Below are 144,179 nucleotides of genomic sequence, written 5' to 3' on the forward strand. Positions count from 1 at the left end.
TGGAAAATGATGAAAGGTTTCTGTTCCAGTAGTGTGCTGCAGCGTTGGCTCTTGCTATACCGTGCCCAGTTGGCTGTGTTTTGCCTTGCAATGCATAACACACTCATCCACTCGCAACTTTTATTTATCATCATCCCATTGAACCATGAACCATGGTAGAACGAGGAGCAGGAAATGTGCAGCACACTTCAACCGAGGCCAAGAAGCCTAGGAATGTACAAAGTGTTAGGAAGAAGAAAGTGCTGCTGCTAGGTAGTAGCCATGGGCGAGGTGTAGGCCCTCAGTTACAGGAAAGTTTAGGGGCAGCGTACCAGGCCACCAGTATCTTCAAACCAAATGCAGGGCTAAGTCATGTGATAGAGGACCTAGGGTCTTTATGTAAGGATTTTACAAAAGAGGACCATGTAGTGATAGTGGGTGGGGCGGGAAACAGTTTGGACAGGGATGGGGCATATGAAATAGGTGGTGACCTGGACAAGATAGCTTCCCTGACTCATGGCACCAATGTACACTTTGTTGAGCTGTTCCGGCGTCATGATCAGCCACGCCTTGATGGAGCTGTGAGGCGAATCAATGTGGGGCTGGGGATGGCTCTGAGGACGGCCAACTTTGCTCATGTTTCTCTGGTGCCCGTTGGGACTATCAACAGATGGGGTTTCACTAGGCATGGCCTACACCTAAACAGGACTGGGAAGGGAAGATTGGTACAGCTGATTCATGAAAGTATAGGGGGTGGATCTCGGGCCACACATGGTCAAATACCTGTTGTCATAGGTAGGAAAAGTAGGTCTTTTTTAGGATAAATCCAGACAACAGGTTCCCCTGCCTAAAGAGTATCTCTAGCAGTTCAAAAAATACTGAAACAATCACTCACAAGACAGATTATAACACTCCAAAAATCACACATACCAGATGTCACAAAGAAAAACAAACCATCGGAAAGAGTAACATGGGGCATTTCACAGACTTAACAATCCTCCATCAAAACATGCAATCAATAAAAAATAAAATACAAGCATTAGAAGTTGAGCTCCAATCTTTGAACTGCACAGTAGTTTGTATTACTGAGCACTGGTGTAGAGACACAGAAATCCAACATGTAGTATTATCATTGTATGAAAGGGCAAACTCTTACTGCAGAACTACTTCAAGGGGTGGAGGATCATGCATTTATATCAGAAAAGGAACACAGTTCAAATCTAGACATGACCTCAGTACAGTAAGTGAAGACAAACACATTGAAATATCAGCTATTGAATTATCAGGGCTCGATATCACCAAGAAATTAATTATTTTGTGTGTGTATAGATCTCCCAGTGGTAGTGTGGACACTTTTTTCAATAAATTAACAGAAGTTCTAGATAAAGTCTCAAGTACAAAGGTCAACATAATTCTGTGTGGGGACATAAACATCAACACTAATATCATAAATGAATCCAGCAGCACCTTCATAAATATCCTTCAAAGTTTTGGCATGTCCCTATTGGTCAATAGTGCAACAAGGGTTACTACAATGACTGCATCAGTAATTGACCATGTGGCCACAAATATAGACAGGGAAAAATGTGATGTAGCTGTAAAAGATCTCGGACTATCAGACCATCTCTGTCAAATAACAACAGTAAAATCAGGCATCGAATCATTCACTAAACTACAAGCCTATAAACGACATCTATCAGAAATCAAAATAAAATATTTTTCAAAAGAACTAGAAAAACAAAGCTGGGATGAAGTGTATAAGGAAACCAATGTGAATATGAAATTCTCCAAATTCTCCACATTGTTTAAATTGAACTTTGAAACAGCATTTCCAAAAGTATGCATGACTGTATCAACATCTCACAAAAACAGATGGATAACAGCAGGTATTAAGAAGTCCTCCCAAACACTTAAACACCTCAGTTCCATGAAAAAGATTCACAATGATCCAGAATTCTTAAATTTCTATCATAGATACAAAAAGATTTATAGGAAGGTGCTGATCGCTGCAAAAAAGTCATTTAATGACAAAATAATATATAATGCAGAGAATAAAAGCAAAGCAGTCTGGGATGTTATAAAAAAGGAAACGGGGAGAGGCAAACAAACGCAGAATAACATACTGCTAAGGGAGGGGGATAAGGTAATAAATGATCCACAACACTTAGCAAACTATGTAAACGAGCATTTTTCAAGTATTGCAGAGAAGTTACAGCAAAAATTCCCCAAAACAAATATAACACCTGCAAAAATTGTTGCACTAGATACAATGATGTTACTTCCAACCACAGAGAATGAAGTCAATAAAACTGTTCAAAAGCTAAAAAATAAAAAGTCAGAAGGCTTAGATGATGTACCAATGTGTGTACTGAAACGATGCATAGGGATTATACAAGGCCCTTTAACAAATATAATAAATGAATCCTTCACATCAGGGACATTTCCAGAGCAGCTAAAACAGGCAAGAGTTGTACCTTTGCTTAAGAAAGGTAATGCAGAAGACATAGAAAATTACCGGCCCATTTCCCTGCTGTCAGCATTCTCAAAAATAATAGAAGCAATTATGAAAGACAGATTAATGAATTATCTGAATAAATACAATCTTTTAAGCAAATCACAGTTTGGTTTTCGAAGTGGCAAAAATACGGAGTCAGCCATAGTAGAATTCACAAAAGTTGTACTTAATGCTCTTGATAAAGATGAGTGTGTCACAGGCATATTTTTGGATCTTTCTAAGGCTTTTGATACAGTTGACCACAAGATTCTATTAAATAAATTAGAAGCATTAGGAATAAGAGGGGTAGCTAATGACTGGTTTCGATCATACCTAACAGATAGGGTACAAAGAGTAGAGATAACACATACTTCAAATAGATCTAAACATTTAGTAAAATACTTATCAGAACCAAAACATATTAATATAGGGGTTCCACAAGGTAGCATATTAGGACCAATACTATTCCTGATATACATCAATGACTTTCCCAGTAGTGTTACTCATGGTGAGAAAATTCTCTTCGCTGATGACAGCAATATTATAGTCACTGAGAGAACAAGAGAACTCCTTTCCGAGAAAGCAAATGAAACTCTCAAGGAAGTTTACGATTGGTCAATAAGCAACAAATTGACATTAAACATAAAGAAAACTAATGCCATGAACTTCAGTTTGAAGAGGAAAAATGACAATGTTAAATTAAATGTAGATGGCACCTCTATAGACTGTGTAACAAATGCAAAATTTCTAGGAATGAATATTGACTCTCAGCTGAAGTGGTGCGAACACACAAAGGTACTTGCAAACAGAATGTCATCAGCATGTTATGCCCTTAGAATTCTATCATCTGTGTGTAACATGCAGTGTCTTTTAGTTACATATTATTCATATGTACACTCAATTCTTAGCTATGGCATTCTTTTTTGGGGAACAAATCCACAAAATATGAACACAATTTTCAAACTCCAGAAAAGAGCCATAAGAATAATAACCAGAAATAGTAGTCGAGCTCATTGTAAAGATCTGTTCAAAACACTGGGAATTTTAACTGCTCCATGTGAACACATTTACCAGTCAGTTGTACACATCAAAAGCAACATTGGCAATTACTGCACAAACAGCTCTGTCCATGACCATGCAACAAGAGATAGACTCAACTTACATTTACCAAGAAAAAATAAACATAAAACTCAAAACAGCATTTTCTACCAAGGAATAAAACTGTACAATAAATTACCAAAAGAGATTAAAGAAATTTCAAAAATACACTTATTTAAGAAGGCAGCTAAAAAGTACCTGTTATGCAATACATTTTATACATTGAAGGATTACTTAGATAAAGCAGAGTAGGGGTTTGATAAAAAAATGTTATACAAACAAATAATAATAATAATGATGATTATAAAACATCCAATATTCCACATAACACCTTCACTTTATTATTTTTCTTCTTTTTTCCTTTCTAGAGACACTCTCCCCTCAAGCTATGCATAGCACAATACTAACACCTCTTCCTCTTTCTGAGCTCAACATCTCACTCATTATGAAGGGATGCTGACTCAGTTTTTCAGGATAGCAAATGGGAACTTGCAGTACAGAAAATGGCCCAAGGATCACCTGTGTGTGTGTGTGTGTGTGTGTGTGTGTGTGTGTGTGTGTGTGTAGTGAGTGAAGTGTTATGAAACAATGTGTGTATAGTGTGTGCAGTGACTGATAGGGAAATATGAGTGAATAGTGTGGCATTACATTATTTAATGAGTTATTTGTAAATAAATTATTGTATACCAGGAGTAAAATCTAATGATTGTCTCTAACTAGAAGTCTGTAAATATATGTGTATATGAATTAGCTTATTGTAAATTGATCTAAGCTTGTAAATACTTTGACATGTCCTATATCCTTGTAAAAAGAGATCTACGGATGAATAAAACTACTACTACTACTACTACTACCTTGCCGTTGGTGGGGAGGCTTGCTTGCCTCAGTGATACAGATAGACGTACCATAGGGCAACCAAAACGGAGGAGTATCTGTTGAGAGGCCAGACAAACGTGTGGTTCCTAAAGAGGGGCAGCAGCCTTTTTAGTAGTTGCAGGGCAACATTATGGATGATTGACTGATCTGGCCTTGTAACACGAACCGAAACGGCCCTGCTGTGCTGGTACTGCGAATGGCTGAAAGCGAGGGGAAACTATGGTAGAAATTTTTCCCGAGGGCATGCACATTTACTGTATGGTTAAATGAGATGGCGTCCACTTCGGTAAAACATTTCGGGGGTAAAATAATCCCCCATTCGGATCTCTGGGCGAGCTCTACTCAGTAGGATGTCGTTATCAGGAGAAAGAAAACTGACGTTCTACGGAACGGAGCGTGGAATTTCATATCCCTTAATCGGGCAGGTAGGTTAGAAAATTTAAAAAGGGAAATGGATAAGTTAAAGTAAGATATAGTGGGAATTGGTGAAGTTCGGTGGCAGGAGGAACAAGACTTTTGGTCAGGTGACTACAGGGTTATAAACACAAAATCAATTAGGGGTAACCAGGAGTAGGTTAAATAATGAATAAAAAAATAGGAGTGTGGGTAAGCTACTACAAACAGCATAGTAAACGCATTATTGTGGCCAAGATAGACACGAAGCCCACGCCTACCACAGTAGTAGAACTTTATATGCCAACTAGCTCTGCAGATGACGAAGAAATGTTTGATGAAGTAAAAGAAATTATTCAGATAGTGAAAGAAAACGAAAATTTAATAGTCATTGGTGACTGCAATTCGGTAGTAGGAAAAGGGAAATAAGGAAACGTGGTAGGTGAATATGGATTGGGGGGGAAGAAATGAAAGAGGAAGCCATCTGGTAGAATTTTGCACAGATCATAACTTAGCTATGATTAACACTGGGTTCAAGAATCATGAAAGAAGGTTGTATATGTGGAAGAGACCTGGAGATACTGCAATATTTCACATTATATAATGGTAAGACAGAGATTTAGAAAACAGGTTTTAAATTGTAAGACATTTCCAGGGGCAAATGTGGACTCTGGACACAATCTCTTGGTTATGACCTGTAGATTAAAACTGAAGAAACTGCAAAAAGGTGGGAATTTAAGGAGATGGGACCTGGATAAACTGAAAGAACCAGTGGTTGTACAGAGCTTCAAGGAGACCATAAGGGAACAAATGACAGGAATGGGGGGAAGTAATACAGTAGAAGAAGAATGGGTAGCTTTGAGGAACGAAGTAGTGAAGGCAGCAGAGGATAAAGTAGGAAAAAAGATGAGGGCTGCTAGAAATCCTTGGGTAACAGAAGAGATATTGAACCTAACTGATGAAAGGAGAAAATATAAAAATGCAGTAAATGAAGCAGGCAAAAGGGTATACAAATGTCTCAAAAATGAGAACGACAGGACGTGCAAAATGGCTAAGCAGGGATGGGTAAAGGACAAATGTAAGGATGTAGAGGCTTGTCTCACCAGAGGTAATATAGATACTGCCTACAGGAAAATTAAAGAGAACCACTTGTATGAATATCAAGAGCTCAGATGGAAACTCAGTTCTAAGCAAAGAAGGGAAAGCTGAAAGTTGGAAGGAGTATATAGAGGGTCTATACAAGGGTGATGTACTTGAGGACAATATTGTGGAAATGGAAGAGGATGTAGATGAAGATGAAATGGGAGATATGATACTGCATGAAGAGTTTGATAGAGCAGTGAAAGACCTGAGTCGAAAACCTTCCATTAGAACTACTGACAGCCTTGGGAGAGCCAGTCCTGACAAACCTCTACCATCTGGTGAGCAAGTTGTATGAGACAGGCGAAATACCCTCAGACCTCAAGAAGAGTATAATAATTCCAATCCCAAAGAGAGCAAGCGTTGACAGATGAGAAAATTACCAAACTATAAGTTTAATAAGTCACAGCTGCAAATTCTTTACAGATGAATGGAAAAAATGGTAGAAGCCAACCTCGGGGAAGATCAGTTTGGATTCCGTAGAAATATTGGAACACATGAGGCAATACTGACCCTACGACTTACCTTATAAAGTAGATTAAGGAAAGGCAAACCTACGTTTCTAACATTTGTAGACTTAGAGAAATCTTTTGACAATGTTGACTGGAATACTCTCTTTCAAATTCTAAAGGTGGCAGGGGTAAAATACAGTGAGCGAAAGGCTATTTACAGTTTGTACAGAAACAAGATGGCAGTTATAAGAGTCAAGGGACATGAAAAGGAAGCAGTGGTTGGGAAGGGAATGAGACAGGGTTGTAGCCTCTCCCCGATGTTATTCAATCTGTATATTGTGCAAGCAGTAATAGAAACAAAAGAAAAGTTCGGAGTAGGTATTAAAATCCACGGAGAAGAAATAAAAAGTTTGAGGTTCACCAGTGACGTGGTAATTCTGTCAGAGACAGCAAAGGACCTGGAAGAGCAGTTGAACGGAATGAATAGTGTCTTGAAAGGAGGATATAAGGTGAACGTCAACAAAAGCAAAACAAGGATAATGGAATGTAGTCGAATTAAGTCAGGTGATACTGAGGGAATTATATTAGGAAATGAGACACTTAAAGTAGTAAATGAGTTTTGCTATTTGGGGAGCAAAATAACTGATGAGAAGTAGAGAGGATATAAAATGTAGACTGGCAATGGCAAGGAAAGCGTTTCTGAAGAAGAGAAATTTGTTCACATCGAGTATAGATTTATGTGTCAGGAAGTCGTTTCTGAAAGTATTTGTATGGAGTGTAGCCTGGTATGGAAGTGAAACATGGACAATAAGAGAATAGAAGGTTTCGAAATGTGGTGCTACAGAAGAATGCTGAAGATTAGATGGGTAGATCATATAACTAATGAGGAGGTATTGGATACGATTCGGGAGAAGGCGAGTTTGTGGCACAACTTGAGTAGAAGAAGGGATCGGTTGGTAGGACATGTTCTCAGACATCACCAATTTAGTATTGGAGGGCAGCAGGGAAGGTAAAAACGTAGAGGAAGACCAAGAGATGAATACAGTAAACAGATTCAGCAGGATGTAGGTTGCAGTAGGTACTAGGAGATGAAGCAGCTTGCACAGGATAGAGTAGCATGGAGAGCTGCATCAAACCAGTATCAGGACTTAAGACCACAAAATCCCAATGATCAAATTTGTGCTGTATTCATATTAATTTATCTCATTTTTAATACAATATACAACAAATAACTGTTTTTATGACACAAGAAATTATGTGCTTTACAGACCTATTCCTTGATGTTGTGATTTCATTTGTCACATCATATATTTTTGTACAGTTGAGCAGAGCTATTCACTTATGCTGTAATAGCATTTGTCAAGCATGTGGTTCTTTATAACAGTTTTAAATTTATCCTAATTTTCCAGCTCTTTGATATGTTTTGGTAGTGCATTAAAAAGTTTGATGCCTTGTTTACATACATGTTTCTCACTTTGGGTCCCTTATTACAGCCTGTAAGTGGAGATCTTTACATTGCCGTGTATGGTAATCTGTATTGGTTTTTCATTTTGTCATGATTTTGTTTGAACACCGACAGACATTTCAGAATGTATAATGATGGAATTGCAAAAATTTCCAATGCTTTAAAAAGGGGCCTACAACGTGTTTGATGTGGGCTCTGGGTCATTATCTGAATAGGGTGTTTTTGTAATTTGAAAATCTCATTTAAACAACAATTTGTTTTTCCTCAAGCATACTATCCCATAGGCCTCAATTGACTGTAAATAGCCAAAATATACTAATCTGGCACAGTCATTACTACAAACTCTTGAAATTATTCCAAGTACAAAACATGCTGAATTGGGTTTTAGTGCTAAGCTCACCACATGGTCCTTCCAGTTTATCTTCTCATCAATGTGCATACCCAGGAATTTTGCTCACTGAACTCTTTCAAGTTGTTTCCCTCCATAGTGAGATGTAGGTCGTCATGTTCACTTATTCTTCCATATTGCACATAATTAGTTTTTTTTTTCTGCATTCAGTGTTAGCTTGTTTGCACTGAGCCATTTTTGTGTATCTTGTAGGACATGGTCCACAATAGTGTGCAATGACTGCTTCATAAAACAAACAATTAAACTAGTATCTTCAGCAAAACAACTTGATTCTAGCTTTTCTCTCTGGCACATTAATATAATCAATGTAAATGGGGAACAGCAAGGGGCCTAATACACTTCTTTTGGTGCTGTAATTCCAACCACCGTCATCCTCTTTTCCAGATACTACTCAAGCCACTTTTTGTTCCGGTCCTCTGATACCTATAGCTTCAAGCTTTTCCAAAAGTATGCTGTGGTCAACAGTGTCAAAGGCTTTTGACAGCTCTAGATTTATCCTGACAACACTTTTTCCCTCTCCCAATTTACTAATTATTTCTTTTGGGTTTCTTCCAGTACAGCTGTTTCGGTACTACTCCCAGCTAGAAATCCATGCTGATTACTGTTTATCAGATTCCATAATTAAGATAATGTGTCACTCTATATTTGATTAGTATCGCCAAAACCTTAGAGAAAGTTGGGAGAAGTGAGACAGGTCTGCAGTTTTCTGTTTCAAGATTATCACTCTTTTTCAACAGGGGAACGAATTTAGAAATTTTCCATTTCTGTGAAAAAAACTTGCATATTTTTTGACAAAATACAGTTGATATGCTACACTGGTTTTTTTCTTTATTGTGTAGATACAGGGTCTGGTCCATAATATTAATGTGACCACTGCCAGCAATCAAAATCGACATGCAGTAACCACTAGCAGTGAAGGGTATACAAAGCATGTTGGGAGCCACAGAAAACAGTGCAGTTGTCACTATAAGGAGGAGACAAAATGTGCACTGTCATTGGCTTTTGGGGAAAGGGTGGAAGCATTTGGGAATGACTAAGTCTGTAAACTGTTTGCATGTCAGTGTGGTTAAAGTATACTAAGCTCAGCAAAATGGCGCTATTCAGAATTGGTGCCGAGGATACTGTGGTGTAGTCGTGGGCCACAGATGACAGGGGTGAATGTCAACTGCAGAGACGTGCATCTGTTAAACAACTGACCACCCAGATGAACTGAGAGGCATTTCAAATGACAGATGGCTATTGGAATGCACATTGTTAAATGTCTGAAAGCAAAACACACTGCAACAACTGTCAGAATGGGGCACGACAGGGGAGGGAGTCTGTGGCATTCCCTGGGTGGTGGTGATATTCTGGGAGGCACAAAGGATTAACAGATGTATCCGTCTGTCCTCGAGGGCCGTGTCCACCCGTACACACAGTTTGTTTTTATTCAGCATAGTGACATTTACCAGCAGTACAATGCAACACAGCTCGCAGGGTACATGTGTGGTTCAAACAGCAACAGGACGAGTTTATCACATGCCTCTAACCACCAAAGTCCTCGGATTTAAACCAACTGAGAATCTGTGGGAACCCCCCTGCCACGGTGTATTGTCCGTGGATCCTCACATGAGAAACGTAGAACACCTGGACTTGGCAATGAAATCGTAATGGCTCCACACCCCTGTTAATACAGAACCTCACAGCCACGTGGGGGAGCCCAGTTTGATAAGGGATTTTTGTGTCCTTGGAAAGTGGGCATTGTGTTGTTCTTGTCATGAACAAGCATGTCTCAAAAGCAGCATAAAATGAAAAGAATTGCAGTAGGCAACTGATCGAGCCTGGATGGGGTCTGCCAGTCATTAATGCCATATGATCATGAAGGTAACAAACTAAATAAATAATAATTACATTATTACTTTGCAGTGAGCCACAGGAGACCAAGGTCCATTGTACCAAAATACTCATAAAACACCTTTGAACCACCACCTGAATTTTATCAGTGGAGTTCATCTCACCCTTTATGTAGGAGAAAGTAAAAAACCTCCATAGACAATTTCAGAGGAGCCTCATATCTGATAGTACACTGATAAGATATCTTTTCGGTTGCTACTTTGCACTTCTGATCACTGTATGTTTCTAAGGAAAAGCCATAATGTTCAGACTTTGGTGACCAAGGTAGACAAAAGCTTTTAAATTTTGAAATAGTATCATTGTTTGTTTATAGCCCAACACATTTAGCATATTTGGTCACTGTTCCTCTTAGGTACGTTTCCCTTTCTAATGCTCTAGGTGGAATGAAGTGGTCATATGGACATTGATACCTGGGAGTCACTTGCTGGGTAAATTTGGCTGACAAGTTGCAGGTCTTTTCTGTTGACACCACGGTGGGTGACTTTCATGCTGGCGATGATGAATCAATAATAAGGACAACATATCACCCACTCCCTGAGCAGAGAGAAGGTGCGACATGACTGGAAATGAACTGCATGGCAGTCAGATATGCTGACCACTCAGTGAAGTGGGTCGATAGATGCTACTCCACGTTATTTGCCTCCCCTCATCACATATTTTATAATGTGCCTTTTACATGCTCTTTCCTCAATCCTCCTCATATGGGATTATTCTCTCCCAAATGCTTGTCTACAAGGAATGTTGTACCACACAATGTGGCCACATTAAGATCCTAACTCGTAGTTAGTCATCGAGATGAACATTGTAAGTTGCCATTGACAGTCAGTCTCAAACACAACAGGAATCACTGCAGACCCATGTCTACTAGTTTTCAACCAAATATTGTGATGGCAAATTGCATGCAGTGGGACCCTTGCAGAAGACTATTGAGGCATAAAAATGTATATGTTGTCAGTGGAGCAAACACCACATAATCTGGACAGCAGGTGACTTGAAATGTGTGGTGGTTTAGCCTCTTTCTGAGAACATATCAAGGGCTCTGACAGCACAATAAGGTTTTTAACCTGCAATGGGCAGAGGATAAACAGAGTGTCTCAAAAGTTACAGAACACTTATGTTGTGTAACAGCATGCAAACAAATTAGACCTAAGGTATTGTCACAAAGTTTTATTCAGTTTAATCAATTTCAACATGTGTGCACCAGTGGTAGTGGGCACAATTTCCAGTCTGTTATCAGGATCGATCCACATTCAGCACATTATATCTGCATCACCTGTGGCAAGGACAGTAATGATTTTGTTCATTTAATTTTTGATGTGGTTGACAGCTGCTTGTTAGACTCTGTCCTTGGTATATGCTCATAGAAACAAGCCCAAGTTTCCAATGCCTGTTGGCCTAGAACACCAGGGAATAGGACCACCCCTGCCATTTCAGCATACCTCGTAACACCTGTTCCGCAACATCTGCCACAGTGCACCATATTGCTGGAAAAAGACTGTGTCTCGGGAGTCAGCCAGTCATAGTAACAGCCTGAGCATATCAAGGTAAGAGGTATTTTTTTTCTGAGGATAAAATGGTCCCAGAATACCATGGACCTCTTCCATCACAGTATGTGGATTTTTTAACATATCATTATCTTCTCACAGGATATGTATATACTCTGAATTGCCAACAAAACTGGCTTTGGCATACGTATTCAAATACAGGGATTTGTAAACATACAGATTATGGCACTGCAGTCGGCAATGCCTATATAAGATAACATTTTTCTGGCACAGATGCTAGATTGCTTAGTGCTGCTACAATGGCAGCTTATCAAGATTTACGTGAATTTGAATGTGGTGTTATAGTTGGCATATGAGCAATGGGACAAAGCATCTCCAACGTAAGAATGAAGTGGTTATTTTCATGAGCATTCAGTGAATATCCGGAATCTAGTAAAACATAAGATCTCCGACATCGTTGCAGCCGAAGAAAGATCCTGCAAAAACAGGACCAACAACTGAAGAGAATCATTCAAAGTGACAGAAGTGCAACCCTTCTGCAAATTGCTGCATATTTCAATGTTGGGCCATGGACAAGTGTCAGAGTGTGAACCATCAACGATATGAACTTTCATAGCTGAAGGTCCACTTGTGTACCCTTGATGACTGAACGACACCAATTTTTATGCCTCACCTGGGTCCATCAACACCGATATTTGACTGTTGATGAGTGGAAATGTATTGCCTTGTCGGACAAGTCTCATTTCAAACTGTGTCGTGCAGTTGGACACGTACAGGCATGGAGACAACCTCTTGAATCTATGGACACTGCATGTCAGTAGGGGACAGTTGTAGCTGGTGGAGGCTCTGTAATGATGTAGGAGGCATGCAGTTGGAGTATATGGGTAGGTATGACCCTGAAAGGTGACACATACATAAGCATCCTGTCCATTGGGAATTCCGATGGACTCGGTCAATTCCAGCAGGACAATGATACAGTTGGCAGGTCCAGAATTGCTACAAAGTGGCTCCTGGAACACTCTTCTAAATTTAAACACTTCCACTGGCCACTAAACTCCCCAGATTTGAACATTGAGCTTATCTGGTATGATTTGCAATGTGCTGCTCAGAAAAGATACTCACATAGCCCTCTATGCAGCATTCACAGTGTCAATTCCTTCCATCACTACTTCAGACAATAGTCATGCCCAATCGATTACTAAACTTAGCCAGCACTGTACAACTGATGCGTGTTATGAAGATATAACATACTTTGCTCAGAGACAATAAAAGTGTGTGGGTAAATACTTTAATCAAAACTGAACATGAATGCCCAATAATAGAGTTAAGTTCCAATATTTGCAGCTCTTGCTATGTAGATGAAGTTTACTTTTAAAAACAAGAGTAGAAGGCTTAGATATATCATGCAAGATTATTTATAGTGATATCAATGTAGGTAAGATGTAAAGAGAGATAGGGGGGCAGGTTTTTTTTATTTAATTATTTTTGAAATAGAAAGTCTTCATAGTTGTGAAGGCAAGATTTGTCATTGAGCAAGTAGACTGGTGCTGTATCTGTGTTGAAAGATATTTCAGTTCCTTGAAGAAAGTCAGATTTCTTGCCTGGTTCTTTTCTACACTGTTTGCCACAATTCTTGCCCAGTAACTCATTCTGCAAAGTTGGATTTGTTCTGGATGTTAAGACAGAGTGCATCCCTGTGCTTCTACCAGTTTGGCAATAAACAAAGTTTGGACATACCTGACTTGTGATATTCTTGCTTAGTGCTTTCAGTATTGTGTTGCTTGTGAAGAAGCTTATTTTCATGTCATACAACTTGAAGAGGTTGGCATGAAATCTTCCTTGAGGAAGGTCAGATTATTACAAAGATGGTCTTCCTGTTTGTGGGTGGTTGTCCAGAAACTAGTTGGTTTAATTTATGTATTACAGCAGGAATGTATTCATAACTGGAGGCAGCTGATTTTACAATTTGTGTTTCTTTTTATCTTTAACTTGTATCCATTGGACCTTTACGCATGTGATTAAACATTCTTCTGAAGAACACATTTTTATATTGATATGGATGGTAACCCTGGTAATTGTTGGCTTCCTGGAAATTTCAGAATTTTATATAAAAAGCTTTGTTAATGTTTCATTCCTACAGTGACATGAAGTGAATTGAATTTTGTGGTGTAATTTATTAATTTCTTCAGCTAGATTTTCTATTTCCTTTGGTTGTTCTGTTGAAAATAATGAAATGAGAGTGTCGCAATTTCTCGTATTCTCAATGAATTAACTTATTCTAGGTCCCTACAGCTGTTGTGTGATAATCTAGTGTAAATTCCTGCAGATAAGAAAGGGATTTTGAACTCATGTCCATATAGTTTCCATAAGCTGCACTCATATGTGATACTTATAGAAATGATTCTGGTTGTTATTGAGTACAGTGGTTCTACCTGACAGCAGTTTCTAGTGATTTAAGTGTGTGTGTGTGTTTTTTTCAGGACCTCAAAACCCAGTGATGTAAGCACGGGCATTAGAATGCTTTTGAGTCTTGCAGCCAGACCACAAACAAGGTTTTGCCCCCTGCTGAACACCAAACCCACAGACAGTCTGGTTCAATTTTCACTTTCACAAAAAGAAAACCATTGTGGGTGCTATGATTGTCAGTTTCCATTAACATGACACAAGCAGAGTGGCAGGTATTATAAAAAAAGGGTGCCATATCTTGGCGAACTTCTTTGATATGTTAAGCACTGCCCTAAAAACAGCAGAATGCCAAAGTTATGAGGTGATGTGAGATATTATGCTTGATATCATTACAGCCCACTATAAACTAGAGATTGCTTCTGCCAAGTGATCAAAATGTGGTCCATAAAGAAACTTTGTTATTCCAGCTGGCAGTGGGTCATTGATGTTTAGTATGCTTGAGAGCTGTTCTTTGTTCACACAGTGTTACTCATGAAAAATGACATCTTAGGCATGTATTGACCTAACCAATGACAACTGGCTTTGGCAAAACTTATTACTAGTCAATACCTGTTATGTGTTCAGTTGATGAATTTACACATTTGTCTATCTGGCATAGCAGTTCACAATATTTTTCCCTTTCTTCTGTGGTGAAGAGGTGGTTTGTTCTCTCGCACCCCTAGTGAAGAGGACCAACTGTCATGGTCTTAAATAGTCCTTGATTGGCATACATAATCCTTCCTAGTGTCAGTAGATCTTTCAAAGGAACATAAACAGCTCACTTCATTTCTCTGTCTCTTCTCAGCCTTGAGAACCCAGTTCCGTGCACCACCAAGATTATATAGCCACTGGCCTAATTAGAGTGATTCTCACACATTCTAATTTCTCATTCCATTTCCTTTTAGTTTTTTCTTATAAAACTTGTCTATTAAGTAAAACGTATGCTCCCAACATAAAGGAACTTGCAGACCACACAGAAGACCTGAAAATTTAGTTTGATTTTGGAGCAGAACAACTGTTGTTGGCAGTAAAAAATTTTATAATTTCGGTGTGGAGCAACCTTACTTACCTTCTATTGTTGTGACAGAAATACTAATAAACATTTAACATGTATTTGGTCCAAAGAAGTTTATTTCTACAGTGTCTGCTAGGATTCCATTGTTTATCAGTGAACAATGTAAACCACAAAAAAGTAAATGAGAACAATAGGGTTTAGGAGCATACTTGTCACAACCATTGTAGTGGAAGTGCTTCTGCTGTGACTAACATTGTGTGAATGTTTCTAACTGGATGACAGTAAGACCATGGTCAGTACTGGAACCTGAAAGTACCTTACCTTGCTCCTGCCCTTCTGCAGTAATATAAAAATGAAACAGAGTGTCTTCCAGTGTAGAATTTTAACATTTTAAAGTAGTTCCTAGAATATGTTTCAGTATTCAGGTTGCAAAAGAAATTTTTGGAGCATCTGTCAACGTTTTCAATTGTATACCTGTGTGAAAATGTACGTACGTCTTGTTCAGCAGTATTCAGTTTGTAAATATTTCAAGAGAGATGCTCTTCTTAATTTATTAAATGCCACATCAGTAAAGTGGCAATCAATGGGATCAAATTGAGGCAGTTTTAATATTGGAACTGGTATGGCTTACAGATGCACCATTGGTTATTTATACTAAACACAAGCCTTAGAACAAAATGAATAGCACTGAATGTAAACAAAATTTGAAAGAGGTAAGTGCTGGCACAGATTGCATTGACTTGTTTATCGAGTTTTGTATTGTCATCAGAGCTAATAAAGTTATTGCCAATAACAGTGAACATGAAGGAGTTATAAGTCTGTCTTGTATCAATTGGCAAAAATTGAAAACTAATAGGTTAATGTGAGAACAAGGGGACATAAGTGACAACATAATCTGGATCTTGGTGAAACAAACTCAAATGAATACAGATATTATTTAGTTACATTTACTAGCTATTCTAGGTCCCCACAACAATGTACAACTGCCTTTGGCAATGAGATTTATCTTTATTGCAGCAAGAGAGAATGGATGCAAGGTATTTCAGTGTGTACTACAAGTATTTTGATGAATTTTCATTTTCAACAAGTAGTAAATTCTGGCTGTAGGCATACAATTTTAAATGTATTGGGCCTAATTATTGTTTCTATTGTAAATATGACTATCATTAGTGGTCATGTAAAAACAGTAGCACATATTATGTAGCTCTATTTGCTGAAGAGCTACTCAGGTCAGAATATTACAACCTATTTGTAGCCCACCTTATTGGTGAAATTACTGTAGCTGTGAAGTTGTCATTTGGAACAGAAGCGCACAATAAAGTATTTTGAGACCAGCAGAACTGCTTTTCACCAATGTATGTGGGTATTTATAACAATTTTTCGTCCAGTGAGTCTTCCACCTAACTTATGGTTCAACACTATGTAGCAGTGACAGACTGCAGGGAGATAACAGGTGACCATCGGCATGATTAAATGTTTCTTAACCTAACTGTTTCTGTAAGTTGATAAAATTAACCCTTAAGTAATAAAAATGGTCATGTATATAGTTGCACACTGAAGTCCCAAATTATATTTATAATGCAGTGTTTGTTAATGTTGTAATGTGCCTACGAAACATTTATGGCTGAAATTTACTGTAAAAGATAGATGAATTTAAAAAAAAAATGCTAATGGTCTTCTTAATTTTGTTGGTTCCATTGTTCCCATCACCTATGACGTATGTGAGAAATATTAGCAGTGAGGCTGTTTCGTTTTTTCGTATGGCATCGAGTAATTACTTCGTAGCAAATCCCAGAGGTTAAAAATGTTGTACTGCATGAAAGGCATGGTGATTCTACAGAGCTGCAGTTGCACTACCTTTGAGCTGTGTACATTTTTTAAAATACAAGCAGGTATCGGTTTTATGCTGTAAATGTCTTGGTAAGCTTTCCAGTGGAACAACCAGAAATCTGTGTGCAAATTAACACCATGCAAGCAGTGTAGGTAATGGTGACAGCTCTTTTAATACACCCTGTATATGAAAACAAACTACATACACACAATTTTCGAGTGTTTAGGAGAGGAAAAGAAGCTTTTTTTTATGTGACTGCCTCTAAATTTCTTTTTTTATAGGGGGAGACGAAGTTGGTATATGAAGCACTGGTTACCAGTTCAGCTGAATGCATTGTCACTATTTGAGCAAGCATATTCCAGTTGTGCCATAATGTAGACAGGCGATATTTTCTGAATTGCCCCTATACCAATAGTCACACCATATCTTGAGCATTACTAACATCTCTGACCCCACAAATTCTTTGTGAATGTAGATTTTTGTACACAATGTATGCAATTTTTTTAGGAGCACCTGCTGACCAGAGAGTAACAACCTCAGGATTAAAGCAAGTAGCTGTACAGGACACAAGGGTTGGAGCTTGACTAAGGTAACTCAGAAAGTACCTTTGTCCTTGATTCACATTACCTGTCATGACTAGAGAGAGATAAACAAAACAAAGATAGTTCAACTGTTAATTACCCCCCTTGCCACACACACACACACTGCTTAAACATAGTTTCCATCATAAGCAAAAATTTACATTAAAAGGTGACAGGCACTTCCATTGAAGTCCTAAGTATGAGGTGCATCCTGAAAGTAATTGCCAAATCATTCTACTGCCACTGCAGCACTTGTGTTGTAGGTTCACACATTTCTCTGGTTCATTGTCTTGACACTGCAGCTCAATTCTGTGGTATTTATATTTGTTAGTGATCAGTCAAAATCTTTAGGACAACCTCTGAGCCCAGTGACTGTGAAGTGTGCTCTGTTATGTTTAGTTCCAACACACAGAACATTAAGCCAGCTGAAATTCATCAACTTGTAGACATTTACGGTGAGAAAGTGGATGAGACAGTTGAAGAAACACTCATGACGAAGCATGTGTTGGACAGCCTTCTGTTGTCACTGATGGTATGGGTGAGAAAACACATGGTTCACAATAAGAATGTATTTCAAAAACTGTTTTGCATGACTCAGTCATAAATTGCTTAAATTTTTGTGAATTGCGTTTGAAAAATGCTTACAAAATTATGTACCTTGGCAGAGTTTTGACACTTCAGCACTGAATACAGTGATAAGGAAGATGAGTTCTTAAATAGAATCGTGACTGGTGATGAAACTTGGGGTCTTCATGACACTCCAAAATAAAATCAACAATCTATGGAGTGAAGGAACTGACAGTCCGACAATCCTCCACCACCCCCAAAAAAGAAATCATAATGAAGTTGCAAGTGCAAAAAGTCAGGTGAAATGGATTCTACGACCAACAAGACATTCTGCTTGTTGAGTTCCTTCTGAGAGCTGAAACCATGAAAGCGGTATGATACTGGAAAACACCGAGAGAACTCCATCACACTATTCAAAACAAAAGATGCAAAACTCTCAATCGAATCATTATGATGCTTCATTTCTGCTGGTGGCACTGAAAACCTTACTAAACAATTCAGTTGGGAACAGTGAGACCACCTGCCAATCAGTGCTGATCTCACATCTTCGGACTACCACTTTTACTTCATCATCAGTCAGGATGAAGGTGCTTGAACACCTATGATGATGTAAGCAAGTGTGATCAGTATTGGAGGTCTTAACTGGTATTATCTTTCTATGAAAAGGGCATAGAAAAGTTGGATTACTGCTATGACAAATGTCTGAACAGTGGTGGCTGTTACGGTCTGAAGAAATGTTTTCATGAGTCCTTTCCCACAATGGTACTTACATTCTTGGCATACCAATGTGGGTGTAAAAGTTGACAGAGAACACCCCACATCCTCTTCTTTACAGCAGTCACGTAATGGGGATACGCAAAGCCAATATGAACCACCTATTTTCTGTCAGCAGCCATGTGGTGGAATCTTCTGGATCATACACAGGGTTATTCAGCTGCCCCTGCCATAAAGTTTTATGGAACCTGCAACATCTTCAAGAACCACACCCATGATTTTAATCTTCTCTCCTCTCCTCCCTACATGCACACTGTTAGTCCTGCAAAAACAATGAAGAGAACCTTTTTGTATCAAAATTAACTACATTACATTTTGTACTTTGTTGGACACCACACTTTCTGTGACATTCAAGAAAAAAGGCATTTGAATGGCTGTCTTGTACTTTTTGAATTATTTAACAAAAACTATGGCTTCTAGCAAAAATGTATCCCCTCCCCTCCCAAAAAGAAATGACTACATTAAATTTCCCACAAAAAGATCCTGTTCATTTTTTTTATGTAGGACTAGTAATTTGCATGTAGTGGGTGAGAGAAATGAAAATCTTGCCGTAGGCATTGCAAGTTGCATAAAACCCATGGGTAGGTGTAGTTTAATCATCGTGTACAGGTTTTTCATGCCAAAAGAACTAATATAAGATTTCTCTGGCTTCATAAACAGCTCAAGAAACATTTTACACCACATTGATGTATAGTGTTTGCACTTTTCTTAATCAGAAAATCATTTCTCATTGCTTTCCTGACCACAGAAAATTCCTACACACAGCCAACTGTTTTTGTTGTTGTGGTCTTCAGTCCAAAGACTGGTTTGATGCAGCTCTCTATGCAAGCCTACATCTATTTGAACCTGCTTACTGTATTTCCCCTTCAACAGCTTTTCCTCCTCTCACTCAAATCCCACCAATACCAAATTGATGATTCCTCGATGCATCAGGGTATGTCTTATCAACCAGTTCCTTCTTTTACTCATGTTGTGCTGAAAATTTCTTTCAATACTATGTCCCTGGTAATTTGATTTGCAACTGCATAATTATTCCATTAGCCACCTCTAGGTGCAGTGCAGAGGGTGTCGAGTGCCAGTAGTAGTCATCTATCCACTTATTGACTACCTCTGTAACTTAGTATTCACTGCTGCTGCCTATCATGGCGAGGACGCAGGTTTAGATTCCCTGTACTGCCAGGGATTTTTCTGGGTGAGAGGATTGGGAAAGTGTACATTCACCCTTGTGATGCCAACTGAGGAACTCGAGGACAAGAAAACTGACACAGGCAGGATAGTGGTGTGCTGGACGTCATTGGTAAACGATGACACGGTGGTCGGCCAGTACCGATGGACAGAGTTTACCTTATGTTTTATCCACGTAATCATCAAAATTTCTTCCTAGAAACACATTTCAAAAGATACCATCCTTTTCTAGCTTCAACTGCTTGTTGTTCACATCTCGTTTCGGAGCAAGGCTACACTTCACGCAGATACCTCCAGAAAAGACTCCGTAACATTTACATCCACTCCTAACATATTCCTCTTTCTCAGATATACAGTCCAGCCTGCATTTTATATCCTCTCTGTGTCAGCCAAAATCAATTATTTTGTTACCCAAATAACAAAACACTTCTATTATCTTCAGTGTCTCATTTCCTAATCTGCGAGGTTTGTCCGAAAAATACATATAAAAGTTGCATAATAACTTTATTTTACAATTATTCAGGTATTACAATATGGTCTCCTTCAAAGTGCTCACCCTGAGACGTGATACACTTCTGCCAACGCCATTTCCACTGTTGATAACATTGCTGAAAGTCTTCAGTTGTGATGTTGTTTAGTTGCCATGTCATTTACACATCTCCCAATGCCACACCATTACGCATTTTTGGGAACATGAAGAACTGACACGGGACTAAATCCGGTGGTGATTGAGCTTCGGGCCAAAAACACAACGAGCGACATGTGTGCGGGCGCATTCTTGTGATGAAGGATCCAACTCTGGTCGAACTCTTGCCACAAGAGCTCCGAGATGTGTCAGAACTTCAACGTAAAAATTTCCGTTCTATCTCTGGCTGGGAGGGACAAATTCCTTGTGAACAATGCTCCAAGAATCAACACTGTCATCACATTGGACCTTGATTTTCGCGACTCTTTTGTTCTCGGTTCTCCTGCTAGTTTCCATACCTTGCTTCGAGCTCCACATCGAATTTCTAAAACCAGGACACGTCTCCAGTGATGACTCGGTTGAGAAAGTACCCTCGTTCCTCTGCTTCCAACCAATCCTTACAGCACTCAACCCTCTTTGCTTTCTGTTCTGGTGTCAAGAGTTTCGGTACAATTTCTCCATTTCAAGTTTTTGTGAACAATTGTTTTGAGGGTTGACAGCTCGTCAGCAATCATTCTGTCAATCCACGGTCTTTAAGAACACAAGCTGCTGCTGCACACTCCCACCTTCACGCAGAGTGCTCTGACTCGAACTGAGCATTGATTTGATTGATTACAGCAGTAGTCTCACCTGATGGTGACTGCAACCTGTAACATAAAGACATTATTCAACCTTTATACGTATTTTCCGGACAAACCTCGTATAATGGACAATGAAAAATTTCCCATTCTAGTTAGTTAGTTATATTAGTTGTTCCATGGATCATGAACACGATTCTTTTGTAATGATGTGGAACGTGTCAAAGTGTCACCTGCCATATTCTCCAGATCTGACTGTGTCAGACTTTTTCCTTTTCCCAAACCGAAAAAAAATACCTCAAAGGATGATGATGCAGTGACTGATGCTTTGTTGCAATTGAAATCAAAGATCTTTTATTTGAATGGTTTGCAGAAGTTATCTGAGCATGCCTCCAAGTGTATTAGTGTACACAGGTATTATATATACAAATAAATTGATATTATGAAATTTCTTTCACTCTTTATTTGTTAGGGTAGAAGCTTTTTGACCCCTCCTCGTACAGCTTTCAAATGCAAACTCGCTGATCATCCCTCGTTATTCATTCCGCATCTCCTGATTGAACTTGACTACATTCCATTATTCTTGTCTTACGTTCATCTTAGACCTGCTCTTTAACACACTATCCATTCCACTGTCTGCCTCCTTAGCTGTGCCATTCGACTAACTGCCAGCGATTTTTCCTTGGGAGGGAGGGAGGGGGGGGGGGGTGGTGACTGGTACAAAATGCAGTCAGTCTTGTGAGGAGCTGCTTGACCGAATAGTTGTGGTTCCACAGTAAAAAAATACCCAGGAGAGAGGTGTGCTGACCAGCTGCCCCTCCATGTTGCATCACACCACACCACTGGCAGGGGGCAATATGTCGGTTGGTGGAATTTTAGCATTTTTAAAACAACCAACGGGAATTCCAGGTAGGAATGTCAAAAATTTCTGATTTTTATTCCTTCCATTCCATTCAACTTATCTTCCAAGACCCTTCCTGCCTCTGATATCAAGAGCTTTATTTCTTCTCTCTTCCTGTGTCTTATAAGAGTCCCGTTACTCACTCCAAACAACAAGAAAATATTGAAACGATGTAACATTTGTTTGTCAGAACTGTCTGAAGTGTAATGTTGGGATATGACACTGTAGGATAGAGTTCCAATGACATTTGTTGCATAACCTAGAAAACAGTATCAACAATCATCGACAAGATTTGAAGTATTTTGTGCTCAGCTCACCATCCAAATATATTTAGAAGTACAATTCATGTGGGCTCTAGGTCATATAGTTTCAGTTAATATCTTGACTTGCTGATGAAACAACATTGTAGCTTTTGCTAAGCCCAATTCTCCAAATGTAATCAACAACTAACACCACATTTCTAAAGCTTTGGCAACTGGCTAAAAAGAGTCACTTATTTCAAAGTTGCACAAGTATAAAAGCAAATTACAGTTCATGAAATACACTGGGTTCACATTACTCAGTCCAACAGATAAAACTGCACTTGGTTCCATGTGACATCAAGTCCAAGGCTGGCCCAACACAACTACTCTCATTCAATAACCTCACTAAAACTATTGAGAAAGTTAACAACGATAGCACAACTCAACTCACGGGTGCAAAGCATCAAAGGTACATTTTTACAATATTAACTTCAGGAACTGTTCTAGTGGTTATGAAAAATTATAACAGTTTCAATTTGATACAGAAGTGCTATGAGGCATTTTCATAACCAAATAATTTGAAAATGTGAAACACATGATATTTATAATCTCAAACATCAAAGAAACAGAAAGAAATTTCAAACAAAATATCAATCCAAAAGGCTTCAATTTTTGAACAGCAGATTTGCAATTATTGAAAAAACATAGCTGAAAATTTAATGGAATCAGATACTTTGTTGGCCAGAATATTTATCATAATCTACTATTGAACAGAAATCTCTGTGAGACAGATTCATTAAAATCTTCAACTGTGTTGTCTGTAAACATGCTCTGAAGGATCATTTCAGGCTTATCTGCATTGTGAGTGTATAGCAGCATGGTAAGTTGCTTGTCAATTTGTCATACACCACAGTGACATCATTCAAACAAAGAACCGCTACTGTGAGACAAACCATCTTCCAGAGGTAGCCTGGAGTCAACAACCTGTTTAGAGCATAAGAGTTGTGGCTCATAGGCACCCACAAGAAAATGCAAAAGAGCTGTGCACTGCCCATTTAGAAGGCAGCTGTATTAGTACAGCCCAGTCACCAAGTTTTTTCTGAACTAAATCGGGATATTTTTTAAAAACCAAGACTAAACACACACAGGCAACAATTCAATGTTTTTTTTTTTTTTTTTTACCTTATTGAGATTTTTGCTCACTTTTCAATCTCCTTCATAGAATCTTCTCCTCTTCAATAAAAAAAAGCAACAAAACTGGAGACATGTAAATCACTAAACCATCTTCATTATTATTATTTCAGCTTCTAATGTTGCTGCTGGGAAAAGGTTCCTCTCAGCTCACCAAGTGTTCACCATCATCTGAAACAAAACGGAAAAGTTGTCATAGTTTTCATAACAATGAAAAAAAATTCCTTCCACTAATCAGATTTCAGCTTGAAAAGTTCTTCTCTTCATCCTTGAGAAAGTTCTTTAACTGCACATATTCTTCAAACATCAAATCCCCATCTACAAGAAATAACTTCTAGATATTCTGAAAATGAGATCTGTTTCACTGTCAGTGAAAATGGTTTGAAAGTCCTGTAGACACTTTCTTCAAAGTCAAATCATTTTTCAACATAGTTTAGACTGTGCTGCAAGTAAACTGCCATTTTGTTGTGGTTTGCCTACTTTGTTCCTTTGTTGTCCTCGGTGTCTACATACTGGCTGAAAACATAGGGGTTGGATGTGCAGTACTGTCTACTGTAAATGATGTAGCCGACAGATGCACAGTCTTCTACTTTCACTTTTCACATCCTCCCAATAATACACAGTTATGTATGGCCAGTGCACAACTTCCCATTTATAAGTCAACATCAGAATTAAAGTTACATAAAAATGACTGATTTTGCCCTATAATAAAAGATACTAACTAGGAAACTCAATATAAATTAGAAAATCAATTACACAGACAAAATTCAACCTGAGGGGGCTGCCTTTCTCTTTTATGAAAATGCAGATTACAATTCACATATGTTAATGGTAATTAGTTGAAAGTGAAGAAACAAATTTGAAGGAGGCATATGGCAAAACAAGGGGGAAGTAAAAATTATCCCAGCTTCCTTCGTCACAATTTCTCTTTCGAATGTTTTGATAAGATCATCATGACGACTAAGGCTGCCACAGGGGAAGGAAACTGCCCAACCCTATTCAATTTTTTCAGCAGAGAATTACAAAGCACTGTCACGATTGACCTCTGATGCACTACTCGAAAACAATGGCTATTGAGTCAAGTATGGCCACTTAGCGCTGTTAATAAAAGGAGGAGTTTAAGTCAGTAACTCATACAAGACTGCCCCTCATTAGAAATTGGTAATGAGCAATTTGAAGTGAAGACCACATCATTTTATATAATGTTGTCCATTTTTATGTAACCAGGAATTTTATCTATCCCAACAAAGTACAGTTGGGAGTTGGGTTTCCAACCAGATATCTGGGATATCAGGCAACTATGGTCAAGACAGAATCCAAGTCTCCACATTATCAATGTGGCCTCAGATAGCACTAGCTTCCCTCCCCCAAAGCATTCGTCTGTGGAGTTGGGTACGGGAAAACACAGAATGGGTACTCAGTTAGCAGAGTAGGATTCCATTCACTGATGCATCCAGGAGTAACCTAACATCTGATGATTGTCTAAGAAAGGTGTGAAAGCAGCAGGAAAGTATGAGACTTCAGAAAGAAAGTTACCCGTTACTATGGCAGACTGAGTAACTTTTACTGTATGCTGCAATACAATTCAAAGTGATGCAGATACTACAGTCACTAAAACCTGTAAACAACAACTGTAACATCGCACAAACTATTCAGTTTCTTGAAAATATAAATGTGCGCCTCAGTCATGGAACCATTTGAGGACTGCTGTGTGAATTTCCTCTTTGATGGAAAATCTCTTTCCTGTCAGATATCCACCGAGCTTGCTGGAAAGACTGAATGGTCTTCATCAAATTGTTGGCACTGTTTCACTACGACTGGATGCTACATTGCATTGCACCATACACTGCAAGAATTTCATGGCGAATTTGTGTGCAATTTATATGTTTGGCTAACAAGAAAATTACTGTTCCTTGTACCTCAACTTTGGAGTGCCATTTCACTCCCACAATGTGATGAACCTGTTGTCCGTACTGCAGCAGAATTGTCTCTGCAGGAAATCGGTAACATGCCCACTGTTCTGAAAGGGTGCCGTGCCTGTTGGGTAACTTAATTTCAGAAGTCCCTATACCTCAAGTATGTCTCTTGAATGAATCAATAACCATCCAAGACCATTTCTTCAGCAATTCCTTTGGATCAGTGCTCATTGTGTAGAAGCAGAAGAAGATACACACATGAATGTGAGTTACAAGGCAACGGTTCAAATCTGTGTTCTGTAACTAGTGCAACATTCTTTAATAATTCTCCTGATACTGTGTTACTATCACATTTTTACTGTTAAATGTTTGTTTGCTGATGGGGTGGTAGGGTCAACCAATAACTCTCTGGAAATTTATACAGTGAGATAATCACAAGCCTATTTGGGGCCCACCCAAACAGAACCCTGCTTGCCCCAGTACAGCATATTCCATAGCAGTTACTCAGTAATGATTGTTTCACTCCCCTCAACCCTTATTGACAAACGGTGCATTTTCAAAATTATTTTTCTCCTACAATGTTCACAGTTCAGCCAATAAGATGAAAATCCCATGCACTATGACGTACAGTGTTCCATTAGTGTGTCATTGGATGGTAGGCAAAAGCTTGTCCAGAGCTTAGAGTAGTAATCGACTGTTCGTGTTAACAAGTCCCCAGCTCATGAAATCCATGTTTGACAAATTTGCACCCAGTCAATGAGACTGATCTCATCAAGATGGTCAACATTTGTCATGACCCAAAAATCAAAAGTAGCATAAAGAATTATGAGGGCATAGCAAGCATTTACCATGCACCCTGCCCCCCCACCAAGTGTTTTCTGGAAGTTGAGGAAGGCAATTGTAACCTGAGAGCTTTTATCGTCTGCTTTTCAGGGGTTCCCATTGCACAGCATTAGTTCATGCTGACTATGTACTGAACTTTGTTGCTGTCTTAATCCTCAACAAAATTTTATATGAGGAGCTTACATGCAAAAGCAAGCATGTCAGGAATTTAAAATAAATGAGACACAGAATGGAACAAAACAAACAGGATAGGCAGAACCTAGATAATCATACAATTTAAGTGAAATCAAACATTTGCCGAGATACAAGCCTAGGAAAATACATGTGTGTCCACATACACATTTTGTGTGAAGGATAACTAATCCATTACATCCAGTCGAGTGATTTCCATTCCAGTCACACTGTTTCTCTAATGCAGAGCAACTGTTTGTGCTTCTGTGTTCCCTCATAATATGTTGCATAGCACTAATAATTACTATTATTAAAAGGACACAGTTACTTATGCACTGACTCCACTTTTGATAGAATAGGAAAACTTCTAAGAAAAAGGCCAACAATTGTAACAAAAGAGGAATACAATGAGATCTACAATCAGTGACTCAGCTAAGAAACCTTGCTCGCCAATGTACATCTTGTAGGTCCTTAGATAGGGATTTCACATTAAATGTGTGAAATAAAATGCACTTCCATACACAAGTACAAAGCTATGGGAAACACTCATACTCATGTTGAGACAAATTCCCAACTAGATGTAAAAGAGCAGATGAACCACTACAAAACCCTTTCCTTGGACAAAAGCAAAAGTACTTTTCAGCCATCCAGTCTAAGATAATAGGAAAAAAAGATGTTGATGGTTTACAGTAAACTATTTTTTAAGAAGCCTGCCGAAATCACTAGTACCTAAGTTGGAACACAACCATCACCGATGATATTTCCATGTTGCCTGTGACTGTTAAGAAAATTATTCTGGTTTGCATGTAACACTTACGTCAAAGAATACTTCTAAAGGTAGTTAATGCCACAGTTACGTCATTTTATTCTGGCATGGTGATCTGAAACATTTCAAATCATTGTGAAGTACAGTTTTTTCTATGGTATCACATACTACACTATAAAAATATGTGAAATGATATGGTATAACAAGCATTATACAGTAAGAGGTAAGTTATTTTGAAAGAAAGAAGAAGATTTTTGGTTTTGAAAATCGCTCATGGTTCATGTAATGAATATTTTCATTCTTGATTTGATTTACAGATATGAACTGCCTTTTGGCCTAAAAGTAAAAGGCATTCACACTGCAGTATGCTATTTTCCTTCTTATGTATGCCCAAAATAAGTTTCATGTTGACTGTGATAAATTGCATTTAGTAGATATGTTCATTTTTGGATGTCACCTTCTCATCATTTGCTTGGGCCTTTGCCCCGCTTCAACACGGGGTTGACCCTGTTACTATAGAGTTGGCAATGTTAGTGTCACAGAGAGTTGTTGCCAGATGCCCTTTGTGTCACCATCATGTACCCTAGCTCTCTGCGTCTAGTGTAAGCCATGAAATAGTGCGAATGTTTTTCAGATGTCTGTAAGTTGTGTAACTGAGGTGGTACATGGGGACCAGCCCCGTATTTACCATGTGGGATATGGAAAACTGCCTAAAAACCACATTCAGGCATGCCGTCCCTCGTTGTTAACCTGCTGGGCTGATTCAGTCCGGGGCCGGCGCACCTACCCAAGTCCAGGAAGCAGCACATCAGTGCTCGTGGGTAACCTGTTGTTTCCTTCTCAGAAATTCATCTATGGAATAGCACTTGTCAACTTTCATTATCAGCCAGCACCTTGTTAATTAAAGGGAGGTGGTCAAATATTTTTATGGCTGCATGATATGCTTCTTTCTGTGCTACAACAAGATTAAGTCCCACTGTTTTCCTCCTAGTATTGTATTTATGAATGCTAGTATTATTTTCAAATTGTGCTGATCCTTCAAAACAAACTTTGTAAGAGTGTATGTGTTGCGAGGCTACCTAATTTCTTTATCTATGTGAAGTTTGAGGATAGGCACTGTGTATTTGTGAGTGTGTGTAGTGGGAGGGAGCAGAGGCCCCCTTTCTAAATATGACATCAATGAAAGAAGGAAGTCAAATTTTCTAGTGCTGTCATTGACACTTATGGCAATCACATTTATAGCAAATGTTGCTGCACTCAGTTTTATAATTCTTGTTCTCATCACTATGTACCCCCAAGTAATTTTAACAATCAGCCTTCACATATTTCTTTTCTGTAATGCTTCATTATTAGTGATGATTTGTCTTTCCTTGTACAAAACTGAGTAAGATGCCTTTTCTTTGTAAATGGGGTGCTAGACCATTTATTGAGAACTAATGAATGACAGTTTCGAATATTTCATTTATTGCTCCGTGCTTTTGAGGTGGATTAAGAGATCTATTTTGCCTTTACTGATAAAGTTGCAGACAATTACCCTTCAGCAAATTCATGTTGAGACCTAGAGAAGACAATTCTGGTCTACAAAGAGTGTCACAATTAAGAAATGTTAACTGTGTTCTTTAATGCTTCAACAGATTGTTACCCATAATATAGGCGTGCATTTGCCTTGCAACCATTCCAGAAAATGGGAATGGTGTGTCCTTTTTAGTCACAATGCCTTGTTGCTCCAGTGACATACAATAAACTGCCACAAGAGGAGGGGCTCTCAGACTAGATACATTAATTATTTATTCCACAGACCCACAAAAGAGGGTATCCTCCTGGGTGTGGAACATGTCCATCAGTATTGGAATAGTACCTCAGAATCAAACTAAACAGGAGGTCCTGCCTGAGACCCAGGTATAGCTGCTTTCATTAAATGAAACTATATTGTTCCATTTCATTCAAAACTGAGGTGCTATTCCATGAGAGTTTGACAACCTCTGTGGTGCTCTTTGTGTTTTGGGGGAATAAGTGGACTGAGGAGGGAGGCATGCTGGGGCAAACAGTGCAGGGGTGGTGTAGTGGTTAGTGCATCTGCCCAGTGAGCAGAGGATCTGGGTTCAAATTTTCATTCATCTCTTCAGTCTACATGTATACTGCATAGTTGGTTGAGACTTGTAAAGGTCCATGGAACCATAAAGTATCTTTTCGTTTTGATGATCATTCATATCAATGTTATTTTCAGTTTCAAGTGACAACTGAAAGAACAAACTAATAGTCTTATCTCCCTTAATAATACCCTTTTCGGCGACGGAGAGAATACAGGCAAATGATTTAATAGTGATGCATCAGTCATCTAATCCAAGTTAGTTAGTAGGATACATGTTCTATGGATCATAATGATGAGGAATGTGTCATTTTACATTCATTTGCAAATTAATTTATGCATATGGTTACATTATGAACATTTCTAATGTTGAGAATATCATGATTTTGCCATGTATCAAAAAATATGAGGCGTACATAAAGTCCAGGAACACTTTCAATTATTTATTGCACAAGAATCAAACAGTGTGCAGCTATCATACATGTGTCATTTCAAAGAGACACTGAAAGTTTTTTTTTAATGTATACCACCACAGTGTAGTTTCGTAACTTGCGGATAGTCACAAACGTGGTGTGTTGAGGTGTGGAGTGAGCTTTCTGTGTGTTGGCGTCCAACAAAAAACTAGTGTGGTAAGGAGCCACCAACAAGGAAGGCCATTTACCACTGGCACAACAAATTTGTTACGATGGGTTGCTTGTGCCCGGGAAAGAGAAGCAGACGTCCCATCTACATCTACATGACTACTCTGCAATTCACATTTAAGTGCTTGGCAGCGGGTTCATCGAACCACAATCATACTATCTCTCTACTATTCCACTCCCGAACAGCGAGCGGGAAAAACGAACACCTAAACCTTTCTGTTCGAGCTCTGATTTCTCTTATTTTGTTTTGATGATCATTCCTACCTATGTAGGTTGGGCTCAACAAAATATTTTCGCATTCGGAAGAGAAAGTTGGTGACTGAAATTTCGTAAAAAGGTCTCGCCGCGCCGAAAAACGTCTATGCTGTAATGACTTCCATCCCAACTCGTGTATCATATCTGCCACACTCTCTCCCCTACGACGCGATAATGCAAAACGAGCTGCCCTTTTTTGCACCCTCTTGATGTCCTCCGTCAATCCCACCTGGCAAGGATCCTACACCGCGCAGCAATATTCTAACAGAGGAGTGTAGTGTCAGCTGCCTCTTTAGTCGACTTGTTGCATCTTCTAAGTGTCCTGCCAATGAAACGCAAACTTTGGCTCGCCTTCCCGACAATATTATCTATGTGGTCCTTCCAACTGAAGTTGTTCATAATTTTAACACCCAGGTACTTAGTTGAATTGTAGTATTTATCGAGTAATCGAATTCCAACGGATTTATTTTGGAACTCATGTGGATCGTCTCACACTTTTCGTTATTTAGCGTCAACTGCCACCTGACACACCATACAGCAATCTTTTCTAAATCGCTTTGCAACTGATACTGGTCTTCGGATGACCTTACTAGATGGTAAATTACAGCATCATCTGCGAACAGTCTAAGAGAACTGCTCAGATTGTCACCCAGGTCATTTATATAGATCAGGAACAGCAGAGGTCCCAGGACGCTTCCCTGGGGAACACCTAATATCACTTCAGTTTTACTCGATGATTTGCCGTCTATTACTATGAACTGCGACCTTCCTGACAGGAAATCACGAATCCAGTCGCACAACTGAGACGACACCCCATAGCTCCGCAGCTTGATTAGAAGTCGCTTATGAGGAACGGTGTCAAAAGCTTTCCGGAATCAACTTGAGATCCCCTGTCTGTAGCGGCCATTACTTCGTGCGAATACAGAGCTAGCTGTGTTGCACAAGAGCGATGTTTTCTGAAGCCATGCTGATTACGTGTCAATAGATCGTTCCCTTCGAGGTGATTCATAATGTTTGAACACAGTATATGCTCCAAAACCCTACTGCAACCGACGTCAATGATATAGGTCTGTAGTTAAATGGATTACTCCTACTACCCTTCTTGAACACTGGTGCGACCTGCGCAATTTTCCAATCTGTAGGTACAGATCTATCGGTGAGCGAGCGGTTTTATATGAGTGCTAAGTAGGGAGCTATAGTATCAGTGTAATCTGAAAGGAACCTAATCGGTATACAATCTGGACCTGAAGACTTGCCCGTATCAAGCGATTTGAGTTGCTTCGCAACCCCTAAGGTATCTACTTCTAAGAAACTCATTCCAGCAGATGTTCGTGTTTCAAATCTGGAATATTCCATTTGTCTTCCCTGGCGAAGGAATTTCGGAAAACTGCGTTCAATAACTCCGCTTTAGCGGCACAGTCGTCGATAACAGTACCATCGGCACTGCGTCTTGCCGCTTGTGTACTTTACATACGACCAGAATTTCTTTGGATTTTCTACCAAAGTGAATGAGGAGTGCATACGAGAGACATCTATAAGGAGTCCGAGAAAATCTGTGCGTCATGCATCGCATGATCTCAAAATAGCTCCAATGACATAGTGGAAAGTCCTGCTACAGAAGGTGTCAATGAAATCATTCAAACTGGAGCTAGTGCAGGAGCTCAATGATGATGACAAAGACAAGCATTTTGAGTTTTGTTCAGAGTTGCAAAAACTGAATGAGGATGGTAATGGCTTTGATTACATAATATTTACCAGGGAAGCCATTTTTCACACTAATGGGAAAGTGAACAGGCATAATTGTCATATCTGGGGGTACAAAGCATCCACACGAATGCATTGAATTTGAGCATGAGGCCCCAGAAGTAAATGTTTTTTGTGCCTTGTCATACCAAAAGCAGTACAGGCAATTTTTCTTCACTGAGAGCACTGTTACTGGATATTCCTACTTGGATGTGTTGCAGCAATGGCTGATACCTCAAATGCAACTGGACCCTTCATTCATCTTTCAGCAGGATGGAGCTCCAACCCATTTTCATCGTGAAGTTTGTGGGAGTGTGAACACAGAGCTGCTGCATCGATGGATCGGCCTTGCTACAGAAGAGGACAGGTGTTTCACTAAATGGTTCCCCAATCACCACATCTCACTCCGTGTGACTTTTTTTCTGTGGGGACACATTACAGATCTGGTGTGTGTACTGCCTCTACCACATGATGTAGCAGTGCCCTGTTTGTTTGGAAGATTTTTACAGGTTCGCTTCAAATTGCAATATGTATGATATCTGTGCAATAATTACTTGAAAGTGTTCCTGGACTTTATGTACACCCTATATAAAGGTATGATAGGAGTGGCAGGCTCGTTAACATGGTGCTGAAACGTACAATGGTAGGTAACGAAAAGCTCTGTTTGATGTGTTGCAGACACTACTGGCTATAACAACTCCCACATTTAGGTATTTAAATATTATTCTAATGTTCTCGTAAGATAAGGCATAGTATTCACTATACTATTGTTAAAAACAGCATTGTTTATTAAACATGTTATCTTCTATATGAACCGTAAAAATTATTTAGATTTGTTTCAGCTATTGCCACATGATTTACAGTCACTTCAACTTAAAAAAATATACGAAAAAGGAGACAAACATTTTTTTCAAGGCACTTTCTTGATCCTAAATTACCACAGCATTACATTTAAATGTTTAGCAGCCAATACCATTTTTCACAGCACCTGACATTTCTTGTAACTGTACCCAAGATGTAGTCTGGAATGTCTGAAACACCATTATCATTAGTTACCTTTATAATTCAGTCAATATATGTATTATATTTTCTTTAGCAACAGTCCTTCTCACACAGGCAAGCAAAGCCACAAACATTTCATCCTGGTTACTGTAAATGCACTCCAAGAACTAGCACCTCTACTTTGTGCAGTACTCTGTTTCACCCATAGCAGTTCAATATACCAGACTGTACACAAAATGTTCACCACATCTTGTACTTTTTCTGTAAAATGTTTGTGTTTCTGACCCTGCACAATTTGTCAGATACTCCCGGCAGTACACACTGTTTAGTATTAATCAAATCCCAGGGTAGCTTGCTTGGAATCATTTCAGTTAAGACACTAATCCCATGTTCCCTGTGATCTTAACTGTCTTGGGGTGATTTCCTTGCTTCAATGTAGCAAGCTGTACAATGATAACTGTAACTGAATGCAGAAAATTAAGAATTGGAAATATAACAATAATAGACACAGTGTAATCCAATGAGCAATTCTACGTTCACTTACTCATTTATATTTCAGCTTTCTATTCAATTGGAGGCTTTTTCCCCCATCATTTGTAATGAATAACCATGTCTCTGAGCTGGCAATTATAATACCAACACTTCTAGGGATACGAGTTGTGACATTTCACACCTTCCAAAAGCACATGAAAATATTCTGAATTCAAATTTTGAAGATGGAACATTTTGGTGCTACATAGGCACTGTAATACACAGATGGAACACGATTCAACAGCAGAAACATATTACAAAATTAGATACTGTTATAAAGAGAAGATCCCTGATTTTGTTGTAGCAACTCAATATCATTACTGTGTTTAGTCACTTCTCTGCCAATTCAGTTACAGTTACCTTGACAGAGAGAACACTTAAAATAGCAGAATGTCTGTGCTAGTAGTAAGTGGCATGCATTCTAATCTCTTACAAAGGTTGAATTGCAATCACACAATTCAATTTCTGAGGTTTAGAAGCAGTTTATGTTGGGATCACTATAAAACCACTTACATGCTACTTTGGCCCTCGAGATGTGCCAATGACTCGGATGGCTTGCTGTCAGATGCATTTTGATCTTTTTGGGTGTACAAGGGCTGTGGTCCAGATGATCACACACATTGTCTGCGAATTTTAGATGCTAAAGTGAAGAAAAGTTTTCAGTCGCAGCTATTGATTTGCGTTAAAACAGGGATTTAACTTTGAGTATTGCACCATAAACCTGTTTTGATAGTAAAACATGCAAAAACTAAGCTCATTCTTCACCCAGAGAGGTGCTGGTGAGTCTCCACAACACTGGTGGCCTTTACCTAAGAGGGTTCCATTTAAATAGGTCTCATTTCTTTTGCTGCCTTTGTACACTGTGTGTACCTAGAAGTGAGTTTCTATACTTGTTCAAGTTCATGCTGTATTGCATCCTAATAAGATGGAAGGAGGAGGTCGGAATTGAAAAAAGTGCTGTAATTGTAGCTCTGCATCACAAAGGCTATAGGAACAAAATTTGGCCTAACCAAGCTTACAGTAGTGTATACATTGCTCTGGTGCCAGCTCAAGTGTTTGACAATCTGGAAGACCCTGAGTAACACCGTAAAGCAAAGATTAGTTCCTATGTGTACAGAGTAAATGTGAGGACTCCTCCTGCACCTAAAATTAATAATAAAGTAAACAATATGTGAGAAGCTCCCACCTTTGTCTCAACAGAGCAATGCCATTTGTGTGACCATGACTTAAATGGATGGATAGAGAGAAGTTGAACTGATTGCAATGGGCACAGCAATGTAAAAACTGGAGAGCGCAGCAATGGTCCAAGGATTAATCGAGTTTTAAATTTGTAAGCCTTCACTGAATGTTTACTCATTGACATTGTGGAGAACATATGAAGTCAGTACTGATCAACAATTCAGTTCAATCTGCCAAGAGGCATACTAGTTGTGGGTTGATCTGCAGCAAGACAATGATCTCAGACAGACTTCTAAATTGTGCCAATAGTAAGTCAATAGAGGAAAGAAATTTGGGAAACTGAAGAGTATGGTCTGGTGAAGTCAGCCACCTCACTTAAATCCCATCGAATACTTACGGGATGAACTTGAGGGAGGGAGATTAAACACTAATGTCCCACTGAAAACAAGGTTATTAGAGACGGAGCACAAGCTTGGATTAGGGAAGTCGACTCTGCCCTTTCACAAGAACCATCACGGCATTTGCCTGAAGCGATTTAGTGATATAACAGAAAACCTAAATCAAGATGGCTGGACATGGGTTTGAACCGTTGTCCTCCTGAATGTGAGTCCAGTGTGCTAACCACTGCTCCACCTCACCCACTGGGATGAACACGGCAGGGCGATCAGAGAACTGAGGTCATCTAATGTTGAAAATCTGTGGATTACAGATGCATGGGACTGTAATCTCTGCAAAAATATTATCTCCATAATGCCAACAGTCTGCGCAGCTGTTCTTAGCACGAAGGGTACTTAATGACAGAGAGAGAGAAAATATTTGTATTGTTAGCCTATTTAGTTTGAAGAGTGTAGTTGTCTATTAAAATAAAGTGCACAGCTTTTTTCATAGGTGATCGAATAATTTTGACCTGCAGTATATACTTAGTAACAACAATAAACAGAAAATAAGCAAATATTGAGATCCTTGTCAAGGAAGGTGATTTATTTACTAAACTAGAAAGGTTACAATGAAATGCATACCATTTACTCTGCTGAAAGAAGAAACTGCAACACCCTCAAGGAAATGGTCATTTTTGTCACACGATGTGACATCGCTGTAATTTAGGTCAAATGAAACATGTGTCACAGTGAAGGGTGTCCTGTCACATCACTACAATGCAGGTGTATATTCTGACACATAAAGGTGCCAAATGCCATCCTGTGATACATTGCCCCATAGCATCTTGGGCTGTTTGTTGGCACAATCTTTCATTAACTCACGATATATAGCGAAGTTTTGCTAAAGTTAAAAAGTGATTTTTACTGCTGAGTGTATATTTTTTGTTTTTTTCAAAGTACGACAACAATTACTGCAAAATGGCCGATACACAGCTCAGTCGAGACAACATGGCGTGTAGAGACATTGTCAATAATAGATCAACTCTATGCATTGTTTGAATAACATTACATACAAGCTAAACATTGTAGAGACGAGTTTAAAAAAAAATCTTATTACTTTTTGCTATTGATACGGTCATGTCTCATAGAATGGATAACATAAACAGTTTGCCTACTGCAAGTTCCGTATCCTATGAAGCAGTATAGAATTAAATTACACTTGCTCAAACAAGTGAAACAGTAAATGAAATACAGAACCTAAATAATGTAGCCGTAGGAACCGACAGTAACATAGAGTTGCAAGATATGGAAAGTGAGTCACAAGCAGTAAATTCTCACAATTTACCGGGGGCAGATAATGTTCAAACAGTAAATTTCTCACAATTTATCAGTGCAGTCATGCAACAATTTCAGCAGATGAATACAAGTTTACAGAACAATGAGAAACTGTTTACGGAAAAATTTCAGGAAATAAAGAAAAAACTTGACAGTAATGATGCTAAATTAACCAAAATTGGTACTGACTTGAACAAAAGGATAACTCAAATGGCCACCTAGTTTTCAAAACTAACAGTTTTAGCAAAACATAATGAAATCAATGTCAAACCTTTAAGTAGCACATGATGACAAAAGTAGGAAAGTGCGTTACTCCTCATGATGACATCACGAGGCGTGTCACACAAGTAGAGGCAGATTTAGAAACCATGGCCAAGACAATCGAATTAGAGACAGACAGATGTTTTGCTAAAATGAATGAAAATAAACAAACTAATTAATTTCACACCACTTTGGCGAATTGTGCTTGGACAACACAACACCCAGTCCCTGAGTGGAGAAAATCTCTTATCCAGCTGGGGATCAAATGCGGGCCCTTAAGATCGACAGTATGTCACACTCACCACTCAGCTAACGTGGGTGGACAATGATTTAATAGAAACAAGCAGACTGCAAACTGACTTATTCAACAACCTTGGACACTGGAGCCAATAATCAGTCTGTATTTATATGTCCAAAAGTAATAAATAAAGTATTGTATGTAAAAAAGTTAAATTGCATCATAGTGTTCTCAGTAACTATTCCTTCTCTTTGCTCCCCTTTTATTTTGCAGCCCGTCTATCCCCCCCCCCCCACACACACACACACTCACATCTCCACCATCTTCCCCCTCCCCATATATGCCTATCATGTACAATGCAGTTAGCTTTCAGCTCATATTGACTCCAAATGACTTTTTTTTTCCAGTAAATTGTGTCTTGCTGATTACCGCATCTTCCATTGTTAAGCTCTCAGGTTTTCAAATCTCATCCAGCGCAGGCACCAAGGATCAGTCTTTCCTTCTCATCCTGTCTGGTAAGTCTCCTCTGACCTATGGTTTTGGGCAACTTTTCCGTAACTCTCTCCCTTTCTTAAGTCTTGCCAGTCTTCTTTCTTTCCCTTCAAATCTTCTGCTAGAAGGAAGAGCCATTGGCTCTGAAAGCTTCCACATTTCTATATCCTTTACATATAGTTTCTGCTGCCACCAGTGTGGTGAGTAGATCATCTTATTTATCCAATTATACTGCAGCCATCTTCATGATAGTGCTGGCAACAAGGCTGTGGATGAGGTCGTGTTTGGTATGAGAGTCAGCTACCATCTGACATCGGTTTACGAGTACTCAACAAAAAGCTTGTGAGAATTCAATTCCATACAGCTGGAACCAAAAGAAAATTGGTAGTTCATACCAGCACAAGACCATAAATGAAAAAGTTGTTATTAATAATCTGTGTCCCTGATACTCTGTCTACAAGTATGTTAAGTAAGTTTCAATATACCATTTCACACTTAGTCTGCTATTAACACTATTTTACTCAACTCCAGTTGCTTGTGACAAATGGACTGATGCATCAAACAGGCTACAGTATATTTTATTACATGATACATTATTATCTTTTTCGCAGTTTTGGGAAAATGGTGCACACTGACACTTAAGTAAAATGCTAATCCGTGTGCATGCATAGAACTTTATTGCAGGTTTCCTAATACAAACTACTCTATCAATAATGTATTGGACTGAGTGTAATGGAGCAGCTTGTCTTTTATTGTTAGCCAAAATTAGCAGCAATGGCTTTGTGTACATGGTAGCTCCAAATTGTGACAAGCTTTGAGAGCACTTGCCTGCTAAAGGCAAAGGATCTGAGTTTGAGTCTCAGTTTTAATCTGCCAGGAAGTTTCACATCAGCACACACTCCACTGCGGAGTGAAAATTTCATTCTGTAAACATCCCCCACGCTGTGACAAGCCATGTCTTTGCTATATCCTTTCTTCCAGGAGTGCTAGTTCTGCTGCATTGCAGGACAGCTTCTGTGAAGTTTGGATGGTAGGAGATGAGGTACTGGAGGAAGTAAAGCTGTGAGGATGGGTCGTGAGTCATGCTTAGGTGGCTCAGTTGGTAGAGCACTTTCCCACAGAAGGCAAAGGTACTGAGATAGAGTCTCAGTACAGCACACAGTTTTAAATCTGTGTACACTTTGCTGCAGAGAGAAAATTTCATTCTGGAAGCTTTGAGAGGTTGTGTGTTTGGGTGGGAAGGAGTGTTTTATGACTGTGAAACATGTATTGTGATTAGTTGGTTTATGAGCACAGAATAGAACTACTGAAACTAATAAGTTATTGGAGGTAATTTGTCACACTTTTTGTGGATTTTAGAAGCAGAGTGTTCACGACTTTGCAATACAAATATTCCGAATGAATCTCTGAGATTGTATTTACAAGATGACTTGAAGTTCCCTTGATACCATTCAGTAGCAGCAGACCACTTCTGTGGCTGTGTGTTGGTTAGCCAAATATTTGACAAGTCTCCTTACACATCAGTGTAGCAACTGTGAGGAGAGAAACCTCAAATTGCCAAATTTTTCTATATGTGCTTAATTTTACTGGCTGTGCTGTGGATCTTCCAAGCTCTGACTGGGAAAAATGCTCCTCAGAGAGCACAACTCCCCTTCCCTGGGCTATGTTTTACTCGGGCAACCATTGCTTCCATTTCTGCTATACCCCTTGGAAAAAGTCATGCCTCACTATTCGTATCTCTCTCCCGTGTCAGTGAGGCAGCTTCCTTTTAGCTCTCTGTCACTCTGAAAAACATCAAGATGAACCACTGTCCAAAGGTCTTAAATCCCTAAACAAAATTTTTGTAAGAGTTATGTGTTTGGTGGCATTTAAAAGGCCTAGCTGGGAGTTCACCTGTAAGACAGCAATCTCTGGCACACATCCCAAAGCCAGATTTTCTGCATTTGGCAGTCAATTGCATCTTTCACAAACATTACTCCTCACTCCAACACGTAAAATATTTGTGTGAGTGAACAATGCAGAATGTCTTGACTCTTGTCCATCCGCACGGTGGTGCCATTAGGGATCACAAAGACACTTACTGGGCCAGGCTGCTACAGTGAAAGTTTCCCCTCACCGCCGCTTTCCAGACGAGCTCAGCCAGATCCCCTTATTCCCAGCTAATGTACAAATCTGTTTTAAATTACTCTCTAAACTGACTATCACTCAGACATTTAATATCAATACCGTGCTTCATTCGTAATTAATTGCACAGCTCAAGGTGGACCTCTACTATGAACTCACAAGAACTTGTGTATGTTGTATGACAGTGTTGAAAACTTGTCCTGTAACAATTATAATAGCTTCATAGTTAGGTCTACATCATTTTATGGCCACAGAAAGAAAGTTCCTGTTTCAATTGACATTTTAGCTTGGAATGTGAAATATTTTAAAATGTTGTGTAAATGCCCCATTCCATAACACGAGTCAGTTTAGGTGGTTGTTGGTCACAGTTTGGAAGAGTCCATTCAGGATAGCAGACAGCTGGTCATACGTCGTACCATGCACGAATAGAGTGTAAGGAGATTTGCTAGCTGATTCTCAAGGGAATGAAATATATGGTGGGAACCTGGTATCAGGATGACATACAAATGTACTAGCAAATGGTTTAAGTTAAGTGATTAATAGCATACTGTTATTGGAAGCAAACACAAAATTTTGACCACGATATTCTTACTCCTCACATCAAGCTATGATGAAGTGGGCAAAGTTCTGTTGAAAGATGTAGCCAATTTTCACAAAGCCTGTAAATGTTGGTAAGTGAAGTATTCATTTGTTAGCGAGCAATTTAGTCAAATACATTAGGACTGTAATAAAAAACCATGGTTGTGGGATTAGACATGTCTGTTATCTAGCTTGGCAGCAAAATTCTGAGCCCTGTAAGAAACCACGTGTGATTTTAACCGACGCACATCTCGATGAAACATTGTGAGTGAAGCTCTCTGTACTGTGCTGTGTGGGCAATGTTCAATAAGGGTGCACGCAGCCCTTGTAAGGCCAACTGAGGAGCTACTCAACTGAGAAGTAGCATTGCCATTGCCAAAAACTGACAACGGCCGGGACAGAGGTGTGGTGACCCCATTCCCCTCCAGTGAATTTGGTTAGCTGAGGATGACACAGTTGTCAGTCAGTACCATCACTGTTGAGACGTCCGATGCCTCTTCGCATAGATTTTTTTTTTTTTTTTTTTAGGTTCAAGTCATGGCTGAAATGTACTGATTGTTATTTACATTTTTTTTTTTTTTATGGAAGAGTACAATACATGATTATTAAGCTGTTGTTATAAAAGTGTGCTTGTAGCCCATCATATGTACAAAGACTCTCTAAAAGACTGACAGTATGCACAGGTTCCTAATATATCTAAACTTCAGCCAATGCTCAGTATTAGTGTATTATTCAGCTTTTCCGTAAATTCACAATGGGGCACTGACTGGCTTGTAAATAAAGTTCAAAATTTCATAACGACAAAAATAAATATAAATCAACCCAGAGCACAATCTTTTTTAAATCTCGTCTTCACAAGAAACAAATAAAGCTGAGTTACACACTGGTCCAGATGTGGCTTAAATTCCATGAGTTTACACCTCTTAAATACAAGAAGTCTCACATTTTTGTAACTTTAAAGTGGAAATTCAGGCAGTGTGTAGCACAGTCGTCATTTCTCTTGAACGACTAACTACACTGCTAGGTTAGGCATGTGGAGGCTGGCTGTCCAGCCACACCCACTCGTCTGTGTATCACTCCTCTGACGGCATCTGAGCGAGCTCACCGGAGGAGGGGTTCACAAGTGTTGGACACATTAGGGAAATATTGTTCAGAGCCAGAAAAATAGCCAATATGCACTCAGTAGGTCTGTCAGGGAGCCTCATCCGAGATGGGGCATCTTTGCCTGTGGCTATTGAGCTTGCAGGGTGCAGTCATCTCCGAGGAGTGGCATCAGTTCTGACAGTGCCTTTTGCGAGGGTTCCGAAGTCATCCTCAGTTCATTCAGATGACTGGTGGAGGCTGCTGGCCTCTCATATGGAGTGCAAGAACAGCTCACGATTTGCAGCACAGTTTCCAGAGTTGACTGGGGTCCTAAGGTCTGGAGCCGAGTAGACAATCTCGGCCAGAGGCTTTGTTGAGTCTGACAGTCTTGGCTGGACCTCCATTATTGGGTGGATAATTGTAGGACTCTCCTAGACAGGTCAGGGTACACTACACAAAGGAAGCACACACTCAGTTAGGTAAGTACTTGCGGGGTGCACATGGTGGTTTTTAGGCTACATGGTAGTCAGAGATACTCTGATGAACACAAAGCAGATAACAAAATCAGACAGCATTCAGAGTGAAGACACTTTGACAAATTTTATCAGTTAACTGTTGTAGTTTTTGCAACAAAATTCCCAAACTTATTTATTTATGGCTTATTTACCCTGACTAGATTAGATGCTTCAGGCGCCAACTTACACATGACCAGGAACAATATTACACAGAAAACAAAATAATAATAAGACTAACATTAATAATGTATTATAATAATACGATAAGACACAACAATCTCAATGCTAATAATTTGGATTATTAATGAAAAGTACACCCCCCCCCCCCCACCCCAAGAAACATGGACCTTGCCATTGGTGTGGAGGCTTGCGTGCCTCAGCGATACAGATAGCCGTACTGTAGGAGCAACCACAACGGAGGGGTATCTGTTGAGAGGCCCGACAAACGTGTGGTTCCTGAAGAGGGGCAGCAGCCTTTTCAGTAGTTGCAGTAGCAACAGTCTGGATGATTGACTGATCTGGCCTTGAAACACTAATCAAAATGGCCCTGCTGTGCTAGTACTGCGAACGGTTGAAAGCAAGGGGAAACTACAGCCATAATTTTTCCTGAGGGCATGCAGCTTTACTGTATGGTTAAATGATGGTGTCTTCTTGGGTAAAATAGTCCCCCATTATAATCTCCAGGAGGGGCCTACTCGAGGATGTCGTTATCAGGAGAAAGAAAACTGTCATTCTACGGATCGCAGCGTGTAATGTCAGATCCCTTAATCGGGCAGGTATGTAAGAAAATTTAAAAAGAGAAATGGATAGGTTAAAGTTAGATATAGTGAGAAGTAGTAAAGTTCGGTGGCAAGAGGAACAAGACTTTTGGTGAGTTGAATACAGGGTTATCAACACAAAATCAAATAGGGGTAATGCAGGAGTAGGTTTAATAATGAATAGGAAAATAGGAATGCGGGTAAGCTACTACAAACAGCATAGTGAACGCTACTACAGTAGTACAAGTTTATATGCCAACTAGCTCTGCACATGATGAAGAAATTGATAAAATGTATGATGAGGTAAAAGAAATTATTCAGCTAGTGAAGGGAGACGAAAATTTAATAGTCATGGGTGAATGGAAATTCGGTAGGGAGGAAAGGAAACATTGTAAGACATTTCCAGGGGCAGATGTGGACTCTGTCCACAATCTATTGGTTAGGACCTGTAGATTAAAACTGAAGAAACTGCAAAAAGGTGGCAATTTAAGGAGATGGGACCTGGATAAACTGAAAGAACCAGAGCTTGTACAGAGTTTCAGGGAGAACATAAGGGAACAATTGACACCAATGGGGGAAGGAAATACAGTAGACGAAGAATGGGTAGCATTGAGGGATGAAACAGTAAAGGCAGCAGAAGATCAAATATGTAAAAAGAAGAGGTCTAGTAGAAACCGTTGGGTAACAGAAGAAATATTGAATTTAATTGATGAAAGGAAAAAATATAAAAATGCAGGCAAAAAGGAATACAAACGTCTCAAAAATGTGATTGACAGGAAGTGCAAGATGGCTAGAGGACAAATGTAAGGCTGTAGGGGCTGATCTCACTAGGGGTAAGATAGATACTGCCTACAGGATAATTTGAGAGACCTTTGAAGAAAAGAGAACCACTTGTATGAACATCAAGAGCTCAGATGGAAACCCATTTCTAAGCAAAGAAGGGAAAGCAGAAAGGTGGAAGGAGTATACAGAGGGTCTATACAAGGCCAATATTATGGAAATGGAAGAGAATGTAGATGAAAATGAAGTGGGAGATATGATACTGTGTGAAGAGTTTGACAGAGCACTGAAAGACCTGAGTCGAACCAAGGCCCCAGGAGTAGACAACATTACATTAGACCTACTGACGGCCTTGGGAGAGCCAGACCTGACAAAACTCTACCATCTGGTGAGAAAGGTGTATGAGACAGGCGGAATACCCTCAGACCTCAAGAAGAGTATAATAATTCCAATCCCAAAGAGAGCAAGCGTTGACAGATGAGAAAATTACCAAACTATCAGTTTAATAAGTCACTGCTGCAAAATACTAATGTGAATTCTTTACAGACAAATGGAAAAACTAGTTGAAGCCGACCTTGGGGAAGGTCAGTTTGGATTCCGTAGAAATATTGGAACACGTGAGGCAATACTGACAGTCTGTGGAGATTTCAATTTGAATTTTCAGTTGTCCACTATCTGTAACTCATATGCAAATAATTTATTAAATTCATTTGGTCTTTATATTACAACCACTGAAATAACAAGGCTTCATTATAAAGGTACTGGTACATGTATTGATAATATAATTGTTACAAATGAGTTAGTGCATCTGAAGTCAGACGTAATTAAGACCTGGGTATCTGGCCACTGACTCAGTGCACATGGCAGGAAAGAGTGTATGTGTGGTAAATTATGATAATCTAAATATGTTTAAGTCTAATATTGATAAAATTTATTGGTTGCAAGTTTATCGAGAACATGCAATAGGTAGAAAGGTGGAAGAACTCATATCTACTCTTTCTGTATATGCTAAGATGTCGTTTCCCATTAAGGTACCAAATAGTAAAAAGGCACTAAGAGTAAATAAGGTCAAGGGTGAAAAGGTGTTGGAGATCAAGAGGGAGTGTGATCAATATTATGCCTTTATAGAAATACAGGTTCTCAAGTATTTAAAGACATGCTCACAGTGAAAAAGGAAAGATTAAGACAGGCCTTAAAGGAAGCTAGGTGTATGAAAAAATTATGATATAATACTAACATCAGAAAATAATATCATTAACAGTCAATAAACAGGAAAATGACTTCACAGGCTGAAGGCAGCAATCTGAATGCTGCACAGTTAAATACATCCTTCACTGAGAAGGTGATTGGCACTTACAATATAGTCACTGACCATAAATACTGCCTGAGAAACACCACAAAACCTGAAAGTACATTTAGCTTTAAATTGGTCAAGGCACAGGATGTTACCTATATACTGAGGAAAATGAAGAACAGTTTTAGTAATGACGTTTGTGGCTAAAGTTCAGCCATGTTAAATGTGATTCAGTTCAGCTGCCAGAATTGATAACACATGTAGTAAATACATGTATTTTGGAGGCTCAGTTCCCCAGGGCAGTAAAGTCACTCGAAAACACAAAAAAGGCAGCCTGCAAACATGTGATAATTTTAGGCCTGTTTCAAATGTGCCAGTCTTGTCTAAAGTGATAGAAGCTATATTAAATAGTAAAATACTTTGAAGGAAACTATATCTTCAGTGATAGACAATTTGGCTTCAGATCAGGGTTAGGAACTGTTAAATCTGCCTTATCACTTTTAACACAGTGTGTGAAGCAACTAGAAAGCAAGCTCATGGTTCAGAATAAACTCTGTGATTTATAAAAAGCTTTTGACACTGTGTCTCATGAAATCTTATTGAACAAAGTGCAATTCTATGGCTTTACACGAAGTGCTCGGGAATTGATAAAATCTTATCTAAGTAATAGAGTGCAGAAGGTGGTTTTTAATGGTACAGAATCAGATTACTTACTTGTGGGCATGTTCTGTACTTGGCCCAATTCTATTTATTATTTATATATATGACTTATCATGTAACATAGTTGGGCCATCAGCTGGGAGTTACTTATTTGCAGATGATCTTGCAGTCTGTATAACTGCAGAAACAGCACAGAAGGTCAAATATTAAGCAGACCAGTGCACTGTCAAAGTTGAAAACTGGTGTAAAGCTAATTCTCTTTGTGTCAAAAAAAAATCAAGACCTGTATGTATCGTGGAATAATAACACTGAACTTGAGCAGAGCTCAAATGCTGTTGATTTCCTAGGAATCTCAATTGATTCAAAAAGGTGGGAAGCAGCATTAGCAAAGGAATATTTTCTCCAAGGAAGCTGTGTCTTTGTCTAAATGTGCCAGTACTTAAAGCAAAAGAAACCACAGTCACATTTACTGTGGGGACATAAAAGCAAGGCAGCTAATGTCTTCAAACTACAAAATAAGGCAATAAGACTGATATGTAGCTTGGCACCCAGAGCTCACTGTAGACCAAGCTTTAAAAAATTACAGATTATGACCCTGCTGTCAATATTTATACCAAGGAAAACTATCCGAAGTATCAACAGTATGACATGCGGCATAATTATAACACAAGAAACAAGCAAGACCTAGTTTCTTTCTGATGTAACTATCAGAAAACAGAAAAGTGCTCTTTATACAAGCCCATAAAATTTTTTTTATGCCATGCCCCAACATATCAGAGATCTTCCAATAAAAAAAAAAAAAAAAAAAAAAGTAAAAGAATTTCTTCTTGAACTCAACATTTATGGAACGGATGAATTTTCAAGGGAAGCAAAGAATATGGTATGACTACACTTTGTGATCAGTTTTTACATGCTTCTATATATGAGTAAGTCTGTAATTGGCTAAATTTACTATGCAATATCAATTTGTACCAGAAGTTTCTCTGTTTTGTAATGCTTCTGAGGTCTCTACAACAATAAAAATCAATCAATTGTAGACTTCCTTGAGAGTTTCATTTGCTTTCTCTTAGAGGAGTTCTCTTGTTTTCTCACTGACTATAATATTGCTGTCATCAGTGAAAAGAATTTTTTCACGATGAGTAACACTACTGGGAAAGTCATTGATGTACATCAGGAATACTATTGGTCCTAATTTGATACCTTGCGGAAACCCCATATTAATGTATTTTTCGCCGGCCGTGGTGGCCGAGCAGTTCAGTCCAGAACCGCACGACTGCTACGGTCGCAGGTTGAAATCCTGCCTCGGGCATGGATGTGTGTAATATGCTTACATTTGTTCGGGTAAGTGTTTTACTAAATGTTAAGCTCTATTTGAAGTATGTGTTATCACTATTCTTTGTACCTTGTCTGCTAGGTATGATCAAAACCAGTCCTTAGGAACCACTCTTATTCCTAATGCTTCTAATTTATTTAATTGAATCTGTGGTTGACTGCATCAAAGGGCTTAGAAAGATCATAAAGGAACCCTCTGACAGACTCTTCTTTATTAAGAGCATCAAGTACAACTTTTGTGCGTTCTACGACAGCTGACTCCGTATTTTTGCCACATCAGAAACAAAACTGTGATTCACTTAAAAGATTGTATTTATTCAGGTAATTCATTAATCTGTTTTTCATAATTGCTTCTATTATTTTTGAGAATGGTGACAGCTGGTAATTTTCTGCATTACCTTTCTTAAACAAAGGCACAACGCTTGCCTGTTTTAACTGCTGTGGAAATGTCCCTGGTGTACAGGATTCATTTATTATGTGTGTTAAGGGACCTTGTATAACCTCTGTGCATTGTTTTAGTACACACATTGGTACTTCATATAGGCCTGCTGACTTTTTAGTTTTTCAACAGTTTTACTGGCTTCATTATCTGTGATTTGAAGTAACATCATTGTATTTAGTGCAACATTTTTTACAGGGGTTATATTTGTTTTGGGGAATTCTTGTCGTAACTTCCCTGCCATACTTGAAAAATGCTCATTTACATAGTTTGATAAGTGTTGTGGCTTATTTATAACCTTATCAGTATGTTGTTCTGTCTGTCTTTCTTTCTTTGCCTCTCCCTGTTCCCGTTTTTATAACATCCCAGACTGCTTTGCTTTTATTCCCTGCATTATATAATACTGTGTCATTAAACGACTTTTTAGCAGCTATCAGCACCTTCCTATGGATCATTGTGACTCTTTTTCCATGGAAGTGAGGTATTTAATTGTTTGGGAGGACTTCTTAGTACCTGCTGTTATCCATCTACTTTTGTGTGACGTTGATACAGACATGCATACTTTTGGAAATGCCTTTTCAAAGTTCAATTTAAATAATGTGGATTCTTATTCACATTGGTTTCCCTATACACTTCATCCCAGCGTTTTTTTTTTTTTTTTTTTTTTTTTTTTTTTTTTTTGCTAGTTCCTTTGAAAAATCCTTTATTTTCATTTCCAATGGATGTCATTTGTAGGCTTGTAGTTTATGGGATGATTTCATGTCTCATATTACTGTTGTTGTTTGACAGAGATGGTCTGATAATCTGAGATCTTTTACAGCTACATCACATTTTTCCCTGTCCATATTTGTGGCAACATGGTCAATTACTGATGAAGTCATTGTAGCAACCCTTGTTGCACTATTGACCAATAGGGAGAGGCCAAAACTTTGAAGTATATTTATGAAGGTGCTGCTGGATTCATTTATGATATTCATATTGATTTTAATGTCCCCATACAGAATTGTGCTTGAGACTTTATATAGAAATTTTGTTAATTTATTGAAAAACAGTGTCCACACTATCTCTGGGAGATCCATACAAACACAAAATTATTAATATCTTGGTGATATCAAGCCCTGTTAATTCAAACTGCTGGAGACACTCTTTAGGCAGGGGAACCTGTTGTCTGGATTTATCCTAAAAAAGACCTACTTCTCATACTGATGACAACAGGTATTTGACCATGTGTGGCCCGAGATCCACCCCCTATACTTTCATGAATCAGCTGTACCAATCTTCCTTTGCCAGTCCTGTTTAGGTATAGGCCACACCCAGTGAAACCCCATCTGTCGATAGTCCCGACGGGCACGTGAGCAAAGTTGGCTTCCCTCAGAGCAATCCCTAACCCCAAATTGATTCGCCTCACATCTCCATCAAGGTGTGGCCAATCGTGACACCGGAACAGCTCAACAAAGTGTACGTTGGTGCCACAAGTCAGGGAAGCTATATTGCCCAGGTCACCACCTATGTCATGTGCCCTATCCCTGTGCAAACTGTTTCCTGCCCCACCCACTATCACTACATGGTCTTCTTTTGTAAAGACCTTAAGTCCTCTATCACATGACTTAGCCCTGCATTTGGCTGGAACATACTGGTGGCCTGGTATGTTGCCCCTAAACATTCCTGTAACTCGGGGCCTACAACTCACCCATGCCTAATACCTAGCAGCAGCACTTTCTTCTTCCTAACATTTTGTATATTTCTAAGCTTCTTGGCCTCAGTTGAAGTGTGCTGCACATTTCTTGCTCCGTGTTCTACCAGAGGCTCTGGCAGTGGTAGACACACAGTTTTATCTTCAACCCCAAAAACATCAGATCATGTTCTCTTTCTTCCTACCCTCCTACAAGCTGCCAGTTCACAACCTCCCTATCTCTCTTGATCCTTATCAGTTCCTTCCTTGCTTCCTTCAACTGTGCCCCAAGGGCACAGATTTTCCTTTCCTGTACCCCAACCAAAATGTTCCTACTGCATACTCTGCAGTTCCAGGAGAGAGCCTCTTCTGTTCTCCCAAGATTCTCCCCCCACCTCTCCCTCTCCCAGTGAAAATATTTCCTACAAGGTTAGCAACAAATCCCTCTACTCACAATGCTATAACAGGTTCCACATTTCCCACTCATGATCAGTTTCAAATGAATTATTAAGTTTTAAATTTGTCCAGAACACGAGATTGGCTATATGTATGCAAAAATGACATGGAAGTCTTACATGCCATTGTTGTTGTTTTTGTACTGATTTAGAGATACAATGACAGGAGAGTGAATTAGTAATTACTTTGCTTTTAGAGAATTTACTGTAGTGTTTGGTCAGGTTTTAAATTTATGCCTAGATCACCTCTAACTAGTGAACAATATGAAATGTGTTAGTTAAATACAATTTGAAAAACTTTTAATTATACTTTTATTGTAACAATAGGCACTGATGAAACTAGTACCTGCCTTTCTTAAACGAATTTTCCGCTATCAAAAAAATTTGAATAGAATTTCTTGTGTTTTGGAACGCAAAATTTCGCATTATGTCACAATTATCGTGACTTCAGATTACACAAAGTTTTTTTTCAAGAATAATCTCTATGGGGACGCAAATATTCAGTTTTGTGACAAGAATGGACACTACAGCAAATATACAAAACAAAGGAAATTTAAATTTGACACTATTTCCTCTCAAATAAGTTCTTTTAGTGGACGAAGAAAACACCTGTGATCTCACTCGCTGGACATCTTGTCTTCCTGTCTGTTTACTTAAAAGGCCTGTCACTGGGCGTGAAGGGTAAGCTTTTGGTTTAAAAAAGGTAGCTGGAGATTCCACACAGCACACCAGGTATGAGATTAATTATGTAATATGCACTATACTGAAATGCCTTGTGAGACGTCTATAAATTCAAATATGCTCAATGTTACTTTCCTGTTTCAATACACAATGCCTGCATTCTGATTTAGTGTTTACTTATTTGCTTACAGGACCTGTCATTGGGTGTGAGGGATAAGCTTTTGGCATACCATGGCAGCAAGAGCATCCAAACAGCACACCATATATGCAACTGATTGTGTGTAAGCACAATACTGAAATGCCTTGTGAGTCATCCCTATATTCATATGCCCAATGTTGCTTTCCTCTTCCGATACACAATGCCTTACAGGACTGTCAGTAAATGAGTGTGTTGGAGGCCAGCTCTGTCCATCACTGTGGCTGTCGGATAGAGAGACCAACAGCTATGCAGGGGCTCCAGGTGCAATTCCTGGCCAATTTGAGAATTTATCCTCTCAGAGGTTGGGTGTTGTGTTGTGCTTATCACCATTTTACCATTTCTTTAGATGCAAAAATAAGCAGTATCAACTGATGTAGACTTGCAGTATGCAGCCGATTTCTCCTGCATAAGAAATCCCGGCCAGAAATGCCATACTGTCATTTCATTTCACGCTAGGTATGAAACTGATTCTCTGATATGCACATTATTGAATTGTGAGTCATCTCTTAATTTGTATATGCTCAGTCGGTTTAATATTAATTTGCAGGGCTCTAGAGTAAGCAGTGTGTAGTTGTGTGCACTATGGTGAGTTGTCGTGTCACCTAGCATGGCAATACAACATGCGACTGCAACAGTGCCAACAGCACTGGGTAGTGTTGTCTACTTCACTGCATGAGAAATAGAGCTGTCACGATGGCCAGTCTGGCCTCAGTACTACATGTTTGCATGTTGGCCAGTGGATACTTGGAGCAAGTCCAGTAATACTCACATATGAAGATTCGTTTATCTTTAACATCACAGAATCATGTTTCTATATCTGCTCCATCCCCATTCCCCAGTGGAAGGGGGTCACAATTATTTTGTGCACATGAGGCTGCTAGTAATTGGATCCTTTCTACTTTTCAAAATTGCATTAACTTTCCCGTGCTCATCCATCCCTGTCCTCAATCCTTTCCCTTGCTTACATTGGCCTGGCTATCTTTTTTTTGTTGATACCCCTTACAGTATTATTCCTCTTGCTTTACAATTCCCTTTTTGGAAATTTTGGTCCCTCTTTGGGCATTGAACTACTCTAAATTTTGTCTCCATTGTGTGAGCAAGCTGTGGAACAACACCATACATGAAGTCTTTGGCATGTGGGCTTACCACCTCTTCCATTTTTTACCGGAAGCCATTGTCCTTTTTGTGCTGTACAGTTACACAGTAGTCATTTCGTGTGCTTGGGGTGTTATGTACTCTTTTGATGGAGTCCTCTGAAAACAGGGATGACAGTTCTGATACACGAGCTGCTACCTCCCTGTGTATGCCTAGGAGTAGTGGCTTGTCATTCTGAAGCATTGGAACTCCCAGCAACAGCCCCTATGACATTGGCCCTTGGTGTGGCTGAGTAGTGCACAAGGGGAGAGCCCCTGATTGGTTTTGGTGCTATTAGGGTCTACACTTTGTATCAAACGTATCAGACTTAAAAAACTGGCCGTCTTTGGCTGACCTTTAGTCAGGATCGACTTTTCATGATACCCCTTTTCAACTTACAACTATCCCCTCATGGGAGGAGGGTCAGACTCGCTTGCTTGGGGTCAAATCCTTTCCCCATTACCTGGTCTGCATCAAGACTGACAAGGACACCTTCCCACCATGAACCCATTATTTTGGTAGAAACTATCAAAGACAAGTTTGGCAAACCATTACTCCTCACTAGCCTTTGAATATGCTTCAGGGTGTCTTTTTCATAGAGACCTCATCTTCCAAACTGGTGAAGCGTGGGCCAGTCTGGAGTGGCAAGGCATTCATTTTGTTCATCATATTCAGAAAGGCACTAAGGACAACCACACTGATAATGACCACTTTATTCTGGTCTTTGAAGGGGATACCCCCAAGACAAGGTCAAGGTTATGGCTCATCACTGTGCACTGTGATGTATGTCCTGCCACTGCTAAAATGTTTTTGGTGTTTATGATTTGTACACATGTATTAATCCTGTATGCAATGAATGAGGATGCCCAGGTGTGCCTTTGTTCTACTGACCACGTGTATTAATTGTCACAAATGTCGCTGGATTGTAAGAAGGAAAGAATATATTGGGGTATACGATCAGCTTTGCCTTGTGTCTACAAAAATCTACTATTGACTCTGTTACATCCTTTCCCCCACCTTATCCCAGTGATGCCTCACTATTCTCTCCCTCTCCCCTGAACTTACATCTTCCTCCCCTCCAACTGTTGCTCCTTTCATCCACCAGAGAAGTGCCTCTTCTCTGGTGTCTGCTGCCATTAGGGCCTCCTCTCAGTCCAAGAGTCTGCTGGTACACATTGGCCATGGAACCGTCAGCTCTAGCATCCCCAAGGTTGCCTGGTCTCTCTTTATAGAACTAGCAGAAGCCTCTCTCCCCCGTTACCTCTCTGGCATCTAGCGTGTGTCCTCCTCTACTTATGAAAGATAAGAAGGAACATAAGTCCTGGGATGAGGACACTCCATTGCTGAGGAGGATGGCATTCCATAGGGTTCAGTGTTAAGTATCCTTTTCCTCATCACTATTAAAGGACTTGTGACCTCCGTGAAACTGTTGGTCACCCCTGCTCTGCATGTGGATGACTTCTGTGTCTGAGTTATTTAACACTTGGTGGCTTTTGTGAAGTGACAGTTCCAGGGTGCCATGTGGTATGCTTCTGCATGGACCTTCTCACACAGTTTTCAGTTTTCCCCTCTTAAATTGTGGGTGGTGCATTTCTGTCACCATATTGTGTACGATACCTACTGGAGCTCTATCTCGAGACCCAATTTCTGATTGTGGTCCACCACTTCCATTTCTTGGGTCGTCTTATGACATTTACTTGTGTGTGTGTGGGGGGGGGGGGGGGGGGGGAGGGGGCATGGTAGCCAAATTTAGGGCTCAGTTGCTCCTTCCATACTGATCCTCTTGGAGCAGGTCCACCATTGTGGTATCTGTCTGATCGTCAGTACCTTTTGCACTAGCCGTATTGTTTCCTGGTTGAAGCTGGGGTTGTCCCCCACTCACTGCCCTTTTGGTTCAACAGTCTAAGCTTCTTGTTTCCTATGCCATCACCATCTTCTCTTTCCCCACACATTCCTTATATTTTATACTTTAGCAGCAGGAAATTGCTCACTCTTCAGGTGAGTTTAACAGTTGGGCTCCAGCTTGCAGTCCTTTGCCATGATTTTTATCTTCCCTCTTTGTCCTGTTACCCATTCTCTCCAAAAACCTCCTCCCCCTTGGTTAGTTCCTTGATCCCAGATTCAGAGGGGTCTGTGTTTCATTGTTTGTTCTGCCAGCTTTTATGGGAGTTTCAGGCTGCTGTTGTGTTTTAATGGAATGGCTCTAGGCTCTAAATCTGCTAATTACAAGGAATGTGCCTTCTGCTGGCAAGTAACACCATCTCTTACCTGCCCCAGGTAGCATGTGTACTGCATAGCTAATGGCCATTTACCAGGTTCTTTAGTATGTTTAACAGTCCTCTCCCACCCACGTTATGTGCAGACTTGATAACTGCCATTGAGGCTATCAGACAGTGGTTTTCCCTCCCTCTTCTTGGTCTATGACATCTAAGACCACCTTACCAATCTTGACCATGCTGGTTGTTCAGTTGACTTTCTTTGGGTTCCCACTCATGTGGGTATCCCAGGTAATGAACTGCTGATCCTGTGGCTGGAGGGTGTGCCCCTTTTGTGTGACCTCTCTGGTGCTGGGTTTGCAGCCTCATGTCCAATTCCTTTTAGCTCAGCCTTGAGCTGACTCTTGGAGGCCAACCCCCTGCCTAATAAACTTATTGCGATAAGGGGACTCTTGCCACATGGCCCACTGGGGATCTACCATCCTCTGCGAACTTCGTATTGGTCATACAAGGTTGAATCTAAGCCTCTTACTCCATAATGATCTGTAACCCCCACATTTTATGAGACTCCCCTACCATTTGGCCTTTTGCACTAAACACACTCTTCCATTCTCCATTATCACAGATGGTAGCATACAACCTTACATAGTTACATCTGTCCTTGGTTTTCATCATAAAAGTGGTTTGTTCCATGGATTTAAGTACCTGAATTGTCTTCCACAATTGGAGGCCGTCAGGTTTTCCTCTCCATTTTGTGCTGTTTCATCACCCCCCCCCCCCCCCCCCCTCCGCCGCCACGGTGTTTTCCCCATTGTGTCGCAGTCATGGTATGAAGTGCGAACTGGGGTGGGTTAGCAGTGATTCCAGCACCATGTCACACATAGCACCATTGGGGTGTCTTATGATCTCCCCCTTCCTCCCTCCAGTTCATTACTCTTCCTGCCACCCCAGTGTTCCATCTTCATTTGCCTGTTTTGCTTTGCCATCAAATAGATTGTGCTGTTGGTTTGCTGCTCCCACAGTCTCTGCCACTTTGGATCTTGGGACAAATGATGTCACTGTTTCGTTCCTCTCCTCATTCAGACAATCAATCAACATCTGCAGCCAGCAGGCAAGCAGTGAGACTTGGTATCTGCTCTCTTAGCATCTGTGTCAGGGTGTTACTAGCATTAATGACAAGTTTGAAATTATTACTTGTTTCCAAATAAAAACAGCCACTTTTGTGCCCTGGTAAATTAGAACTACAAAATTATATGCTTAAATTTAGGAAATAATGGCCCGCTAAAAACAGAAAATTCTGGAATATGAGTTATTTGGTTACAGATAACTTTTCAAAAAGGGGGATTTTTTTTTAAAGTAAAATTATACTGCAAATTGGAACCTGAAAGGCTTTCAGTTGGGTTATATTGCTAATTCATAATTACTCATTCCTAATTCCAACTGCATGTGTTTGTACTGATACTGAAATTATTATTTATTTTTTGGTAAATGAGTTACATTATCAGGAAAATTGATTGTGAACAATCAGATGTTAGTGTATTCTTTGCTAGAATATGAAAATATTTAATCTGTTTAACAGTTGCACTAGTGTTACCAATCTAGCTAGATCAAAAATAAATATATATTACAAGTTGACGATTGCAACTCACTGTGTTGTCACGTTGGGACAGTTGTCAAATGTGTGGCCATCACCAGCAGTGTGCTGAGCCTCAGTCACAGTCATCACTGCCCAGCACGGCTTGGGAGGGGGCTGACCCAGTGATGCCAGCATTCTAGGCTGCTGGCACAAGCTGCAGCAGTTTCTGGTGGTCCCACGTGTCAGCAGAACTGCCGCACCAGAGGCCAGTGAAGAAGGAAGGAATATCGACATCTGACATTCTGTCAACAGTGAGGCCATCAGAGACAGAGCATAAGCTCTGACTGTTTCAAGGATGGGGGAGAAAATTGCCCTTGGCCTTTCAAAGGAACCATCCCAGGATTTGCCTTGATTGATCTAGGGAAATAATGGAAAACCTAAAACTGGATGGCAGGACACGGAATAAAGCCATCATGTTCCTGAATGTGAGATCAACACACTAGCTAATGTGGTGTAAACCTTCATCCAGAAGTGTTCACAGTTTCTTCTGTATCAGGAACTGCCATGAGTATGGAGCTTGAGGAATTTGTTTTCTTTGCTCAAAACAGTCTCCTCTGTACTGCTAGTTTTCTCTTGTGACTCCTTTGTGGGCTATTGAAAGAGACGCCACTACTGGCATGAACAGCACCTACACTAGCCTTCAGTGAAGTTACCATTTTGTTGGCCAGCTAAACTTCAGTAACTGAAATACCAGAAACAATTTCTGCCAGTACCTCTGTGTCACAGGAACAAACTGGCTTCAGAATTTTCCTCTCCAACATTCATAAGTAGTACATCTGGTAATTCAGAAATTTCAAACGGTTTTTCTTCTATACTCTCTACTTCATAAACATTATGTATATGCTTGCACGTATTTAACTTAATGCTGTAATCAATACATGCATAGTAATATCTATGAATTCTTACTTTACAGTCAGTGCACACTAATTTGGAGTTACAGTGGATAATATTTTCTTCCACAAGGTAAACTTAAAGTGATTTTGTGGCTGGTACTTTCCAACCTCTGCCTACCTTTCTAGTTGAGTCCTTATTCATCAAAATACTGGATTCGTGCTTATGGTGGATGTTTTCATTTTACTTGTTAGTTTTTCTTTCACAATGACAATGAGCCCGTCAAACAGATTTGCTGTTACAAGCAACCTGAATGCAAGTACACCTTTATCCAAATGTTTCACCTGCTTTGCATTACCATGTAGAGTAAGTGGTGGTAATATGCACCCCCCCCCCCCCTTAATAATATTTAGCTGAACTCTAGTGATGTATTAACATACCATTATTGGTTAATACTTAGATGCAACCTACTGAGTATTGGCAACAGTTTCAAATAGATTAAAAGTATGGTATTATTGCATTTTTAAGCTGTCTACACTAGTTTACAAGGTGTATGTGACTGTAATGTGGACCCCAGGGTCCATATTATAAGCAGACCGTAAAATGTTTTTATTTCTGTTTTCAGATGCCTAGGACTAATCTGGCACCTAAATGAACCCGTAAAAGGCAGGTGTGGGATAAAAACAAAATGCGAGAGGCAGTGTATGCTGTTGTAGTAAAAATCATGGGAGTTAAAAAAGCAAACATTGCGCTGTCCCAAAAACAACTCTGTGCCAGTATGTGTATGAGGCTAATACCTGACAGACGTTGAAACTAAAAAGTTTGGAAGAAAACCAGCTGCCCTAGAAAGAGAACTAGTGGTTTACATACACTATATGGAGGCCAAATTCTATGCTTTTACTAGTATGGATGTTAGAAAAATGGCCTACCAACTTGCAGTTGGGAATGGAATTGCAACAAACTTCAGAAATGAAATTGCTGGAAGGCCTTGTCTTGACCATTTTCTTTGATGTCATCAAGATAAGCTTTCAATTAGAAAGCCAACTGGAACATCATATGCTCGAGCAAAACGCTTTTCGCATGAGAGAGTTAACTCATTCTACGACTTGCTATAAGCTGAATTCTGGAAACATAAATATCCAGAAGATCGTGTATGGAACGTTGAGAAAACAGGCCTTAGTGTAGTTCAGACTGATACTGCAAGCAGAGGTAAACGCCAAATTTGTTCTCTGACTGCTGCTGAGTGTAGGTCTCTAGTAATGGTCATCTGTTTGCTGAGTGCAGGAGGTTCTTATGTTGCCCTGATGTTCGTATTCCCGAGAATGGATGAGGGGAAAGACCATTGTTTCAACTGATTTGCTGTACAAAAAAGAGTTAGAAGTCATTATTAAAGAAAAAAAGAGGAAAAGAACTTTGCCAAAGACCCCCTAGTGAGATAAGCTTCTACATCCTTCATTTGTCCTCTAGCCATGCCTGCTTAGCCATTTTGCGCTTCCTGTCGATCTCATTTTTGAGACGTCTGTGTACCTTGTTGGCTGCTTCATTTATTGCATTTTTATATTTTCTCCTTTTATCAACTAAATTCAATATCTCTTCTGTTATCCAAGGATTTCTAATAGCCCTCGTCTTTTTACCTATATGATCCTCTGCTGCCTTCACTACTTCATCCTTCTACTGTATTTCCTTCCCTTGCCAACGAAACACGCTATATCATAGGATCCAACAGGTTTGCTTTCATGGAGCATCCACTGCCAAATATTCTCGCTGTAGTGAGTCTTAAGTGCATTCATAAATGTACGATCTAGCAGTTGCAGGACTAGAACAATTAGCCACAATAACTTCGTCATTCTTGGGCGGCAGTTCATAGTTACAATTCGCTGAAACCTGCCAGCTTGATCACCCAATCTGTTGGAGTAGTCTTTTTTACCTGGTGTGCTAGGTGAAGGCAACTCCAATCGTTCAGCTCCAGATACAATAACCTCTTTATCTGACGGCCTCTCAAGTCCGATGTCAGTTTTGTCTTCCGGGAGGAAATCTGCGTCGGTGAATACGGACTGGTCCGTGGGCCATATTCCAGTAGCTTTGAAACCTTTAATAGCAAATAGCATTGTTGCACTTTTGATGAAAAAAGCGTTGAAATTTGAAAGACCACCGTGGCCTGCACATCCCTCGGTCCATACGCGGAGTCAGTGGAGGGTAGAGGCGACAGGTATATATACACCACACCGCCCGCCGGCATAGGACGTCAGTAAACAGGAGTAATCTGATGATGATGGCACGCTACGCCGTGACTGGAACACGATAGTGGGAAAAGGAAGAGAAGGAAACGTAGTAGGTGAATATGGATTGGGGTTAAGAAATGAAAGAGGAAGCTGCCTGGTAGAATTTTGCACACAGCACAACTTAATCGTAGCTAACACTTGGTTTCAGAATCATGAAAGGAAGTTGTATACATGGAAGAACCCTGGAGATACTAAAAGGTATCAGATAGATTATATAATGGTAAGGCAGAGATTAAGGAACCAGGTTTTAAATTGTAAGACACTTCCAGGGGCAAATGTGGACTCTGACCACAATCTATTGGTTATGACCTGTAGATTAAAACTGAAGAAACTGCAAAAAGGTGGGAATTTAAGGAGATGGGACCTGGATAAACTGAAAGAACCAGTGGTTGTACAGAGCTTCAAGGAGACCATAAGGGAACAAATGACAGGAATGGGGGAAAGAAATACAGTAGAAGAAGAATGGGTAGCTTTCAGAGATGAAATAGTGAAGGCAGCAGAGGATCAAGTAGGTAAAAAGACGAGGGCTAGTAGAAATCCTTGGGTAACAGAAGACATACTGAATCTAACTGAAGAAAGGAGAAAATATGAAAATACAGTAAGTGAAGCAGGCAAAAAGGAATACAAACGTCTCAAAAATGAAATCGACAGGAAGTGCAAAATGGCTAAGCAGGGATGGATAGAGGACAAATGTAAGGATGTAGAGTCTGGTCTCACCAGGGGTAAGATAGATACTGCCTACAGCTGCATGCCCGAGAGACATTCATATTATATTAATATCCAGAAAAACTTGAATTTCAACACAGTCTAACATGTGTTGGACTGTGACGATACGGTAACAACTTTGATACAGCTTCCAGTTTGCGGAACTGGCGGCTGTTTAGGGGAGGCCTTTTGGGCCGGACTTGTTTTGGGTGAAATCCTGGCGCTAAGGGCACGTGTTGGTTATGCCATCGGCACCCGGACTGTTCATTCGAACGTAGACCTTTGAGAATGCCGAGTTTATATCGTCATAGCATGGAAAACGCAAGCTGGGGAGTCTTTCCAAACGTGCAGCGCAATATCAAGCAAGACAGATATTCTGAAAGTGTGTTCGAACATTGACCAAAGAGATGGAAGAACGCCTTGTACGCCATATGCACGCCATCTTTCTTCAGTACAGACTCGCCATACACCATACTGGCTTTCAGTTGGTGTTGGTTTCAATGTATAGTCTGTCTGTAAACTCAAGAGCGAGCAGCGCTTTTGGTGGGGGAAGCGGCCTTTTCCGGGAGAACCCTGCCACTGGCCTACAGGGGCACCCAAAATCAGTTGCCTATTACCTGTCTAGCGGCGTAGATCGGCGTGCAGTGGTGTACAATACGTCGTTTCTGTTCGTGAGATCCTTGTTGCCAGCATCAGTCACTGACATACTTCGGTATCTGGAAGTGCTGGATAACAGCGTTGCATTTCAAGAAAATTGCAGAAGACGAAGAGGAGCTATTTGCGGAGTACATTTCCCCACCATGTTCTAGTTCTGGGTGGAGATTTTAATTTGCCAGATACACCAGGTGACCAAGAAGTCAGTATAAATTTGAAAACTGAATAAATCACGGAATAATGTAGATAGGGAGGTACAATTTGACACACATGCTTGGAATGACATGGGATTTGATTAGAACAAAAAAAAAAAAAAAAAAAAAATACAAAAGCTCAAAAAATGTCCGACAGGTGGCGCTTCATCAGATCAGAATAGCATGACAAAGCAAAAATTATGTTCTTTACAGGAAATGCTCAATATGTCCACCATCATTCCTCAACAGTAATTGTAATCGAGGAATAATGTTGTGAAAAGCACTGTAAAGCATGTCCGGAGTATGTGGTGAGGCATTGGCGTTGGATGTTGTCTTTCAGCATCCCTAGAGATGTCGCTCGATCACGATACACTTGCGACTTCAGGTAACCCCAAAGCCAATAATAGCACGGACTGAGGTCTGGGGACCTAGGAGGCCAAGCGTGACGAAAGTGGCGGCTGAGCACACGATCATCACCAAACGGCACTCATAAGAGATCTGTCAGACATTTTGTGAATTTGTTTTTTCTAATAAATCCCCATGTCATTCCAAGCATGTGTCTCAATTTTTACCTCTCTATCTACATTATTCCATGGTTTATCACATTTTCCAATTTATACTTACTTTTTGATCACCCGTTAGACTGGGAGACTCAAACGTTTATAACGGGTGGCAGGGACAAAGAATCCAGTGAAATTTTCTTAAAGTCCTTTATCTGAAAAACTACCTTGAGCAGTTAAACAGAGAACCGACTCGTGGCGATAACATATTGGACCTTCTGGCGACAAACAGACCCGAAACAGTTAACGCAGAACACGGAATCAGCGATCATAAAGCGGTTACTGCATCACTGATTTCAGCCGTAAGTAGAAATATTAAAGAAGGTAGGAAGATTTTTCTGTTTAGCAAAAGTGACAAAAAGCAGATTACAGAGTACCTGACGGCTCAACACAAAAGTTTTGTCTCAAGTACAGATAGTGTTGAGGATCAGTGGACAAAGTTCAAAACCATCGTACAATATGCGTTAGATGAGTATGTGCCAAGCAAGATGGTAAGAAATGGAAAAGAGCCACCGTGGTACAACAACCGAGTTTGAAAACTGCTGCGGAAGCAAAGGGAACTTCTCAGCAAACATGAACATAGCCAAAGCCTTGCAGACAAACAAAAATTACGCGAAGCGAAATGTAATGTGAGGAGGGCTATGCGAGAGGCTTTCAATGAATTCGAAAGTAAAGTTCTATGTACTGACTTGGCAGAAAATCCTAAGAAATTTTGGACTTATGTCAAAGCAGTAGGTGGAGCAAAACGAAATGTTCAGACACTCTGTGACCAAAATGGTACTGAAACAGACTGAAGGCCGAACTACTAAATGGCTAATTCACAGAGGAAGACTGCACCGTAGTTCCTTCTCTACACTGTCGCACATATGACAAAATAGTAGATGTCGCAAGAGACGGCAGAGGGATAGAGAAACAATTAAAATCGCTCAAAAGAGGAAAGGCCGCTGGACCTTATGGGATACCAGTTCGATTTTACACAGAGTACGCGAAGGAACTTGCCCCCCTTCTTGCAGCGGTGTAGCGTTCCGAACGATTGGAAAAGGGCACAGGTCATCCACGTTTTCAAGAAGGGACTTCAAACAAATGTGCAGAACTATAGACCTATATCTCTAACGTCAATCAGTTGTAGAATTTTGGAACACGTATTATGTTCGAGTATAATGACTTTTCTGGAGACTAGAAATCTACTCTGTAGGAATCAGCACGGGTTTCGGAAAAGACGGTCGTGTGATACCCAGCTCTCGCTATTCGTCCATGAGACTCAGAAGGGCATAGACACGGGTTCACAGGTAGATGCCGTGTTTCTTGACTTCCGCAAGGCTTTCGATACAGTTCCCCACAATCGTTTAATGAACAAAGTAAGAGCATACGGACTATCAGACCAACTGTGTGATTGGATTGAAGAGTTCCTACATGACAGAACGCAGAATGTCATTCTCAATGGAGAGAAGTCTTCCGAAGTAAGAGTGATTTCAGGTGTGCCGCAGGGGAGTGTCATAGGACTGTTGCTATTCACAATATACATAAATGACCTTGTGGATATCATCGGAAGATCACTGAGGCTTTTTGCGGATGACGCTGTAGTATATCGAGAGGTTGTAACAATGGAAAATTGTACCGAAATGCAGGAGGATCTGCAACGAATTGACGCATGGTGCAGGGAATGGCAATTGAATCTCAATGTGGACAAGTGTAATGTGCTGCGAATACATAGAAAGATAGATCCCTTATCATTTAGCTACAATATAGCAGGTCAGCAACTGGGAGAACGCATTAGGAGTGATTTAAAATGGAATGATCATATGAAGTTGATCGTAGGAAAAGCAGATGCTAGACTGAGATTCACTGGAAGAATCGTAAGGAAATGCAATCCGAAAACAAAGGAAGTAGGTTGCAGTACGTTTGTTCGCCCACTGCTTGAACAGTGCTCAGCAGTGTTGGATCCGTACCAGATAGGGTTGATAGAGAAGATCCAACGGAGAGCCGCGCGCTTCGTTACAGGACGATTTAGTAATCGCGAAAGCGTTACAGAGATGACAGATAAACTCGAAGACTCTGCAGGAGAGACGCTCCGTAGCTCTATATGGGCTTCTGTTGAAGTTTCTAGAACATACCTTCACCGAGGAGTCAAGCAGTATATTGCTCCCTCCTACGTATGTCTCGCGAAGAGACATGAGGATAAAATCAGAGAGATTAGAGGCCACACAGAGGCATACCGACAATCCTTCTTTCCACGAACAATACGAGACTGGAATAGAAGGGACAACTGATAGAGATACTCAAGGTACCCTCCGCCACACACCGTCAGGTAGCTTGCAGAGAATGGATGTACATGAAGATGTAGATGTAGATGTAACGAGCGTTCGATCGTCTGTTATGTTACAGCGTGTGTTAAGGAGGTGACACGAAAAGAACTGTTACCCGTTCCAAGCAAAGGGCTCCAATTTATGCAAACGTCTGTCACGCCTAAGGAAGGAACGCAAAAATAAACCGCGTGGTTTACAGGGATCGCCACGAAGGAAAACTAGTAATTTTGAGAGGAAACCCGTCGTCGTAGACAATTTCATAAAATCGATCCTTCCACAAACGATGGAGGACTTTTACATCAATCTAAAAATAGTGCCGACATTACGGAAACTACAAATTGCCGTGAAACAAAAAAATCCAATTTTACTCGTAACAGGCTAGCCAAAAGGAATATTTAACTTTTTTTAAAATTCCATACTCTTTATTCTTAAAACAAAATGTAAGAAAGATTCTCTAATCTGTTTTTACACAAAACAAATAATCGTTGATGCTACCAAAACACATGTATCCTTTTTGACAGCTGACAATAGAGCAAATAGCCAATGCGTATAACATTGTCCACATACTTTTCACGTACGTTTACGAAGGCAGTGACAAAAAATGTAGTGCAAATCGGACTAGTACAACACAAGAAATTGTAAATTTCTTGTTACTTTTTAAACACTCATTGTGTTGCAAGACCTGTTAAGTTTCAACGCAATCCTTCAAAGAAAACTTCTATCCTTTACTAGAAACACAAAGTGACAATAATTCTTAAATTCTACAGATTCATTGCGCTTTATGGGGTAGAAGTAGAGGAACGTACATTCACATGAACAGGCATTCGGTTCCATGTTTGTAGTAAAATCCCGACTTACGTTCATATGTTAATATTATTTACTCTATAGCGTTATGTTTCGGAAGAAGCTATCGTCTTTTGTATTCTTTACGGTACTAAAACACTCGTCTAAAAATTAACGCTGCCGGGCCGTGTATGCAGACGGCGTCGCCGCCGACTTAAAGCGCGCGCCGCGGCAGGGCGGTACTGCGTCGTGAGACAGCCTATGGAGGCGCCCCGTGACGTGGCTGGGTAGCCAGAGTGGGGACAGACTGTAAACGGGTACAGTGAGGATCCATAAGAAACGCATTGTCGTTGATACAATCTGTAATATTTCAGTATCAGTTAATAACGTATCTACATTAAAACTTTCAGTAGGTCAGATTCAATGTATGGCCATTCGACAGTCACAGTCGGTAGAGCGAAATGATGAGGTAGCTGGTAATGTGATTTTTGTTTGCGCCTCAGTGGATCCGAATATTTTTATTACTAGTCTTCGCTTTTTCTGTTAGGATCTGATACTTTCTTTTCAGTGCAATAAAAGTATATTCTCTAATATTCGATGTTACATATGTACGTTCCATCTGAGGATGGAGTTTGTTCGAATGGTTTAATCTACAAGACAGATTGCACTACATGCAATAAGATACAACAAGAAAGTGTAAAATAAGTTTTTTTTATTTCACATGTTGTGAAGATTCTGCTGCTGAATAGGAACAAATATAAAGTAAGACTTTGAATCGCGCCATTTGTTACGGAGCTTCTCTTTCTGCCTTATAACATGTCCGTGGACACTACACGCAGAACAACGTGACTCTCACGTGGACAAGAGAGGAAAGGCGCGTTTTAATAGCGCTAGCTTAAGAATTTTACGCCCATGCATTTTGTAAAGAGGGTGATAGAGAGAAACGTGTGACGAGGGCCTCCCGACTGCTCGCCTGGTGCAGGTCTTTCGACTTGACGCCACTGCGGTGACATGCGCGTAGTTGGAGATGAAATGATGACGATTAGGACAACACGACACCCAGTCCCTGAGCAGAGAAAATCTCCAACCAAGCCAGGAATCGAACCCGTCTGTCACGCTGACCACTCAGCTACCGGGGCGGACAACCGGGTGATGTGTGACCCAGATGCTGCCGCTGCGGTCGCGTGTACCACGTTGACAGGCACATGCTGTATGCACAAGTCAGAGCGTTCGGCAGTACTTTCAACTTGGCACGCTCAAGACTGACGTTCACAACACCGTCCGTGTAGTGACGGCATTACACTTTCCTAAAACAGTGCACGGAGATCGGCGCAAATACTGTTGAGTGGTACTTAAGATAGGGAAATAAATTAGTGAAATCAAGGTGAAGTAGAAATTTAAAATTAATGAGAAACTTCGTTTAGCTTAGAAGAGTTACACTCTGGCAAACAACGGGCAGAGCAGAAGAGGCAATGACCGCGAAGTCAGCACATTCAGGAGAAGCTATCGTCCTCCCCCACGTAAGCAGAAGCTGTCGATTCAGCCGTCAGGGCATCGCCCGTCCGGCTCACGTGTTTCTCAATTGTCACACGTGATCAAAGGCCCTCGCCTACATTCCGAGAGCCAATGACCGACGTTAAGAAGATTCTTCGCGAAGCTTTTCGACGTGACAGAAGAGGCAACGACAGTGATGTTGTTCACCTCCAGTGAAGTGAATAAGTACGCGAGACGCAGTGGGCCCGACAGGAGTAGCTTTCAGTTCAGTTCCGGTACAGTCGGTGCTCAAGACCGTCATGCAGGAATATACTACATCGTACACAGAAGCACCGAGTCCGCCGCTGTAATGGAATAGCAAGCAGCAGCCTCGGCGCCAGAAGACAGAAGGTATTTGAGGCCAGATTTTTATGTACCCGAGTGACTCGTGAGGACGGGAAGGAGACAGCGCACATCAGCAGTCACATCCGAGTCGTCACCGTCCGATTCACGACTTCTTCCTCAATAATTAAACGGACCACCTCGCGATGCGCGTCTCCAGTCAACTGGGCGAAACGCCGACACGAGATACACACCGCCGTGCGTAATCAGACGCCGCCGCTCACGCAAGCAGAAGGCTTCGCAAACGACACAGTTGCCAGTATCCCAGCCAGAAACCCTTGTACAAAACTTTCAATAAAAGTTATCTGATGTAAAACTGCTGTTTCATTCTACCTCATACCTGAGCCAAGGATGAACCCACCCTGCAAAGATGTTGTTAAGAGAGAAAAAGTAATTTATTTAGTGTTTTTCACCCTGACATAATGCTTTAGAATCAAATGCCCTTTGCAATAGAGCTCATCCTGACAGATGACCACCGCAAACAGAGAAAACCCAGTTACAGTACGGAGTAGAGAGGAGCGGAGAGTATTCGTTGTGAAGGGGTGCCGTCGAGAATAGATACGATGTGTCAGGGGACGAAAAGCAGTTCGCTATAAAATTAACGAAGAATGCCAACAAGTTAGGAATTACTACAATAATAGTGATTGCGATATTTCTCTCGGCAGTTTAAACCGAGTAGGTGAGCGAGTAAGGTAACCAGGAAAATAACAATAGCTACAGTTGTATGCTATAGCATACAATGTAAAGAATTTCAGGCAAATAGTTTCAGATCAAGTAATGCTACAGTTAACGGTAACAGTCGAAGACACTAGCAGGAAGATAATTACGGAGTTACAGTTACAAGAACAATAGGTAAAGGCACAGAAACAGAGATAGTTGGAGAGTAGATGCAATTTCAAGATAGCATTCAGAGAAGGAGAGATGTTGCAAAAGATTAGTATTAAATTAAGGTGAGAGGTGCTAGGTTTTCGCTTTGGCTCGCATAGTTTCTCTTAATGCTGTTCAGTTCTGACACGTTTCTAAATGCATTCTTTTCAGGGGGGGGGGGGCGGCGGTCTTAATTATGCTGCCGCCCAGAGTACATACATTCTGAAGGCCGAAATGGGGTGTGGCGCTGTTTTAAATCCTTTGTACACTCCTGGAAATGGAAAAAAAACACATTGACACCGGTGTGTCAGACCCACCATACTTGCTCCGGACACAGCGAGAGGGCTGCACAAGCAATGATGACACGCACGGCACAGTGGACACACCAGGAAACGCGGTGTTGGCCATCGAATGGCGCTAGCTGCGCAGCATTTGTGCACCGCCGCCTTCAGTGTCAGTCAGTTTACCGTGGGATACGGAGCTCCATCGCAGTCTTTAACACTGGTAGCATGCCGCGATAGCGTGGACGTGAACCGTATGTGCAGTTGACGGACTTTGAGCGAGGGCGTGTAGTGGGCATGTGGGAGGCTGGGTGGACGTACCGCCAAATTGCTCAACACGTGGGGCGTGAGTTCTCCACAGTACATCGATGTTGTCGCCAGTGGTCGGCGGAAGGAGCACGTGCCCGTCGACCTGGGACCGGACCGCAGCGACGCACGGATGCACTCCAAGACCGTAGGATCCTACGTAGTGCCGTAGGGGACCGCACCGCCACTTCCCAGCAAATTAGGGACACTGTTGCTCCTGGGGTATCGGCGAGGACCATTCGCAACCGTCTCCATGAAGCTGGACTACGGTCCCGCACACCGTTAGGCCGTCTTCCGCTCACGCCCCAACATCGTGCAGCCCGCCTCCAGTGGTGTCGCGACAGGCGTGAATGGAGGGACGAATGGAGACGTGTCGTCTTCAGCGATGAGAGTCGCTTCTGCCTTGGTGCCAATGATGGTCGTATGCGTGTTTGGCGCCGTGCAGGTGAGCGCCATAATCAGGTCTGCATACGACCGAGGCACACAGGGCCAACACCCAGCATCATGGTGTGGGGAGCGATCTCCTACACTCGCCGTACACCTCTGGTGATCGTCGAGGGGACACTGACTAGTGCATGGTACATCCAAACCGTCATCGAACCCATCGTTCTACCATTCCTAGACCGGCAAGGGAACTTGCTGTTCCAACAGGACAATGCACGTCCGCATGTATCCCGTGCCACCCAACGTGCTCTAGAAGGTGTAAATCAAGTACCCTGGCCAGCAAGATCTCTGGATCTGTCCCCCATTGAGCATGTTTGGGACTGGATGAAGCGTCGTCTCACGCAGTCTGCACGTCCAGCTGGTCCAACTGAGGCGCCAGGTGGAAATGGCATGGCAAGCCGTTCCACAGGACTACATCCAGCATCTCTACGATCGTCTCCATGGGAGAATAGCAGCCTGCATTGCTGCGAAAGGTGGATATACACTGTACTAGTGCCGACATTGTGCATGCTCTGGTGCCTGTGGTTCTGTCAGTGTGATCATGTGATGTATCTGAGCCCAGGAATGTGTCAATAAAGTTTCCCCTTCCTGGGACAATGAATTCACGGTGTTCTTATTTCAATTTATAGGAGTGTAAGATCTTGTCTTATAGTAAGCCCTGCCCTTGCTAACTATTTTTTCTCGTGGCTGAAGATCTGCGTCCTTTTTCGGTGTGAGACAAATTTGACAATTATTGGATGAGATTTCGAAGCACCTTATAATCCACGTACCACCCAGTGTTTACCTTACCTATGTCAATGCCTAATATTTCTCGTGCAACCTGTATAAGGAGGTCATCTGTGTCTTCCGGCTCATCTTCGCCGCCGGCTATTTTGCCTTTTCATGTAGACTGAAGCGAGGAGAAAGGAAACGGAAGGAACTATTAAGGTAAGCTGCACTGAGACCTTGCGCGGAATCAGCGGCAATGAGAAAAAATGTATGCAACCCTGGAACTCGAACCCGGGGTCCGCTGCTACCTGATTCATTGCTCGTAGAGGCGAATCAGTTATATGAAAGCGTGCTGTCCGTTTATTCAAACATGTCACAAAGAACAGACATCGCATATTCCTAATATTTCGCCTTTACTGCCCTCTCTGAAATTCGTCACACACAAATTATTCTCGGGACCGAGAGCTGTCTGAAACTCCAAGTATAAAGCTCTGAAATGTTTAGCGATTCGTGGAACGTGTAACGAAAAGACATGTTAAACGCCACTGATGGGGAAGCGTTTACCGAGGGTGACAAAAATGTTGTTTCTACTCAAGTCGGATTTCAGTGTGGCTGTGAAGTTATCTGGTAACGCACAACAGGTTTAGGTGAAAAGAAGGTAATTGTTGGATGTTATTAACGGCCTCCCGATTCCGTCGAGACAGAGTTATTCAAAGAAAGTCTACGCCCAGTAGTGCGGAAGTACCCAAATCGTGCAGTATTAGTTCCGAGCATAGACAAGGACACCGATGGATTCATTACAAGGTTTCCACATAAGTAGCCTTGCAGAGTACTGTTGAACATGTTTTTTCGAAAACTGTCTTGAGCACCTAGTTCGAGAGAGCACATACAATGGAAATACACACATAAAAAAAAAATTGCGTGACCCCGGTTACCAGAACTCGGGAAGATAAACTTTGGCTGTGGATATCGTATCAGATACACAGTCCCTTTGACTTTTTAAAGATGTCACTAAGCCCGACCACAGATGTGAGCAACCGTGTATGAGCAGCGCCTATTAGACAGACGGGGTCCGACAGCCGATCCGTTCCAGTCATTCCACCACGAAGGAGGTACACGGCTCGTGTTGTCTGTAGTTCAACCGTGCCTACACCGTCAATACAGCGGTCCGCATTGTTCGTTTGTGCCAGGAAGGGCTCTCAACAAGTGAAGTGTCAAGGCGAGTCGGAGTAAACGAAAGCGATGTCGATGACATGTCTCGCTCAGGATGCCCGGGGGCGACTACGGCAATCGATGACCGCTGCCTGCGGATTATGGCTCGGAGGTACCCCGACAGCAAAGCCAACATGTTGAATAATGCCTTTCGTGCAGCCACAGGACGTCGTGTTAAGACTCAAACAGTGCACAGTAACCTGCACGATGCACGTCTTCACTCCCGACGTCCGTGGCGAGATCCATCTTCGCAACTACGACACAGTGCAGCGCGGTACCGATGGGCCCAACAACATGCCGGATGGACCTCTCAGCATTGGCATCACGTTCTCTGCACCGATGAGTCTCATATATACCTTCAACCAGACAATCGTCGGAGACGTGCTTGGAGGCAACCTGGTCAGGCTGAAAGCTTTAAATACACTGTCGAGCGAGTGCAGCAACATAGAGGTTCCCTGCTGTTTTGGGGTGCCATTATGTGGGACCGACGTACTCTCTCGTGGTCATGGAAGGCGCCGCAACGGCTGTACAATACGTGAATGCCATCCTCCGACCGCTTTTTTAATTTCGTTTTTAGTGCAACGAGATCGGCAGTATACAGTATATTGCCGAGGCATTCGTCTTCATGGACGACAATTCGCGGCCCCATCGTGCACATCTTGTGGCTGACTTCCTTCAGGATAACGACATCGCCCGACTAGTGTGGCCAGCATATTCTCGAGACATGTGCCGGCCGGAGTGGCAAAGCGGTTCTAGGCGCTACAGTCTGGAGCAGGGCGACAGCTACGGTCTCAGGTTCGAATGCTGCCATGGGCATGGATGTGTGTGATGTCCTTAGGCTAGTTAGGTTTAATTAGTTCTAAGTTCTAGGCGACTCATGACCTCGTAAGTCAATTTTCATAGTGCTCAGAGCCATTTGAACCATTTTTCTCCAGACATGTACCCTATCGAACATACCTGGGACAGAATGAAGAGGGCTGTTTATGGCCGACGTGACCCTCCAACCACACTGAGTGATCTACGCCGAATCAGCGTTAGGAATGGGACAATCTGCCTTGATGAACTTGTGGATAGTATTCCACGACGAATACAGGCGTGCATTAATTCAAGAGGACGTGATAGTGGGTATTACAGGTTCCGGTGTGTACACCAATCTGGGCAACCGACTCTGAAGGTCTCGCTATACGGTGGTACAACATGCCATGTGCCATTTTTATGAGCAATAAAAAGGGCGGAAACGATGTTTATATCGATCTCTGTACAAAAAATTGGAATAGTTTCCAGAACCAACCGAAGTGATGCTAAACTTTTTTTGATGTAAGTATTTTAGAGCATGTAGCTACAAAGATGCCTGGACTCACCGAGGGTGTCACTACAGAGACAGGCGTTAGTGATAATGACGTCGCCGTAGCGACGATGGTTACTTAAGTTATTAAATCAATCAAGAAAGCTAGGAGAGTAGTTGAGCAGAAAAGCGGTTGTTAGAATCTCAAACAGTGAATGGACATTATTTAGGTCCAGTATGATGGGTGTAGAGTAATTATAAGCCAAGTTTAAACATATTCTAAATCGTGCTGTGGAAAACTATGTGCCTAGTAAGCGAATGAAGGATGGAGAAGATACATTGCGGAAAATGATGATGAAGCAGAGACTGTTGCACTCTCAGTTCAACAGAGAGCACGCTAACAACAATTCAAGGTTAGTAGAGATTCGTGCTTCTGTGGAAAGATCGATGCTCGAGCATAAAGCTGCCACCGTCATACCTCAACAAATTATCTTGAAGAGATTGCGAGACTATTCTGGTCCTGCGTAAAACCGCTGAGTGGGGAGCGAAGCTTCAGCCTGGTGTGCTAGTAGAAAACAACAAAAGGAATGCTCAAGTTTTAAATTTCATGTTTAAGGAATATTTCACGCAGCAGAATCGTAGATACACGCAGTCGTTAAACTCTCGTGTCGACAGTACGGTAATGGACATTCCTAGCCTAGAGAAGCAGCTGGAACATTTGGTAGCAAATAAGTCGCCAGGTCCTTTCCGAATACCGATTCGGTTTCACAAACAGTACTCTACGGCATTGGCCCCTTACTTAGATTACATTTATCGTGAATCTCTCGCATAACGCAAAGTCCCAAATGACTGGATAAAAGTGACTCCTATGTACACTACTGGCCATTAAGATTGCTAAACTACGAAGATGACCTGCTACATGCGCGAAATATAACCGACAGGAAGAAGATGCTGTGATAAGCAAATAATTAGCTTTCCAGAGCATTCACACAACACTGGCGCCGCTGGCGACACCTACAACGTGCTGGCACGAGGAAAGTTTTCAACCGATTTCTCATACACAAACAGCAGTTGACCGGCGTTGTCTGGTGAAACGTTGTTGTCATGCCTCGTGTAAGGAGGAGAAATGCGTGCCATCACGTTTCCGACTTTGATAAATGTCGGATTCTAGCCTATCGCGATTGCGATTTATCGGAGCGCGACATTGCTGCTCGCATTGGTCGAGATCCAATGACTGTTAGCAGAATATGGAATGCCGTGCAGGATGCCAACGACCTCGTATCACTAGCAGTCTAGGTGACAGGCATCTTATCCGCATGGCTGTAACGGACCGTGCAGCCACGTCTCGATCCCTGAGTCAACAGGTGGGGACGTTTCCAAAACAACAACCATCTGCACGAACAGTTTGACGACGTTTGCAGCAGCATGGACTATGAGCTCTGTTACTCTTGACGCTGCATCACAGACAAGAGCGCCTGCGATGGTGTACTCAACGACGAACCTGGGTGCACGAATGGCAAAACGCTATTTTTTTCGGATGAATGCAGGTTCTGTTTACAACATCACGAAAGTGTGTATTCGTCATCGCCATACTGCTGTATCACCCCGCGTGACGGTATGGGGAGCCATTGGTTACACGTCTCGGTCACCTCTTGTCCGCATTGGCGGCACTTTGAACAGTGGACGTTACATTGCAGATGTGCTACGACCCGTGGCTCTACCCTTCATTTCAGCAGGATAATGCAAGACCACATGTTACTGGCCTTTCTGGATACAGAAAATTTTCGACTGATGCCCTGGCCAGCACATTCTCCAGATCTCTCACCAACTGAAAAGGCCTGGTCAATGGTAGCCGAGCAACGGGCTCGTCACAATACTCCAGTCACTACTTTTGATGAGCTGTGGTATCGTGTTGAAGCTGCATGGGCAGCTGTACCTGTACACGCCATCCAAGCTCTGTTTGACTCAATGCCCAGGCGTATCAAGGCCGTTATTACGGCCAGGGGTGGTTGTTCTGGGTACTGATTTCTCTGGATCTATGGACCCAAATTGCGTGAAAATGTAATGACATGTCAGTTCTAGTATAATATATTTGTCCAATGAATACCCGTTTATCATCTGTAGCAATTTTAATGGCCAGTAGTGTATAAGAACAGTAATAGGACGGACCTGCAAAATTACAGTCCAATATCGTTAACATCCATTTGCTGCAGAATTCTTGAACATACAGCGACGGAAAAAATCGCAACACCACAAGCAGTTGTGAGAGATAAACGAAAGTTGGTAGGCGTGTTTCTACAATTGAAAAATAGTGTCGATTTAAATTTCGCGCCAGTCGCATAAGAATGATGTTAGTAGCGGCACTGTGAGGGTGCAGATCAGGTCTGCTGTAAATACACGCCGTGGCGGTTGTGAGCGTTAGTTACCTTCTAGATTGGACGTGGTGGTTTGATCTTAGCCAAGAATGCCTTTGAGGAGACAGAGACGCCATTACGATCATCTTAATGAGTTTGAACGAGGTCGTGTAATAGGGCCACGAGAAGCTGGATGTTCCTCCAGCGATTTCGCAGGAGACTTGGCAGAAATGTAGCACTGTATATTGGCAGCGGTGACCGCGAGAATGTACGGTCGCAAAAAGCTCGAGCTCCGACCGGTCACGTGGCGCTACCAAGAGGGAAGGCAGTCGTGTCTGGCGTACGTCTCTGGCACATCACATTTCTTCTGCAGTAGCAATTCGAACAGCAGTCGACGACATAACGAAATAAAAATCGATTACTTCAGGGACAGCCCGGAGCCAAGGCGCCCAGTAGCATGCATTTCACTGACCCCCAAACCACCGGCATTTGCGACACAAAACTGACATCGCACACCATTACAACACAATGCGTGCCCGTTTCAATGCTTGCATTCAACATTCTGATCGTTACATCTGTTATTAACTTACCAGCATGTCACTTTTGCAACGGCTTATTTCGCGCTTACGTTGCCCTGTGATGCTGCAATGTTAATTACTTAAATATCCTACATAGACAGACGTATTCCCGAAATTTCATTACTCTACATTACTTTTTGTTCGTTTGTTGCTATGATTTTTTTTTATCGCCAGTTCATTTGTCCAGTCGCGGAAGCCGTCAGGCTCTGATGCCACCCTGCAACACACCTCTGCCAGGCAGGCTGCATAGAGCATAACCCCTGTAAATCAGTAACTGCACAGTCCAGCGAGCTAAGAAAGTTGCAGCTCGGTCCGCAGAGGTCCTTCGTGTACACGAGACACTAGAACAAGTGGTGCACGCATCCGCGACAGGGTCACTGCTGCTATGGACCTTCTGCTGCATCCACCGTGTCACGTGCGGCCACTCGAATGTGAGTGTGAGTGTGAGTGTGCCTCCCGGGCAGTCCCGTCGTAGCCGACAATTGGTGCCCACCGCTACGAACCCAGTATCGCCTCCGACTGCACGCCGCCTTCGCTTCCTGTCCACAGTGTTAACTATACAGACGGCGCTTCTATGAAATCGGCAAAAAATCTCATACACCATTTAAAGAGTATTATGTCTTTGAAGAAAACTACACTGTCAAAAATTCCCTTTAACTAACAGCTAAAATTAAAAACTTTTCCATTCCTGATGATGGTAATTTCATATCCCTTAACGTAGTTAATTTACTTGCTAACATTCACATTTTTGAGACTATTAAAATTACTGATGAAAATCTTCTCCAACACAAAAACCTAATGTACAAGAAATTAAATCCTACAACTATTTCCAGTTTAACGCTGAAATATATTTTACGACCGTAAGCCTATGCCGTGCCCATTTGTATAACAAGTACGCTTGCCAACAATATTGTTAAACATCACAAAAGGCAGTACTTTAAGAAATTGGTGTCACCTGAGCAATTTTTCAGTCTTTAGGTACGGATCTTTCTGTGAGTGGTTGTATATAATTACTAAACATGGAGCTATTGTATCAGCACACTCAGAGGAACTTGACTGGTATACAATCTGGAACGGAAACCTTGCCTTTAATAAGTGATTTAAGGTGCTTTGCTACACCGAGGATATATGCTTCTCATTTTGGCACTTTCTGTTGACTGGGCTTCGGGAATGCTTACTTCGTATTCTTTGCTGAAGGAGTTTCGGAAAACCACGTTTCTTAACTCTACTTTAGTGACACTGTCATCAGTGACTCCACCGTTACTTTCGCGCAGTGAAGGTACTGATTGCGTCTTGACACTGGTGTACTCTATGCATGAACAGAATCTCTGGGTTTTTCGCCAGATTTCGAAACAGAGTTTTGTTGCGGAAATTATCAAGAGCATCTCGCACTGTAGTAACCGCTATATTTAGAACTTCTGCAAAACATTGCCAGTCTTGCGGATTTTGGATTCTTTTAGATTTGGCATGCTTTTTCGTTACTTCTGCAACAGCGATTTCACCCGTTTTGTCCATGGGGGATCAGTACCATCACTTATTAATTGATGTGGTATATATATCTCTCAATTGCAATCGATACTATTTCTCTGAAATCATTCCACATCTTTTCTACGCTTACATGATCAGATCGGAAGGAGTGGAGGCTGTTTCCTTAAAAATCGTTAAGAGCATTGTCAGCTTTTTTTAAACAGATGTACTTTAAGTTTCTTTTTGATGGTTGTAGGTGTTACAGTATTCAGTGTACAGGCAACTGACTTGTGGTCGCTAATCCCTGTATTCGTCATGATACTACCTATTCATCCAGGAATATTTGCTGCTAAGAGGTCAAGTACGCCTTCGCAATCATTTATGCTTCGAGTGGGCTCACGAACTAATTGTTCAAAATAATGTTTTTAGAAAGCATTCAGTACAATTTCGGCTGACGTTTTATGCGTACCGCCGCCTTTAAAGGTATAAATTTTCCAGCATATCGAGGATAGATCGAAATCAACACCGACTATAATTGTGGGAGTGGGGTACCGATTTGAAATGAGACTCACGTTTTCTTTGAACTGTTCAGCAACTATATCCTCTCAGTCGGGGTCGGTAAAACGATCCAGTTTAGTCCGAATGACAAGTATAGCCTCTACCCATACTGTTTCGCAGGAACTATCTACTTCAGTTTCACTACAAGGTAAACTACTTCTGACAGCAATAAATACTCCAGCACCAACTATGTTTAATCTATCCCTTCTGAACGTTGTTAGGTCGTTTGAAAAAATTTCGGCTTAACATATTTCCGGCTTTAGCCAGGTTTCCGTACCTATAACTGTTTGAGCTTTAGTGCTTTCTATTAGGGCCTGGAGCTCTGGTTCTTTCCCAACACAGCTACGATAATTTACAACACCAATCGTTTCTACAACCACCTTACTGTGTGTTACCTGCCCCCTTTTAGACAGACGCCATTTCTATGTTTTCCTGAGACCCTCTAACCTAAAAATGCACCCCAGCCGCCCCCACTACCCGTGTAGTGGACTCCTGACCTATTAAGCGGAATCCAGAAACCCACTACCCTATGGCACAAGTCAAGGACTCTGAGGCCTACACAGTAAGATAACCACCCGAGCCTATGGTTCATACCTTTCATTTGGCTCTGCACCGAAGGACCACAGTCAGTTCTGTCGATGATGGTGCAGATTGTGAGCTCCGCCTTAAACTCGCTTAACCATATCCGCTAAACAAAACCAGAGAGAATCTCCTCCAATCCAAAGCGACACACGCCATTGGCACCGACTGGGGCCACCACCTGCTGTTGGCTGCGCCCTGTACTCTTCATGGCATCCGGAACACTCTTTACAAATCAGGAATGACTCCCCCACCTTGTGCACACTGCCGTCCTTCCCCTCCTTGGCAGCCATGTTATTAAGGGGGCCCAATTACTCGCCTATTATTGGAGTTCCGAACTACCAGCAAACTCACCTTCTGTGAACGCCCAGAATTTGCGTTCCAAGAAGCTTCCTCTGGAGGCCCTACGATCGGCCCCTCGCAAAGTCGTTCGCTGCCTGTCAGGCTTTGGAATGATCTCTCAGTCGACCACAGGTGAGGGATCAACCTCAGCGCTGTAGACCAACATAAATTTAGGCTAATGGCACCAGTGCTGCTCAGAAATCTGCAGTCTGAGAAGACAATTCACAAATGCAAGGGGAAAAGACACAACAATGCTGTAAGTGAATATCAGAGACTTATCTATTATAAAGAACGTTCCTAGATGTAGAAAGCGACCGAAATTGGTAATTCTACTTACGATGTTTTAAAAGAATTAACTGATATGGTAAAATAAACCAAGTCTGCTTTTCTTCATGGTTACGTGACGTTACGTATATATCTCTTTTGTATTTTTATTCATCCATGCCTTTCGTTTAAGCACTCACTCAAGCTAAACAGGTCTCTGCTGCCAAGTCATTATCACTTGTCATCGATGAAGGGTGAAAAACAAAGGAAAGGGTATTCACTTTCTTTTTCCTGATGGCGGATTTAAGGAGTGGGAATGCATAGCAAAAGCGCATTCTTACGCAACTTTGGTAAAAATAAACGTACGTTTATACCGTAACAGCGTTGCGTACGTGGATTACGACTCTAGAATCATATTGATATACTAAGAAGGACAACCAAATCAGCATCCGCTGAAAAGTGGATAGTAGCACGAGGAGATTTATTTTTACTTTCCAGACATTAATGCAGACTCTAGAAAATTCGAAGCCCAAGGGCCAGTTACAATCGAGTCTGCACAATTCGAAGGATGTAAGAAAAAGTTAGAACAATTAATTCTATTTAACTCTCCTTTATTCCAGATGGAATCAGGAAAAATCTAAATAAAATTTCGACTTTTTTTCTATTGTATTCCCAGTTTTCTTACATGTTATGTCCTTTTGTATTTGAAACGGAAGGCACGCACAAATCTTCAAAAATACATAAATTCAGCTTCATTCATTTTTCAATACTGAACAAACTGTTACGAATGGATGCATTTTGTGAACTAAATTTCTTATAAACCACCTTATGTCTTTGGATTTAGCGTGTCACTTCTTATTTGTATCTGTGACTTCGGTTCCCAGACTAACCGTTAATGATTTAGCGTTCCGTTAAGCTATAACCTCCGACAAATACCCTTGCTACCCTGCACTGAGTAAGCCAATTCCATAAGCTTTCAGCAAGAGGCGGGAACTCGCCTCGCCGGTCTGCTTGCTCCCGCCTTTTAACAATTATCAGCAACATTATCTTTCTGCTCGATGATCGTTTGCAGCATGGATAGTGGAATCCCGAAACAATTCGTCACCTACTACTTCTCGAAGCATTCCACAGCGTCGAAACTCGTTTCTGCTTTACGAAAGTCGAAAACTTCCTGGAAGGTATTCTGACGTGAAAACGTCTAGTTTCTCCTTGGTCGGAGTTTCTTATATGACAAAATGGCGTCAGATTTGAATCACTATTAATTACGAGACCGACAGTGCGCAAACAAAGGTTAAGTCCACGTGGTTGTCGCTTATTGCCTGTGTTGGCATATGCGGGTCATTGTTAGGAATCATCTTTGTGTAAAGTTGTAAACTGGTGTAGCTGTAAGCTAGGATTCTCATTCGTGAGTCATTGCGATGAACAGCTTAGGGAGCGCCGCTAGGAGTAACAGAAAATAAAAATATTCGCCGGAATATAAACGAAAATCTATATTGAGTTTAAACCTACGACACAAAGGGAGAGTTCGTCTCAGGACTTGTAAATATGCTCTAAATTACAGAAAACGCGAGAAAAGCCTAAAAAGGGCAGCGCTGAGAGAAGGCGACAGCTCCCTCAGAGTCGGAAAAAAAGGAAGAAATTGCGCAACGCGATAACGTACTCAAAGGCTATATCGTACCCCAGCCACTGAAAAGTCCAAAATTGTGAGTGTGACCACTGTAATAAAGATATTGATAACTTAATTTCATATTAATATGAAACACATGTTACGATTTTATCCCGACGTTTTCACGAAAAATCTACGGCGCAGACCTGAACTGCACACACAGAAATTTATTTGCAACGGATTAATAATATGCTGTGGTATTTCGTGCACTGTTAAAACAACTGATGAAACAGACAGAATTATCTGGTGTAAGCTACGCGTTGACTTTTAATTATAGAATGTCTGCGGGTCGTTTTGATATGACAGTCGCCTCGATTAGTGAAGAAGTTGCTTCGGTTTTCTCGAGGCATTTGGGAACAGGTTGAAACAAACGATTAACAACCGTCGACTGCATACAGTCGCAAAGGCTGATTTCAAATGTCTTTGGTAACTGTAAAGCTACTTCACCTGGGTAGGGGGGACAGCTACTAGTCGGAGGTAAACACTTCCCCCTCACAGCGTTCTAATGTTGCCGGCTACACTATGCCACTCAGCGTCCGATGTAAACACAGCCGACAACAGGAAGTGTGACAGGACTACCAGACAACAGGAAGTGCTCTAAGACCACTAGCTGGACTATGGAGCAGGAAACGGCCGGGGTCCCCGGTGGTCTAGTGGTAAGGGGGTCTGGAACGTTCCAGCGCCTCGGCTGGGGCTATGCGCCCCAGCCGGGCCGGGGTTCAATCCCCGGCCGGCGCTGGAATTTTCAGACTTCCGAACACTAGCCTCCACCTCTGCCCTGGCATGTGGCGCATGCCGGGCACCCCCGTGGGGTCCGTGCTTCGGATCCCACGTGGAGATCACTCCCACAATATAAAATATACCTCATTATGCTGCTGCAATCACTTATTTTAAATTTTAATACGCACACTTTCTTCACCAGACCGCATCTGCATATATTTTCCAGGTACTTTCTACATATTATATCTCACTGTCAAAAGAAACAGCATAGTATCATGAACATTTGTAGGATTACAACAATGAAATAATATCCTTACTAAAAAAAACTAATACGTTTTATTTTCGTTTTTGTTCTAAATGCTGCTAAGATAACTACAAGAAATTGGAAGCTGTTTTGGTATTTAATAATCAGTAATTAGAAAAATAAATTTGGCTATAATACTGATACATATATTAGATATTTACTTAGTACATTCTCAGTGCAGGAACAGGATAAATTCTTTCAATGTCAAAAGAAATGCAAATTATTATTATATCAATTTTTTTTAATTATTCAAGAGTCAAAATGAGATTATGATATGACACAGGTCACTAATGAGGTACTCTCTTTCTTTGTATGAAAGAGGATAATTATCCTGGTTTTATGTGAGCTGAATGTTAAATTAAACAGATAACATTTAACATTTAAAAAACGAATTTCTTGACGATTTTTCTGACAGGTCTACATGTTTCATATTATATTTCTGACGGTAGTTAGCTGACATCCTCTCAGGCTCAGCTTTATATGAAAGTATCTTGCAGGTCAGAAAATAAATTTTATTACTACCTCTACAGATTCAGTTGGTCTATTGTTGTTGTACTATTGTTGCATTGCGAGAGAGAGACTGCTACTATAGCTGTTTTCTTTTTCTATTAAATTCCGTGCCATATCTCCATTCTAACTGCTAAAAGGCGTGGATAAAACTTTTAGCAATACTATTTCCTTTTCACCACATCGCTGCTAGGTGTCGCTACTGGTCCCTCACACAGTCAGTTGTCTGTAGCGCAGGGCTTGGCTACCAGTGGGCTCTAGCGGACCTGGCGACGACTCACTCTGCCGGGATTTGCTGCTTCATTCCTGAACGAGTACGCCGGCTGAAATACCCGCTAAATCCTCACACTAAACGAGAAGCGTAATAGCACCAATACCAAATAAGGCAACTCGTGGTCAGTGCGAATATTTTCAAACCACCACTATGATAACTCCTAGCTGAAAATACTGATACAAACTATTTGCAGAGGAATGGAGCACCTTACAGAAGCTGATTTAGAGGAAAATCAATTTGGAGGGAACAGCACCTATATTTATAACATCTTTCGATACAGAAAAAACTTTTGACGATGTTGACCAGAATATACAGTTTGAATTTAAGATGCAACCAGGAATAAAATATAGCGAGCGAAGCATTACTTAGAACTCCACCAGAAACGAGACAGCAGCTGTACGAGTTGAAGGACATGAAAGAAAGGAAATACGTGACAAGTGAGTGAGACAGGATTCTAGTCCATTCCCTGATGTTATTCATTCTTTATACAGGGTGTTTCACAAATCATGCTTAACACTACTCAGGGCTGTTCAGGGGACGTAACTGATGAAGTTTTACATAGGAATCTACTTCTGAAAACGTCATCCAGCGACGCTACAGAGCGTCAAAGTTATAGATACCGGTGCCTACAAAAATAGAGGGATCCCACGAAGATGTTACAACCTTTCTAAGATGATGCAGATGGAAAAATGCATAAATTTGAGATTATGTCCTTGTACCGGAAAATTATAACAGAGAACCTTTCTGTTACCTCAGTATGTACCGTTATCGTTGTTGCTAAGATGTAGGACAGGAAACTTTCAGGTGTGGTGGTACGGAACGAGAGAAGAAAACAATGTGCAGTACACATAGGCTGTTAAATGCATACATCAGGAACCATGAGCACTTGTTCATCTTCGCTAGCGTTCTTTGTAGGAACTATATCGCTTCTGTCCGATATTTTGAGAATGATACAATTATTTTTTCCTAAAACCTAGCAGCTGAATAGTGCTTGAAACGATATAAATGGTACTTATGATTTATGGTATGGAGACAGAAACGGTAGTTCACTTTAATGATAACAATATACAGCAAAATTCAGTAATGTTTCTGCAAAATGCCATAACACCCAAATCCTGAAATATAATCGGATATTTCGAATGTGGTACGACACCAGCTGTACGGTTTACTGGACAGATACAGAGTTTTCCGAAATTCTAGCACTTTTAGAGAGAACTAAGCGACCACATTTTTAATTTGAACCCCCGTACGGAAACGTATACTTTCCGTGCTACAGCCGTTTGAATACATGTTTGCTAGGTGGGTATGCAACAGGGTAGCCATCGTGGGATGGCGGAAGGGGTGGGGGAAGATGCTTACTTCGGATGTCATTCACCGTCAGCCCTGCCACTCTGACAAGGTTCGTGCGTCACTCAAGTGTCTCTCAGTATTAGAGAAATATTGCGGAGTGCACTTTTGCCGAATACACCGATATGATCCTACTGTATGGCGAAGTTCGTCGCCTTTATCAAGCTCGTTCTCAGCAGCGTCCAACTTCACGGCATACGCTTTTCGCCACAACTGCGCAACGACTTTGAGATAATGGTGCGTTCACCGTCAGCAGGGGTGACTGCAGTGCTACAAAGAGACGCAGCGCACCTAAGTTTCAAAAGGCCGTATTGTAAAGAAGAGTGTTTCTGAAAACTTATCAAGTTTCCTTTCAGTGAGTGGAATTGTGGAACTATCGATGTACTGGGTCACAGCTAATGACTTACTTGTACAAGTGGTCGCGTTACTAACATGTTTTCCGACGGCTGTAGCGAGGAAACGGTGAGTTACAGGAGATGGGTTCCAATTCAGAATACGAGTATTGTGTACTCATTCCCCATCTACACTTATCAAGTTTCCTTTCAGTGAGTGGAATTGTGGAACTATCGATGTACTGGGTCACAGCTAATGACTTACTTGTACAAGTGGTCGCGTTACTAACATGTTTTCCGACGGCTGTAGCGAGGAAACGGTGCGTTACAGGAGATGGGTTCCAATTCAGAATACGAGTATTGTGTACTCATTCCCCATCTACACTAGGAGTTTGTAACGGAAATTTCGGAACATCGTGCATGTTTCCGGTATATTGTACAGTTGTTGTTCCACCATAATAGAAATTTCGAATACATTTCATAATTTCTGAGAGCTCACAAGGCGCGACTACCGTGTCCGCAGTATAAAACCCAGGGGGCCTCTTGCGTACGGGGGCTCTGACGCCCACGAGAACAACTGTAGGTAGAGAGCGCAACACAGCTTCTTTGATGGACATTTCACTCTAATGCTGCCAGATGTCTCTATTTTTAGAGGTATCTTGAACAGCCTCGCACCAGCTTTAAGCTCAAAGCCGAATGTCCCAAATTCTGGCCACTGCTAACATTCTGAAATACACTATCCGATCAAAAGTATCCAGACATCTGGTAGTGGACTTCAATATGCGGTATGACCACCTTTTGCCATTACGAGGGGTTAACCTCTGCTGGGAACGCTTTCAGTGTAGACGATATTTTATGCATCACACATGTTGAGAGTTTCATCTGTGTGTACGTACGTGACAGTACACTGGCCAACAAGATCTCCACCTCTCTCCCCAATTTTGGAGCTATATGGGATTCTCCTTGCAACCAGGTCGAGATTTTGACGATGTAACAAATCAATTGAACTGAATATGGTACGACATCCGTCAGGAGGACATCCACCAACTTTATCAATGAAAATCAAGTCGAATAGCTGCTTCCTTAAGGGCCAGAGGTGGACCAACGCGTTATGACTTTCTCCTGAATGAGTCACCCAATTTAACAGCAATTGTTATCATTTGTTTGCCTTTACACGTACATCACATCTAACAATTTCCTTCACTCTGGGATAATTTATTGGTGGTACTGTTTAGAGTGTAAATATGCAGGGTGTATCAAAAAGGATCAACCGATTTTTTTAAAAAAAGTAACTATTATGTTATTCGACATATGTACGTGAATAGCGTACTGCTGGAAAGAGCAAACCCTACGGCTTTACATGGTTACCGCTTGGCAGCAGCACTGTCCGACCATTTCAGTCCTAGTAAAAATGGTGTCGCGGCGACAGGAAGCGTTTTGTGTTCTGCACTTTGCGCAGTGTGGGCAGTAATAAGTGTTCGACGTGACTTTCGTACAAGGTACGATGATGATCCTCCTACAGCACAGAGCATTAGATGATGGCATCAACGATTAAGAGAAAGAGAAGGTTTGCGGAAAGGCGAATCGCCGGGCCGTCCCCGAATGCCTGACACAGACGTCAAACGCATCCGCCACAGTTTCACGAGGGGTTCGCAGAAATCCGTTCGCCGTGCAGCTCGAGAGCTCAGCACGTCCCCGATGTCCGTCTGGCGTCTCTGCGTCGACGTTTATGCATCAAACAATATTAAATTCAGCTAATGCGAGCTGTTCGTGAGGGCGATAACATCGTGTGAAGTTCCATAATTTCACTCTTGTCAAGGTGGAGGATGGCCGTTTTCTCCCACAGTCAGTGTTTAGTGACGAGGCAACACTCCATTTACACAGAGAAGTGAACTGTCATAATGTGACAATATGAGGTACGGGACAACCACATGAAGGTGTACAACATAAAATAGACTCTCCTAAATTTAATGTATTTTGTACAGTTTAGAGGGAAAATGTGTATGATTCATATTTCTTTGCCGGAAACACTGTTACAGTAAGCATATATCTCGATATGCCTGAAAACTTTCTCTTCCCACATGAACGACTTCATTTTCCAATGCGATGGGGCACCGCGACAGTGGCATCTGGAAGTGTGGGAATTTCTAAATCAAACGATTGCTGAACGATGGATCGTTCACACTGGACTAAATCACTCACCCCTAGACTACTAGACTCCAAGGTCACCGCACCCGACTATATGTGATTATATATGTATGGTTTTGTAAGAGACTCTTTATGTACCTACATTACCAACAGCAATAAATGAACTGAGACATCGCATAACAGCACCTGTGGAAACTGTAACTCCAGACATGCTTGCTGCAGTGTTGGTACAATTTGAACACCGCATTGACATGTTCCGTGCATCTCAACGATGCATATTGAACACCAATGAAAAGGATGAAAATAACTTTTTTAGTTTTCGTACATCAAAGGACAAAATTCATTGTATTCATTGTATATGTTTCTTAGTTCCAGAAATATAGACGGCCCAGGTCGGATGATTGTTTTTGATACACCACGTATAGATAATGCACTTCAAAACCTCACAATAATTAGGCCACTACCAAGATGGGAGACAACAAGTAGTCACACATGCGTCTTTGCATGTGTTGGATAAAAAGTGGTAGCACAATGCCATAACATGACGGATGTGAGTCATTCGGTACGCACACTTTCTGTTGCTGACAGATGGTGGGCTGAAGTAGTAAAGTCATCAGCACAAGTCGTGTTTGAGTCAGTTACAGTGTGTACTCTCTCTGAGTTGGAGAGGCTAGCTCGAGTGCCTAAATAGTATGTTTGGGAAACACGAAAAAGGTGCTTGGGTGCAGACTGGAAGGGCACGTGGTCGGAGCGCGCAACAATCTTTCCTTCCAGCGCTGCATTCTACCAACTTACACGACGCCAAACGACGAGCCCTGTGCAGGAGCACCGCATACGTGGCAGCGGGACATACTGGGACATCCACCGTATTCATCCGGTAGAGTCCCCCCAATTATGGCCTGATCACCCAAATGAACGAAGTATTTCGTGGCACGTCTTACAGCAAATGATAAGGCACCATATGGCGGTCCTAGCGAGACATCATCACAGATGGATGCACTGACAGTGTATGACATCTTTCATGTGGGTGTGGAAAGTGATCGAGACGCGAGACGGAAATGTGATCAAGTGTATTTTAGTCAAAGAAGACTGACATGAATTATAGCCAAACTGCCACTACTTTTCATTCACCTCCATGTATATTACCATACCCGTTTATTTTTACTCATAAAAATTTGTCAGTAATCTTGTATGAAATGTTTTCACAATTTTGGTTTGTTTTCTAGATGTATAGCAATTCGGTAAGAAAAATGGAAGAGTTTGATTTTTACTTACAATACTGCTCTGGCTGCACATTTTTCTGGGATCGGAACTGATGCCCTTAGCGTGAATGTACTTTGGCTTACACCACAGCACATTTACGTGACGCAAAATACGACGAAATACTCTGCCAATACAGTTCGATTACCGTCTCGTAACTGTTGGACCTGGTGGTCTACCGGCACAGCGCGTGCCTGCAAATCGAGAATCTCGGGATCGAATCCCAGATGAACAAATAAATTTTTCTGTCTGCTTTTAATACAGCCTTCACCTCTCAATGATATGAGGAGTCGGTAGAAACAACATGTGGTGCGGATTCCACGTTAAACTGCCGATTCCCTTTCCCCGGTTGGACAACTGGAGTACGTTGATGATAAGCATGTCTTCAAAGTGCCGTCCAATTGAAAGACTTAAACGAGGGCACTGAAATACGCGAAATTTATTAGTATTATTACACTGTCCAGTCGCAGTAATCTGACCACGTGTTAAAATACCGAATAAACACCTTCTGCAGCACGAGACGCACAGGAATAGAGTCAATGATGTAACGACAGTCATAAGAAGCCATTCCGACACCAGTACTTGTCATGCTGCGATAGAATTCTATCGATTGAGGATCCGTGGCACAAACTACTCGATCGAGGTGACCTTTCAGATTCTCGATTGGGTTTAAAGGCGGAAAATTTGGTGGTGAGGGCAGTACGGTAAATTCATCCTAGAGCTTTCAGAACCACGCACATACACTGCGAGCTATGTTACACGTGCATCTAGGGGTGGATATGGTCCCCAAGGATAGGTGCGTACTAGGGTTGATCCATTGTGCCTTTCAGAACAACGAGATCACCCAGGGAGTGCCACTAAAACATTGCCCACATCATAACACTCCCTCAGGGTTGCAGGGCGTTTGCTTTCAATCTGTCCGATGGAGCACAAAATGTGATGAATATGGAGAGGCCACCTGTAGCACTCAGTGGACTTTCAGTTGTGGTACCGGCGTGCAAATGCAAGCTTTCAACGCCAATGAAGATCAGTCTGCGTGGGTGCAGGGACCAGGTGCCCACTGCGGAAGCCCATAAGTTGTTGAGGAAACATTGGTGGCAGCCCTCGGTTCGCCTGGGCTGTCAGCTGCACAAAAGTTGCACGTCTTCTCGCCAGCACACACATCTGCAGCTATCGTTCACCTGTGTCGCCTACTGCCCGTAGTCCAACACACTTGCCTTGGAGCCGGATTAGAATACCGAGATTTTGCCACTCACGGTTTACTTTACATACAGTGGCATGTGAAAAGATTACAGATTTTGCCGTTTCGGAAATGCTTCCACCCTTGGGAAGAAAGCCAACGATTATGCCCTGTTGGACGTCACATAAATCGCCCCTTTTATGCATTATGACAACGACTTCACTGTTTCCAGCCTCCTCCCCCCACCCCCATTCATCACCTACTAATGCTATCTCCTGGAGTCTATGGGTTATTACACGTTGACCTCGAAAATAGGAGTTGGTCATATTAATATGACTGGATCTATTATTATTATTATTATTATTGAAACTTCCTGGCAGATTGAAAATGGGTGCCGCACCGAGACTCGAACTCGGGACCCTTGCCTTTCGCTGGCAAGTGCTCTACCAACTGAGCCACTCCAGCACGACTCACGCCCTGTCCTCACAGCTTTACCAGTGCCTCGTCTCCTACCTTCCAAACTTTACAGAAGCTCTCCTGCGAACCTATTATTGTTATTATTTCGTTGTTGTTCAGTTGCCTACAGTAATTTACTTGCTACAGTAAAATTTTCTTTGCCTTTGCTGGAGTTGTCTTTCAAGTTTGCAGGGTCCGGCGCTACTGGACTGCGATATTACTGTTATTTCAAAATGTGCCGTTTGTTACTTTTAAAACTAACAAGGAGAGCCCCCAGCGGTAGGATCGACTTTTTGAATCCAAATAAGCCGTAGTGCAACTTAAGATCCCTGCATCCAGGTGGCCCTCGGATTGAAAGTAACTGACGGAAAAGATTTCAAAATTTTGCCTGGTGCTACATAGCGTGAAGGAAGTCGTATTCCACAGTCTGGTTACGTGTCATAATGGTTACGATAGAAGCTTAACCATGCCTCGTCAGGTGCAGTAAATTTTTTTAAAATCTTTATCGAAATGACTTTGATGTTTATTTGTACTCTATTTATTGGTTTAAATGTAATTTCTTTCGTTCTATTCTTTTGTCACATCGTTTTAGTCACCGTATGAACTTTTCCATTAGTTTAATTTTTCTTTATGTCATTCTTCTTCCAATCGGAATTTTTGTGAATGTGTAATTTATTATACCTATCTGTTGACTATTGAATTACTTCAAAACTCCGATAAATTAATTAAAAAACAAAAGACGAAATAATCTATTTATATTGACTGTGCATTAATGTGAAAAACGTTTTTCTTTGGGAGACGTGCCTTTTTTGCATGGTAATCGACATACAAATATTTAAAACATAACATAAAATCTTTGTGCACTATGGAAATTATAGTGTAGATGAGGACATAAATGAGAGAATGTTTTCTAAGTAAAATAAAATTCAAGCAAAGTGAGAAATCGATGTAATGTACACAATAACGTAGACGAAAATACAGGGTAATAAAAACAGGAGACATTAAATCGGAATTGATACATGAAGATAATTAAAAGTTCACAAACAAATATTTCCAGTGGAGAAGGGATGATAAGAAGAAAAACTAGACCAAATGAAGAAGTTCATATCACTATTGAATCACGTGACCCAGGAGTGGAACTAAAAAAATATATATATATTTACATCAGTTGAAGGAATATGATTATCAATGTCACTTCGATAAAGACCTAAAATAGATTTATTTCTCTGGTGAGATTCGAACCCACAACCTCATGCATGTGAAGCTAGTATCCTTTCAATTATCCTCATAACCAACTTATGTCATTCGGCTTTCTTCATACTATCGAGTCTCACACAAAATTCCGAATTTCTTTTCTCGTCACTTCCTCGCTAACGTCGACTCACCAGGATGAATGGCTGCAGTGTGCGATACTTGGGTGCTTAACCTACATAACCGTATAGATGGTTCAAAAAGTCGATCCTACCGCTGGAGATATCTCCTTGTAAGGCATGACGAAAGAGGGCCGCCGTTTCATTATATACCCTGATATGGTGGTGGATACACACTTAGTAGTGTAGCAATACTAACACAATCGGTCTGAAACCTGCACGATCTAAGCAACAAGGAACGACTTCATACTTAGTCCAAAGGAAAATCTCCAGAATTACTAGAAAACTTATGGCCAATGCATCGAGTCCCCTGCAGTCATTTAGTCCGCGGCGACTGCTGAGAACCTTCAGAGCAGTCATTAGGATTCGCACTCGACTACTTCGATGTTACATGTTCGGTGTCCTACTCTATGGAGCTGAGTCATGGACTGTATTAAGCATTTGAAATGCGATCGTATCGAAAAATATTAAGGATACCATCGACAGAGGGGTAAAATACAGGGAGCGAAAGGATATTTACAATTTGTACAGAAACCAGATGGCAATTATTAGAGTCGAGGGGCATGAAAGGGAAGCAGTGGTTGGAAAAGGAGTGAGACAGGGTTGTAGCCTCTCCCGATGTTATTCAATCTGTATATTGAGCAAACAGTGGAGGAAACAAAAGAAAAATTTGGAGTAGGTATTAAAATTCATGGAGAAGAAGTAAAAACTTTGAGGTTCACCGATGAAGTAGTAATTCTGTCAGAGACGGCAAAGGACTTGGAAGAGCAGTTGAACGGAATGGACAGTGTCTTGAAAAGAGGATATAAGATGAACATCAAATAAAGCAAAACGAGGATAATGGAATGTAGTCAAATTAAATCGGGTGATGCTGAGGGGATTAGATTAGGAAATGAGACACTTAAAGTAGTAAAGGAGTTTTGCTATTTAGGAAGTAAAATAACTGATGATGGTCGAAGTAGAGAGGATATAAAATGTAGACTGACAATGGCAAGGAAAGCGTTTCTGAAGAAGAGAAATTTGTTAATATCGAATATAGATTTATGTATCAGGAAGTCGTTTCTCCGAGTATTTGTTTGGAGTGTAGCCATGTATGAAAGTGAAACATGGACGATAACTAGTTTGGACAAGAAGAGAATAGACGCTTTCGAAATGTGATGCTACAGAAGAATGCTGAAGATTAGATGGGTAGATCACGTAACTAATGAGGAGGTATTGAATAGGATTGGAGAGAAGAGAAGTTTGTGACACAACTTGACTAGAAGAAGGGATCGGTTGGTAGGACATGTTTGGAGGCATCAAGGGATCACAAATTTAGCATTGGAGGGCAGCGTGCAGGGTAAAAATCGTAGAGGGAGACCAAGAGATGAATACACTAAGCAGATTCAGAAGGATGTAGGTTGCAGTAGGTACTGGGAGATGAAGCAGCTTTCACAGGATAGAGTAGCATGGAGAGCTGCATCACACCAGTCTCAGGACTGAAGACAACAACAACACCATCGAAAGATATAGTCAAAAATATGGCGGTACGAAAATTCAGAAATTCTCAACAGCATCCACATAGCAAAACTCGATTGTTTTGGTAGCGCAATTCCGCAACAATAAATAAAACTTGTTGAAATTAATAATTCAATGAAACATTAATGGCCGGCCATTGTGGACGAGCTGTTCTAGGCACTTCAGTCTCGAACCGCGCGACCGCTACGGGCGTGTGTGTGTGTGTGTGTGTGTGTGTGTGTGTGTGTGTGATGTCCTTAGGTTAGTTAGAACTACTCAAACCTAAGTTCTAAGGGACTGACGACCTCAGATGTTAAGTCCCATTTCTTTGAAAGATTAATGGCATACGTGACACACGACGCACAGGATTATCCAGGATAAATAACTCAGACCAGCAGTTTGGGTTCAGCACTGAATCAATGGTCTGAAAAACCATGGACGGACAACAGATCATGCTATCGATCGACAGTGTTACTGGAAGACGAGGCACTTTAGAGAGGAAGAATGACAAGGCAGAGAATGTTTAAAAATTAGATAAATGCTCACCATTAAATCTAATAGTCCACTCATATAATCGCGCTAGCTGCCATTAAAATTAATCTGCAATTGGCATACAGTTAAAATTTTTTGAACCTAGTGCTGTTAAAAGCATTCATGTTAACACTTATTTTGATCCATGTACGTATTTTTTGAGACATCCATTGTACGAGGACGTACAGAAAAGTAATGTTGACATGTTTTGAGTGAAAAGTCACAAAGATTTTTAAATAAAACAAACTTCATGAACATTCTGCATCGGTATTCTTCACGTCAATAAATTTAGTTTTCAACACACTCACCCTCGGAACCAGCACAATTTCCCCAACTAGATACTATTTTGTTGACACCGTCACAGTATATTGTTTGACTATGTTAACAGAGCCACAACCTTACCTCTGCTTGCACCGCTTGAAATAATTGAAGTGCTCGAAGGTTTTCTTAGTTTTGCACATAGACGAAAATCGAGACTGTGTGTAGGATGATCGACGGCAGTGAACCAAGGACGTCGGCTTGCTGCAGATGCGGCAGCGATCGTGTGTAGTTTGGCACTGCCGTGCTCAAGGAGAGAGTGCTCCACATGCGGACGAAGTCTTCGAATTCGTGCTTTTAGTGTTGTGAGCTCTTTCTCACTCCCAACGTAGTCACGTCACACACCGCTATCTAACGCGGTACGAAGCAGAGGGCTGCAGATATCCATAGTAAAGATGTAGAATGTTACTGACTTCAAATAAAACAGACCGAGTCATTATCTTCTCAGCACGCCGTCGTGTTATAAGCACAAAAATCAAAAAAATTGTTTTAAGTGAAGATCTTTGTAAGGTACATCTGTGGTAAACGTTATGCTTGTGATATATGGTGACAATTCGTATTTATATTTACAATGGAAAGAGATTGACCAGTGGCCAACAGACAACTAAAACGCAAGTTGCTAGATGGATATTAACTGCAATAGTGCTCACGCTGCCACGGTAAGTAGGTGTTTTGGTTTCGCGATACATGTCGCCGTTTAACTGCCGCTCGTGGCGATACATTAAAGAGTGCTCTGTCTTATTGTCAAAGAGCCAGTACCCAGATTCAATCTAAAGAAATAAAGACGCGAATTCTGTGCGCCACATTTTCAGATGTCCCTCAAACGGTTCCAAAACTAGTTAACTCGAATTAAAAAAAATTCAAAAAGGGAGTTGTGTCAGTTTTCCACATTTATGTTCAGTATACATTCACAGGCAGTTGAACAGTGGTTCCCAGCCTTTCTTAGGCCGTTGCTCCTGAGTGCCATCAGACATTTGCCAGTACCCCCTGTCCTCCCCTCCCCCCCCCCCCGTCCCTGAGGTCTGTGGCCTTCCCTCCCCCTCCCCCACATTATCACTAACTTTGGCACATAAATAAACTGTACAGTGAACAACTTTTCTAGGAACACTTTTATTTTTAAAATCATGAGATGTGGAGGGTATTGCGTAGGGGGGAAGGCGATATTTGACTGAATGGCGAAGGAATTCGTGATGCATTTCAAGGGCTAGGCACAATTACTTCTCAGATAAGAAAGCAGATGCATTTCAAGGGCTAGCCACAATTACTTCTCAGATAAGAAAGCTAACTATCCAAAATAAGGATAAACACTTGTTCCAAACGCTTCTCTTGCTCAACCTCTCTACAGTACGGTACTTGCTTGATCTGCACGTTGCAACCTCAATTAAAATCAACCGAGCAAAAATGTGTGCACTTACTGTTCATAAATCACTTGATTGTTACGCTCCTTGCTTCTGAAATATAAGACTTCAGGCTTTTAAATCTTGGTATCCGAACACAACATGTGAAGCTATTATCCTTTCCATTACACCTCACAACCAACTAACGTCACTCAGCTTTCTTAATGCTACGGAGTGTCACACAAAATTCAGAATTTCTTTTCTCGTCAGTTACTCGCAAACGTGGAGCCACCATTTTGAGTGGCTGCAGTGTCTTAACCTACATAACCGTACAGATGGTTTCAGACCAAGTGTTACTTGCAGAGCAGTAGGATAACGAGCTATCGGCCTGGCAATTGAGTTTGAGTTTGGCCGAAGCAACTTTAGGCACGAAGGGGATAATGATGTGTCCCTCCGAGAATAATTTCGCGTGGGCTGTAAGCGGCGCACAGCTCAGCGTTTACATAGTTTGCCAATTACATCTCACACAGGGAATATTATTATTAAGCCCAGTTCCCACAGCAGCGAATGGAAGCGAACTCAAGCGTACGAACATTTGCAGACCACTTGCCTGTATTCATTACCTTTCGTCTAAGAGGTCTGTTTAAAAAATTCCGGAACTTTGTCCACAAAAATTTTCTACGCATACCTTCACATATTTGTATATGATCACCCCCACGTCTGATAAACCGTTTCCACTTCTGGGAGCAGACTTGGTTCACCTTTCGCTGGACCGTGCGTCTATCGTTACAAATCTTCGTCCTCTCAACTTGGTTTTCAACTTTGAAAATAAATGTCTGCAAGGGCCAAGCTGACCTGACAAGCTATTTTATATGTTGATCGTTCAGAACATTTCCCTACTCATTGTGAAGATTGAACCTTCATGTCAACGTCATAACTGCAGACCCACGTCTCATCACCAGTCATAATTTTCTTAAGGAACATCTCGTTCTCATTTGGGTGATCCTAAGGCTCTTCTCAGATTGGGAGGTGGAGGTCTTTCTGCTCTTAACTCGTGAGCCGTGGCACGAACTTGGCGGCAACACGATACATTCCAAGATGCTGTATTAGGATTTCACGATCCAACTGCAATGTTACATTCTTCTGCAATCTCTCGGACAGTCAGTCTTCGTTCAGCACGCACAGCATCGTTGACGTTCCTGACACAAGCGTTGCTGGCAGAAGTCGGAGGACGAGCGTCGTCTTTACCTTCCGTCCGGCCGTTTTTAAACCGTGTGAACCATCCGTAACACGGAGTGCGGCTTAAGCACTCATCACCGTAGGCTTCCTGCATCATTTGGGGTGTCTCTGTAGAGGTGTTCTTGAGTTTAGCTCTTATGTTCCTATGGGACCAACTGCTGATGTCATCAGTCCCTAGGCTTGCACCACTTACACACACCCACGCCGAGGGAGGACTCTAACCTCCGACAGAGGGGAGCCACACGAACCGTGGCAAGGCCCCTAGACTGCGCAGCTACCCCGAGCGGCGGTTTTCTTGAGTTTCACGCAAAATTTATTGCAGGCGCATTGCTCCTCTAACTATACCCTCTCGAAGTTCGCCAACTGTGCGACACAACGTTCTAGTCAATACAGCACTGAACAATAAGCTAACAGACATACAACAGTGAAACTTCCCGCAGTTACACATTAAGCACACGCGCGTGCAGGGATGTCAACTGCATTTCGCCCCAACACGCCATTGGCGCGAAATTACGAACGTTCCCAATTTTTTTTTAACACACCTCGTATATTCAAAATTTACGGTATGTTCTAGAAATTTGGCAAGTAAGCTTTCTCGGGATAGCTTATGTGTATCTTCAGGCATCTCCCAATTTCTTCAGCATCTCTGTTACATTCTCCTGTGAACCAAACAAACCTGTGCTGACTTTATTGTGAACAGTTCAATATCCCCTGCTACTCGTATATGGGACAGGTCCCACACCACGGAGCAATATTAGAGTATGGGTCGCACCAATAGTTCAAAAAAGATCATCTTTGTGCACTGATTATATTGCTCTTTAATTCTATCAATAAATTACAGTTCGCCACCACCTTTATCTTTGACTGACACGATGTGATGGTTCCATTTCTTACTTCGTTATCACCAATGTTAAGACTCTCGCTTTTCCCGTTTATGCTTCATCTCATCACTATTGTCTTTGATTTACTCTGACCCCTAATTCTACACTCATTATATTGTATATTTCATTCATCAGATCCTGTAGTAATTCACTTTCACTGACAACGATAATATTATCAGCAAACATTGTCACTGGTATCCTTTCAACCCGTATTTCAGTGCGAATCTTGAACCTCTCTCTTATTTTCTTCATTGCTTCTTTGATGCAAACATTGAACAGTATAGGCGAATAACTATATCAAAGTCTTACTCTCTTTTTAATCCTTGCACTTCGTTCTTGGTCTTCCACTCTTATTTCCTCTTGGGTCTTGTACTAATATATACCCGTCTCTGCCTAGAGCTGTTTTCTTCACAACTTCGATCTTGCACCATTTTACATTGTCGAACGCTTATCTAGGTGTAGAAATCGTATGAACGCGTCTTGAGTTTTATTCAGTCCTGCTTCCATTCCGTATCCTTACAATGTGTTACACCGAGGTATTTGTGTGAGCTGACCGATTGAAAATGAGAGTTATTGATGCTGTAGTCATAGGATACTATGATTTTTCGTTTTGTGAACTGCACAATTTTAGGTTTTCGAACATCTAAAGCAAGCTGCAAAAACATCCGGAATTCTGTTTGAGTCTACGTACAAAAATGCATTGTTAGGAAAACAAAGTAAACCAAGGAGGGACAAAATATCAGTAACGAACAACGTAGAATCTCTGTGGCTAATCTGGATTAAACTGCTCCATCATCTTCAGCAACAACCAGGGCACAATCCAAGGAGGGATCTACACCCACATGGATATTGTGCAAATCATATCTAAGTGCCAGGCATAGGGTTTATCGAATCACCTTCACAATTGTCTATTATTCCAACTTCATGTTTTGAACTGCCCAAGGTGTGGCGAAGACTAAAACGAGTCTGTCACGGAAGACTGTATTGAGTGTGATGTCTGCTCCCAACAGTGGCATGAAGAATGCACAGTTTACGAAGGTCATGGTGCATTTTCTTGTTATTGGTGTTAATGCGTACTCTTGCCAGATGATGCAGCTACGAGCAGTGTCATATATATGACATTTAAGGTTTGGGTTAAACGTTACTCAGCTGTATCTGATAAATGTTGTTCCTAAATAAATGAGCAATGGTTTGCTACTTGTTTGTTTTAACTTTCTCATCAACTAGAAATGACCGACTAAATACTAAGCGCATACTCCTTCGTGAGTTTCCCCTGCAAAGCAAATTAATGAAGTCGAATAGTCCGTAGGAAGAATTTTTGTAGTTTCATGACTTTAGGATGGCATGACTGTGATGAGCTAAGAGCGGCTGACAAAAAATAATTGTTTTATTTATAACCTTAATGTTGCAATTGAGAATGGCGTGTCCGGTTGAAGTTTCCACATTAACTGAGCAACGTTCAACGATGCGTTTTCCCTTTCAGAAGACGGAAAACGGCCGAAATATTTTCTCTAACGTTTTTTCAGTATGGTCGAAGCTGTGCGAACGACGGAAATTTTTGATAAATACGTAGGACAGTTCAAAAACCATCTAACTTCAGTGACTAATAAAAAACACCGTGGCCGGCCAATTGAACTGTCTCCTCCTTCGCTTAAAGCCGGCTCTCACGACATTACTCCTGATGGCCGACGTGTTGCAGTAGAACTGAATAGCAAAATAGCTGCAACAGGTAGTGGCACAGTCCATAACGTCGTCATTGACATGCTCAAGTACAGCGAAACAAGTCCAACGTGGGTCCCGAGAGAATTCACACAACACAAGGAAACAAAGAGTGCTATGAACGTGAAGGTGAACATTTTTCGAACGAGATTTTAACGTGTGATTAAACTTTCGTTCAAAATGGGGAACCCGACTCGAAAAGACAAGGAGTGAAATGGAAGCACACTAGTTCACCTGTCCGAAAGGAATTCAAACTCGAGCTTCAGCGAGGAAAGTGATGCTGGCCATCATTTGGATGCCAAAGTAGTTGTATTTTGGTGATTATTTGGAAGATCAGCGTACAGGATGCAGCGCTGACCACTCACACATAGTGATGAGCAAAGTAAAGCCGAAAACGAGAGGAAAGGGTCGCCAATGTCAAAGAAAAGACGTGATACTATTACACAACAACGCTCGCCCAAACATAGCGCAGCTGATCCAAGAAACCACTGGAAGGGAAAAGAAACAGTAATGGGTTGGGAGACTCTGCGTCATTATCGCTACAGTCCAGATTTGACTTTCATGAATTTTCATTTTCATATTGCTGATATTATGGAGAATGGAAGCTGTCTGCATTGTACTTGACTGGTAAGAAAAACTTCAAAAGTCAACCTCACTTGTAGAGCATTTATTGCTACCTGCTTGACCCGCTCAAGGACGCATCGCTTGGAAAGGATTCGGCGACAGCGAAGAAGTTAAAACAATTTCAGTTTTACTTACTTCATTCGCATTTATCGCCTTTCTCTTGCCCAGCAGTATTTCGCAAAGGACTGGCAAAAGCGCAAGTTGCAGCCGTATATAACGAGATCAATATACATTTGCCTTCTGAATATTACACCTGTAATGGTGTCCAACCTAAGGCAGTTTAAAAAATCGCAGGTGACACTCGTGTACAAGAAGAGTAAAAGAAAGGATGTGCAAAATTACAGACATCGATTTTCTGCAGAATCCTAGAACGTATTCTGAATATGATTACAATAAATTTCCTAGACACCGAAAAGCTTACGTCCAGAAATCAGCACGGTTTTAGAAAGCTCGTGTGAAACGCAGCTTGCCCTTTTCGCACATTATATACTGCGAACCACGGATGAAGGGTCCCAAGCACATTGCACTCTCCTATATTTGAGAAAAGCCTTTGGCACGGTGCTCCACTGCACACTGTTAACCAAGGGCCTCGTATGAGCATACGGAGTCGGTTCCCAGATATGAGAGCGGCTTAAAGTCTACAACAGATACCAGTACGTTCTCGACAGCGAGCGTTGATCAGACACAAGGGTATCGTCAGGAGTGTCCCAGGAAGTGTAACAGACAGCTGTTATACTGTATAGACATAAATGAGGTGACAGGCAGAGTGAACAGTAGTCTGCGGCTGTTGATGATGCTGTCGTGTACGGGAGAGTGTCGTCATTGAGTCACTGTAGGGGGATACGATTAACGGGAAGCGCGGACAACTGAGAAACGCGCAGGAGTCAGTGAGGTACTGAGCCATGCCGACGTCGGTGCCTTAGTTAGCTGCGCTACGTTTTTCGATTGAGGACCCAGGATACGAAAAGCTTCATCGAGGGGTCCCACATATTCTCGATTCCGTTAAGTCCGGGAAGCCTGGTGGTCGGCGGAGTACAGCAAACTCATCCTGGTGCTTTTCACACTGCAAGCTGTGTCACAGATTTAGTTGTTCTGCTGGTAGATTCCGAGGGAAAAAAGACTCGATGTAGGTGTGGCAACGGTTCCGACCGATATTTCTGCTCATCCACTGTGCCTTCCAGAACGACGGGAGTGTCACGATAACGTTTGTGAGATCGTAACGATCCTTCCTCCTGTCCTAACCCTGCCGCCGACTGTTGCAGGGTGTTCACTTTCAGGTGAATCGCGCCCTACACGCCAACGTCTGTCTGTCACTTGGAAAGCCCGCAGGTCACCGTTCAGTGGACGCCCAGTCGCAGAACTGGCGTGAAAATTCCAGCCTTCGTCGCGGACGAACAGCAGTCAGCATAGGTGTGTGGACCAGGAGTCTGCTGTGGAGACCTACACATAGCATTTTTCGCTGAGTGGTCTTAGAGGAGACACTGTCGGTAGGCTCTTCGGTTCACGTGCATGGTCAGTTGCTCAGCAGTTGCACGTTATTCACCTGCGGTCTCCTTTAACTCCTGTCCTCTGTGGACCGTTGGGCACCACAACGGCCTCAGCGTCGGCTCTCGACAGCGCCATGCGCGGAGTGCTTTAAATATGGCAACACGCCAACATTTTACGAACTCTGCCGTTTCGAAAATGCATCCACCTGTGGCCCGAAAGGCAATGATCACGTCCTTTTGGATGTCACATAAGTGGCTGAGTTTCCGCGTTACGCATACCCTACACATTAGCGTCGGACACAGGCGGTGGTCACGTTAATGTGACTGGAGCGTGTGGTTAGAAAAAGGAAAGGAAAAGGAAACAGAAAGGGGAAAGGATGGTAAGCGGTGCCAGGAGCACCGGAAATGTGGTAATTATACGAATTGCCTGTACAGGAACTCCGAACGGAATAGGAGCAGCGGCAGTTTAAAAATTGTAAATGGTAGAATCACGGCTCAACAGTAAGTTTCTCGCCCAACCTGACGAAACAGATGTGTAGATTGAGAAACGAATGCATAACTGCTGGGAAACAGTCTGCGGTGAGTAGACAGTGCCTTTTTTCGGAGGGTTTAAAGAGCAATTTCAAGATTTGCGAGATAAAGGTTTAGATTACGTCGCAAGTATAACGAATTATGAGAAAGACGGCAGTAGTTCAGGGATTCGGCAGCACGAAGATATTTTGAAAGTGACTGAAGTTTTTAAGGAGACATAATAACCCTGTTCCTGACAAATGAATCCTGGTGATCAGTTAAGAAGAAGGGGAGAAAATGTTTGAAAATAAAGCTCTTCTTATGGACGGACATTTCAGAGGTGTTCGAAACAACTTGTCGATACCTGAAGCACGGAAGACTAGCTTTTTTACCAGAGGAAAGTCAAAATAATTGTGAAATATTTTTTCTCAACCGAGAAATGTCATAACTTGGTTGTCATTTAAAACTGCATTGCTTTACTTCGAAATGGCTGCAAATTAAGCTATGAAAACAGTGTTATCCGAGACATTTATTTTCCAGTTGTAATTTTCATTTCAAGCAATGCCTGTGGAAGACATACAAGAACTGAGATTAGTGGAGCAATACAGGGATGAAGAAGTAGTTCGTTTGTCTTGCCGCACGTGTGCTGTAGAGTCCATCTTCCACCGGACTGCCTTGATGAAGCATGGAGAGTAACAGCGTAGCAAGTGCCCAGTGGCGTAGACTATTTAATCAGTCAATAGATGGAAAATGCTAGTACACAACCTGAAATGTGGAATTGGTGAAGACAGACAGTCGACCGAAATATTTCGAAATAAATTCACTCTTAGGTTGGCTTCAGTTGCGTTAGATAATACCTCGATACCTAACACTACTGTATCAAAGTTATCTGCGTTCAGAGAATTTATTTCAAAGTGATTTCGGTCAGCTATCTACCGTCATCAATTCGATGCACAGGACCATGAATGCTGTCGAAGTTTGGCATAGCAGACGATACTCAATAAGGCAAAGGTATCTTAACCTACAATTTCTGATCAATACGCTAAAGGAGAATGCAATAAAACCAATACCTGAAATTGAAAAAAAATCTGTTGGTCAGCTTCTTCAGTGAAAGAGGTAAAAGATACATATGTGTTGAAAAAGAGTTAAAGATATTTTAAGAATACATAATGACTCGGTGGATCTAAGAAGTTTAAAATTTATATCATTCCTACGATAAAATGTGGAGAGGCGTTCTTATTACAAAACGGCACGCAGAGCCTCCCCATTGTCGCGGCTTCCTTTGCACGTCGGAGAACCCGCAGCTAAAATGTATGTGGTCAGAAACACCGCGTTGGCTCACGGGTCGCCGAGTCCACGGCTGCAGAATCCCATGACACCCTTCAAGAGGCGGCGAGGCATCTTGTACAGTATTTATTTGAGAGTGAATTTTTTCCTCACTCCTCAAGAGACGTCATCAAACGGATCTTCCTGCTTCTGGAGTGTCTACGCGACTATGAGGGAATCCCGAAACGTTACATCTTATTTTAGTTCTGCTCTCCGTTCCACACCTTCAAGGACCCACTTGTTTTCTGTGGCACTCGAACACTTGTACTTCTCCGATGTCATTTTCGCGAGGGATTTATGTACTGTGCTTATGCTTTATTGAGAAAACACGGGAATTTTTTTAATTGTATAGGGGTGAAACGATTATCTTAATAACCGATAAAACAACTCCAGATATCGAGTATTACGTACCGGCTGACACTTCATTACAAAACGTTTACGGGCTGTGTGTTATCCCAGTCGCTTCCGTTTATGAAATGTACCGAACACATGAGCTTTCTTCGATAAACAGTTCTGACATGGGTCTTGACAACACGATCGAATTACAGAGGTTCAAATAGTGAGATGCGACTGCGTGCAACTGCATTGGCAGATTTTCAGTCCCTGCATATAATTGTAACGCAACTAAGGAGATTATAGCGACACGAACGTCAGCCGGGTAAATAAGTCGTACACTAAGTGGACATCCAGCGGACGCAAGTAAACACTTCCTGTTACACCACGCCACTGCTGCCTCGGTGTAAACACGGAGGACAACAGGAAGTGCTCTACGACCACTAGCTGGACTATGGAGCAAGAAACAGCCGGGGTCCCCGGTGGTCTAGTGGTAAGGGGGTCTGGAACGTTCCAGCGCCTCGGCTGGGGCTATTCGCCCCAGCCGGGCCGGGGTTCAATCCCCGGCCGGCGCTGGAATTTTCAGACTTCCCAACACTAGCCTCCACCTCTGCCTTGGCATGTGGCGCATGCCGGGCACCCCCGTGGGGTCCGTGCTTCGGGTCCCACGTGGAGCTCACTCCCACACTAAAAACTAAACCTGATTATGCTGGTGCAAGCATTTTAAAATTTAATTTACACACTTTCTTCACCAGACCACATCTACATATATTTTAAGGTACTTGATATATCTCACTATGGTATCAGTAATATTTGTAGGAAACTATCAAATAAAAACCTTACCAAAAAAATGATTTTTGTTATCCTTCGTGTGCTGAATACTTCTGAGGTAAATACCCAAACATCTGCCATTTTCTTGTAGTTAACAATGAATATTCGAAAAAAGTTTATCATACTGATTCATATAGTACATAATGTATTTTACTCATTCTCAGTGCTGAAAAGGCAGTAATTATGTCAAAGTCATAAGAAAATGCAAAATATTGTGTCACAAGCCCACAAGGTGTTCTTTTTAGTATCATGATTTACTATGCGATTAATAAATTCTGTATAATAAATCGTTTCGTAACAATTGACAATACCTTTTAAAATACATTGTTTTCACTTATTGCATTTTCAAAAACTAAAACAGGCCTTTTTTTCTCAAATTATTCTAGTGTCAAAATGAGATGTTTGATATTACACAGGTCACTAAAGACATAAACTGTTTTTTTTTATAAAAACGATATTTCTCGTGGTTTTATGTGAGCTGAATGCTGAATCAAACAGATAACACTTAAAATTAATAAGAGGAATTTCTTGGTGATTTTACTAACACGCCCATATAGTTCATATAATATTTCGATTAATAGTTACATGACTACCTCTCTGCCTCTACTTTTTGTAAAAGTATCTTGTAGATCAGAGAAAAAATTGTATTACTACCTCTCCATGTTAAGTGCAGTTCAATGAAAGAGATTGTAAAGGCCGTACCGAAGATGCAGAATATTACGTTCTCTGCAAGGCATTTGCCATCAGTAATGAGTGAAACTGTAAAATAGAAAAAAAGGGCTGACAAACGCCTATTACTGTTGTACTATTATATCACTAACGTTGCATTGCATAAACTTACTTACAGTTCTCGTTGCTGTTCAATAATCTTTAACTCACTATACCGTGCGATTATGTTGTTAACATTTAATGTAACAGTAGTCCTGTTCCGAGCCACATATCCATTTTTAATGCTTAAAAGTGTGGACAAAACTATTAGTAATACTAAATTACGAAGAGGGAATGATGAATGTAACATGCTGCGTACATTAATGTCGCTCGAGAAGTAGTTTGCATTATATGTTACCAGAACAGAATTATTTTGTAATGTGTGAAATACACAAAAATACGGTAACAGACAAACCGAGCAGTGATGCCGTAATCTGTTTTGTAATAATAGTGTAAAGGAAGAAATAAACAGCAACTAGACATTTAAGTCACTCGATTTTCGCGGCCATTTTGCTGTTCATCACTTCGCTGCTAGATGTCGCTACTAGTTCCTCACACACTCAGTTGTCTGTAGTGCAGGGCTTCGCCACCAGAAGGCTCTATCAGCACCGGTGAGGACTCACTCTGTCGACGTTTGCTGCTTCACTCCTCAACATCTATGCTAACTAACGTGACTGCTAAATTTTCAGACTAAACGAAAAAAATAACACCAACACCAAATAAGGCAAATAATGATAAGTGCGGATACTATCGAACCATCACTTTCATAGGTCCTGGCTGAAAATACTGATCCCAAATATTTACACAGGAATTAGAGGAGACGAGCTAGAGGAAAATCGATTTTGAGAGAACACACTAGCTGCTAGAGATCGGTTGAAGAAATTCAACCCATATTTATAACATCTATAGATGTTACAAAATAACTTCTGACAATTTTGAGCAAAATATACAGTTTGAATTTAAGATGATGTAACCAGCGATAAAATACAGTGAGCGGCATGTTATCTAGAGCTCTGCCAGAAATCAGACAGCAGTTTTAAGACTTAAAAGACATAAAGGAAAGCTGGCAGTTGATAGTTGAGAAGAGAGAGTGAGAGAATGAAAGTGAGAGAATGAGAGAGAGAGAGAGAGAGAGAGAGAGAGAGAGAGAGAGAGAGAGAGAGAGAGAGAGAGAGAGAGAGAGAGAGAGATAATGGGAGGGGGGGGGGGGCTTCGGTTCTAGTCCATTCACCCATGTTATTCACTTTGCATACAGAATGTTTCACACGTCGTGCTACACACTTATCGCGTCTGTAGAGGGGACCTACCAGATGAAGTTTTACATAGGAATCGATGTCTGGAAACGTCATCCAGCGACGCTACAGGGTATCGAAGTTACAGGCGCTGGAGTCTGTAAAATATGTGTACACAGAAAGATTCAATGAAGATGTTACCAATTTTCTATGATGATGGAGATGGATAAATCTATAAATTTGAGGTTATGTCCCTATAACGGAAAATTGGAAGAGAAGACATTCCTGTTACTTGTGACAGGATCTACCGGTAGTGTTGTAGCTGAGATGTAGGGCAGGAAACTTTCAGAGGTGGTAGTATGGACCGAATGTCCAGTACACATGGGCTGTAAAATGCATACCTTAAGAGCTGTGAGGACTTGTTCATCTTCGCTAGCATAAAACATATCTCCACTGCTGAACAAGTGCTCATAGCTCCTCAGGTATGCATTTTGTAGCCCATGTTTACCGGACATTTTTTCTTACTTTGATCCATACTACCAGCTTTGAAAGTTAGCAACAACAGTACCAGTACTTGTATTCCGCCGTCAGAGGTATGTAACTTTCGACTCATTCGTTTCTGGATCATGATACATGATCAAATTGATACATGATCACGGCATCACACTCTACTTACATACATTTGCCGGAGCTGGCGCTTGTATTTTGATGCTCTGTAGCCTCGTTAGATGACGTTTGCATGCATGAGTTACTAGGAAAAATTGCAAGCTCTAGAAATGTGAAACACCTTGTATAATGAAAGCAACATACGAAACGAACGAGATATTTGGGAAATTAATCGAAGATAAGAAAGAAGAAATAGAAACTGTTTCCAAATCGACCTTTCATTTCGCTGCTGCTGATTTGAAATTTCGTGGCATTTATTCGCTCTGAAGAGGATCGTTCAAACGATGGTCGGAATGTAGTTATTTTAGTTGTTTCACTGTTTTATAATGACATGGCTTAGAACCCAAAATGATTTTCTCCAAGTTGTTTGTAGGAATTCTATCGCTTCTCACCGATATTTTCAGTATGGTACTGGTATTTTTTTCCTACACCTACCAACTTTAATAGTGCTTGAAATGATGAAAATTGTCTCCATATCAAAAAGTATTAGGTACTGAGACGGTGCTTGGTTTTAATGATAACAATATACAGGAAAATTCAGCCATGTTTCTGCGAAGTTGCATTACGCCGAAATTCTGAAATACATCCGTATATTTCGAATGTCGTACAACAGCTGTAGGTAGGAGACGGGGTACTGCAGAAGTAAAGCTGTTTAGACGGGGCGTGAGTCGTGTTTGGGTAGCTCAGATGGTAGAGCACTCGCCCACGAAAGGCAAAGGTCCCGAGTTCGAGTCTCGGTCCCGCACAGAGTTTTAATCTGCCGGGAAGTTTCATATCGGCGCACACTCCACTGCAGAGGGATCTAATTCTGGAAAGAACTGTATAGTTAGTGGAGAGATACAGGATGTTGCAAAATTCCCGTTAAAAACTTCTAGGGAACTGAGTGACGATATTTTGAAGAGGAGCCCATGTATGGAAAGGTATATCCGTGATACAGCCGTATAAATACACCTTCGCTAATGTGGTATGCAACAGGGTTATAATCACTGGAGGGGGGGGGGGGGGGGGGGTTACTTACGTCTGATCCTATGATGTCATTTGACGGCTGTCTCCTCTCTGACCTGGATCGAGTCTCGTTCATGTGTCTGTGAGTGTTAGAGCAACATTTCTGAGCAAACTTTTGCCGAATACACCGACACAAGTATTCTGTGTGGCCAAAGCGCTCAGTACTGGAAGAGCTGCTGGTCGCCTTTATCAAGATCGTTGTCCACAACGTCTGACTCCTCCCCACACGCTTTTCGTTACCATTGCACAACGTCTTCGAGTAAGGGTGCCTTCACCGTCAGCAGGTGCGTCTGTGGTGCTCCGTGGAGACGCAGCGCATGCGAATTGGAAAATATATTTATATGGATATTGTGTCTGTTCTTCCGGACATGTGCGAAAGGACGCTACGAATGTAGTGTGTGGACATACAAAGGTGAGAATGTGGGTCTTGCGGGAGGCGTGCGAGAGACAGTCCCTGTAGTCTCACTATCCTCTGTGCCGTCGGTGGCTCAGATGGATAGAGCGACTGCCATGTAATCAGGAGATCCCTGGTTCAAGTTCCGGTCGGGGCACACATTTTCACCTGTCTTCGTTGATATCTATCAACGCCTCTCAGCAGCTGAAGGAAATAATATCATTGTAATTTCAAATTGGAAAACGCCCTCCTGTAAAACCAGTGTCTCTGAAGACAGATTTTTTTGATTCTTTGGTTATTAAAGAGTGAAACTGTAGAACAATAGATGTACTCGGTCACATCTACACTGAAATGCCAAAGAAATTATTATAATAATGCGTATTCAAACAGAGAGATATGTAAACAGGCTTAATATGGTGCTGCCGCCGGCAACGCCTATGTAAGACGTGTGTCTACCGTAGTTGTTAGATCGGTTACTGCTGCTACAATGGCAGGTTATCAAGATTTAAATGACTTTGAACGTGGTTTTATACTGGGCGCAAGGCCGATGGGACACAGCATCTACGAGGTAGCGATGAAGTGGGGATTTTCCTGTACGACCATTTCACGAGGGCACCGTGAATATCAGCAATCCAGTAAAACAAAAAATCTCCAACATCTCTGCGGCCAGAAAAAAAAATCCTGCAAGAATGGAATCTGAAGAGAATCGTTCAGAGTGGCGAAAGTGCAACCCTTCCGAAAATAACTGAAAATTTCAATGCTTGACCATCAACAAGTATCAGCATGCGAACCATTCATGGAAACATCATCTACATGGGCTTTCAGAGCCGAAGGCCCACTCGTGTACCCTTGCTGACTGCACAGCACAAAGCTTTACGCCTCATTTGGGCCCATCGGTACGAACATTGGACTGTTGATGACTCGAAACATAATCCCTGGTTGGACGTGTCTCATTTCAAAATGTATATACAGTATGGACGTGTATGGGTATGAAGACAACATCATGACTCCATGGACCCCGCATGTCAACTGCGGACTGTTCAATCTGGTGAAGGCTCTGTGACGTTGTAGAGCGTGCGCATTCGGAGTGATGTGGGATCCCTGATACGTCTAGATACATCCTGTCTGATCACCTGCATCCATTCGTGTCCATTGTGGATTCCGACGGAAGTGGGTAATTCCAGCAGGACAAAGGAGCGGCCCACACAACCACAATTGCTACATGGTCGCTGCAGAAACACTCTTCCGAGCCTAAACACTTTCGCTGGCCACCAAACTCCCCTAACATACTGTACGTTTCTAGTAAATTTTATAGCATTAACTAGCATATCTGGAATGCCTTGCAACGTGTTGATCAGAAGAGATCTCTGCTCCCTCTTACTGTTACGGATTTATGGGCAGCTCTGCAGGTTTCATGGTGTCAGTTCCCTGCAGCGCGACTTCAGCCATCAGCAGAGTCCATGCCACGGCGTGTTGAGGCACTTCTGCGTGCTCGCGGGGACCATAAACGATATTTCTTTGGCTCCTCAATGTAACAAATTACTTGTCAAAGTGACATCGTTACCAACATGTTTTCAAGTGGTTCTAGTATACGGTACGTCTCGGGAGACAGGTTACAATTTAAAATTGTAGCAGGTAGTGATGGGAATTTCAGAACATCCTGTACGTTTCCTGCAAACTGTATAGCCGTTGTCGTATTACAATTGGTATCTGCGAATACATTCCATAATTCGTGACAGATCGCGAGGCGCGACTGCAGAAGTCCGTAGCGTTTACCCAGGGGGCGTCTCGGCTACGGCAGCTCTGACGGCTAGTTTGAAGGCCACTTTCAACTAGTGTTGCCAGAGGTGTCTCTTTATAGAGATTCTACGACTCTCCCCACTTAAGCTTTAAGAGGAAGACCAAATGCTCCAACTTCTGGCCTCTGCTAACATTTCGAAATACACTATCCTATCAGTGAGTGTACAGACACCTGTTAGTGGACATTAATATGCAGTGCGTCCACCCTTTGTCTTAATGGCGGCTTGAACTCTGCTCGGGACACTAAGTGAGGTGCCTACCGACAATTTACGCACCACACACGGATATCGTATCTACGTGTTTGTACACGCAAGGCAATACATTGCACAGCAAGATCGCCATATCTCTCACCAATTTTAAACATCTGGAGCACAATGGGCAGGTTCTTTAAAGCAGGTCGCGATTTTGAGGATGTAACGAACCAACTGAACTGAATTTGGTACGATATCCGTCAGAAGGGTATCCACTAACTTTATCAGTGAATGCCAAGCCTAGTAACTGCCCGCGGAAAGACCAGAGGTGGCCCAACACGTTATCGACTTATCAATTTGTGAAGCTCTTTGTCTTGAATTAATCATCCAGTTTTTCTTCAACTCTAATCATTCATTTGCCCCTACACGTACAGTCATGCTCAAAACTATCCTAACGCCCGAATTGAATTTCGCCTGATTCACATGCAACCCACATAACGCAACTGTCTAGCAGGTCCCCTTATCGCTCCTTGGTACAGTCGTTTGACTATTGAAAATGGTTCCAACAAATCACCACAAGAAAACACTGTTCTGTATCGCAATAACTCAAGATGTAAAGTAATACCACGATACTACAAATATCACGGAACACCTTATCACAGATAAGACTGCCCTTAAGGCTTGTAGCTCACATTTATTACAATAAATGACATACCTGACATTTTACCACTCTCATTATTACGTCAGATAGGTAATACACGTAGTAAATTCGTCGTATTCATGATTTCCTCTTCAATGTAACATACCGTACTTATCATTGAACACAAAATGAGATTAAAAATTAAAGTTATTCACGGGCAACCAGTTGAGAATATGTATGAACTTCAAATGACACGACGAACCGTCTCGTTTTGCATATGGATTCAAACCCAGGTCATGCAGACTAAGCAAAGATTTCGTGCCTGACGGAAACTAACAGTCACTCCTGATTAGGCATACAGAGAGTGATATACCTCGATTTTAGAGAGAGCCAGTTTGCAAATACCAACTTTAAATTACATAGCGCAAGCATTTTTGCCGGACGCGAATTCCTACCAAGCACCTATTGCTCCTGTTAACGAACGACGAGAGATGTTGAATCTTGGTTCTTGACAAGTAACTTACTTGAATTGCCGTGAGGTAAGGCTTTGTACTGGGCAGGGATTCGAACTCTGAACTTAATCGGATAGATATCGACGCACAATCGACTGTGACATTTCGGATTTTCTCGGCAGTAGCTAGATGTTTTAACTGAAATGACGAGACGAAACATATTTTTTTTTTCCTTCGAAAGACTCCAACCCGGCATCTATCGCTGTTATATTCTACAGAAAACGAACGTTAAATATGGGTTTGTTGCACCAGCAGCTACATGTGAGCGTGTTTGACCTAGAAATAAAATGACGAAGAGTTCAGTGCTCACTGGGAATACAGCTCCACACATCATATCGCTTTTGACTACACACAAAAATACGTCAGCTTCCGAATTTTTGTCCAGCTCGGACTAACATCTTGAACTTACAGTGATCTCGCAAATAGTCCTGTGTCTCACTGGGTGTCAAAAACGTCACATATCGTTAGTGTTGACAACGAATGAAAATACATTAAACATTAAAATAATTATCCACCAGCAGATAGGTGTTCTCATGCTAGAGCTTGATAATACATAATGAAATCTATAGTGCCGGGCCAGGATTCGAACCCATTCACGCGCAGTATGTGGAGATGTTGAGGAATCTGCAGTTCTGAACAAACAACAAATTGTAGCCGTGCTGTATTCTCACGAAGGGATCAAATTGAGCGTTAAGTACGGTCTAAGTTGCATTCCCAGATCAGAACCGATTTTATCGACATACAGAAGCTCAGATAAAATATGGACTAAATGTCCTTTGAGCGTTATTTAAGCATCACAAGACTGCACATACATGCAATCGATTTCGAGGTGCAAAGTGTTTATCTTACTTTGGTGACAGGTGGGCATAAGAGATTTCCAAAAACTTTTTATCGTACTGAAATAATCTTTTGTCGGAAAGAAACAAGGTAAGTGTTTTATTTGTATATATTTTGTAGGAAACTGTAATCGTGAGGGAAGATTATACACCTTAATGTTTGACACAACTGCTAGGAGAAAACGCTGCATCCTAACCAAACCCTGCAGTTCCTCTCCATATCCCCGTAAGACACGAGCAGGGGATTCTCCACGCATACCGCTACACAGCTGTTCCTAGCACACCTGAGATTTGGCAACATCGTCACAAACATTAGGCAACACTGTGACAGTGCAATCACTTCCGCCTATGGTACTGAATTGGCTCACTAAATTTACTTGATATTACCTTTCCATTTGAATGGCTCATGCTGTATAATCCTTACGTAAACTAAGATACTGAGGCAGAAAATTCAATTTTTTGGCTAAAGAAATGCTATTCTTCACATAAGTGGCAACTTTTATTATCTTTCACGATGCGTTATGAGGCTGAGCGACCAATACCATGATGAGAGTGGTGCAAAGGTAGCAGTGTGTCTGTAACCCGGTGGTACCGCCCATGTCTCGTGTCAGAACGGCTCAATCAGTCGTCAGTTCCAACTGAGGTAGGGACCATCGTGTGCGAGCTTTTTTTTTAAGGAGCTGCGAATTTCCAGAAAAAATTCTGTATCGAAATCGGAAGAAAACCTTTACACATCAAATCTTCTTGGTAGCTCGACTCAGTAAGTTGTGTTAATCGTCATAGATCATGGCGTTCTGACTTCCAAGCTGCTTCGCAATACCAGCGTCTCTGAAGAAATTCGAATCGACCATCAACGATACGAATTTCAATATTGTTCTTCACTTAAGACTCACATGCCAGGGTGATAAGTATGAAGGAAATGAGCCTCTTGATTACTCTATGCTAAACTTCCCTGCAGACATGTGCTGACAGTGTCTCTAGCAACTTACTTTTTCTCTGGGTAGCTTCAAATATGGGCAATTTTTTCGCCTTAAATCCAATTGAATATTCTAAATATCATTTGTGAACAGCGTTCACTTCTCCATTAATTAATTTATGGACCTCAAAACAAGCAGTTTGCCTTAGTAGCTATAGAGCAGGTTCTCATAGGTATTGACGCAATCTTTTGCATCCATTTACCATAGAAAATCTAAGAAAGAAACCAAACACATTACATTGCATTTACTCCCTGTGCCTTGAGTAACACATATGAATCCATGACAATAATAAATTATTTGAAGAATCTCCTGTGCAAGGAAAGGAACAGAATGTGACGCTTTAATTATAGCGCACTGGATCAGAAACAATGAAATTAATTTTGTGTCACATTGATGTACTGCATTCTAATGTAATAAAGTAATCATCAAATAAAAACGGTTTTGTGCCTCCTTTGCTATCAGGAGTGAAACAAATCGTAGACAGATTTTATGGGTCACTACTCAACAACATTAAAGCATTTTACATGGTTGAGAGTGTGGAGTGGAGCAGATGTTGTCGGCAGAAGGCAGCGCAGTGCCTCAGCCCCCGCCGGTAGGCAGCAAACGGGTCCCAGAGAACTCAGACGCATGCGATGTTCAGAGGCAGATGCTCGGTAAAGAAATCTTTCGCTAAGACATTGTTGAACCAAACTATTATTACCAGTGTGACACAAAGCGAAATATATTGTAGATTCGCTTGAATTACAAGCATAGCTTCAGCACCGAGAGCAAAGGGGCGATAAAAATTTTGTCGTTGTCTGCTTCCGGTCGCCAGACGTCATATTAGCTAGTCTCGCGTTTTACCTCAAGACTACGGCCTTAGTCAAGAATAATGTACTAAGACTGAACTCAAGACTTCCTCTGGGAAGTGCCGCAGTCTACAATGTTGCTGATCGAGCATACTGCCGGACACAGGATCCTGAGAGGAGCACGACTGTGTTGTCCACCTTATGTGGACGGCTCGGCGGTCAATGTTTTGCTCTAAGGCTGTATCTACAACACATATTGCACCCTGAACACCTAGAAGAATTAAGAAAACAAAAGTAGTTTATGAGAGCAACGTTAACTATGGCGTTCGAAGTATTCATAGTGTTGTGTTCGTGTGTGCAAACGCCTTCCAATGCCCACTCAAGGAGGACAAGGATGCAAAGTCTAGCTTCAGTATTATAAATTCGCTACAGTCTGCGGATGAACTCAGACTTAGGTTGATAATTAATTTGAATATTTAGCAATACTATACCCACTGGTGTTAAACTCGTTATTAACCAATGATTCCCAAAGCTACAGGGACACTACTTGTGATACTTAGGCTGAGCTATCAGACGAAAAGATCAACCTGACACAAACTGTGGTAAGTTTGTTTTACAAACTTCGTACCAGGATAATGAGCTTTTACGTATTTGGGATGTCTGTGAACGTTGCTGCTTGAGACGATTTAAGACGAAAGTAAATTCCTTTAGCAACGACAATGTTTGAAGAAATCGTCTTAACGGGACTAAATCGTGATTTGTAAATCGTTTACCGGCCGTACTCTACCGCATTTCGCTGATTGGAAGGCAAATAGATTACGGAAAAATGTCACAGAAGGAAAAGGGAGAACGAAATGTCTCCCACTGGAAGGTCATGTTGTCTTATTTAAATGATTACAAAATCAGGTAAAACGACCAGTCAGATTGTCAGTATAAGAACATTACTGTTGTCAGTATGATGTAGCACTGCTCAGGGCCTGTAACGATAAAGGGCCCGTTTAGGTCAGTCATATTGTATACAGAAGTGGGAGAGAGAGCACCGCTAAATTCTACAATCCGAATGCATTGCCGACACACAGAAATTACTGTTACAGTGTACTAATGGAGCCCAATTAGTGAGTGAACTGCGTATTTTCTGGTGAGAGAGAGTACTGGCAAATAATCTTCGCTATATTAGGTTACTTAATCTGGTGTCACTCTGAGACAGAATTTATGGCCGGCGGCTGAGTGTAAGGTCAATGGGCCGGATCCGAGTTTTGCAAGTGCGAAATACTTTCCTACATTATAGAAGCGAATATTAAACTGGAACTAATATTCCAAAAATTTTGATCTTGGATAGCTTAGAATGAAAATCTTTTTCTTTATTGCAAAGGAAAACAATTGATTTTCGAAAACATTCTCTGTCATACACAACTTGAAACAGGTCACGTCAACCAAATCATATGGAAAAATTGACAGCGACGTATATCGGCAGGCAGTAAGATCTCTTGGCTTTTGGTTTGGCAGTACTCGACAGCCATTTCTAGGCGCAAGTAATAGAAGAAAGGCAGAGCGTTTTTGTTATCAAGTAACGTCTTCATCGATTACTTTAGTTTTAATGAAATCTATGAGTAATTGCTGATGTTTGATATTAACATGAAAAGAATTCTGTAGACAGAGAAAGAACCTCTTCTTGTGAAACTACTTGTATAGTGACCAAAAGGCACGAACTGATATTCAAGTACAGTGTTCCAGCAGCGGCATGAAGAAAATGATAGTAATAATGACGGTAATAATCCAATTATCCGGTAACTTCACACTTCCCAGTGGATCTTCACGAAATAAGAAAATATCTGAATTTGTGAACATTTCAAAATGGCTTCACATCGAGCCTATGATGCCTACAAGGGTCTTTACATCCTGCTGACATGAGAATAGCATAATCTCCGCGTCAGAAGCTTGTTTCTACTTAAACATTTAATAGACTCGCGTTTTATCCACCGTGACTACTTTTGTAAGCTCAGCACATCATCCGTTGCAGCTCACTCCTGGGGCTGGGAAATGTGGGCACAATGGCCTGGTGGAACTATCACAGGAGCAATGCGTGGGTTCAGACATTTACTTTTAAGAAGCACAAACAGATTTACTTTGCGTCTGGTAACCTCAAAAGAAAGACGTTATAATCCAGAATTCGCAATACAAATCACGTTCCATCATTACCAACTGGGCAGAGCCAGGTTACGTTGGGAAATGACATAGCGGAAGTCATCGTAAACAGAAATACAGTCGCCAGTAAACTTACTTACATTAGAAAATTTTATTTTATTTTATGAACCGATAGCCATTTAAAGGATGGGGCTCTTATTTTACTTGTAATTGATTGAACTAGAGACGTTGTAAAATTTGGTGCTGGACTGTGATTCGAATTCGTTTCTCCTCCTTCGAGGATCTGAATCTCTCGGAACATTATAGTTCAACCATTTCGTTCCTTTTCGCAAGACTGCAACCTTCTCTAGGTCTCCTCCAAAGGTAAGTATGTGGGTCCGAATCCTGATCCAATACAAAAATATTCATAGTTTCAGTTCAAGCCCTATAACGTGCACACCGTCCCGCTAGTGAAAACCAACGTGCGCTTTTAATGTCTATTCATGTGTTGCCAACAATCGCAATAGGTGTCATTATTTCTTGTCAAACACGCACACACCTTACCGTTGGTGAGTAAGCAACTGATATTTAAGCTATATTTGTGGATGCACGGTAGGCGTGCAGTTAGATTGTCGCTTAGGTACTAAAGTTTGTATCTTTAGTTTAGATCCAAACACCTAGCAGCTGGTAAGAAAAACCGATACGTAACATTTGATTTTACTTAACTAACAATACGATTACGTGTTGGGTTCGTATCTCCGTCATATAACTTCACATCATGCACTTAATCTTTAAATGCATGCGCACTTTGTTACTTGAGCATGGAGGTATATCAGACATCTTTCGTGGTTAGTTAAGAGGGACGAAAGGGTCTTGTTAGGAGTCCCGGTTTATTACAAAAATTGTCGTCTTTTATTTTCAAGTTTAGATTTCATTACTGGTATTGGCAAAAATTTCGGTAATTTATGACTCTTCATGGATAGCCATCAATATGATATGATTAGATTACATTAGATCAATTCTTGTTTCATAGATCATGAATACGATATTTCGTAATGATGTGTAACATGTCATTTTAATGAAAGGTTTCTTTACATACCATGATTCAATTTCTTTACAACAATTTCTTACTCTCTCTCATTCTTTTTGATCTCTCTCTCTCTCTCTCTCTCTCTCTCTCTCTCTCTCTCTCTCTCTCTCTCTCTCTCTCTCTCTTTATCATACACACACACATTCTTTTTTTCTCTATTTGTTTGTTTTGCTCGACTATCGGCGAGGCATCAAAACGTCTCTGAATGAGCTTCTTAGTTTTTAGTACACTTACGAAATAAATATAAAAGCAACTGTGAGAGTTACTGATATATGATGCTTAGTTTTCAGTCAGTTCGGAGTATTATTAGTAACCACGCTCCAGTCCCTAAACCTAGTTACAGAAATGCGAATCAGACGCATTACGTATTCCAGGCCGTAGCAAACGCGACTTGGAGACACCAGCTATGGTCACTTCCCAGACCGCTGTACGATCACATCGGTTCGTCTTCTTTCTGCTGGTACTGTAACTGAGATTTTACAACAAGGCAACGTATGTTTGGCAACTATGTGATCGACGAGTTCCTTCCTGGTGCGCACGGAATTTATCCTCAAAGTTCACTTGATTTTACCTGTCATTTCCATTAAATAATCTGATTTATTATCACGTTAGGTGTAACAAAAGTTTGTAAATTTACGGTTTTCAGCCCAGGAAAGTCGTTGCACGTGGAAATCGCAACTAATCTCGTCCTTTAAATAGCGGTTTACGAGTGCTAGACATTATCGAACTCGTAAGAGTAAGCTAAGACACGTACTTCTACGCCAGCTCTATGGTAATGCGCTGGCCTGAGAAATAGCATCTGTTATGGTTCGCACTTCCAGTCTCACTGACTGTAACGTTTTTATCCCTTCTGTGAAAGAGCTACAAGCAGTCAGATAAAACATCGATAAGGAAATCGCAAAAAAATACTTTCGGCTCATAGTGCAATGGTGAAAACTTACAATGCTGCACAACAGGTAACTCCTCTTCCCGCCGCTCACAAGCAAATTTTGGGTTTCTAGGAATACAAAACTTTACTTATGAAATGCGACATTTGCACTGCACGACGTTTTCAACAAAGAGATGGCGCAATACAGTAGCTCAAGTGGAAAGAAACACTTCCTTTTCAAATTTGTGCATCCTACACTGTTGGCTGTTCTGTGTAGGTGGCAGGTACGTGATTTTATTTCGGTGATTACAAAATAAAGTCGAATGTATGCACTGGGTAGCCGAGGCAGCTAGTTCATTGTGATTCGGTCAACCAAGTACATGAATTTACTGAACCTGCTGCAAATTACTACAGGAAGCCTGTGTGTCAATTCTCATCCGGAGAGGTGCAACGGCGTTACGATAGAAAAATGAGCCACATACTTATAATATGCTTGTATATCTATGGACTGGGTTCGATTCCAACTTCTGTCAATGATTTTAGATAGGGAGAGACAGATTCCATTCTCTTCTGGCTACACCAAGTGAAGAAGATATAATGACATTGTGGTCTGAAATTAACATGAAAAATGATATTCCTTTTCTACAAAGTAGACGTTAGGATGAATCACAATAAAGACTGGAGCGGCGACACGTAGAAACCTTTCTTATACTTGTTATTTATTTCTAGTGACGAAACAAACGCTATGTAGGCTCACAGGACATTTAGTCCATATTTTATATGAGCTTCTGTATGTCGATAAAATCGGTTCTGATCTGGGAATGCAACTTAGACCGTACTTAAGGCTGAATTTGATCCCTTCGTGAGAATACAGCACGGCTACAATTTGTTGTTTGTTCAGAACTGCAGATTCCTCAACATCTCCACATACTGCGCGTGAATGGGTTCGAATCCTGGCCCGGCACTATAGATTTCATTATGTATTATCAAGCTCTAGCATGAGAACACCTATCTGCTGGTGGATAATTATTTTAATGTTTAATGTATTTTCATTCGTTGTCAACACTAACGATATGTGACGTTTTGACACCCAGTGAGACACAGGACTATTTGCGAGATCACTGTAAGTTCAAGATGTTAGTCCGAGCTGGACAAAAATTCGGAAGCTGACGTATCTTTGTGTGTAGTCAAAAGCGATATGATGTGTGGAGCTGTATTCCCAGTGAGCACTGAACTCTTCGTCATATTATTTCTAGTTCAAACACGCTCACATGTCGCTGCTGGTGCAACAAACCCATATTTAACGTTCGTTTTCTGCAGAATATAACAGCGATAGATGCCGGGTTGGAGTCTTTCGAAGGAAAAAAAATTATGTTTCGTCTCGTCATTTCAGTTAAAACATCTAGCTACTGTCGAGAAAATCCGAAATGTCACAGTTGATTGTGCGTCGATATCTATCCGATTAAGTTCAGAGTTCGAATCCCTGCCCAGTACAAAGCCTTACCTCACGGCAATTCAAGTAAATTACTTGTTAAGAACCAAGATTCAACATCTCTCGTCGTTCGTTAACAGGAGCAATAGGTGCTTGGTAGGAATTCGCGTCCGGCAAAAATGCTTGCGCTATGTAATTTAAAGTTGGTATTTGCAAACTGGCTCTCTCTAAAATCGAGGTATATCACTCTCTGTATGCCTAATCAGGAGTGACTGTTAGTTTCCGTCAGGCACGAAATCTTTGCTTAGTCTGCATGACCTGGGTTTGAATCCATATGCAAAACGAGACGGTTCGTCGTGTCATTTGAAGTTCATACATATTCTCAACTGGTTGCCCGTGAATAACTTCAATTTTTAAACTCATTTTGTGTTCAATGATAAGTACGGTATGTTACTTTGAAGAGGAAATCATGAATACGACGAATTTACTACGTGTATTACCTATCTGACGTAATAATGAGAGTGGTAAAATGTCAGGTATGTCATTTATTGTAATAAATGTGAGCTACAAGCCTTAAGGGCAGTCTTATCTGTGAGAAGGTGTTCCGTGATATTTGTAGTATCGTGGTATTACTTTGCATCTTGAGTTATTGCGATACAGAACAGTTTTTTCTCGTGGTGACTTGTTGGAACCACTTTCAATAGTCAAACGACTGTACCAAGGAGCGATAAGGAGACCTGCTAGACAGTTGCGCTATGTGGGTTGCATGTGAATCAGGTGAAATTCAATTCAGGTCGTTCGGATACTATTGGGCATGAATGAACATCACGTGTATCGATTTCCATCGCGCTGGGGTAAGTCCTCATGGATACGTTTATTCTCCTTAGAGTGTAAATATATTTGGAGCATGTCATTCAAAAACGTTTGAAACGACATAGACGGGAGCGGGTTGTTGTTAGGAGAGCAGAATGTATTAGACTCGCGGATCATGTGGTGTTATTGGCAGAGAGCGAAAGAAGTATGACTGAAATGTTAAAAGAATTGAACAAGAGGCGTGAGTAAATTGGAATGAGAAATAATAAGAAAATCGCAAAATGTCCGGTGATAGGTGCAAGAAAAGCAAGAACAACTATAACGTTAGGCAGGAAGATACACAACAATTTAGTGTTTTTAGATAACTGCGACGTGCTATTATGGACGACATTGGAAGTAATAAGGAGGTGAAAATACGTATAGCAATTGCCAACGAGACGTTTCATAACAGGAGGCTTTTATGTGGGTGCATTGATAGGGGATAAAATTGGCAGGCACAGTGAGAAATGAGGTGGTGTTGAGTGGGAGAACAGAGAGAAATTTTAAAGGTAGCAAGATGAGCAAACACAATTGGCATGGACACTGAATGAGAAGAGATTGTTTATTGATGGTATGAAGGAAATGGTGAATGCAAGAAGAAGAAGAAGAAGAAGAAGAAGAAGAAGAAGAAGAAGAAGACGCAGAACATACCAGGTGGTGGACAGCGTAAGAACAGAAAATAGTTGTGAGAAAACAAGAGGGTAACAAATGATGGGACTGCATGGAGAGCTACATGTGAAGACCTGCCCTAGGGCAGAACACTCATGGTGGTGGTGTTGATGAAGAGGAGACTTATGTAGGACATTTTGCAAAACGCCCATTTTCTTGTAATCCAAATTTAAACAAAACATAGGCAGCTTATAATTTGTAGCCTATAAACGACCGTGAATTGCGTGACAGATGGAACTTGCCAGTATACCAGTTATTAGGACTTATTCCCACTCCACTGACGTATGGAGCGTGCGAACTGTGGCTGCTTAAAAGCCTCTGTGCGTGCTGTGCTTAGTCTCTTCCGGTCTTCACGCTTCCTACAGTTACAATACGTAGGTGGTTTCAGTATATTCCATTCCTACTTTCATCATGTAACGTCAGTTCTAGAAACTTTCTAATTAGGTCTCCTCGCGATACTTTGCTCTTCCACGGGATAGTCTGTGTCTACCATGAACTGTCCGTTAGTCAGTAAGTAGAATAACTGGTTTTCCGACACATGTCGCCATGTAACTGTCGCTCTGTCTCCACGTCAGAGAGACGGAAATTCTGTGTGCCACATTTGAAGATGAGTCTGTAAAGGTTACAAAACTAGTTAATGGAATTACAAATAGTTCAAAAAGTGAGTTTTTGCGGTTTTCCGTGTTTACATTCAATGCACTAGTCACAGGCTCTAGGCGATCCTTAGGGGATATGCTTAGTCGGTTGAGAGCGTGATGTGTCCCTCCGAGATTAATTTCACCTGGGCTTTAAGCGACTCACCGGTCAGCATTTACAGAGCTGCCAACTACATCTCACACCGGGAATATTATCAGGATTGGTTTGCATCGCAGCCTACGGAAGAGAACGAAAATCGAACGAGCATTCGCAGTCATTCCCTCCATTGACTACCATTCGCCTATATTCAACAGTTAAGGATTCCTCCGGAAATATTCCAAGTAGACTTTCTCTGGATATTTTACGTTTCTTTCCAACCGCCTGCCTGATCAATTTGATCAGAAACTGTGTGACATTCTCCAACGCGTCAAAAAACCTGTGACCATTCGTGCCGCCCTTCTCTGTATACATTCAGTATCGCCTGGCAGTTGTATCTGATTAGGATCCAAGAATCTCGAGCAATATTGGGGGATGGGTCACAAGCGTGATTTGTAAGCAATTTCTTTTGTACACTGATTGTATTTTCCTAGAATTCTACCAACGAATTGCAGCCAGCCACCGTATTTCCCTAAGACTGCGACTATGTGACGGTTCCATTTCAAATCTCTAGAAATTTTTACACCCAGGTATTCATGTGGGTTGAGCGATAGCGAATTTGACTCGCTGCACTATACTCGTAGGATAAGGTTATATCGTTTTGTGAACCGAACAATTTTACATTTCGGGAACATTTAAACTAAGTTGTCATGCTTTGCACTACACTGAAATCTTATGAGGGCGTGACTTCATTCAAACAGAACTTTATTACAGGCAACAGCATCATTTGCGAAAACACTGAAGTTCCAAATAGACCGCGTAACCACCGCCCCCTTCTCCCCTCCAAATTGCTGTCTGAAAACTGGAAGTCCCACTTGTAAAACACCTTCAGAAGTTCGTTCACATTCCGTATCAGTTAATGTGTTAAAAACTTGACCTGAAGAAACATAACCCTTTGCAGTTGAAGACGCTCTGTTGTAAGAGAAGCTAGTTTTTCGAAAACGTCTCAATATTTATTTACTGAACTAGGTGTTGTACAATTCTATAATTTTCAGGTACATTCGGCGACGTATGTGGATACTGTGACAAATGTGTTGCGAATAAAGTGAGTAGTAAAGAAGTAATAAAGTGAAACATCAAGCCTGATGCTGACACCTTACTACACGAACAGCGAAAATGTAGAAGTGATCAAAGTCTTTTTCCTTTCATCATTATGTCAGGGATGTCAGAGGGGAAAAAAAGTTTCGCCAAGTTTCGAAATTATGTGTGAAGTTTGTTGGAAGTCGCCACGTGCTGCCTTTCACAAATGCTCGGTGAATATATTCTCGATAATTTGCGCGCCATGAAATTGTGCTGCCTTAGACGAGTACGCAGTTTTTAACTTTTAACGCCCGACTTATTGCGTAAACCTATGCCTTTAAATGAAGGACGGAAGGAGGATTGCATTTAATGTGCCATCGATGTTGAGGTTGGTTTGTGGGGGGTTAAAGGGACCAGACTACTTAGGTCATCGGTCCCTTGTTCCACGACCATAATAATACACGAAGAAAAGTCCAACAAGCAATAAACACATAACGGAGACGACAAGGGACGACACAGTACAAGAAAGACATAGACGAAGACCAGAGAAAAGAGATTAAAAGACACACAGAGTGCGACGGTCATTGGCCGACCATGAAAATAAAACTGGAAAGGCCAACAACCAAGGGACACATTAAAACACCACAAACTAAAACCCCAGGCCAAAAGCCACAGTCGACACTAAAAAAAAAAAAAAAATGAAAAGGGACTCTCATATTGAATGATAAAAACCCCCTGCTCGAATAAAACGGAGAACTAAGTCAGCCATAGTAGAGTCATCGGTTAAAAGAGCAGGGAGTGTATCAGGCAGCGCGAACGTCTGCCTGAGGGCAGTTAAAAGTGGGCAGTCTAGTAAGACGTGTACCACGGTCAGGGCCAATCCGCAGCGACAGAGAGGCGGGTCGTCACGGCACAAGAGATACGCGTGCGTGAGCCGGGTATGTCCTATGCGGAGCCGGCAGAGGACGACAGCGTCCTTGCGAGACCCCCGCATGGAGGAGCGCCACACACTGGTTGTCTCCTTGACTGCCCGAAGTTTGTTGGGAGAGGGCAGGGTGCGCCACTCATCACGCCAAGCAGCAAGGACCTTCTGCCGCAATACGGATCGGACGTCACTCTCTAAAAGACCGATCTCCATGACCGGGGAACTGACCGCCTGTTTCGCCAGTTCGTCAACCCGCTCGTTACCCGGGATGCCGACGTGACCCGGGGACCAAACAAAGGTGACAGAGCGGCCGCAACGGACGAGAGTATGGAGGGACTCCTGGATGGCCATCACCAGACGGGAACGAGGGAAACACTGGTCAAGAGCTCGTAAACCGCTCAGGGAGTCACTACAGATGACAAAGGACTCACCTGAGCGGGAGCGGAGAAACTCTAGGGCACGATAGATGGCAACCAACTCGGCAGTGTATACACTGGAGCCAGCTGCCAATGACCGTTGCTCACAATAATCCCGTAGAGTGAGAGCGTAACCAGTGTGACCAGAGACCACCGAACCGTCGGTGTAGGCCACCACCGCGTTCGGAAACTCGGCCAGGATGGAAAGAAAGCGGCGGCGGAGGGCCTCCGGAGGCACTGAGACCTTCGGACCCTGTGTCAAGTCGAGCCGAAGGCACGGTCGGGGCACACTCCACGGGGGCAGACGGAGATTGGCCCGGAAAACAGGCGGCAGAGGAAAAAAGTCAAGGCCACGGAGAAGGTCCCGGAGGCGAACCGCAATGGGACACCCTGACCGGGGCCGCCTGTCTGGAACATGGACGATCGAGCGCGGGAACAGGAGACGGTAGTTTGGATGCCCTGGCATGCTATAAACGTGCGCGGCATAGGCGGCCAGAAGGCGGTCACGCCGGAACCGCAATGGAGGGACACCAGCCTCCACAAGTATGCTGTCGACAGGGCTTGTCCGGAACGCCCCGTGGCGAGGCGGATCCTGCAGTGGTGTATGGGATCCAGCAATCGCAATGCTGAAGGCGAGGCAGAACCGTACGCCACACACCCATAATCAAGGCGGGACTGGATCAGCGCTTGATATAGGTGGAGGAGGGTGGACCGGTCGGCACCCCACCTGGTGTGGCTTAAGCAACGGAGAGCGTTTAAGTGCCGCCAGCATGTTTGCTTCAGCTGCCTAATATGGGGCAGCCAAGTCAACCGGGTATCGAACACCAGTCCCAAGAACCGATGCGTCGCGACCACAGCAAGAGGTTCACCATCAAGGTAAAGGCGCGGCTCAGGGTGAACCGTGCGACGCCGGCAGAAATGCATAACGCAGGTCTTCGCGGCCGAAAACTGGAAGCCGTGCGCTACAGCCCATGACTGCGCCTTGCGGATGGCACCTTGCAGCTGCCGTTCAGCAGCGGCGATGCCACTGGAGCTGTAATATAGGCAGAAGTCGTCCGCATATAAAGAAGCCTCGACGGACGACCCCACCGCCTCAAGGAGCCCATTGATGGCAATTAAAAACAGGGACACACTGAGGACAGACCCCTGTGGGACCCCGTTCTCCTGGACCCGGGAGGAACTATGCGACGCAGCTACTTGCACGCGGAAGGAACGATACGAAAGAAAATTCTGAATAAAAATCGGGAGCGGGCCCCTAAGGCCCCACCCATGAAGTGTGGCCAGGATGTGATGGCGCCAAGTCGTATCGTATGCCTTCCGCATGTCGAAGAAGACGGCAACCAGATGTTGGCGGCGTGCAAAGGCTGTACGGATGGCAGACTCCAGGGAGACCAGATTATCGACGGCAGAGCGGCCTTTACGGAACCCACCCTGAGACGGAGCCAGAAGGCCCCGAGACTCGAGGAGCCAACTCAACCTCCGGCTCACCATACGTTCCAGCAACTTGCAAGGAACGTTGGTGAGGCTTATGGGGCGATAGCTGTCCACCTCCAGCGGGTTCTTGCCAGGTTTCAATACGGGGAGGACTATGCTTTCCCGCCATTGAGACGGGAAAACACCCTCGACCCAGACGCGATTGAAAAGATCTAGGAGGCGTCGCTGGCAAGGCACTGAGAGGTGTTTCAGCATCTGGCTGTGAATGCGGTCTGGTCCAGGAGCCGTATCAGGGCAAGCAGAAAGTGCGCTCTGGAATTCCCATTCGCTGAAAGGAGCATTGTACGACTCCGCGTGGCGCGTGTGAAAGGAAAGCCTCCGACTTTCCAACCGCTCTTTCCGGGAGCGGAAGGCCAACGGGTAGTTCGTTGACGCGGAACACTGAGCAAAATGCTCTGCTAACCGGTCCGCAATCGTGTCGGAGTCGGTGCACACTGCTCCATTCAGCGAAAGCCCAGGGACAGAGACAGGTGGCCGATAGCCTTGGAGTCGCCGAATCTGGGCCCAAACCTGCGATGCAGAGGTACGGACGCCAATGGTGGAAACATAACGTTCCCAACACTCCTGCTTCCGTTGGCGAATAAGGCATCGGGCTCGGGCGCGGAACTGTTTAAAAGCAATGAGGGTCTCCAACGACAGGTGCCGCTTATGGCGCTGAAGAGCCCGCCGGCGATCTCGAATCGCCTCTGCGATCTCGGGCGACCACCACGGCACAGTCCTCCGCCGAGGTGACCCGGATGTACAGGGAATCGCAGATGCCGCCGCAGAAACGATGCTGGTGGTGACCGACTGAACCACCGCATCAATCGGATCAGTGGAAGGAGGTGCGATCACTGCGACAGATGTAAATAAGTCCCAATCAGCCTTATTCAGAGCCCATCTGGAGGGGCGTTCAGAAGAGTGACGCTGTGGCAGTGACAGAAAGATGGGGAAATGGTCACTACCACATAAGTCGTCATGGACCCTCCAGTGGATGGGTGGTGAAAGTCCGGGGCTGCAAATAGAAAGGTCAATGGCCGAAAACGAGCCATGGACCGCACTAAAGTGGGTCGCCTCTCCCGTGTTTAAAAGGCAGAGGTCAAGCTGTGACAGAAGAGTCTCGACATCTCTGCCCCGGCCAGTAATCGCGGCGCTACCCCACAAGGGGTTATGGGCGTTAAAGTCGCCCAGCAACACAAAGGGAGGCGGCAGTTGTCCTATCAATGCAGCCAACACATGACGAGAGACATCACCATCCGGCGGAAGGTACAAACTGCAGACAGTAATAGGCTGAGGCGTCCACATCCTTACAGCGACAGCCTCTAAGGGTGTATGAAGAGGCACACACTCGCTGTAGATAGAGTTAAGGACGTAGACGCAGACTCCACCAGACACCCTCTCATAAGCTGCCCGGTTCTTATAATAACCCCGATACCCTCGTAGGGCAGGGGTCCGCATTGCCGGAAACCACGTTTCCTGGAGGGCAATGCAGAAGAAAGGGTGACTGCTGACGAGTTGGCGGAGCTCAGCAAGGTGGTGGAAAAAACCGCTGCAGTTCCACTGGAGAATCACTTTGTCCATGGGCGAAATAGGCGTGAAGGGACCGAGGAGGCAGATCACGTCACTGGGTCACCTGCTGTCACCGATCGAGGACCAGTACAATCGGCGTCCTTGGCGTCTGAGGGTATGGCGAGATCCAGGTCCTCAGCGGACGCCAGGATCTCCACCTCATCCCCAGACGCAGAGTCTGTATGGAGCGGTGGGGTGGATGCCACCGCGCGTTCCTTGGCCTTAGAGGCCTTCTTCTTCTTCGTCTTCTCTCTCTGCTCCTTGGGCTTTACTAGCTGGGAGGGCTCCACCGAGTCAGTCTCCGGGACGGAGGAGGAGCGGGAAGCCCTGCGACCAGCCGCTGGCCTGCTTTTCAGCCATTGGCTGACGTCACCCTTCCCAGAGGTGGAAACCTGGGAAGGGAGGGACCCGAGGGATCCCTTGCGAGAGAGAGTCGCTGAAGAAGTCGGACGCTTCTCCGGCTTAGAGTTGGGGACTTGTGTCCCCGATGGTTGGGGGGTCGTTGCTCCTGAGGTAGATGGTGCAGGAGCAACAGATGGGGAAGTGCCCCCCACCATCAAGGGGGCAGGTGTAGTATTCCGGCTCAGAGTGTTCAGTGGAATCGGTGCAGCAGATGACAAAACTACTGTTTTGGCAGCGGTGGCATAGGAGCTGGTCAGAGCCACAGGATGTAGCCTCTCGTATTTCCGCTTAGCCTCAGTATAGGTCATGCGGTCCAGGGCCTTATATTCCATGATCCTTCGTTCTTTCAGTAGGACCTTGCAGTCTGGCGAGCAAGGGGAATGGTGTTCGCCGCAGTTCACACATATGGGAGGCGGCGCACATGCAGTATTAGGATGTGAAGGGCGTCCACAATCTCTGCATGTCATGCTGGAAGTACACCGAGATGACATGTGGCCGAACTTCCAGCATTTGAAACACCTCATCGGGGGAGGGATATAGGGCTTCACATCACATCGGTAGACCATCACCTTGACCTTTTCGGGAAGGACGTCACCCTCGAAGGCCAAGATGAAGGCACCGGTGGCTACCTGATTATCCCTCGGACCCCGATGGACGCGCCAGACGAAGTGAACACCCCGCCGTTCTAAATTGGCGCGTAGCTCGTCGTCTGACTGCAAGAGTAGGTCCCTATGGAATATAATGCCCTGGACCATGTTGAGACTCTTATGGGGTGTGATCGTGACGGAAACATCCCCCAACTTGTCACAAGCGAGTAACCGCCGTGACTGTGCAGAGGATGCCGTTTTGATCAATACTGCCCCAGAGCGCATTTTGGACAAGCCCTCCACCTCCACAAACTTGTCCTCCAAGTGCTCGACAAAAAACTGAGGCTTGGTCGCCATAAACGATTCCCCATCGACTCGTGTACAGACTAAATAGCGAGGTGAATAAGGTTCGCTGCCAACCGTAGCCTTTCGTTCCTCCCATGGTGTGGCCAGGGAGGGGAACGATTGTGGATCATATGCCTGAGCGTTGTATTGAGGCCGAGAACGCTTAGAGACTGCTGGCGGCTGGCCGCCAGCAAGAGATGATGTACCACGCTTCATCGCGGGTCATCCGCCCTGATGCCACCTACTCCGACCAAGGGCCCTCCCCACGGGCGCCACCCAGCCTCAGCAACGACCACCTGGCGGGATGGCCATTGCCGGGAGTCCCGATGCCCCAAGGAGACAGGCATCTACTCCTTGGCATACGCGGGGAGTTAACGGCGCAGGCATCAGTAGAGCGATCCCTGTGTTGTCAGGGGGCTACAACCGACAGGGTACATGGCGGCCCCACCACAACGGACTGGCTACCATGCTGGATTTCAGGCGAAATGTAGCCCATGATCGTCATTGGCGCATAAAGCGACACAGCAGAGCAGACTGCAAAAACCGCACCCAAGAACAAAGCCACGCCCTAGAGATGGTGAGTGGGCGGGACAGCTATGCGACGACGACCAACCAAGCTAGAGATGGTAATGAGCGATGGACACATTGCACCTTGTAAGGCGCCCTTCCCCAATCAGCTCGCTCTTCGGAAGAATTTAGAAGATGGAGGTCAAACCCGGTAGGGGACCATCACATAAGGCCGAAACGTTTGAGACTCCTTTTAGTCGCCTCTTACGACAGGCAGGAATACCGTGGGCCTATTCTTACCCCCGAACCCACAGGGGGCCATCGATGTTGAGGTCATTAGAAACGGAGCAGGAGTTGGCACTGCGTCAGGGAAGGGTAAAAGAAGTACGCCGTTCCCTTTAAAAGGAACCATCCCAGCATTTGCTTGGAGCGATTCAGGAAAGTTACGGAAAACGTATCAGGATGGCCGGATGCGGATTTAAACGTCATCCTCCCGAATGCGAGTCTAGTGTACTAGTTGACAGCTCGTCGTGTAGAAGCTAGCGTTGCTGGTGGTGGGATTCCAGGTTCGATTCACGGCTGGGTTGCTTTCTCCGCCCGGGAAGTAGGTGTCTGTGGTGTCATCATTTCATCATCATCCGTGAAGGTGGCGAAACTGGACTGTGTAAAGGTTGGGGCTTTGTACAGGCGCTGATAACCGTGCAGTTAAGCGCCCCAAAAACCAATCATCATCATCATCATCATCATACCATGGAATAACCACTGCGGCAGCTCGTTCGGAATACATTTAAATGAGCAGATTAAGTCAGCATTTTTAGTATATACATTGACTTCGTTCTTCATAAATGAAAGCAGGAACTACGACAAGACAAAGGAATTGGGATAACGAATGAGAAATACCTGATTGTGCTTCTGTTTGTAGATGACATGATTCAAGTTCACGAAATGACCTCCAAAGATCTATGTACCACCTGAACGAAATATGCAATGAATACAACTTTAAAATTTCTAGTAATAAAACGAAAATAAGTGCACTCCGAGGAAAATACTCAGTCAGTTTAAAACTAGTTTTGGATAATCCTGCTTTAGAACTGGTCTCTTAATCTTTCATTTAGGCTACGCTGTAAGATCTGATTTTTACTCTGATACTTAAAATAAATTACACAAATTCTAAGCTGTCTGTGACACTATTATCTGAATATTGGGCAATAAAGTACAAAAAGATTGTCCCGAAATTCTATAACGTGGTCGCGGTTCCTGTATTATGCTATGAAAGCGAAAACATGGTTTAAAAAAAAGCAAAAAAAATCACACGGCAGAGATGAGGTTCCTACGAAATTCGAAGAGCTGCACAACAAGAAATGATTAGGAATGAAGTTACTAGAGAAAAATTAAGTATTTTCAAAAGAAACTAAAAAATTCAAAAATATCGTGAAGACTGGTGAGAATGCTACGTCCCAGACTTCCCCAAAATATTCTGAACTACAAGCGGAATGGAAGACGTGATATTCAAAGGCCTCGGACGTGGGAGCAATTTCGTTTGAGAGACTATCCCGCGCGGCGACTACTGAAGTACTTATACATTATAGAATTCTTAAGTTATACAACCAAAATAAGTAAGTTTTAATGTAGTTTACGTTCACTGATGCAAAAAAAAATTTCTTGCTTTTTAAAGTGGGCTATGTTCTTTCTAAGGGTTCAAACTGTCTCCATGACAAATTTGAACAATATCTGTTAAGCTGTTTGGACTCTAAAACGAAACAGACTGTGTTACAAAGTAGAAAAGCAACTGAGAGAAAGAAGCGGCGTCGGTTTCTGCAGGAGGCGGCCATCATTTTGTAGGACAATGTTCGGGCACGCTCGGTTCAAGTCGTGACTGATTTGATCGGTATATAGGGATGGGGAGCGCCGCATCACGCACCACACTCATCTACATCTATATTTATACTCCGCAAGCCACCCAAAGGTGTGTGGCGGAAGGCACTTTACGTGCCACTGTCATTACCTCCCTTTCCTGTTCCAGTCGCGTATGGTTCGCGGGAGGAAAGACTGTCTGAAAGCCTCCGTGCGCTCTCTAATCTCTCTAATTTTACATTCGTGAACTCCTCGGGAGGTATAAGTAGGGGGAAGCAATATATTAGATACCTCATCCAGAAACGCACCCTCTCGAAATCTGGCGAGCAAGCTACACCGCGATGAAGAGCGGCTCTCTTGCAGAGTCTGGCACTTGAGTTTGTCAAACATCTCCGTAACGCTATCACGGTTACCAAATAACCCTGTGACGAAACGCGCCGCTCTTCTTTGAATCTTCTCTATCTCCTCCGCAAACCCGATCTGGTACGGATCCCACACTGATGAGCAATACTCAAGTATAGGTCGAACGAGTGTTTTTTAAGCCACCTCCTTTGTTGATGAACTACAGTTTCTAAGGACTCTCCCGATGGATCTCAACGTGGTACGCGCCTTACCAACACTATCTACTACCTCATTTATATATATTGTGAAAAGTAATGGTCCCATAACACTCCCCTGTGGCACGCCAGAGATTATTTTAACGTCTGTAGACGTCTCTCCAGTGATAACAACATGCTGTGTTCTGTTTGTTAAAACTTTTCAATCCAACCAGAGAGCTGATCTGATATTCCGTGGGCTCTTACTTTATTTATCAGGCGACAGTGCGGAACTGTATCGAACGCCTTCCGGAAGTCGAGAAAAATAGCATCTACCTGGGAGCCTGTATCTAATATTTTCTGGGTCTCATGAACAAATAAAGTGAGTTGGGTCTCACACGATGGATGTTTCCGGAATCCATGTTGATTCCTACAGAGTAGATTCTGGGTTTCCAAAAACTACATGATACTCGAGCAAAAAACATGTTCTAAAATTCTACAACAGATCGACGTCAGAGATATAGGTCTATAGTTTTGCGCATCTGCTCTACGACCCTTCTTGAAGACTCGGACTACCTGTGCTCTTTTCCAATCATTTGGAGCCTTCCGTTCCCCTAGAGACTTGCGGTACACGGCTGTTAAAAGGGAGGGCAAGTTCTTTCGCGTACTGTGTAGAATCGAATTGGTACCCCGTCAGGTTCAGTGGACTTTCCTCTGTTGAGTGATTCCAGTTGCTTTTCTACTCCTTGGACACTTATTTCGATGTCAGCCATTTTCTCGTTTGTGCTAGGATTTAGAGAAGGAACTGCAGTGCGATCTTCCTCTATGAAACATCTTTGGAAAAATGTGTTTAGTATTTCAGCTTTACGCCTGTCATCCTCTGTTTCAATGCCATCATCACCCCGGAGTGTCTGGACATGCTGTTTCCAACCACTAACTGATTTAACGTGAGACCAGAACTTTCTAGGATATTCTGTCAAGTCGGTACATAGAATTTTACTTTCGAATTCACTGAACGCTTCACGCATAGCCCTCCTTACGCTAAGTTTGACATCGTTTAGCTTCTGTTTGTCTGAGAGGTTTTGGCTGCGTTTATACTTGGAGTGAAGCTGTCTTTGCTTTCGCAGTAGTTTCCTAACTTTGTTGTTGAACCACGGTGGGTTTATCCCGTCCCTCACAGTTTTACTCTACACGTACCTGTATAAAACGCATTTTACGATTGCCTTGAACTTTTTCCATAAATACTGAACATTGTCAGTGTCAGAACAGAAATTTTCGTTTTGATCTGTTAGGTAGACTGAAATCTGCCTTCTATTACCCTTGCTAAACACGTAAGCCTTCCTCCCTCTTTTTATATTCCTATTAACTTCCATATTCAGGGATGTTGCAACAGCCTTATGATCACTAATCCCTGTTCTGCACATACAGAGTCGAAAAGTTCGGGTCTGTTTGTTATCAGTAGGTCCAAGATGTTATCTCCACGAGTCGGTTCTCTGTTTAATTGCCTGAGGTAATTTTCGGATAGCGCACTCAGTATATTGTCACTCGACGCTCTGTCCCTACGACCCATCCTAAACATCTGAGTGTCCCAGTCTATATCTGGTAAATTGAAATCTCTACCTAAGACTATAACATGCTGAGAAAATTGATTTGAAATGTATTCCAAATTTTCTCTCAGTTGTTCTGCCACTAATGCAGCTGGGTCGGGAGGTCAGTAAAAGGAGCCAATTATTAACCTAGCTCGGCTGTTGCGTGTAACCTCCACCCATAATAATTCACAGGAACTATCCACTTCTACTTAACTACAGGATAAACTTCTACTAACAGCGACTAACTCTCCACCACCGGTTGCATGCAATCTATCATTTCTATCTGTCTGTACCTTTGTAAAAATTTCGGCAGAATTTCTCTCTGGTTTCAGCCAGCTTTCTGTACCTATAACGATTTCAGCTTCGGTACTTTCTATCAGCGCTTGAAGTTCCGGTACTTTACCAACGCAGCTTCGACAGTTTACCATTACAATACCGATTGCTGCTTGGTCCCCGCATGTCCTGCTTTGCCCCGAACTCGTTGAAGCTGCCGCCCTTTCTGTACTTGCCCAATGCCATCTAACCTAAAAAACCGCCCAGCTCACGCCACACAACCCCTGCTACCCGTGTAGCCGCTTGTTGCGTGTAGTGGACTCCTGACCTATCCAGCGGAACCCGAAACCCCACCACCCAATGGCTCAAGTCGAGGAATCTGCAGCCCACACGGTCGCAGAACAATCTCAGCCTCTGATTCAGACCCTTTACTCAGCTCTTTACCAAAGGCCCGCAGTCAGTCCTGTCGACGATGCTACAGATGGTGAGCGGTGAGCTCTGCTTTCATCCGGCTAGCGAGACTGGCAGTCTTCACCAAATCAGATAGCCAGGGAGGGTTTCCTCCGATCCATAGCGACACACATCATTGGTGCCGACATGAGCGACCACCTGCAAATGGGTGCAACCTGTACCCTTCATGGCATCCGGAAGGACCCTTTTTCACATCTGGAATAACTCACCCCGGTATGCACACGGATTGCACATTGGTTTTCTTCCCCTCTCTTCCCCTCTCTGCCCCATTACGCGCCTGACGTTGGAGCTCCCAACTACCAGTAAGACCACCCTCTGCGACTGCTTGGATCTTGCAGACTGAGGGGCAACACCTGGAACAGGACAAGCAGCCACGTCAGGCCGAAGATCAGTATCGGCCTGAGACAGACCCGGACTTGCGCCCTTCTGAGCTCAGCTTGATTCCTGACGTGAAGGTAGCGTTCTCGCTTTCCGCGTCTGGGTTCCCGGGTTCGATTCACGGCGGGGTCAGGGATTTTGTCTGCCTCGTGATGGCTGGGTGTTGTGTGATGTCCTTAGGTTAGTTAGGTTTACGTAGTTCTAAGTTCTAGGAGACTGATGACCATAGATGTTAAGACCCATAGTGCTCAGAGCCATTTGAACCATTTGTCGAACTTTGGGGTATTCTATTCGGAGCTGTTATGGAGATACGTCAGACAATAGACCGCTCCATTCGAACTACCTAATCAACTGGCGTAGTTAGGGGTATCTTGCTCTTTCGACATCACTGGCGATGGCTTATATACATGAGCTGTTCAAAAAATATCCGACCTTTTTTAATTGTTGAAATCAACAATGGTATCAGGGCGCGCATGGGCTCATGTTTTCAGGCATATTTAGCACACATACCTGATTTTCTCCACTACTTCGGAACACTTGCAAGTCGTACACGTTGGATTTAGTATTCTGAGCAAAATGACGTCTTTACATCACATTTGGCTCCAAGCTTGGCGATTCTCAAGTTGAAACCATCGTGTGTTTGTGGACAAAGTAATGGGTACTGCAGGGCTAAAGGAGTGGTACAACCATTTCAAAGGTAGCCGCTAATCAATGAAGACAGAAGCCAGTTAAGGTACGCCCGCAATATCAACAAATCAGGTCGTTACTGATCCCGCAATATTGCTGGTGAAGCAGAATGGACTAATCACTATGAGAGAAGTTGCAGTCTAATCTAAAAGCCGTAAAGTCAACTAAATAACAAGGTATTACAATAACTAACGTCCGCCCCCGGTAGCTGAGTGGTCAGCACGACAGACTGTCAATCCTAAGATTCCTTCGATTCCCGGCTGGGTCGGAGATTTTCTCCGCCCAGGGACTGGGTGTTGTGTTGTACTAATCATCATTTCATCCCCATCGACGCGCAAGTCGCCGAAGTGGCGTCAAATCGAAAGACTTGCACCAGGCGAACGGTCTACCCGATGGGAGGCCCTCGTCACACGCCATTATTATTATACAATAACGAACAACTTAAATTGGAAAGAACACATAGAAAATGTTGCGGTTAAGGCTAACCAAAGACTGCGTTTTATTGGCACAACACTTAGAAAACGTAACAGACCTAGAAAGGACACTGCCTACACTACGCTTGTCCGTCCTCTTTTAGAATACTGCTGGGAAATGTGGGATCCTTACAAGATAGGACTGACGGAGTAGATCTAAAAAGTCCAATGAAAGGCAGCACGTCCTCCTATTATCGCGAAATATGAGAGAGTGTGTCACACAAATGATACAGGATTTTGGCTGGACATCATTAAAAGAAAAGCGTTTTTCTTTGCGACGGAATCTTCTCACGAAATTCCAATCACCAACTTTTTCCTCCGAATGCGAAAATATTTTGTTGACACCGACCTACGTAGGGAGAAACGACCACAACGATAAAATAAGGGAAGTCAGAGCTCGTATGGAAAGACACAGGTGATCATTCTTTCCGGGTGCTATGCGAGATTGGAATAATAGAGACTTGTGAAGGTGGTTCGATGAACAATCTGCCAGGCACTTAAATGTGATTTGCAGAGTATCCATGTAGATGCAAGTATAGGTGGTCACATTTTTATTATCCCCTGTATGTGCATATCGCTTCACACGGACTTTGTTACCTCTATGTCGATATCTGCATCATTTTCGAAATATGTGAGCTTACTTATATTATCTGTAATGTTAATATACAACATGAACAGTAAGGCTACCAACACACTCCCTCTGGCACAAGTGGTTACATTTACACGTATAGATGAACTCTTCATTCAGGATGAGATGATGTGTCCTCCCTACAAAAATATTTTATTGGCCGTACTCTATACGGTGCAGGCAAACGGTCAACTACAATTGCTGTTTACTGTGCGGTAACCTCTAGCGTATCAGAAGCAGTTTAGGAACATTTTTTCAAATGAGTATACGCACTCGTATTTCGGCAGGTGCACAGTTTTGCCATTTCAATTTTTGCACGTTCCCCAGATACCTTTTCGAAAATTTCGAGCAAAACAAATAGAAATCTTTATTACATCATGAAACAATGAAGAAGCAAATTCGGATTTGTTCGCAAGCCCGAAGCAAAATCTAGTACAAGAATCATTGATTTTAACAAAGTAGCTGTCGATAGGTTTTTTTCGTTGCTAACAAATGTAACTGACAATCACAAACTAATGACTTCTCAAATAACTAATTGTGATGGAACAGGCGTCTCGGTTAATGCTAAAAACCAATCGAACATCGCAGCTTGCAAAGGGAACCGTCCAGTGCGATCGTTAACCTCTGCAAAAAGGGGCGAAACTGCAACCAGCCTCATTAGTACTTCAGCAAGCGGAGCTGACATTCCTCCTACGATTATTTTTCCACGAAAGAAGAAGCAGAAAGAATTTGAGTTAGGACTGGCAGCAGGAGGTTGCGCTGAGGTCCACAGCACCGCATTGATGGCCACAGAGTCATTCTTTGTATGGTTTCCACAATTTGTGGTATTTTCTAAGGCATCAAAGCACGTCCCAGTTCTCCTTATATCAGATGGCCACTCAGCTCATACCACGAACAATGACGTTATGGACAAAGCGAGGGAGAGTGGCGTTTCTTCACCACCACATTGCTCTCACAGACTTCAGCCGCTTGATGTTTGTTTTATAAATCCTCGTTATAGTGATCAGCTTCGAAAATGGCTGCGAAGCCACGCAGGGAAAGTCGTAACTGTCTTTCAAATTTCAACGCTTTTTGGTTCAGCTTTCGTCTAAAGCGCAAAAATGAAAACCGCTATTAAAGGTTTGAAGCTACTGCAATATGGCCCACGGACCCATCCATATTCACGACGCACACTTCCTCCCGGCACACACAACTGACAGCGGACGTGATAGGCCGTCAGATAAAGGGGTTATTATATCTGAACAATTGTAATTGCCTCCACCTAGCACACCAGCTGAAAAAGACGACTCAAACGGGCTGGATAATCAAGCGGACGAGGTTTCAGCTATTTGTTACAATGAACTGCCGCCTAAGAATAACAAAGTTATTGGGGCTAATTGTTCTAATCTTGGGTGCTCTTGGATGACAACTGACAACACAACCTCCTCATTTCATATTTCACCTGAGATTCTGATTTTCTTGTCAAAAGTTAACGAAAGCAAGAGAAGAGCGAGACTGAAAATGGGGAAGAACGTTGTTTTAACTGATTCGCCGTACAAAAAAAGAGTTAAAAGTCATTAATGGGAGAAACAGAAAAAAGAACTTTGACAAAGAAGAAAGAGCAAACAGAAAACTTTTTGCGAAAGAGAATAAAGTTAAGAACTCAAAAAAGAGAGAAAGAATCTGAAGGTAAATGGAAAAAAGGAGAGAGAATACAATACTAACGAGAGTGATTACGAGGAAAGTTCTGACTGTCAATGTGTATATTGTGGTGGGTTATATTCAAAATCAGTTGGAGGTTGGGTAGCTTGTTCCACGTGCAAAAAATGGACACACGATTCTTGTGCAGGAATAGATAGCGAAGATGATGAGTGTCTCCCCGTGTGTGAATTTTGTAAACAGCCTCAAGAAAAGGATACGATACATGAAAACTGTAGTTTGACATTAATACTCACTTTGAACTAAAAAAAATTCCGAGCAAGCCAATATTTTCTGCATTTCCGATAATTTTATACGTTTTTGTAATCACTTGTATTTACCACCCCATTCTACCGCGTGCAAATGATATAAATTTCTGTTTTTGAGTCAGAAAATATTGTTGTTTTATTTTATGGCAATGTTCTTGTATTTTTCTGATTAATACATCATAATGTGTTCATATAAAAATTTGTAGCTCTCTTATTTATCAATTTTGTACATTTAATCAAAGTTTTCAACTGTGTACCCCATTATACCTTGGATACCCCAACGTGTCGGATAAGAAAGATAAAAATACAATCACTACTCGTTTCTTCAACGACAATTTAAGCTGTGTTCAGTGGTTCCTCCCAGAGTTCATCACGATATATTCCGAAAAAAAATCATAGTTAACGAACATTATAAATTGTTCTAGAAACGAAGGCAATCACAGTTAACATTTAATAAGGCCACTGGTATCCTTCGAAATGCAACTAATCAACGTCATGCAGAACGTCATGGGTCACAGTGGATGGGTGGAATCGAAATATGACATTTACCCACGATCGCTTCTTTTTGTCAATTTGTGCCATTAATTTCTCTGCTCCCTAATCTGATTTCGTATCTCCCCTTCAGCTATTCGATCAAAGCTTTTTTAGCATTCTTCTACACCACCACATTTCGGAAGTTTCTAGTCGTCTCCTTTTTGGGGAACCAGGCATGTTAACTACTGATTCGCAATATATTTATTCCGAAAGGCAAAAGGAACCCCGAAAACAATGAAAATAATTTTGTTTATTGGTGATTGTACCAGTTTTATTTACACTTAGTGCGAATATGAAAGTATTTTAGTCCAAATCCTTATTTGAAGGTCCTAAATGTCGGTTTAAATGGCTGCTTGCTATGTAAGACATGCCCACTTGTTTCTCTGTGCCATCTCTTCTTTGAGACGATAAGCCTAGGGACATTTTACCCGTAGCTTTGAGCTTTCACCTATGAATACATTTTTTCTTGTCTCGTAGTCAGTTTACTATTAGCACATTAATATTGTTATTCCCTGTTGCATTTTGCCTACTCCTGCCTTGCCGCGTCTCAGGAGGCGTCTTGTCGGGTCTAGGGAGGGAATTCTCTAACCTAAAAAATACCCCATGTGCACTCCACACGTACTCCGCTACCCTCGTAGCCGCTTCCGGCGTGTAGTGCATGCCTGACCTATTCAGGGGGACCCTACATTTCTGCACCCTATTGCGGAGGTCGAGAAATTTGCACCCCAGCTCTCCGAAGAATCTTCTGAGCCTCTGGTTTAAGCCTTCCACTCGGCTCCAAACCAGAGGACCGCGATCGGTTCTGGGAACGATACTACAAATAGTTAGCTCTGATTCCACCCCGCGAGCGAGGCTTTCTGCCTTCATAAAATCCGCCAACCGCCTGTACGAAATGAGGATGACCTCTGAACCCAGACGGCAGGAGTCATTGGTGCCGACATCAGCAACAATTTGCAGTCGGGTGCACCCAGTGCTCTCTATCGCCGCCAGTAGGGCCCCCTCCACATCTCGAATGAGACCCCCCGGCAAGCAGACAGAGTGAACACTGGCCTTCTTCCCCGACCTTTCCGCTATTTCCCTAAGGGGCTCCATCACCAGCCTAACGTTGGAGCTCCCAATAACTAATAAACTCCTCCCCCCGTGTGCCTGCTCGGACCTTGCTGAAGGAGCAGCCACATGTCCATTCACAGGCAGAGCGGGCGATGCCACACGGCCAGCCTCCACATTGGCCCAACTGTGCCCGGTACCCGCGAAGATGTCTCGACAGCAGGGACAGTGGGTGAAGCATCTAACACCTGAGGTGCACCATGCGACGCACCAGACTCCCCACTGCCGCTACACTCCGAGGCAGCAGCCTGAAGATGGCTGACCGCGGCCATCAACACGCTCAGCTGCTCGCGAAGAGTGGCCAGCGTCCGTACACAGCAGTCACACATCCTATCCATCCTAAGGAATCAATTTACCGAAGAGACTTAATCAACTTTTAAGTATCCAGAATGAGATTTTCACTCTGCAGCGGAGTGTGCGCTGATATGAAACTTCCTGGCAGATTAAAACTGTGTGCCCGACCGAGACTCGAACTCGGGACCTTTGCCTTTCGCGGGCAAGTGCTCTACCAACTGAGCTACCGAAGCACGACTCACGTCCGGTACTCACAGCTTTACTTCTGCCAGTATCCGTCTCCTACCTTCCAAACTTTACAGAAGCTCTTCTGCGAAACGTGCAGAACTAGCACTCCTGAAAGAAAGGATACTGCGGAGACATGGCTTAGCCACAGCCTGGGGGATGTTTCCAGAATGAGATTTTCACTCTGCAGCGGAGTGTGCGCTGATATGAAACTTCCTGGCAGATTAAAACTGTGTGCCCGACCGAGACTCGAACTCGGGACCTTTGCCTTTCGCGGGCAAGTGGTCGGGCACACAGTTTTAATCTGCCAGGAAGTTTCATATCAGCGCACACTCCGCTGCAGAGTGAAAATCTCATTCTGGAAACATCCCCCAGGCTGTGGCTAAGCCATGTCTCCGCAGTATCCTTTCTTTCAGGAGTGCTAGTTCTGCACGTTTCACAGAAGAGCTTCTGTAAAGTTTGGAAGGTAGGAGACGGATACTGGCAGAAGTAAAGCTGTGAGTACCGGACGTGAGTCGTGCTTCGGTAGCTCAGTTGGTAGAGCACTTGCCCGCGAAAGGCAAAGGTCCCGAGTTCGAGTCTCGGTCGGGCACACAGTTTTAATCTGCCAGGAAGTTTCATATCAGCGCACACTCCGCTGCAGAGTGAAAATCTCATTCTGGAAACATCCCCCAGGCTGTGGCTAAGCCATGTCTCCGCAGTATCCTTTCTTTCAGGAGTGCTAGTTCTGCACGTTTCACAGAAGAGCTTCTGTAAAGTTTGGAAGGTAGGAGACGGATACTGGCAGAAGTAAAGCTGTGAGTACCGGACGTGAGTCGTGCTTCGGTAGCTCAGTTGGTAGAGCACTTGCCCGCGAAAGGCAAAGGTCCCGAGTTCGAGTCTCGGTCGGGCACACAGTTTTAATCTGCCAGGAAGTTTCATATCAGCGCACACTCCGCTGCAGAGTGAAAATCTCATTCTGGAAACATCCCCCAGGCTGTGGCTAAGCCATGTCTCCGCAGTATCCTTTCTTTCAGGAGTGCTAGTTCTGCACGTTTCGCAGAAGAGCTTCTGTAAAGTTTGGAAGGTAGGAGACGGATACTGGCAGAAGTAAAGCTGTGAGTACCGGACGTGAGTCGTGCTTCGGTAGCTCAGTTGGTAGAGCACTTGCCCGCGAAAGGCAAAGGTCCCGAGTTCGAGTCTCGGTCGGGCACACAGTTTTAATCTGCCAGGAAGTTTCATATCAGCGCACACTCCGCTGCAGAGTGAAAATCTCATTCTGGAAACATCCCCCAGGCTGTGGCTAAGCCATGTCTCCACAGTATCCTTTCTTTCAGGAGTGCTAGTTCTGCACGTTTCGCAGAAGAGCTTCTGTAAAGTTTGGAAGGTAGGAGACGGATACTGGCAGAAGTAAAGCTGTGAGTACCGGACGTGAGTCGTGCTTCGGTAGCTCAGTTGGTAGAGCACTTGCCCGCGAAAGGCAAAGGTCCCAAGTTCGAGTCTCGGTCGGGCACACAGTTTTAATCTGCCAGGAAGTTTCATATCAGCGCACACTCCGCTGCAGAGTGAAAATCTCATTCTGGAAACATCCCCCAGGCTGTGGCTAAGCCATGTCTCCGCAGTATCCTTTCTTTCAGGAGTGCTAGTTCTGCACGTTTCGCAGAAGAGCTTCTGTAAAGTTTGGAAGGTAGGAGACGGATACTGGCAGAAGTAAAGCTGTGAGTACCGGACGTGAGTCGTGCTTCGGTAGCTCAGTTGGTAGAGCACTTGCCCGCGAAAGGCAAAGGTCCCGAGTTCGAGTCTCGGTCGGGCACACAGTTTTAATCTGCCAGGAAGTTTCATATCAGCGCACACTCCGCTGCAGAGTGAAAATCTCATTCTGGAAACATCCCCCAGGCTGTGGCTAAGCCATGTCTCCGCAGTATCCTTTCTTTCAGGAGTGCTAGTTCTGCACGTTTCGCAGAAGAGCTTCTGTAAAGTTTGGAAGGTAGGAGACGGATACTGGCAGAAGTAAAGCTGTGAGTACCGGACGTGAGTCGTGCTTCGGTAGCTCAGTTGGTAGAGCACTTGCCCGCGAAAGGCAAAGGTCCCGAGTTCGAGTCTCGGTCGGGCACACAGTTTTAATCTGCCAGGAAGTTTCAACTTTTAAGTAGACTGCTAATTCACTAAAGGTGGCTGATTACTGACTAAACTGTGATTGCTAACGACTTCTTGTAGAAAACAATGAAAATAGTACTACCTGTCTCTGGACTGTATTCAAAACAAACACTAGCATTACTGGCACTATGGCTGACTACAAGGACTCTCTCTGACTGTATTCAAAACAAACACGAAATCTATGTAACTCTATTACTAGCACTCGACAATTAAAGCTTCCTAAAAGCAAAAACACACGGAAGAAGAAGTGACAAGTAAGAAAAATACAGTTAATACTTAAATTAAGGTAGCTCGCTGAACAGCAGACGTGAAGCAGACGGCGGTTAGGGCGACACATGAACTTACAACATAAAAGTAATAACAGATAAAAATACATGTTCATGAACCTGAGAGAAAATCAGTCCATAAGTTTAAGCAAACGCTATCAGCAGTACAATGAGAATCAGCTTAATTTTTCAATTAACTCCTTGACAGGATAAAAGGAGTGACCCATGAGGAAACACTCCAGTTTCGATTTGAAAGCGCGTGGATTACTGCAAAAATTTTTGAATTCGAGTGGCAGCTTATTGAAAATGGATGCAGCAGTATACTGCACACATTTTTGCACAAGAATTAAGGAAGTCCGAACCAAATGGGAGTTTGACTTCTGCCGAGTATTAACCGAGTGAAAGCTGCTTATTGTTGGAAATAAACTAATATTGGTAACAAGAAACGACAATAAGGAATATACATATTGAGAGGCCAAGGTCAAAATACCCAGACTCCCTGAACAGAGGTCGACAAGTGGTTCGTGAACTCACACCACTTTTTGCCCGAACCTCCAGTTTCTGAGCCAAAAATATCCTTCTAGAATGGGAAGAGTTACCCAAAAACATAATACCATATGACATAAGTGAATGGAAATAGGCAAAGTAGACTAATTTACTTGTCGAAGTATCACTCACTTTCGGTACCGTTCGAATAGTGAAAATGGCAGTATTAAGTCTTTGAGCAAGATCCTGAACGTGGGCTTTCCACAACACCTTACTATTTATTTGAACACCTAGGAATTTGAACCGTTTAGTATCACTAATCATATGCCCATGCTATGAGATTAAAACGTCAGGTTTTGTTGAATTGTGTGTTAGAAACTGTAAAAACTGAATCTTACTGTGATTTAACGTTAGTTTATTTTCTATAAGCCATTGACTGAGGTCATGTACTGCACTACTTGAAACGGAGTCAATGTTGCACACAACATCCTTTACTACCAAGCTAGTGTCATCAGCAAACAGAAATATTTTTGAGTTACCCGTAATACTTGAGGGCATATCATTTATATAAATAAGGAACAGGAGCGGCCCCAACACTGATCCCTGAGGAACCCCCTCCCCCTTGACAGTACACCACTCAGATCCCCCATCACACTGTATTACTTTCCCCCATTCCTGTAGATCGTTCCCTAATGCTCTTCCTGAAACACTGTACAACTTCTGATTCTGTCAGTTCTTTCGGGTCCCATCTCCTTAAATTCCCACCTTTTTCCAGTTTCTTCAGTTTTTATCTACAGTTCATAATCAATATACTGTGATCAGAGACCACATTTGCCCCTGGAAATGTCATACAATTTAAAATCTGGTTCCTAAATCTCTGTCTTACCATTATATAATCTATATGAAATATTGCAATATCTCCAGGTCTTTTATGATTTTTGAACCAAGTGTTAGCTATGATTAAGTTATGCTCTGGGAAAAAACCTACCAGGCGGCTTCCTCTTTCATTTTTTACCCCCATTCCATATTCACCTACTACGTTTCCTTTTCTTCCATTTCCTACTGTCGAATCCCAGTCACCCATTAATATTAAATTTTCATCTCCCATCACTATCTGAATGATTTCTTTTATCTCATCACACATTCCATCAGTTTCATAATCATCTGCGGACTACTTTTACGACTTTGGTAGGCGTGGGATTCGTGGCTATCTTGGCCACAACAATGCGTTCACTATGATGTTTGTAGTATCTTACCCACATTTCTATTTTTATTAATTGTTAGACCTACTCATGCATTAGCTTCATATTAGCCTTCCTAATACTTAAATCTATATTCGATGTTAACAATGACGCCGGTGGATGGACTATCACGAAATTACTGACCGTCGAGAAAGTCACAAATATAACCGACAAGCTAATGGGCCCTTCACAGGAAAAGGTTTTTTGCCGTTAAAGGGGAAAACTGAAACCCAGCAAATGAGTAAAAAAATGTATATTCACTGACAAAAAAAAATACTGTAGGCACACAACTTACACAACAATAGTCTGGGATTACTCTATTACGTAACACAGTTTTTGTGATTGTATCTTGCAGCTTTAGTTATTTTTAATTAAAAGAGGCTTTAAAAGGACAGAAAGAACGTGTTGGACTACGCTACAGATCGTTCTGTTAGCACAGTCTTTACTTTGTAATCACTTTCGTTGACTTCGGCAACTCTCAACAGAAATCTCCAACCTAACCGAGACAATGTGCTACGATACGGCCGAGATCATGACAAGAGAATGGGCTACATCACACTCGAAGTAAATTTATATAGGTAAGGATCCCCATGACCTGTGTACGTCTATTATAGAAAATCTCCAAGCCACTCTCCTCAAATATATCGCAATCTTCTCTTGACCTTCATCTGTTACTATTTCAGAATTAAAAACCAGATTCAAAGAACATTTGGCTACCAGTCACAAAACTAGAAAAATAAAAATAATAAAAGTGAGAACGTGAAACACGTTAGCAATAACCATAAACAGGAGATTTTACAGAAAATAAAATTGAGAAAGGAAATTATTAATATTATCGACCGTTTAGGAACTCTAGGCTACGAAAGGTATGAAACCACATATCGAATAACTGGTGGAAGAGTTAGTGTGTTTTAAGATTAAATCCAAACAAGAATTAGAGAAAAATATATCGAAGCAAGGCAACTATTACGAAAAATTGCTAAATCTCGAGACAAATTGTGTCCTTCTGTATTAGATGAAATGTTTTGGCCCCTAGTACGGATGAAACAGTATCTGCAGAATCAACAAGAACTTCGGACATGTGTTTCATATTTCATCCAAGCCTGCAGTCTATAAATATTTAAACAAAATACTAAAACAAAATACCACTACAGGGGAATTACTTACGAAGTAATTCTTGGTAAAGAAAAACAGGACACAATTACGTATGTAGGCTTAATACGAACTACAGCTGTGTTTATAAATCGCTATAGTTGCCTTGGACTAACGACGAGAGAATATCAATATAACCTATACGCTTTTCAAAGCTGTTATCCATGAAAAAGCTAAACTACGTATCGTAAACAAAATACAATTTAACACCGAAACAATGACATTAGCTGACAATGGGCACAGACTTTAGTCAATGGGCACTTGAAAATTTGTGCCAGACCAGGATTAGCACCCGAGTCCCCTGGTTACTAGGGAGAGGCCATAATCACTGTGTCCCAATTACACAGTGGTCAACAGAATAGCACGAACTGCCCGAGCATGCCGTTCGTTAGATCCAAATTCTCAATTTCTCCATAGACTGCTAATACACTGCTCCTTGAACATAATCCTCCTCCCCTTAATTATACAGTACATGGCCAAAAAACCAGACACCGAATATATGCAAACTTTGCCTTACGAACAGACGTCGTCTATGTAACACACGTCAAACTTCAAAGAATTTACCAATTCGTTGCATTGTTTACTATAGACCACAAATCAAGTAACGCAAAAAAAGCACTGCGTCTATTGAGATCATGATTCAGAGTTAAAAAAACTAATAAGTCGCCTACATATTACAGTTGCTGCCGAAAGAGGAGAACCATTATTTTCCCACAAAAGGAAATATAGTTAAAATTACGCTTCTATTTCGGTTAGTTTCGGCGGTTACTAAAATTTGCAGTGAAAGTTACATAGTGGACTCTACCCTCCCCCCACAAGAAACGTAGTTATCGTTGCTGTTGTGAGACTTTTGTACACAGTTAGAGAAAGTGTGTTAAATGTGGCGCGGACGGAAACACTAGGCTACGCTACAGGGCAATCTGCTCGCACAACGTTTAGTCGGCATTCATAATCGTTGGCTTAAACAACTCTCAATCGAATTACCACCTTCCAACCTAACTTAGATCTCGGGCTACACTACCAATCGGCCTGTCATCACAACGAAAAATTCATTGAGGGGGGTGGGGGGATTTCCTGTATCTCTCTCTGTAATGTATCTGTAGGCAAAACTGCCAGTTTTGTCAGACTCAACTGCAAGATTTACCAATGGTAAACACTTTTGAGACGGCTCGTAATTTTAGAATAGTCCTCTTCGTCTTACTTGGCATAAATTGTTCGCTGGCGTCCCAGCAGCTAGCTCCCTCAGTGTCTGCTTCTGCCATCGCACCACGCTAGTCTGCTGTTGTCCTAGCAGACCGAACGCACCGCACATCCGATACCTTCGGAACCACTCACTGGCAAGTTAGCAACTGAGCGGAACACTGTTTACATCGTGAAAGGAAAACTATGCAAAGAAGTACACTTAAATGGCACGACTGAGTAGCACACACACAGTAATATCTGAGGAATGTCCTTCGACACGCGCAGAACGAAAGTCTTCTCGCGAACGTACAGCATCTCTGAAAAAAAATCTCGTGACTATATTCCGGCGTTACGGCCAGGTTCTCATACAAATGAGCAAAAAAGGGTACATTTGAAATTTTTTTTGAGACAACGAAAATACATTCGAAGGATCTGTTCGTTAATTACGAGTGATAATACTATGAGCTTAATTTTAGATTTTCAATAAAAAATGGCGCCTGTAATTATGATTTGATCAAGGGCCTGCGAGACTGGAGTACGTAGAATGCGTGCAGTGTGGCACCTGAGATGTTACCTGAATTCAAAAATGGGTAACATCAGTTGATACTACATTATTTCTTTGAAATTGAAAATGGATAACATCAGTCGATAATACATAAAATTTATGGGAGCGCATACCTAACCGCAATGAAACAACCTTAAATTTAACGATACAGTGCTAATTCGAACTTTGAGTTCGATTTTGGGGGGTTTGTTTCACTCCTTATGCCTACACAAAAATTAGTTAATATTAACAAATGTCATATTATAGCTATAAGTTCCTAAGAAAAGTGTTTACTTTTAGGGGTCAGAGGTAGAAGTTAAGAGATCGAACCACTTTTAATTTATACTGCATGCCGTTCTGAGAAAATCGTTACTCGAAAAAAGAGTGTTGAAAGTTTAGGGAAAACATTTAGTTATATTATTACTTCGATTTGCATGAACTGAGTGTTACATATATATTCTTAATGTCGCTGAAAACGAATCTGAAGTCAGATTTTCAATATTCAAAACAGCTAATCCAATACGAAGGGCAAACGATTATTTTTGACAAATTTTTACCAAAAATGTATTTTCGTTATTTACGTTTAGTCTGCAATTCAAGGAGTATTTATCAACCCTTCCTCTACCTCTG

Source organism: Schistocerca gregaria, chromosome 11 (genome assembly GCF_023897955.1).
Source record: "Schistocerca gregaria isolate iqSchGreg1 chromosome 11, iqSchGreg1.2, whole genome shotgun sequence".
Classification (NCBI taxonomy): domain Eukaryota; kingdom Metazoa; phylum Arthropoda; class Insecta; order Orthoptera; family Acrididae; genus Schistocerca; species Schistocerca gregaria.